The sequence below is a fragment of the Oenanthe melanoleuca genome, chromosome 4A (genome assembly GCF_029582105.1).
Source record: "Oenanthe melanoleuca isolate GR-GAL-2019-014 chromosome 4A, OMel1.0, whole genome shotgun sequence".
Classification (NCBI taxonomy): Eukaryota; Metazoa; Chordata; class Aves; order Passeriformes; family Muscicapidae; genus Oenanthe; species Oenanthe melanoleuca.
The window spans coordinates 4191361-4332315 of record NC_079338.1 but is presented as its reverse complement, the minus strand read 5'-3'; the positions used below and the strand labels follow the sequence as shown (position 1 = coordinate 4332315).

Here is a 140955-nt window from a genome sequence, read left to right as displayed (position 1 = left end):
AGCTATGCCAAATGCAGAGAGATAAAGCATACAGACAAATATCACTGGCTTCCAGACAAAGCTGGTGACTTTTTTCTGAGAGCAATTCTGATATTTCAAAAGATTTCTGAATCAGAATAAAGCCTTAAGGATGCCTTATTTCCTGCAGGAGCAAAATTGTGAGTAATAATCTTCTGGAAACTGTAGGAGCTTTTTCAAGTAAATAAAGCACTTTGCTCTCCCAGGAACACATGCATCCCTCATCTCCCAGTTCTGCTGTGTCCAGAGCCCTGACTGTATTTCACTGGATCAGGATCTGGACCTTGACCACAGTGGTGTCAACAGTGACCCACAGCCCCACCAGACAAGCTGAAGTAAGTCTGCCAGGGTTTCATGAGAAACTTTTGCAAGCAAAAGAATTTTTCTGGAAAAGACCTTTAGAGATGAATAAACTTTACATAAAAATAAAAACTTGGGGGTGAAAAAAAAAAACAAACCCCAAAGCTTTAAAGCATTTTCTTGAGAAGCTCACAAGAACTCAGATTTGAAACTTGCTTTCAAATCTGATGAACAACTTTGAAAATGGACTTTCCTCAACTCCAGTTCTCGGATTTTCTAAAATACTGCAGGAAAAACTGCCCTGAAGGAAGATACCAATCAAGCATGTATCCCAATTTTTTTCAAATACAAACCACTGAAATCCATTTGCTGCAGTCCTGACAAGGAATGTCAGAGTGCCTTTCTGCACAAAAACCTCCAAGCTTTGTCCAGAGACACTTTCATCTATCAGTGTCCATTTGGGAAGATTAGTCCATCAATCCCCTCTATAATAGAATCTAACATTAAATGCTTTTTAATGTTAATGTTACTCTCCCACTTTCTTCCCCTTCTTGCCCAGAAGAGAAGCGTGGTCAGATATTTCTTGTTACTGTTACTAAGCCCATTTCTATATCCCAGTGGTTTTTTTCCTCATTTCTATTTCCACTTTCTTTCAATGCTTGAATACCTCTCCATTTACCCTGTGTGTTCCTCAACAGGGCTGTGTTTGTGTTCTTTACCTTGTTATTGAAAGAGTGACACTTCTTGCTTGCACTCACTACAACAAAATTGCACTTTAATCAATAAGGTTGTTCCTCTTGCAGCCCTGGCACATTATCAGGATGCCCCTATGAACAGCAGAAAATATTCTTTATTTGTCCCTGAGATGAGGTGTTCCCTAGCTCAACTGCCTTATATTTAAAAGCTCTTATCTCACATCTCAGCTTTCCCTCACTGTTAACTGAAGAAACTAATAATCTTTCTGAGGCAAGAGACATTTGTTTGGATTTATGAAGATATAAAATATCTGTATATGACAGGCCTACCCCCAGTACAAATATTTTGTATGGATTTTTGTCTTTTGCTGTAGCAAAAAGTATTTTAAATACTTTCTCCTCTTCCTCTTTGATTCAATCCAAGATTCATCTCTAGATTCCTTCCACTGAAACAGTAATTGCTCTTTGCAGATTAGAAAAAAAATAAAAGTAATAGTTTGATGAAGTCAAGAAAATAATTTTGGCTACATCTTTTTCACACAGAGGAATCATGTGCCTTTAACAGGAGAAAGTGAGTGCAGGGATACTGAACAATAAGTAATTCAGAGTTCAGAGCCCAACTGCAACTTTATTTTACAAAGGGGCCTCCAAACAAGATTTCTCAAGCACAGAGAGCAGAAGTACAGCAAAGTTTCAAATATTTTATAGCAGTCCTGGGGGCAAAGCTACTTCTGCTTGTCCTTCATGTTGCCCATCAGGAAAGTTATCAAATGGTGGGAAAAGGCTTTAATGTCCATGTAATACCTGAAGGCATCACACAAATCCAGTAAGTCTGACTGCAGAAGTGAGAACAGAGAATGCTATCACATTCTGCAGTCAGGTCACTCCAGTACTCCAGATAATCACACTTCTTTCAGGTCCAGGTTTCTTACAACTGAAATACAGTCAGAGGTGTGATCTGCAGTGACAATTTACTGCCAGACACAAAAGCATCAAGAATGGAACAAAATAAAACAACGGAAAAAAATCTCATTTTTCTTTTTCTTATTTTGGAGGTAGCCAGGATTATTACTGCTTTATCAATTTATTACTGCTTCTTCCTTTCTTATCACTGCTGCCAATGAATCACAAATTGCAATTTGTTTGCTCTAAGACATATATTCAGCAGAAGAGTTGTCAAACACTGGCACTGGCTGTCCAGGGAAATGGTTGAGTCACCATCCCTGGAGGGCTTTAAAAGAGATGTAGATGTGGTATCTTGGCAGTTCCAGGTTAATGGTTGGACTTGATGAGCTGGGAGGTTTTTTCCAACATAAACGACTCTATAACCCTATATATACAACTTTGAAAATGGACTTTCCTCAACTCCACGTTACTAGGAAGTCTTTGTGGCTGGATCTGCTGTCAAATATGACACAATGTAGGTCTAACAGAACTGCATCAAAGGCAGAAATAGAGGATGCAGGCACAAAAACAGCCCCTAGAGAAGGGGTGAAAGGATCCCTGCAAGCAGCACGACAGCAGAGAGAGCTCTGCAGACCTGGCAGAGGTGAGAGGCTGCATTCTGCAGTGGCTGGGGACTAGTTTCACATCACACACACATCACAGCTTCATTTTATAGAAGCAGCAGCACTCAGTTCCTTACTGCAGTGTAACAAAGCAGAGCATGGCTTATCTTACATCTGCAAGCTCCAGGCTGAGAGATTTCGGGGTCTACAACTCCCACACTTGCTTTGTTGTGCTGGCCAGTTCTTTGAAGCCCAGCCTGCAGCTCAGAAACCAGCGGCCCAAAAGAGTTCCCAGACTTTTCCCAGAACTCTTGCAGACAGAAATTTATCCAACAGGCTCAGGTTATTGCAAGGTGCCAATGCCACAGCCCATAAGGCAGCTGCCAACACGATCTCAGGAACAAGGATGGGCTCCCTGGCAGTGACAACTCCACCAGATTCTATAGCCTACCACAGAGCTATCACAGCTCTCCAACATTCTTCACTTCCTCTGTATTTGCATATCTTGCATATATTTCCATACCCTTATTTCCCTTTTTTATAGTAAGAGAAGCCCTTAAACCAATATTGGGGTCACATTGATCTAACAGTAAAACAGGCAATAGGGCTCTTAATATGTGCCTGGTAGTAAAAAGATACACAGAGCATTTTCACATGCAGGAAAACAATCTAAAGAAAGGAATCCATAAAATAAAAGCACTTTTTGAACATTAGTCCCATACCACATTAAATTCAAAAACTTGATGTAAAATAACAAATGCTGTGTCTGATAAGTAACGTTTGTTCCATGGAATCACTTGTTTCAGAGTTTAACATTTGGTAAAAATAATACACCAAATTCAAGAGAAGTCTTAATTAGCTAGTCATGAGACATTGAATTTAATACTGGTACATCCTTTCAGTTCATTCTAGGCAAGGTCCTGGGTGAGATTTGTTTATGCTCAGAGCAATAGAACTAATGGATTACAAATTCTAAAGAGGAAATAGATTTTCAAGGGGAATCCTGAGGCTGGACAACAGAAGCAGAGTAAATTGCTGTGGGAAGACAATCTGGAAGATTTAAAATGTGATCAAACAGGTTTATCCTTGCATTCTGTAATTGGTAAACAAACCCACAGTTACTAAGGGGACTAAGAGAAGTCCCTGCAATGGTGATATAAATTATGGATCCATGTAGAAGAAAAACCCTTGGGAAAATTATGATCTCTCTTCCCTTGTCATTTCCCAAGCCCATAACATTACTGACAAGCATTAGCTAGTTTCCTCTTTAGAGAAAAAGTTCTGTTGACAGATTCTTTTTTATATCCTTTTCACAGAGATGGGATGAGTACAAGGCACAGTATTCAGGATGCAGCTAACCAAGACCACAGGGCTTTCTGCTTTATTTTCTCTCTCCTTATAAATCCTAGCAATCCATTTGCTTCTTTTAGAGAGCTGCTGACACTTTCATATTTCTATTAAATATATAAATTAATCATAAATAATATCAAACTCTAGCATGAATAGCTAATCCATCCATACTGCTAACAAAATCGAACATTTTCTGTTGTAAAGCCAAATAGTAAAACAATGGGGAAAAGCATTTTTCTTTTATGATCTTTCTCAACAATGCTTCAAGACTATTTAAATTTTCAGTGCAAACTTGAGAGGTTGGTACTGAAAGCTGCTTTCATCCCTTTTTGTTTATTTTAAACAGGAGAGATTTAATAATTCTAATTGTTTTCTGCTCCCAACGACTTCAGCACAGAGGAAAAAGCTGAACAAACTTGTGTGCTGGAATGAAGCCTTGTCCTTCTTAAGTTTAAATTCACGAGTTCTTGACACCAGCTTTCACACATATGCATAGCATCTATCATCTGCTCTCACATACTGTGAGTATGAATGTTGAATATTAATTTTACTACTTTTTCCCCTCTCTTCTGTGAAAATAATGTATTTTGACCCCACAGCCCTCAGAAACAGAAAACAGAAAATATAAATAACCAGGACTTTCAATTTCCAAAGTTTAAAGGACTCTGGCACCTTGTATTAACTGGAAGACTTTTAGCAACACAATTACTGGGGTGGCAGCTTGCTGCACATGATTCCTCTGCCTTAAACAGATTCTGTCTGCAAGGACTGATCAAACCTCACTTTATCTCACACTGTACCTCTTCCTTCCAATATATCAGGACCTTCCACATCCTCCAGCTCCATGAGTATTTGCTCCTCTTCATTTGGATTTATTTGTCCCTCTACATCCCTGAGGCATCTTGGTCTGACAATGGCATTTGCATGGCTGGTGAATAGAGAGGAAGAAATGGTTTAAATTCCAAATAGTGTCTGCTTTTGTAGCAAAGAATAGCCATGATTTTCTTTTTTACCCTAAAACATGACTTTGCCCTGCCTGGGGTAGAAATATTTCACACACCATCTGCTAACATGTTTCACATCTTTACCTGCTTTTAAGTTCATTCATATCTTCTGACCACAATAAATCTGCAATCAGATTTCTTGACAGCAGAGACTGAAGTTCTTTGAGGCCACACCCATGCTCTGAGTCAGCAGGACAAGAGCCTGCCCCAAGCTAGGAGATGTTTTGTCCCACTAACCCGAGCTAACCTCGGGTGACAGGAGCAGTATTTTCAGACCACGTTCACACAGCTTTGTGGCACAAGGAAAGCCCACGGGGGATGTGGGGTCGTGCTTTGTTGGGCCCTTCTCAGCAAAACCACAGAATACAACCAAACATTCCAGAGACTTATGAAAAACCATTGCTTTTCTGAGAATTAACAGCACAAAACAATAACAAGGATTGTTAAACACATTCTGGGTTTGGGTTTGGTTTTTTTTTTTAATAAAAATAAGATCAATAAATTATGGCGGGGGGTGGGGGGGAGGGGATATTTGGAAGAGTAATGCAAGCATGCATTAAAGATAAATGTTAAGTCTCTGTTTCCAAGGACAAATCCATTGGTATTAGTAAGCCACAAGTGATCTGTACTAGGCAGTGCTAGAAATTTCCTCACTTCCTGGAGTATCCCTAAGCATCTGTGGTGTAACAAACCTATAATCAGGAGAGCACAACAGAGCAGCTGGCAATGCTGCATCCCAGGGTGCTTGCTAGGGAGCTGTTTAGGAGACACAGGGTCCCCAAGGCAATGGGATTTCAAGACACATTGCAGATGGGGCTACTCTACCAGTCATGCTCCAAGAGATCTTATCCAATTTATTAAAATTAAGAGACTGCTGGAACAAACAAAAACCCCCCGAGGCATATTGTAGCAATTGGCACAGAATTTTCAAACACTTGATCTACTCTAGTCCTGACCTCCACACTCAGAAGTTCCCAGTTTTTTCTGGAGTAAAATATCCAGCATTTAAAATATTAAACCACGTAAATATTATGAAGTTAACGTCTTCCTCTGATGACAAGAGGAAGAAACATCTTCAGGCAATGGTTACAAATGTGACATTGACCCAGCAACCATCTATTAAATTAAAAAACTACTGCAATTGATTGAGAACACTTGGACTGCACTTACACAGAAAAATCTCATAGGATAAAATATCTTCTCATCAGAAAGGTCAGGCTTTTGGAAAGATGGTTTATTCTTAACAGAAATTTAGTGAATTGTATGGCTTTTGTAAAGATGATTTATTCTAAACAGAAACTATGTGAATTTTTTCACTTCATTGATCAAATGTATCAGGAAAAAAAATCCAGTTATTATTGACTCATTGGCAGGTCCTGGAGACTAGTAAAAGTATTATTTTTGTATCTTCCAGACCAGGAAGATTCACAGTTTGAAAAAGCAACCTTCTGTCACAGAGCAAGTATTAGATTAAATATGAGAAGAGCAATATGTTTTTTGCCATCAGAACTTGCTGCAATGCTATATTCAGGCATCTGAAACATTTTTCAGACTACAGAGCATATTAAGATATGAATTCATGTCACTACACACTGTATTACATTCCAGGGTAAGTAATTTGCAGTAGATATCAAGTTTCCTACTTCTTTTGCATGAAGTTAGCAAACTGAGCTTGTAGTAGGGACTACGAGTCAGAAATGTTCTGGGTTTGGGAAGAAAATGTCAATCCAATGAAACCAAAATGTTTAAAGGGCCATTTGTTCTGTAGCATTATGGGCCATGTCTAGAACAGGGGTGAGATCCTTCCCAAAGCTGAGGTCTTGCCCCTCTCCTCCCTGTGCAAAGAAGGACTCACGGGAGGCAGTGCAGGTTCTCTGGCTCCAGTTGCTCCTTGTACTGGAAGACAAGAATTCCCAGATTTTTGTGCACTGGTGTCATGGTTTAACCCCATTCTGAAACTCAGCCCCACACAGCCACTTGCTCAATCCCACACCAACAAATGAGAAACATAAATGAGAACATAAATCAGAAAACTAAAAGTGCTATTCTGCAATGGTCCATCATGTTAAACCTGTAAGTTTACCAGGAACTGCATCAAAGCTCTGGGCAAATTAAGAACTCATACTTCAGAGGATTTTATCTCTGCTAAATACAATGTCCATTTGCTTGCAAGAGGATACATTTGTCGTTGATTTACCCATGTCAGTTAAATTTCACTGATACCTTTGGCTGCCAGAAGTGGTAAATAAATGTGATAAAACATGTACAGCCTAGTCAAATGTACCCTCATTGCAATGAATCCAGGGAAATATTATGAAAAATGTTTGCAGTCAAGCCAAGAATATCAAGAATACCCATTACATTTTAGTAAATACTGTTATTTTCCATATTGACACAATTTTATCCATTTTATATCATTTTACTGATGATTTTTGTCACAACAGGTTTTCCTTCACGTAAAATTATATCTTTCCCATTGATTTGATCTCTGACATGTTTTGTATTTGAAAATTTCCATTTGCTTTGGATTACAGAACTAGAGCCAAATAACCAAATTAACCTTGGCAGAAACTTGGCAAAAAGGAGACAGTATTATTACCACATCCAGGTACTCCACATCTGAAAGCTGCTAATCAAAATTGCACAAGCACAGCAAAAATATTGACTGCTCTTCCTATCACATTGCAAAAATAAACAGATTCTTAGTTCTACTGAGGCCTTTGCTCATTAATTCCCTATGAGAGTTAAATTTGATAACTGAATGTTCTAGTCATACATTATTTTGCCATGTTATAAGATTCGAAAGTGAATTAATCTAATAATGAAAAAATCGTGACCAACACAGGTGAAAGGAAAAGCCATGTTTCACATTTCTGTAGAAAACCTAGTAAATCAATTTCTTTTTTTAATCTGCTTGTAGAAGGGCTGTAGGCTAAATATTTGTCCCTTGTTCACCCTGCCAAGTCTAAAAGCTTCCATGGAAGCTTTACATTAGACATCCTAATTTTCAAAGCATATCCAAAGGCATTCAAAGCAAATGAAGGATAAGTATTTCTTAGAAATATCTCATATCTGGGATTGAATGGGCCTGAGCTCTAACTTAAAATACCACAGACAGCTGGTTAAAGAACAGCTCCTGAAGCTCTAAGGCAACAAATTCCTGAGTCTCCCTTGCATCACCAGAATTCCACCTCAGGCAGGAGCACAAATTATCCAGCATCACCCAACCCCTCCAGGAAATCTGGCCATGGGGAGGAAGGTGGGCTGGCATTGCTGGTCCTGAAACCATGAATGCATTGTCTAGTGCTGACCCAGAAGTGCACATGAACTCCTGAAGGAGCTTGGACTGAAGGAGAAACCTTTGTGATGGAGGTTCAAGACTCACCTGAAAAGTTTTTCTGGCAGAAAACAGAAAAAAAAAAAGAACATGTCACAGAGATTGCATGTAGAAAATACTACAAGCTGCATACTATGGGCAAAAAAAATTGGAATCAGAAGAGAAACAACTTTGTGCCACTGATTTCTTTCTCATCTTAAAAGAAAAACCTCCTTCTGCAGAGTTCATAAATGGAGAATCAACTGACAGTTGTTTTGCATAAGGCTCTACAACATGACCTTTCTGAAGCCATGTAGCTCCAAGACATTATTTTAATTTAACAAAAAAAATATAGTCCTGATTAGGAAACAAAAAAAATATGTAGACCTGATTAAGAAGAAAAAGTCAAGAGGTTGTTAAATTCAGTGTCCAAATGTGAAAAAAGTCAAAACATGATCAGAGCATCGTTTTCTGTCTTGTAGCAGCACTCTCAGCTCTTCTGATCAATGTTTTCCTCCTTCAGAAAAGTCCATGTTTTTTTTTAATTGCATGGCATGTAAGATAAAAGAAAGTAAGTATGTATGTGTTCTGAACAAGCTGAAAAACATGAGTCAGTGTTCCTCTGAGACAGAAATCAATTTTCTGTATATCAAGCAATCACGCCTTGTTCTATCAGACAGTAAGAAATACCAGTGCCAGAATATTGATGCACACACAATCAGTCTCAATGATGAGGTCCCCTGTTAAGCACAGTCCCTGAACTTCTGTGGGTGGCACCTCACCAAATTCCCCACCAATTAAATAGAAAGAGGCCACCCATGAAGGTGCCACAAATCTCTAGGGACAGGGACATCCTTGAGGAAGTCCCACTACACCATTGCCCTGTTTTTAGACTCTTTCCCAAGCACCTTTTTTTGTCTGCCATCAAAAAAAAAAAAACGAGGGATACTGGGCTAGACCAACTTTCAGTTCAATTTCGTGTGGCCAATTCTCATGTGAATAAAAAAAGTCCCATTTTTTTAAGTCTTAATTCATACACTATTTAATTTACATGAAACTAAAAAGCCACCTCTTTGATGTGCATTAGAGACATTTGAAGATCCCTTTCAACCCAAACTATTTCATGATTCTGTGACACTGCAGGCACAGAGTGGATCCACACAGAATATTTAAAAGCCTGCAGTAATGCAAAAACTGGCCCAGCCCCAGACAGCTGCTTGCTAGCTGGCAGCACAGGCAGCAAGTGCCACACAGGAGGGGTCTACAGACAGCAGGAGGGAGGGACAGAGAAAATCAGCACATTCCCATGGCTCAAGCACCTCACAGGAGATGGTCTGTGCAAAAAGGAGCAGCATCCTGGCAGACAGAGAGCAGGGAACTCCTGCTGAACACCACAGTGGCCAGAACAGTGAGTTATGCACTGTTTACTTCTTCTCACTTCCACCACTGGGTTCCCATCAGAATCATGCCTTGGTCAGCTTTCCCTGGGTTTATCAGTGAAACTGAGCCATTGCACACACAGGGGATTCAGTTCACTCTTACAGATCAGTTACTGGAAATACAAAGCAGCACATAATTACCTTTTCCTTGCAGGACACTAATTCATCAATTATGCCCATGAAGAAGATCTATTGCACTGGCACAGACTGAGCTGCAAGTTGTCCTTTGCTTGTGAGAATGCCCCATGTTGTGTTCTCAAGCACAGCCATGTGGAAATCAAGGGCAGAATTTTGTTCTGATGTTCTAGATTGAGCTCCACAAGATACAGGAAGAACTTCAACTTCCATATATCAAGAGCTACCACTAAGCCCACAGAATAGTGCAAGTATCTTAGAAACTAGACAACCTATAAAAAGTACATATAAATCCCATTTATATATAGATTTAAGAGCACAACTTTATCACCCACCTTAAAAGTGCTGGCTTCTCATCAAATCAGTAACTGTTCTTCAGCAAAAGCAGAGACAGATTGCATGAAACATGTTGTGATTTGCTAAGCTCTGTAAATATAAACTAAAAAGGTATAAAAAAATCTGCTTATGAAAAATACATAGCCAAAAAAAAGAGGAAGAAAAATACACATAACAAAACAAGTGAGATATAAATGCAAATGATGCAGAATTTAGGACATTGTATAAAATAAATAGATATAGCCATTTATATGGGATACTAAGAAAAACCTCACATTCTATTGACAGATGAAGAGGATTTAATTAACAGCAGGGGGAGAGTGGAGGGCAAAATATCCCCAGTTTGATGAGAAAAAATTATTTTTAGTCATAAGATTTAAAACTTTGAGGAGTGTAAATTCTCCTGCTTCAAGTCTTTATTCAGCTTCTCACAGATGGAAGGAGGAAACAAAATCCTTTGGGGGAAGCTCTTCTTTTATTGCTCCAGCAATGTTTCTCATGTTCCCCCTTCAAAAACTGGTCCTGACTATTACTAGAGACAGAGTGCAGAGATAGAGGAACCTTGCTTTTATCTCATGTGACAACTCCTGTATTACAAAATCCTAAAGACAAGGAACCCTGAGGCCTACAAAATCTTTGTATCCTCAAGTGTAGGAATCCAAATGCAACAGGAAGAATTAACAAAAGTCTTTTTATTGATTTCTGTGGACATTACATGGGACCCCAGAGACCTCAGCACAAATGAGAACTGTAAAATATATTCACAGTCCTGTCAAAACCTGAAGACTAATACCCTAATACGAAGTCATTAAGCTGGTGATACAAAGAGATCCATCAAAATTTTATTCAGAGGTGTGAACACTTCAAGTGACATCAGGGTAGCAAGGCAGTAAAAGGATGTGTTTCCTTTTGCTTTTCAAGTCCAGTTGAACATTGTCATCCTCTACAGGCAAGTTATGATGATGGGGAGGAAATTAAATCCACAGCAGAGAAAAATGTGTAAATCCACTGGAAAGTGAACCAGAGAGAAAATTCTGCAGGAGCCTTAGCCACTCTGCTGGCCCATGGTGCCACTGCTCTGCTCTCAGAGTCCACCAGCAAATCCAAAGTATGGGGTAAAACTGGTGAGTGGGGGAAAATGGGTTTGTAAAATTTCAGATGGCATAAAAAAAACAAAACACACAAGGGTGGCCTAAAACAGGCTTTAGAGTAAGTGGATTAAACCATTCATTTTACAAAATAACTTTGCTATCCTTTGGTTTGGGGCATTTTTGTTGAAGTCACTTTGTAGCAAAGATCAGTAGTCTCAGTGCCCTAAGGTAAAGCCATCTACCAAGAGTTTACAGTTATAACAAAATTCCTCTTATTACATTGCTTTAACACAGGATTTGAACTCAAACTTTGTTTTTATAGCATGATTCATTAACTCCCATGAAATTCCTGGGGGAAATCTATTTTCCATACTTGAATTTCCCAGAATTGATTTTAAAAACTTGAACTTACCACCTCAACTAAAACCAGAATAGTTACACTAAAATATACAGAGAAACCTTCCCAGACATTCAGATTTCTCTGTACCTGCTCAATGTAGAGATCTACAGGTCTGATCTAGACATTTTAACTCAGGTTGTATTATGGGGATTTCATGGTGTTATGCTGACACCTGACCTGAAATTACACCAGAGAAGCTTTCAAACTCAGATGCACTTAAAGAAAAAATCACAAGTCATTCATTTTAAGGTTCTAGACAGTTGGGTTTTTTCTTCAAAAAACTGCACTATAGCATGACTAAGATATCTGACAGGTTTGGGTGATTCCTGGATATGCTCTCTTATTCTCCACCATGGGATGTTTGTTACAAGAGTTTGCCTTAACAGAGCTTCATGTGAAGAAGCAAGGAGGAAAAAATCAAGTTCAATCGGTCCTTAACAATTAATTTTTTCAGACTAATGCCAGGGCCATAATTAAAAACAAAAAAAAAAAAAAAAAAAAATACCTTTCTGAGTTTGATTTATGCTCAGAAATAGGAACAAAGAAGATTTGTTGCCAAATTTTAAAGGACTTTTTATGATCAAGAAAAAATTGGCAGTAGTGTGAGAAAAGATGAAACTGGCTCAGAATTGCAGTGTGAGTATCTAAGAACCTCAGTTTGCAAGTGATCATCAGGCAAGGTTTCAGAACCAAAATCATCATGTGCTGCTCATAATTCTTAAAAGGTAATGAAAAATCCACAATATCCTGCATTTATGGTTTTTGAGAGGATCAGATATTCTCTACTAGTCAAAATCTTTTCAAAATTTATAAGCAGAGGAGGCAAGATTTGGCTAACCTACAACAAGGACTATCAATGTCCTTGACTCATACTGATGCCAAAATTTTTAAATTTTATCTGTAGGGGAAAAGGCACAAGGACTAAGCCTGGAGACCAAACACTGAGACAGAGGGAAAAGTAGAGGAAAATGTAGTTTTGTCTGCAACACTGGGCCTCAAACAGCAGCTCCAGAGTCAGAAGGCAACTCACAAAGGCTTTGAGAACTGATTTTTAGCCACATCGGGAACAGAGTCAATAGTGATGAATCCTCTCTCTGAACAGGGAAGACAGGCAGGTTTTCAGAAACTGTTTTGGGCTCTTATGGAAACTAACAGAATATTTTCTTTTCAACCAAACTTCACAAAGTGGGGACAGTTGGCAATGCTCCCTTTTGTGAAACTGGATAAAGTTAAAAGCAGGTTTTGCAGGCACTGTTGTAGTTCTTCAGCTTTTAAACTACTTCACATCTAAAAGTCAGTAGAAGCTCTTGCTTTCCTGTGAAATACTGCTCCAGAGAACATGACTGCATGTGTCAGTAGTTCCCTCCTGTTTCCAGGACTGAATAAACTATTAAAGTTTCAGTGCTGGCATAAAAGCTCTCTGAAAACATTTTTATCACTCAACATGTAGAACATCAGATTCCCCTGAGGAGCCCAATTACAACTCACTAAATCAAGCCAAATCTCAGCAGCAAGATGTTCACTTAAAATATAAAAAAATAAGTTTTCCTTAGTAAACAAACTGCAATTGTGGACTGTTTATGTTTCTGCTTTGTTTCCAAGTTACAGCAGCAGCAGTTCTGTCAGAGTCTGTCACAGCACTCAGAAAGGCTTCTGACTTCCTGATGTGATTCAAACAAGTTCAGTGACAACTGAAGCCTCTGACAGGTCTTCTCACAGATTAAGATGAATGAATTTTGCAGCTGCTTTAATGGAGGGTTCTGCATTCAGATTTTTCAGTCTCATCACAGATCCCAACACACTCGTTCTTACCCAAAGAAACAATGAGTTTCTATCTCAGCCGTAAACTGAGATCAAATCTACTCAATATTATGTAAAAACGGATTAAGTGAGGTCAGAATTAAATAATTAACATCTGCAAGACAGACAAAAAACAAAAACAAAAAGAATATTGTCTGTAAAAAAGAAAAAGCTGGTAATGAAAAAAGGAAGTAATTTTATGTACCACCTAGACAGCTGTACTGTTCTATAAAACAGATTCTCATGATGATAAGAAAAGCCTGACAATAACTCTCTATTTTAGACAGGAATAAAAATTCTTTTGTTCCAGTGCTCTTGAGCTGATGCCTTTTAAGTAGGGAATGGTAATTTCAGTTTTCAGGGGAAGCGAAAAGATATTTACCTGTATTTCATCTCCTAATCAAAGCTGGCCAGTTTGCAGGGCAATCTATATTTGAATCTCATTTGCCTGTGTGAAGATACTTCATATGCATTTAGCTTCAGACATTGTGTATTACTAAAAACCAAACAAAGCAGAACCATATTCTGCTTCCTTGAAAGTAAATTCAATCTCTTGCTTTGATTTTGAAGATAACAGCATCAGTTCCTGAATGCAGACAGAAGGTCTTAACAAAAAACTCACTTTGGCTCCCTAAGGCACAGGGAGACGTCACACAGATTTTTAAAGCCATTGATTGCTCTGACAAATCTACAGAAAAGCTCTAGGAAGTGTTTTAGAACTGAACAAAAAAACCCAATCCAAACCAGCCAAACATCAGTGCACCCCCCTCAGCCGACTTCCATTAGAGAAGGAATGAACAACACTTCTCTCCAGCACTTTACTCAATAAATGTAGGATGTGCTGCAATTAAATGTGATTTTTCCTTGCACCCATTACAGCCTACCAGTTTAACAAATCTTCATCTCACCTGAATTCCCCGATATAAATGTGTAAGTGGTGTCACTTATCTGCTCCTCAATCATCACCACATTTTTAAAATAACCCCATTTGGTATACTCACTATCATAACCTTACCATATTTCCTTAAATACTTAACCTTCTTGCACAATAGAAAAGAAAATCTGTTTCTTTACTCACTGTAAAGTATACAAAACACTTTTACAAGTGTACAAACACTTTTGGATGATTATGCTTAAGGATTGTTTTGGGACAAACTAGAAGAAAGTGAGGCTGGAAGGAACACTGCTTACTATAACACTGTGTTTGACCACAGAGGTTTTTTTCTCCTCCATAAGTACATAAGTTCTTGACGACTGTGCTGGTTTTGTATTAATTTATTTTTTGGTAAGGAAGGAAAGGAGCCAGTTATGGAAATAGTTCCCTGTAAGGACCTTAGCAGATTCTCTTTCTTGAGTGAAGGAAAAGGACAGAGTGAAGACTTGCAGAGAAATAACATGGAGACATTGAGGACAGTAAAGAAGGAAGAGTAAAATCCCAGATGGGAGGATGAGAAGATGTGCTAGCTTGGACTGAAATTCTCTTGTAAGGCTGTGGTGAAGATATGCTTGATACATAGACACTTTTCCCTGTAACTCATTGAAAAGCATGGGGTGGTTGAAGTGTTCACATTGTAGACGTAAGCAAAGGCATCAGTTCTAAAGCAAGCAGATGCTGAAGTAGCTGTGAGCCCATTAAAAGTTTGAACAGAGAGAGAGGAGTGATGAAGACCCTTTGCCCCCAGGGAGGAAGAAGAAGGCCTCTGTTCCTAGAGATGAAGATGATCTCAGAGACAGATGAAGAGACCCTTTGCTTTTGAACAGCTCATCCTTAAAATAGTACCCCATAACCTCAGCTGTGGGAAGGCTGTAAAAATGGGAGGGACTTCCCTAAGCAGATTTCTGGGCGGCTGCTATTCATGAAAATTAAAAGCCATGAGAGAACTGTTGTGGAGAAGTCTCCATAGTATGACATGACCCTAAGTGAACTGCAGAAAGACTGTTTTAGAGATGGTAAACTGACTGATTTGTTTCTATATGTTGCCAGTGTGAAAGAAAAAGAGGGTGTAGGGGAGAGAAGTGTTCGAAAGGTTTTATTCTGATTTTTTTTTCTTTTAGTCTTGTTAACAAAGTTCCTCTTTATACACTTTAAAATTTGAGCCTTCTTTGCCTTCCTTCTAATCCTATTTCATAGCAGGAAATGAGTAAATAATTCTAGTGCACTGGTGATTTGGCCAGCACTAGACCCACCACATAATTTGGTGCATTGGCCTGGAAATGTCACATTGGCAAACCAAAACCACTACAATGACCAAGAGGGATTACTCATTCAAACCCAGAAGCACCTACATTGGCTTAAGAATTGGAGTTGAATTCAAAAACTTCTTTCTCCTCAGTTCAAATTTTATTGACATAGTTCAGGTGAAGGTAAACAAGTAGTAAACACTACGAGGCAAAAATACCATATATGTGCTATTCATCAAGCAAATACTTTTTAGTTCATTGCTGTCTACAGCACAGCAGATCAAATCTAAGCAGTTCTGGCAGTGATCTTCACTATTCCACAGAAGTTTGCATATTACCATCAGCACGACAGTAATTTCAATTGTGAGGAAAGCCATGATAAGCAGGTGGCTAATCAGCAAATTCTATTAAATTATTTGGCGATTTCTATCTAGTCCTTGGTGGATAATCATGCTTGTCAAAAAAGCTGCCAGTGTGGCTGAGCATCCAGTTGGCAGGCTAGACCAATTAAGGAATAAATAGATGAGATATCTTAGATTAAATTCTGATTCCTGGCACATTTTATAGAAGATAACAGGGACACAAGGCAAAGGAACCCAGTCCTCAGAGGATTTTTCTCACACAATAGCTGTATGCTCACTTTGCTGCAGCACCTTAAAACATAGGGAAGAAAAAGAGTGGTCAGTCACTCCCTTTCACCAGAGCAGTGGCAGAACCAGGAGCACCTCTGCATGCTTTACTCACCTCCTGCTCAAGCTCTAACTCAGCTCTGCCTGGCTGGCTTTAAGTGCTAATCCCAACTCTTATTGCTAGCATTTGAATGTGCCTTTTTTCTAAGAAAGAAATGAAATACACAGGAAGAAAGAGGTAATGAAAACAGAGCTGGACTTCAGTGTCAATCATCTACTGGACACTTGGAGAACCACCTCATGACTAATGAAGTCAAATACACTGCTGGCTGCTCTCAGCAAGAAGGGAAAGGATCATTTTGACATGATCACATAAATATTCAACAAACAAATGGTTTTTTACTTTCTGCAGAGCACTCACTACACAGATCAACTTTTAGTCTGATTGCTTCAACCACTGTACTCTTCCTCTTAGCATAATTTATATCACGATAAAGCATTTTAGCACATAAATTGTGCTACCTCCAAACAGACAATGATTAAATATGCTAAAAAGCTTTTAGCAAGTATAGGTTGACTGAGTCATTCATTGCATTTATAACATTGTGCTACAAAGCAAACTTAAAATGAAAAATACAGTATGTCAAATAGAAGTAAACAATCTGTCATTTTATACATACTTAGGCAGAAGCTGAAATGCTTGCTCAAAATAAACTGACATCAAAAGTTCATTGCTTCCAATGAGTATTTCTTGCTTCATAATATAATAATATTGCTTCAGAATATTTTGAGAGGTATTTGGTTGTAGGATGAATTGCTTTTTGAATAACAGCTCTACATTATTTCAAGCAATTCTTGTGGTTTACACCAGCATGATTGAAGTGACTGGGTGCACAATGAACACTGGGGTGCCTCTGTGCTGCTCCCTGTGAGTGCTTTGCCATCTCAGTGAACCTGTCAGTTTACAGATGATGCTTTAACATGTTAAGAAGGACTTTGCAGGAACAATTTCATTTTAGAAGGTATACTTGAAGTACAAACGTGTAGCAATGTAACACTCTTTGTGAGTCATTATCTTAGAAACTTAGTTCTGAATGGAGATGTGTCATTGTATGACCAATATTGCTATAATGGCATTTTTCATTATAGCATCATCAATTTGAGAGAGCAGAGCTGATGTTTCCCTGTTTGCTCCCTGCCAAGCACAGAACCCTCAACTCCTTTCCAAAGTCTTGGGAAGGCAGGAGTTACTCACAAAAGTAAGACTCAGTAACCCACCAGTGGGTTATTCCTCACTTGCCCTGAATTGATACACAGAGCAGAGTACAGAACAAATGGGAGAATGGGACAGGGAAGCTTCCAGCAGCTTCTTACAGAAGCCACCCCTGTATCCACTCCCCCACTTCCAAAAATCCTTGCCACACAAATACAATACACAAATGTATCAGCAACTCAGGACAAGGAGCAGAGCCCTCAGTTTGGAATGTTGAGTGCCACCAGAGGACAAACCACAACACCATAATTTCCCCATTTCCGTGAGATTTTAGTTATCCACTTCTCTGAATCCTACCTATGCTATCCCAGCATAAACCACTGCTCTGCTACTTAGGTGTCTGCCCAGCAGCTGCAGAATGTCAGATTTCCTACTGAAGCTAAAAGAGGCCAGAGGAAGGACCTTGGCATCACAGTCAGTGCTGCCTGACCTTGGCCAGCAGTGTGACAACAGAGGCTCAGCTCAGGATGAGAACACTTTGCACTGAGTCAGCCAAGTAGATATACAGACTACTTTATTTCAAGGGTATATGTGTTTTGAAAAACTGAAGCTTTTCAAGGCTTTTCCTACCTAAAAGTTGAATATTAACACAAGACAGGACAAGGGGTAGGGAGGGCACTAAAACACCTGCTTGTGAAAGGTAGATTCTGTTCATTTAAGTCACAGCAATAGAACTTGTCAAAAAAAATAAAAAAATAAAACAACTCTCACAAAATATTTGTCCATACATTCTGCTAAGGCTTACATACAGGTGAATGTTTAGGTTTTTTACAAGTACTGGACAGGTTTTTACCAAACCTAGAACACACATCTTGTTCTCTGGCATCAGATGTTCTGACCAAACTTGCCTTGCTCTTCACTGGATTCATCTGTCCTACAGCCAAAAAATTGCTTTCCTAAAGAATAAGAATAAACTAAATCCAAATGTAACATCTTTCCTAACCCCAAAATTAGCCAAAATAATCATGCAAATTAGTAATTCTCACTGCCTTGAGTTACAGTCCTTGAGATTTGGCACAGATTAATTCTCTAGAAAATCTCAATGTCTCACATGTAACTAAGCCTAATTCTTAAAAGATGCAGCACTTTCCTTGGAACACACAGTGAGTGACACAATTTCATGAGCCTTGTCACAAAGCCTCAGAAACACAGGACACTCAGCCTCTGCCTTGGGTCCCTGGGTCAGCAGTTTTGCTCCCTATAAATGCAGGAAACCCTGCCTGGGACCAGCAAGGACATAGAACAGCAGGACTAAAGGGCAGCAGAGAGGAATGTCTGGGGAATCATGCATGTCCTGGAGCATAATCCACAGCAGGTCACCTCCATAAAGCACATAAAGCTTGGATTTCACCTTCTCATACAAAATGCAGAGTTCATTTAGGGGCAGTACATTAACTTGAGGCAGCTTAAAAGGTACATCACTAAAAGCAGCTTGCATTTAAAGTCTGTGATACAATTATTTTAGAGCAAATACTCTTCCAGGGTTTGCTTCAAAAGACCAAATTGAACAATATCACAAGAAGTGATTATTATGCTAACAGTCATTCAAAATGCAACATGACTCTTTCCACCCAAGGGAAATAGTTTGATTTCCCTTTCTAGCAGCAGAATTAATATATTGTTTTAAACATAGATACACTTAATTTTAGAATATATGGACTCTGCCATGTGGTTGTTTACTTAGATGGGGTGCTTTAATTTGCTTGGCACTTTCTAGTGTTTAGGGTGTCTTTCAGAGTAAGGAAGAGATGTCTGGACACATTGTGGGCTAAACCAGAGTATAATTAGAAAGCAAAAGCTTTAAGGGATCCTTCTTTATTATATCCACAATACTTGAATACATTATCTAGCTCTGTGCTCTATAATAGAACACTCAACATATAATAAGAGACAAACCAAGAATAAAAGTAGCATCATGAACAGCCCTCCATATGTGTTTTCAGTGAGAAGCACCATGCAAATGCAAAGAAGCTGCAAAGAAACTGACTGCAGATTTTTCATGGCTTATCTGTTCAGAAAAAAACAATTAACAGATCCCTTAGGAACTCCCGACAATTCATGAAAAAAATAAATCTATGCTAAATATAGCATTTATAAAACTGTTTATTCAATTATATAGGTATATAAACTATTTTAGTCAAGGATACTGCTAAAAAGGGTTTAGATTTAGGCAAAATTAAGTAAAAACAGCCAAGATCAAGGCCTGCAGAATGCAGGTCATCTCTGTATATCCTGGGACCATGATAGATGTGGAAGAATCCAGAACCATGTTGTCATCTGTTTAATTAGCATAATTAATTAGTCACAGTTTGACTTAGAGAAAACAAGATTAAATTCCTAGTATTGCTAGACTAAGAAATTTGTTCAGATAACTTCTACACTAAAGAATTTGTATCCAATTATAAGACATGAGCAGCAGAAGTCACAACTTCTGTGCAGAGAAGAGTTGGATGGAAGTGTAATTGTAATTCAAAGTCCTTCCCAAAGAGGAAGGTAATGGTGTTAATGAAAATCAGCATATCAAAATGTGTTTGCATATCAAAAGATAACTCAGCCCCAGATAAACAATGTTCATTTGCATTCTTACAAATTCCCAGAATTAATCAAGGCACAATATAAATTTTCCCTAACTTAATTAGCATGAACAAAAGGGAAGTGAAAGTCCCTACATACTTCTTTGAAGACTCATTAGTGCTCAACAGCATCCTGATAACGTTCAAGTGCAATTAGAGAGGGGTACCAGAGCAGAATGCTTTTTAAAAGACAGAGCCCCAAAAGCAGAGGACTGAGATGCTACCAAAAGGCACTGCAGAGAAACACAATGCAAGGTAACAGATTAATGACAAGCATATTCTCTGCAGAACAGCTGCTTTTGTTTGATGCCTTTTTTTCCCCTGTAAATTTATTCTAGTTTTGTAACCACTAAAATAAAATTTACCGCCCTGATTTTTAAACTGTCAGCAAGAGGAACTCCTACTTACTTTTTACTTTAAAATTACTCATATTGAGATGCAAAGACATCTGGTAGCAGCCTGAAACTTGAGACAAATTTAGAAAGTTGATGAGATAGAGTGCATCTCCCACTAAACTGGTCAGTTTGAGAACTGGGATTGTCCACTGGTATCTCCAACACTTCACTGAGACATCTCATAATAGAAGTTAGTGCATAAAGATCCTGTGACAACTGTGATAGCTGTATCCACAAAAACAGGACAAAAAGTTTAAACAATAAATATATTTATCAGTAAAAACTTTTCACAAGTCCATGACTGAGCAACTCTGAAAGGCAAAGCAGCATCATTGATTCAGAGCCCTGTCCTCAGGAAGATTCTCCCTTGCATAAAGGGTGCAGGAAGCACTAGCCATCTGCCCTGTTATTTATGGATAAACAGTGCTTTTTTTGGACTTTAATTAAGTCCTTTAATTTATGAATAAGAAGTCCTTTATTCAATAAAGGATTTTGGATTTTTCATATTTGGGTTAGGATTACATGATGTAGTCAATTTAAAACATTTGCAGACTATTGAGAATATTGATAGTTTCTGCACCCAATCCTTTAGCAAAATATTCTAAATCTATGTCATCACTTCCCTCAATGAAGAAGCAGAAATAGCAACTGGTACTACAGTAACTGGTGAGTGCTTCCCTGTCTTTACCCTGACATAATCTTTCCACGCCTTTCTAAGTCTTCTCAAATAAACCTGTAAAGCAAGAGCTGCTTCATTTTCTTTCTAACCCCTGCCCTGTTGAGGCAGGTGAGTGAGAAAGGGACTGGGAGTGTCTGGCAGCCAGTTAAGGTTAATCCAAGCACATGCTCAGATCTCATGTTTACAGCAGGATGGCAGTTCTGAGGGTGAATTATAAGTATGAGCCAGTCTTGGATTGAGAACTCTAAGGCCAATTTATTGCACTATTACCACTGCCTACCCCTTGCAGTTCTCACATACTCCTGAAGGCAAGAATTTGCTATGGAAAAGGAAACAAGAAATAACATTTGTGTAAAGGATCCATTGCATCCTCAGTTATACACTCATACAATTACTCTGCTGTGAATAATGCATTACTTGGTGTAATGTCTGGGAGCTAAGGTGCATTATAAAAGAATGGTGGATGTGATGCTGTGTAGTAGTAGGCCTGAGGACAACATATATACAAGATATTTATGAAGTATATATGGTTTTAAGCAGATTAATTGAAATGGGTTTAGAATATAAACAGGGGGAACTTTCATCCAAAAACCAGATATGTTATGTTCCTGCAATTTGGTTTCATGAAGTCAAATAACAATAGAAAAATAAAAAACTAAATACAAACTCCAATTTAACTTGGACATGACAGAAAAAGCTTCAGAGCAGTCTCAGTACTTGACAGTAATTGCCACACAGAGGTACTAGAGATATCTATTGCAGCCTGAGAAATTAGTCCTGGTAATCATGCACACTGCAGCACTGCCAAGGAACTTTACTGGGAACACCTTCGTAGTTCATTGGACACAGGAGTGCAACTCTGAACTGAGCCTCACAAAAACCCCCCTCCAGAGTGCTCTGATGCACACTGTAACATCTCAGAGCATGGGAACTGAATCAGCTGCACATGGCCTAGAAATTCTCTCCAGCTGCATCACAAACCCAGGCTACAGCTAATCTGAAGTTCAAAAAGAAATAAAACCAAAAAACCCCACACAATCTGCAATGCACATGGCATGGACATTAAGCTCTGAGCAGCTATTCCACACTCTGTTCCCACTGGCCTGCAAACACAGTCTGGCCACGATGCCCAGCGCTCCCATGGGACTCTCCTGCCCATTCCACACCAAGTGCCTTCTACTCATGAGTCCCTCACCTTTCTGTGCCAGGCATCTTCCTGATGCCATGCCATGAATTTACACACTGATCCACGACACCACACACAGCCCAGCCAGGGAAACCCACAGCTGCTGTGCTGTGGGGTCCCACCACGCTCACAGAACCAGGTGATGCATTTCTGGGCACAGCAAGCCCAGCACCTTGTGCAGTTAGGAGGATTAGAGGAGTTGCCCATCTCACAGAGGAAAAGCTGCTCTGCAGTGGAATGACTGGCAAGCAGCTGGAGCAGAGGGCATCCCTGAGCAGCCAGCCTGACAGAGGAAAAGGCAACAGAAATTTCAGCTTGTCAAAACAGAAAGAATCATATTCACAGTGTGGGAACAGAGGAAAAGGTTCACTCTAAGACATTTAAGTCAGCAGTTTTTCAAAATATTCTGTCTTGAGCCACAGGCTGTGGGATGACCAGTGTATCATAGAGAAAAGAGTGTCTTGTAGCATATCAAATATTGTACAAATGGTGCCAGCATTCAGCTGTAACTTGAAGCTACTAACTGACTTTTCAGCAATAACAGCTCCAAGCTATTTATCTAGACTCGTGAACAAAAACAGTCAAGACAAAACCCTATGAGATAATTTAGTCTCTTTCTTTATCAAGTTTATCCATGCTGACAGCAACAAATCCTAATTACTTCAGCTAAGCCATTTTAATTGAAAGCACAATCCCAGCCTGCTGGATTAGTAAAAGAAAAAATAAATCATGTCTTTGTGCAAGAGAAATACATTTTTTAGGACAGCTGAGCAATTTTGTTGTGGATATTCAGTATTTTTCTGCAGTGCATTAATAGTCATTTATTTGCCATAAAAAGACACAACAAAAATAGCAAATTGGTTAGAAAGCCATGAACACACCAATGTAAAGAGAGAAACTGGCAACTTCATCTTTCTGCCAGAGGATGTTAAAAAGCAAAGCAAACATAAAAGCAAGCATGGTGGGACAGAAAAACTAGCAGTGCCAAATAAGAATTAAGAGTTCAAATGAGTGATCAATAGAAGCATTTAAAAGGAAGGAAATAAAAGCAAACCAATAAGATATCAATAGCCAATATGGTTAGAGAAAATAAAACTGGTGTATTTAAGGGAAATGAAGCATTTTAAAAGATAGTGAGAACAAAATTAAAGTAAGATGGATTATTGTTAAATGCAATTGATAAAATCCAAACCAAGGATATAGACTAAGGAAAAGTACAGTAAATAATTGTGGACTATTTTTTTTAAACAGACACATGTGTGTCCTGCCTATCACACAATACAAAGATTACCATCTGTGACAGAAGGACGAACCCTTTTAGACTCTGTATTTTCCAACTGACACATGCAAAAGATTTGCATCTACGAATCTGTAAAGCACCACTCAGATAAACAGAGAAAGCTTCTAAGTTGAATATGAGTCAGCAGTGCCCTGGCAGCCAGGAGGGACATCTGTGTCCTGGGGTACACCAGGTACAGCATGGCCAAGGGGGGGAATTGTCCTGCTCTGCTCTCATCAGGGTGGCCTCACCTCGAGTTCTGGGGCAGTTTGGGATGCCACAATATAAAAAAAAATGACATTTAGCTGTCAGAGAGCATCCATAGGAGGCCACAAGGATGGTGAAGAGCCTTCAGAGGAAGCCTTGTGAGGAGCAGCTGAGGTCACTTGGTCTGTCCAGCATGGAGAAGAGACTGAGCACAGACCTCACTGCAGCCACAACCTGCTCATGAGCAGGGGCAGACACTGATCCCTTCTCTGTGGTGACCCACGCCAGGAGCGGAGGGAACGGCCTGAAGCTGTGTCAGGAGAGGTTTAGGTTGGATGTGAGGAACAGCTCTTCACCCAGAGGGTGGTGGGACACTGGAACAGGCTCCCCAGGGCAGTGGTCACTCACCAGCCTGACAGAGCCTTTGGACAATGCTCTCGGGCCATGGTGTGACTCTGGGGCTGCCCTCAATGATCTTTGTGAGTCCCTTCCAACCCAGCACATTCTGTGATTCTGTGAAATTTCAGTGTTTAATAAATCCAATAAACCATTGAATTTCACAAGGCTTGAAGGACTCCCTGAGTAGTTTTAAGATGTAAAAATGGTAAGGACACCCATGGAGTTAAAGTCTGTATAATATATTATACAGAACAGTTACTGTGAATCTCATAACAAAAAGAATTAGAAGCTAAAATGTAATTAATGAAAGTCAACATGGTTTCATAATCTTTCCACACCTTTCTAAATCTTCTCAAACAAACCTGTAAAGCTGACAAGATTACTCATCTGGTAGATCAAGCTATCTTGACATATATTTGAATTTCTCCAAACTGTTAGATTTAATTCCATATAATGTTGGTACCAGATACAGTCGGAGCAGTATCAGGAAGGATTACAGAGCTCTGGGAGCAGCAGAAAATGACTCTGGAGTGCAGCCTTTTCATCACTCCTTCCAGTCAAAGGGAAGGGAAAGGGCAGTCCAATCTGCCAAATCAAAAAATAGTTACAGGACATATGCCAGAGCCAGGGCTGCTTCTTCACCCAGAGGATGGGTGGGCACTGGAACAGGCTTGATCAAGTGCTGCTGAATATTTTTATGAGCAGTATGAAATTTTTGTTAATAAAGTTTGCAGCTAACATGACATTCAGTACTATAAAAATGAAGACAGGCAATAAAAGATACAAAACAATGTGAATTGCCAACTAGTCAGAATCCATCTAAACCTGTTTTAACACAGCCAAGCTCCAGGTATTGGTGGCAGGATTACAGCACACAGACACAGTAACTTGCTTAGGCTGACCTAAGGGCATGTCTGGAGCACCCTTCATAAAATGCAGAATAACTGTTAAAATCTAGGTAACGGCAGTAATTATATATATAACCCTAGTAAAATGTTGCTGGAAAACCACATCCTTTCAGAAAAGGAGTTGAACAAAGGGCAGAATAACACAGGAATGAATTCAAAGGACAGATATAAAAAAAAAACCTGGAAAAGCAAACTTTACTATAAAGGCTTAAAGCATATAAAAAAAGATATGTGATTGCCCCATGGTAATTTCATAATGAAGTAAACATGGTGGTGGGAAATTTTTTCTTCTGACACAAATAATAATAAAATCTTAAAGTTTCAACTTGCAAAATTCAGCATGAACATTAAAATTTAATTTACCAATGGAGGTGAACAGTGGCACATAAAAGTAGAAGATGCATTGGGGAAACTATATCAGTTTAGACCTTTGAGGCAGTCTGTTTGAATTCATCTTCAGAGTTGTGAATAAATGAAGCAAACCAGTGTTTGAGCTGGAATTCTGAGCACAGACTGTGAATGTAAGGGAGGACACCAAGCAGCAGGAGACTGAATGGTCAGCAGATGAGTCTCTGCTGTGCTGCTTTATAAAGTCCTGCTCATTTTGTAAAATCTTGCCCCTACCCATATTCAGAGCAGCATAATTAGGACTCACTATCACAGACAAGTAACTAATATTTGGTGAGTTTTATATTGCTCTAAAAAGCATAACCACAGCTGAGAGGAAAAAAGCACGTAACATCTGATCCATCAAAAAAAAAAAAATCTTTGAGCAGTTAATTTAGATACAAATGAATTGCTGCAGAAATGCTGCCACCCAGCTGTAAAAAAAGCACAGGGAAGAGACTTAACTCCCAGAACAACTCAGCTAAAGCTACTAAAATTCACTGACTTTTTTTTAGTTGAGCCTTTTCTTTGCTAAGTTCAGTTAAAATCTATTCTGCCAAAAAGAGTATATGTATTTGCTAACAATATACAAACTAGGTAACCTTACAGACTCTCTAAAAACTTCTGAGCACATTAAAAATGTAGTTCTGATGCATTTCCTCACTATTTCTTTCTTGCAATAGAAGGCACTTTTAATCTAGCCATTATATTAAAAAATAATTATTAAAAGCCAGTGTAATTTAGATAGTGGCAATGCAACGCATTTGAGAGAAATGAAAGGGTCCTTTTTAATGGGGGGAAAATAAAAAGAAAGTTCAGGCCCAATTTTCAAATCTGTAATTATGTTAGCACACAGTAAAACCAATCTCATTAGCATTATTTTAAAAAGTTCTATTGAGAAGGCAATTTCTAGATGAAATTAATAACTCACAGATGACTATGAATGCCTGAGCAGTGAATAGAGATTCAGATGTTTTACTTCCATGTCTCTCCTAGATAATGCAGAGAACAAATAACTAAGCCTCTAACACATTTAAATACTAACTCTGAATTACTGTATTCAAACCTGACATTTAAGACCAAGAAGATTTTTGGGGTTTGTGCTCTTGACTCTTTTAAAATAAGAAGTTAACAAATGAACAGTGAGACCTGAATTTTAATTTACTTCACATGCTGAGTAAATCATAGAATCATAGAACAGCCTGGGTTGGAAGGGACCTGAAAAATCATTCAGTTCCAAGCCCCCTGCCATGGGCAGAACACCTTCACTAGACCAGGTTGTTCAAAGCCCCACCCAACCTGGCCTTATCTGAATAGAGAAATGACAGGGGCACTAGTCCAGTCACAGCAAAATACTAAAATTCAGAAGATATTAAGACCATGAAACAGGATTAAAGGGGACCTTTGTACAGCTCTCCCATAAGAGCTTTTCTGGAGCTGCAAATATTAAACTGTTCATTTTAGTAAATCTTGCCATGTAAATCCAATACACTTCCCCCTCTAAATTAATTAGGGAACAACCACAAGGAAAGGAACTGTAGTAGTTAAGAAGTGTTCTGATAATGTACAGCATAGGAGACAACTGTGTGAATACAAACTAGCCAGATTTAGCCTAACAGCTGCAGACTTTCCCAGACAGGTAAGGGGGAAGTGCCAAGTACCAAAGAGTTCCAACAAAGCAAGAGAACTTTCTACAAAGCAGTTTTGCAGAAGAGTTGTGAACCACTGCAGGTCTAAAATTAAGAGATCTCATCTAGTCTAGTGCTCCTGCAACACTTGAGCTTAATTTAATAAGAAATAACCTATTAGTGCACAAGTGCTTGCTTCTCTTCAGGCTCTTCAGCAGACTGCAGGCACCAAGGAGAAAACGCTGCAGAACGCAGAAAATAAATGTAATTGTAGCAGTCATTCACATCACAGCTCTAAGGTGTCTGGTTTCAGTTCCCTCCATGTCATGCAATTCTTATTTCACATGGTCACTGCACTTGTGCATTGTGTACAACAAAGCTATGTTCCCTTCTGCTAGAAGGATTCTAATTGCAATGCTTGTTAACTGGTAACCAGTGAAGTAAGTTTTATCTCTTCCTAACAAATGGAGTGATTAGAAATAGGATAATAGACTATATAAAGGGCTGTTTGTAAATCTAAGCAGAGATGATTACTCACAGTAAGAGAGGATTATTCAGGTTGTTAGTGCACCTACTCAACTGCTACCTTTCACAGGAGGGTTTAGGCACATGGCTGTACCCAGGCAGAATCACAGAATGGCTGAGGTACCTCTGGATCCTCTGCACAGAGCAGTGTCAGAGTTGATGGATCACTTTGTTCAGGTGAATTTTGAATAGCTCCAAGAATGGTCACTCGACTGCCTCTTTGAGTCACCACCTCAAGTGTTCAATCATTTTCTCAGAGAGAAAAAAAACCCTAATGCTTAATTTCCTATATTTCAATTTGTGTTTACTGCTTCTTCTTTCGTTGCCTTGTGTTTATTGCCTCAATGAACACCAATGAGAAGAGTCTGTCTCCATCATCTTTACTTCTCCCACCATCAGGCATTACATGGGTAAGAAGCCTTCCAAGCCTCCTCTTTAGCAAGCTGAATAGTCCCAGGTCTCCCAGCCTCTCCTTGTGCATAAGATGCTTCAATCCCCTCACATCCATGGCTCTTCACTGGACTCACACAGTGTGTGTCTCTCACACTTGGCAGCCCAGTCCTGGACAGTGCTCCAGATGCAAACTCACCAGGGCAGAGCAAAGAGGAAGGGTCACCTCCCTTCTCTGCTGTCAGTGCTCTTCCCAAAGCAGCCCAGGAGCCTGCTGGCCTTATTTCCCACAATTGCTTGCTCACTGTCAGCTTGGCATCCACCAGAATGTGTCTTTTATCTGCAAAGCTGCTTTCCAGCTGGTGCTGGTACATGGATTACTCCTGCCTAGGTGCAGGACTTTGCATTTTCCCTTGTTGAATTTTATGAGATTCCTGTCAGCCCGTTTCTCAGCCCGTCCCAGTCCCTCTGAATGGCAGGGAAACCACCTGGTCCCTCCTCTTTACTTTGTATCCTTTGCAGAATTGCAGAGGGGTCACTTTGTCATGTCATCCAGGTCAGGAATGAAGAACAGCACTGGCCCCATCACTGACCCCTGGGGACACAAGTAACTGGCCTCCAGCTGGACTTCCTGCTGTACATCACGACTCCTCCAGACCAGGTCAGACTGTGCTGTGAGTCATTCTGCTTTTTGAAAGGCACTACATTTTCAGCAAGCCAGATGACAAGTGAGTTTCACCTTTTTGTACTCTAACCTGACAACTGCTGAGTCAAGGCAATGCCACTAATTACAGTGCTGTTGACATTTTGATTGCTTCCCATCAGTTTAGGAGCAGCCCATAAGCATCACAGACATCTTTGAGATCTTTGTTTCGCATAAAAACTTGAATTATCCATTTCACCAAAACAGCAGGTATTTACGACTGGTGACAGCTTCCATCCCATGAACATAATTACCTACAGCAGCAGTTCAGCAGGGTATTACAGACAGATAATGACACTCATACACAGCATTTAAAAGCTGGATTTTGCATCTCAGAAACAGTATGATTCTTCTGGACTCAACAGCACTCCAAAGAACAGGTGAAGAATTCCACAGAAGCTTTTATGGACAGGAAAGAGCATATCCAGAGGCAATGTCTTATACCATCCTTCTCCTGACTGAAAACCACAAGATCTCTCCAACTAGGCCAAACTTGTTGGCAGAACTTATCCAGGAGTTCAGAGCTATGCAGTCCCTTTTGGAGTCTTAAACCATTAATACAGCATCAGGGTTTGTTTGGGTTTTTTTAATGACAAGGATTGCTTTCACAGAAAAGTGGAATGAAGTAAGCTAAAAACAGAAAAGAAGCATTTTCATTTCAAAAAAGCATGCAACTTCTAGACCCAGGAAAGTCTGCCTATTTTTCTGCTATTCTTACAGTTCAGGAGACAAGCCACAGCTCCTCCACATTTCACACTTGCAGCTTTGGGCAGTCAGCAATTTGTATACTTAATTATGGAACTGTTGGAAGCTTTAGAACTTATGTTTGAACAACAGAATCAATAACAGAAATATATTTAATAATCTAAATACATGGATTTTAACCATGGGGTGCTGCTCAACCACTTTGCCCACATAAAATTCAAGTTACTTAAGAGAATATTTCTTAATGCACCTATACCTTCAAATCTTCACATATATGAAGCAGAAAACTGTAGCCACAGAAATGAAGTTATTCCAAAATGCACAGATACAATTACAGAAATGTTTCAGACATGAAACAAGAAGTTTGTTGATTTTTTTTTTCTTTTAACCAAAGCTGTGTTGCAATCTCATCTATTTTCTGAAATTGTTTTCATTAGAACTGATCCTATTTAGCTGAAGGAAATAAAGGTCAAGTGACATATGGTCCCACATGGCACAATCCAAATGAGCTAGAAGGAAAGACATGTTTCTCCCTTCATTTGTTGATCCTGTTTCCTTTGACAACTGCAATGGTTTTAACTACCAGCCATGTAAAAATGGTGCTCCCATGAAGATAGGACCAGAAATCTGGAATTTATGCAAGCTTAGATTTAAGGCAGAACTGCTGCTTTTAGTAGCCCTGTAGTACAGTATATTAGTCTGTTTAAGCAATAAAAACCCTCCAGTACACTGATCAAAAAACCATCATATTATGCTGCTACTGAAGCTGTTTTATTAAATCAGAAGATATCCAATAACAGTTGGGAAAACCCCCCATCCACTGCCCATGGGGTGCATCATTACTGGGAGCTATGACAGAGCACCATGTAACAGCAGGACCTTCTACAGCTCACACCTGGCAGCTCAAAGCATTACAATCCATTTAATCAAATGAATCCAGCCCTTTGTACAGCAGCTCAAATCTTCTCAAACAACCTGTCTCACACAAACCCCATGAAAATATTCTTTTCACTCACATTTAAGCTATTACATTAGTCTGTCACAACTTTCAGGCCAAAAAAATCACATATCTTTCTTCAACAGGTTTTTCAGATTTTCATTTAGATGGGTGGCAACAAACCAAAAGAATCCATCCATTTCTACCTACAGTTCTGTTCATAAATCCTGCAACTCTGGTGCATAATTTTTGTTCCTTGTTATTTCACTATTTTTTTCTACCAAATATGTAAAGTTGTTTTGCACAACATCTAGAGAGTTACACCATCAGACTCCCACAGTCTGTGTGCCTGTTCCAAGGTGATATTTAGACTGGGGTCTTCCCACTGTTCTCTGGTAGCAAAATTTTATTTATCAAGACATTATCCCTATTCACTCTGTGTTTGTTTGAACAGATTCCATGATGGTGCTTTGGCTGTGAAATGGATGAGGTGAATTCATTTAACTTTTTAAAAACAGCAGTCTTGAAGATGAGATCAGAGAACCTGCATGTTTGCAGACATCAAAAACAGTTCATTAATAAAGTAGGACCTGCAGTTTTAAAAGCAACTAATGGCTGAGATGCACTTGAGCTATAAAACCCAGAAATGTCCTTACACACATGCCCTTGATTACTAGTTTTATATAATTAATTCATTGAATCAAAAATACGTCCATAAGTAGATTTAAAACATTACTAAGTCTTTCAGTAAAATATAATTAACTCATCTCCCAAAAGCAGCATGACCAAAAGATGTTCTCCTCTAAGAATATGCAGCACATTCTGTGTAGGCACATTCCTGGTGTCCACACTCTGTAGAAGTCACTGCTTGGACTATGTGAATGCCTTTTAACTTTTTATATTGATTATATTTCTCCCCACTGCAAAACCCCCATTTTTTAATTAGGGACCTAAGCCAGCCAAGGTCTTTGTGGCTGTCTGTTATCACTGAGTAACTAGGAGGCATCTTAAGAACCATGTCCTAGCCAACTTCTGCTGGGTAATCAAGGTCCTGTGCTGCACCCCACAGCAATCTTCCAATGCTCCTGCATTGCTGCCAGCACACCCACAGACTAAACTGAACTTAAGCACAGCAAGTCACCTCAGGACAAAGCTGCTTCTCCACTTGAGACCATGGGATCAGGCCAAATGATTTTTGTCATCAAGTAGAATCCTGTATAAGCTTTGCTAGCTCGTAGAGTGATGCTTTCCCTTCTAAATTACTTCCTGGTTGACATCTTCAAGCACCTCTGTCCCTGCTTGATTTTTGCTGTATAAAGAAATTCAGAGATCTGGACTAGGACTGAGTCTTAGTCTTCTGAAGAATAAGTTAGCAGCAAACATGGCTAACAGGGGACTCCTGTAGAACCAACCTGGAAATCCCCAATGAAGGATGCTCCCTCTAACACTTGTTTGTCTAAATGCCACACACAGATGAATGGGTAGGGAGCACTCAAAAACCATTCTTAAGGAAGTGCAGTTTCCTCAACCTGGCTGATGCAAGCTAAAATTTCCAACATTTCATCTCTCCCTCCAGAAAGCCATGTTATTGGAAAGCACAACCACACTGGTCAGGAGCCACTGGAGCTTTCACCCTCAACACACTGCCCAAGAAAACATTATCAGCCAGTCCAGAATCAGCCATTTCAACCCAGGGCTTTTGACACCTGGGCCATTTCCCTTTGCCTCCATGCATGTTGAGCTGATTTCTATTCAGCATCCACGAAGGCTCCAGACTTTCCTTTCCTGCATGCACCAGAGCCAATGCTTTTATGCCATCATCTCAACACCCAACTATTAAATCTGGGGGACACCATCTCACTCAGAGGCCAGCTCCACTATCAGAGCCCACAATCCATCAATGGCACATGGTGGTCCCCAGGCTGCAATAAACACACTTGGCCAGGTCACTGCAATCCCTTCATTCACAGCCCCCAAGGTGCTGGTGTGAGCCTGGGGAGCACCCCAGGACTGTGTGTCTCATGCCAAAACTTTAGAAAGGGACACCACACAACTAGACTTACTGTTCCCAAAGCAATTCTTCAGCTGGTTTCAGCTGTGCTTAAAGGGAAAGGAACTATGTAGTTTTATTAAATGGTGTTATTCTATGTTGGTATTTCAAAAAAATTACTGAGAATGGGACAGATATTAGCATCCCCCACAGTTGCTGTTGCCAGATGTGGCTGACAATCTTTTGCTGCCTGTTTTAATAGTAGCTGAAGCATTTGCAAGGCACTTATACTTTCACATTTTTCTCCCAGCCCCCACTGAGGAGTTTAATTCAGTTCTGATTCAAAGATCAAGAGAGAATATTTTAGCTTAAATATCTCCACCAAATACTGGCTGTCACAGTAAAGAGCTGCAGAATTTCCCAGCCCTTGAGAATGAACCCCCACCACTGCAGGCAGCATATCATACCCTCCTTGTCATGAACTGTCCAAACACCATCTCAAAGGCAGTTAACACTTGTGTCCCCTTTGCCTTTACTAGAAGACTTTTACAGATCTTCTTGGGGCAATCTATTTTTAGACTGATTATTAACTGATTTAATTATGCCTGATTTATTTGTACCCACCTGTACTTGTGGAAATGCCATCTTCCAATGTGACTTTTTCCTTTCTCTTAGGTACTTAACTCCTTGCTGCACCAAGGAAAGCAACTATACTCCTCACACTATACTCCTCACCTTTTTTGGCAAATTTTACAGGCCAGGCTTTTCCAGTCACTCATGCAAAAGGCAATTCACTCTCTTGGGCACCTTTCTCTGTACCTGTTCAAGTTTAGAGTTCATTACCCTTGTGTACAGTGTAGAGGAAATACCTCACTTGAAGGACTGCAGCTGCAGCCACTTCACCTTAAATAAAGAAACCTTGTTATTGATAAATGCACCCAGACCTCACTATCCTGTTCAGGATATCACTTAAGGAATTTCCATAGATGGAAGGAGCTGTTAAGGATCCTGTGCTCTTAGCTTTTGAAATGCCTCCCTCAGGCACATATGCTAAATAAAAATGGAGTTATGCACATGGCCAGCCCAAAGCACAGGCTCAATTTGAGGAATTCCTTGATTTGAGGAATAATCAACATCCCCAGTTTTACAACAGGTTTCAATAAGAAAAAGATCTGACTGTGAATGTGTCATTGTGAGGTCCCATGGTTGCTGCTATTAACTTAAGAACTGAGCAAGCATGCTTTAATTAAAAACTGAAAAATTGACATCAACTCTGTCCTTGCATAAAGAGTCAAGAGTCCTGTCCTTGTCAGCTTCTCTAGACAAGGAAAGAAGCAGATACAGCAAGGAGCTGCTACTTCTCAGGAGACCAGATCCTCCGAGACACAAAGTTTCTGACAAGTTCACATCCAGATGGAGCTCTAAGCCCGAGGCAGAGAATTGCTTAACAGTCAGTTGTAGGTATTATACCATGTAAGAAGCAGAGCCTGTTCAGCAGTGCCTGCAAGGCTTCAAGAAGGAGCAGCTCTAGCCTGCAGCATGACTGTCCCCCAGTGTGACTATCCAGGATGCCATGGCACACCAGGTCTCAGGTGTGCTGCTGCAGCCCAGGAGCCTGACTGGAAGCAGCAGAGCACAGGCCAACTGCTTCCAGAAGATGCTACACAGGCCACAGCTGCCCTTGCTCTGACCTCCTTATACAGCCACTCTCCACTCCAGTTTTTTCATTAAGTAGAATTTATACAAGTAGAAAGACTAGAATAAACAAGGGTAAGAATGTCTATGTCCCCTGCACTGTTCAGGAAGTGCCATTTCCCTGCTGTGCCGTGTGAGCAGCTTCTGACTCAGCCATTCCCTGAAGAATCTCTGTGTTTGTGGCATGAGAACATCATGCTGCACGCTATGCCATGCCACACTCCACTGTTCCCAGCCTCTAGACACTCACTTCAGAAGCTCCATCTTTGCACGTGACTATGAGGTGGGGAAGGTTTTCATTAGCAAGAATTTATTTAGAGAAAAAAAAAAGAAAAATATAAATAGGGCAGAATTTGTTTATCCTGAGATGTATCTTGAACCACTGGAAGATGCCTCCTAGTAACAACAAACTCTGAAGAGCAACATTTCAAATACAAATAAAATGCACACTTGAAATCCCTCCCCATCCAATGCAGCATCTCTCAGGGAAGGCACATTCCCTATCATGTCAGGCTTCTTAATGCAGAGCTATGATGAAGCATGATAATCAATCACTCAGGCTAGCTACTCCAAGTTATAGACTTGCCCTAGGACTAAAACAAAAATCTACACAACTTTCCAAACTTCCCTGGCAAGAAACTGTTAATTTTACATGCTACTCATTTTTAGAAGATTTAATCAGAAATAAAAACAACAGCTGGCCTGATGCTGAAAACTGTCATACAGCTCAGTACCATGGGGACCACCCAGTCAGGGATAAAATGTTTTATTATATCAGCTAGAGCTGAGAAATGTAAAAGCAGTTCTGTAAATTTAATCACTGGTTGTTGGAAGAGCTGAAGAAAACCTCTCCATTTGTCATCCATATGTTTCAAGAGGAAAAAAAGGCTGGCTTATAAATGATGGGTTGGAAACACTGTAACGAATTCTGTAAATTCAGCACCTTTCATCAAATTTCCATTTTAATTTCATGATTCAGAGCCACTCAGCATCTTAGGTGGGATTAGTCCAGTGCCTAATGCAATGACACTTCTGGCAAAAAGTAGTATATTATGTTTTTACTCACTTTGGGATTTTTGAATTAGCACAGCATGGTGCAACACAAACATACAATAAAGTACAAATAAGTAAATGCTTCCAAATCTCCTGCTAATACTAATAAAAATATCAAAGCAGCATGTAGTTATGTTGTTTTATTCAACAGTCCAATACCACAGTGTAAGAATGCAATTTATTCAACAATTTACTCAAGAGACTCCTGAAAGAATAATATATTCAGAAACTCTCAAGATACACTCACCAGTGGTGTTTGAAGATTGTCTATTTATATTTTACAATGTCTTCACAGAAGAGAGGTTAAAATGCCTGCCTGTGTCTCCCCTGCCTTGCAAGCAGGGAAAACACATCAATAATGCTCTGAAACTGGCTCCCCACTGCAAACCAGAGAGCAACTTGCCCTGATGAAAGCTAAGAAACAATACAGGAGTTTAGCTGAAAAATTTCAGCATAAAACATCTTGCACTTGGGGTAAATTGAACAGCAGTTAGCAACTGTGCATAATGGCAGGTGTAATGTGTAAGGTTAAGAGGCAAATCAAGTAAAAGACCAAGAAAAAAGTAAAATAAAACAGTGGGTATCTCAGACAGGCCTGATATCTCTGACAAAACAGTTCCAGCCCTGGTGCTTCATCACAAACCTGACAGCAAATCCAAGGAGAGAAACAAGTAGGGTCCACTCCTTTTACTTTTTATTTCATTTCTGCTGCTGCCTCTTTACGAACTCCAGGATATTGCAGGTACTTTTGATCTTTACACTATCACCACATTAACACACAGTGTATTTCACCCTTATGTCCTGACCCTGGAGTAACACAGAAACTGTTGCCCTGGGCTCATGACTCAGCTACTTTCAAAGCAATTTATATCATTAATAATTCACTTTACATCTTTGTGTGAGCAGCAGGTAAACCAGGAATGTTTACACTCCAGGAATGTTGCAGGAAAAATTCTGCATGAGTCTACTATGTAGGCTCAATAAATAGGGATACACAGGGAACTTAAGGACATGAGAGGTATTATCCTCAACACAGCCATATTTGTAGAGAAAACAGTGATACCTGTTGCATAACACATGCATAAGGTAAATTTTTAGTATGAAAGCAGTGCTAGCAACTATCTGCACTTTAGGGCACAATAATAATGATCTTAAGGACCTCTCCTCAGCCAAAGACAAACAGCCCAGGTACAAAGCCCTGATCCTAGGGACGTGCTACCTTACAGGAACCAGGAAAATGGGAGAGACAGCTAAGGAGAGAAATGGAGCAAAACAGGAAAACTCACCCTCAAGAAAGTGTACCTGTCAGCTTTAATTTCTGGCCCTGTGTCCTCACATTTCCCAGATGTTAAGGAAACTTTCCTGTCTGACCCTTCAGGTGCCATCCCTGGGGTCACAGTGGCACCACCCCAGACTGAAGCCCCTTTACAGTGGCAGCTCCAGTGACCCAGTGGGTCCCCACCTGGCTCCCTGCACACCCCACACTCACTCAGGATTCCTCCCTGGCTCATGGCACAGTAACACAAATCCAGCTCGAGCAGGTGCTTCCAGGGAGGAAGCCTGAACAAAGGAATCCCTTGGCTTTTATACTCTCACAGTCTTTGTGCCCAGGTGTTCTGGGGTCCTCCTGTTGAACCACCAGCTCCTGATGTGTCTGAGTCCAGTCACCCAGCCAGTACCACAGGTGCCTGTCACAGCACATGCAGAAGAGGAGGGTGCACACTGCTAAGAGCACAGCACTTTCAGAGTGCTGCAACACTGCTTTGCAGAGTGCTTGGCTAGACTGGCACTCTGCAACATTCAGCTGCTTCTGGCTCATCTGGATTTTCATGCTCTTATCAGTGTTGTGAGGAAAAAAAAAAAAAGAATGACAGCACTTGACAAGGAGAACTGTATCAAGAAGAACCATGATAAAAGAGTGATCCTGGGAAAGGAACACAGAACTGTGTGACAAGCAGTGATTAGACTAAGATTCCAAAAGCAACTGATCTCATTGGTTTCAGTGACTAAGAAATTCATACTGTTCTTAAGCACATTTTCTCTAATCTTTAGGTGTTCAAGCAGATTTAAAGATCAGATGGTTGGTCATTTGCTGGCACATAAATCCCAGATAATGCCTGCATCCTGAACAGTTACTTCAAGTGCTGAAGTGAATCACGACCATCTGCCCACTGCAGCAGGGCCCTTGGCTGCACCTGCCAGTGTCATTCTTCCCAGAAAGCCACCCCCTGGCACTGCAGCTCCCATATGGACACACCACCAGCAGTAGCTTGTTCTCCCAGAAAGGTCCCTGCAGTCCCCAGAGACTGCCTGCATTCTTGTTTAAATACAGGTTGCTGAGGCTCATCTCACCTGAATGGTGAGATATTTATCATAGAATGGTTGGGGTTGTAGGAGACCTTAAAGATCCTCTTGCTTCAACTCTCAGAAAGAACCACACACTGACAACTAGACTCAAAAAAAAAAATTGCCTGATAAGGTCTTCACACAGCAGCTCCCTACCACAAAACCTATTTCAATTTCAGGGATCCTTTCATTGAAACTCTTCAATCTTAAGGCATTGTGATTATTTTCAAGAATTATGAGAGTTAGATCCCAGAGTAATGATGCTCCATGAATCAAAAGAGATTGCCTGTCTCAAAATTGCTAAAAAATGCTCAGAGTACACAGGAGCACAAGATCAGCTCGAGCTGGGCTGCACAAGAATCCATCTGAGCCTGCAGCAAGTTCTGTCCTGTGTTCTGAGCTTGGCTCAGAGCTCCTTCTCCTGCCTCCCCAGCCCTGGGGTGCCAGTCAGACAATCTCATTCTTGCACCTTTCCCCAGGAGCCTGCTCTTTCCTGCATGAAGGCCACTCCAGCAGTTTTTGGAGAACAGTTTCAGTCTTTTGTTTCTCCAGCAGCATCAGCTGGGACACACAGATATCAGTGTTTAACAGTGCCTTCCCCCAGGCCCAGCCTGCTGCCTCCAGTGGCACAACACATCCACACACAGGGATGGCACAGGAACATAAATGAACACTTTTAAACTTGTCTGAGAAAGCTACCAAATACCTCTGCGATTACTCAGATATATTTCTTTCAAAAAAAGCTACACCAGCCTATCACAGATTGTGTGGGGGGAAAATTAACTATATATAAGACTGGTTTTAATTTTAAATACTGCATTTCTTAACAGATTAAAAATTGAGCTGAGTAAATATACTGCTTAGTGAGTAGGAAGTTAAATGGCTTCATCCTGGTAATTTCCAAGCAAGTGCAATCAAGAAACAATACAAGCAATAATGCCTGCTGCTCCTTGAAGTATAGAAGTTCTGGATAAGAAAAAAAATTTCATTTCATCATTAAGAGCAAATGCTTTCTCAAAGTCATCAGTATGATCTGCCTTTTGATGCAGAATATGTATCTCAGTTTTTTAACACCCTGGCAGCTTTCCAAGATTACTTATACTTCTTTCTAGTTACATATGTTTGAAATTTTCTACTCATGTTTTTTTGAGGGCTTCTATTCAAGTAGAGTGGTCTCAGGTTACAACTTCCTTCAAAGAGGGGCTTGAGTCAGTAATTTTATTGCTTAATGATGAACTGAAAAATTAAATAACCCAAGAAAAAAAGTTGTCAATACTTGAGATGTTGGCACCTTCCTCCAGTAGTGATAGATTAGCCTGGAATCTATTATTTGTTTATTAATATCCTACTACTGTAAAAATGCATTATAAGTATTTCTGCTCATTGTTGACTTTCACTGCAAGAAGTGTTATTTATTTTGCTAGAATCGATGAGAGTTTCTCTTGTGCCATCTGGCAACTTCATTTGCATGTTTCACATTGAATACAGAAGCACCATTAAGTATCTGTTTAAGTTTCCTCAACACAATGCTTTATTTTTATTATCAGAAATTGCTTTCCTTCTGATCACCAGCAGTAAATCCATATCCTTCCCAGCTAAACATCATTTCACATTCCATTTAATCTCAGACAAGTTTCTTCCTATATTCTCAGAATACAATTCAGGAGGCAGAAGTCAGGGATTTTTAGTTCTCTTACAGAAGTGAAAACCAACTACCTGACAGATGTGAGGTGCCTGCTGCACAGGCAGGATCCACACCACACACTTCAAGAGGCAGCAAGGGAACTTCATTGCATCCACTGGCACCACAGGTTGGCAAAAACAGTCCCTTGACTTGGAACACCAACAGGAATGGTCTGTGCTCGTGTACCAAAAAAAAAAAAAAAAAAAAGCTTTGCTCTCAATAATCCCACCTGCACTCCTCAAGGATTCCCCATGGTCTATAAAAGGGATAAGCAGGCACTTATCTAAAACAAAAAGGAAAGGACAGCCCAGGAACTTCATTAACACAAGACACTGGGGTAGGAAATTTAAAAAAGCCAGAAAGAGCCATCTGGGTTACCAAATCCCTGCCATTTAGAGAGCTACCCCAAACACTGCATCCCTCTGTGACTGAATGCAACCACACTCTTGAAGTGACAAAAGCACCTAATTTAGCATTTGCAGTCACCTCTGCTTAAGTCACAACAGATTTAGAACAAGTTTGGGTTTTGTGTGTTTGTGTTTTGTTGTTGATAGGGGTGTTTGTTCTGTCATGTGTTTACATGTGTTTTAAAGAAACAGAAAACATAAGCTTCACATAACAGAAAAAATCTTCAGAAAAAAATAATTAGAATATTTCACAGAAATATTAATGGTCACATTACCTAGCTCTGTTAACCAAGTGACTAACACCCAGGGAGGCTCATTCTGAATTTGACATAATATAAAACACCTACATAATGTACACAAAGTAGTAAAACATACATTATTGCTTAAGTAAATCCTCCTAAACTGCTGACTATGTGTTCATTAGCCAAGAGCCTTGATCTGAAAAGTTAAAACATCTTTGGCAAACACTCCCAACACACCAGTGCCAAGCAATTCCCCCTGGACACAGGGCCCCAGCAACACCCATCTAAGTTCTGCAGTTTTATTCCTGGTATCTTATCACACAACTAAACCTCCTAGCAAACCTCCCCTGCATTCCTGTTGGGGTTCATTCATTTCAGATGCATCCTGAATGCATCCCCCTATCATTTTTTTATTTGTTTTGCCAACCAGCATGTTGCTTTCTTCCACCAGACTTTACATGTAAGGGCTGTCTCAAATACATGCAGTACTTGCTCTACTTCTGTATAATCCTGCAGAACCTAGAAACAAAGCCTGACAGTGACAAAACAGCCCAAGTGCCAAGACAAGCCCTCCATGCTGAGCCAGGCATATTCTCAGCTCCTCGCAGCCATCTGTCAGTAACTGCACCTGACAAGTGAAGCACCTGAGGCAACAATCACTTTCCTCCCATAGCTGTACCTGTCCTAAAGCTCTAATGCAATGAGGTACAAGTTGTGGTGGTAGCTTCAATGACAGCTGCAAGCTTATCAGTGGCATTTTTCATCTCAACAGCCATTTCAGCCATTGAAGGGCTTGCTGTGTGAGACCTTTTTTCCCCAAGTGTGCTTCTTTTCCTCACAGTGCTGGAGTTCAGGATTTCAGGCAACAAACCCTCCTATTTCAGCATCATCCTGCAGTGATCAAGAAGAGAGATCACCTTCTGCATCAGCTGCACCCACTGTGCTCATGTAAGCCACAGACCAGCCCAGTTCTGCCAACAAAGAACAGAACTTCTTCTGGGCACTCAAGCACCTTCTTCAGATAAGGTAAGCTCTAGAAACAGCCATTAGATCTCTGTGTAAGTATCTTATCCAGAAAGCACTACACAGGGGTATCTACAGGTTCTCAGTGAGTATTAGTGCATGTGTGCTGCAACACAGGAGACAAGAACTACAAGCCTGGTTTTATTTCCCAATGCAAAATGCATTCTGTTCTGGACACAGGATCAAATACATAAGAGGAAAGCCCAAAAACAACTTGGAAAAAAGCATAAAAGGAGATTTTGTCACAAGCTACGTTGTGGGGAAAAGCAATTGGCACATTTTTAAGTGCACAAGCTGTAACTGCATGAACTTGAATTTGAAATATAATGAAGCAGGGAAGAAAAAGACTAAAGACACACACATGCTGTTTTAAGTACTCTACCTCCGGAGTTACTATTTAACTGGTCTCAAAAACATCTGAATCTGTGAAGCTTTTACTGACTCAAAAACAAAACTACCTAGAAGCATGATTTTATTATTCTACCATTATTTCAAATCATTAATTAAAACTTAGTAGGAACAAGCTAGTGAGCTTGTAGAAAACCAACTACAAAAAAAACAAACCTTTCTACTGCATATTCTAGTGGTAACTCTTCATCAGAACAGCTCAGACACAACATCAAGCCTCTCCATGCTGCCAACAACTCCATCTCAAAAAAGCAGCAAGGATATCTTGCAGTGCAGTTTTTACAGGATACAAACCATAAAAGGTTAAGCTCAAAAACTTGGAAGTGTTATGCTCAAAACTGCACAAACAACTTCAGCTACCTGAGACAGACACCCAAAGTAAGTATTTTGACCATAAATACTGAATATTGGAAACCACAGGCAGCCAAAAGCTGAGCCCCAGAGACACTGATTACACAGTAGCTCTGAGAAAATACAAAGGAAAATAAGACAAATGCAGACCACTAGCTAGAAATCCCCCACTACCCTTTGCACTAGTTAAAGGGTCAGAAGAAAATTCACACAGTAGTAACTAAAAGAGAACCATTACAGAAAATTATAATAGGCATCTGGAACAGTTAAGAAGATTGATGCTAGATAGTACTAAAACTTGTCTTCTTCAAGAACTGCAATAATTTACCTATATCTAATAAATCAGAAGAGGCTGTACACAAAGATACTTACAGCTAGAAAAGACCCTAAGTAGGTACAAGATAACAAATCATAAACAAAAAAAGCAAGGAAATTATACTTAAAGTAGATAAACTATTTTAGACCCAAAATACTATCTTTATAAATAAAAACTACCTCCCTTTTAGCAGCACTACATACTGACTTCACTACAACACAGCTATACCACCAACCCCCTAAGGACATGCAAACCCCACAATTCCACCACTGACCACTCCCTAGCCAGGGCCCTTATATAAACCCACCCTTAGCACAGTTCTGGAGGCTGCTCCTATAAATTTGGCAATGGCAAACAGCTGTTGCTTCTATACAGGAGCGAGTGTGAAAGGAGGAGTTGCTTCTGCCTGGTAAGTGGGGTTGTTTTGGGCCTTTTCTTGGCCTCAGGGGCATCTTTGTTATGGTTGTTGCTGGGTTTTTGTTTTTTTCTTTTTTTTTTTAGTATTTAGTTTAGTAGTTTACAATTACTGTAAAGCACAGAATGTATTTGCATGCAGGGGAGAAGGGCTTTCATAGAAGTATCTAATATAAGGAATTGCTTCTCTAAAGGCTACAGGACAGGCTCTAATAGCTCTGCAAAGCTGTCTAATAACAACAGCTTGTAGATATTGAGAGAAAGTACAGTAGTACTGCAAGTACAGTGGGAGTGTTAATGACTGCAGCACATTGTGACTCACAGAACTGTTACTTACCCTCAGATGAGCTTGCTGAGAAGAAGAAAGTGACAGTAAAATAGGTGTGTAAGAGGGCTTTGTTCTCTCTGCCTGGATTTACAGAGAGGATGGAATCCCATGAGTGGAAAGGCTCATAGAGGATCTGAGGGGACACTCCTTGAGCAAGGACTGACCTCTAGCAGGGTCTGTGTCAATACTTTAATACAAAGCAAGTGATTAAGGTGCTCTGCAGCCTGGGCTGTAACCCAACAGGTCCTTGTTAGAGTTTGAGGGTTGAACTTCTCTTTGTCAAGCATTTCAGCTCATTTTTGACAGCTGCTAGCTCCCCACTAATGCTGTAACAAAGTTTGTGGCTTCCCAGTAACATCAGTGAGTGGTAATGACTTCATGGGAGGCTTCTGAAACAGTGAGGAGAGAGAGGCAGCTCAAGCAACAAATCAATTTTGTGTTCCACAGCATGACTTAACACAATGATCTTGCAGCTGCTTTTACATGCTGAAAGGGAGGGGGGAATGCTGTTCTATAGTAACTATAACTCTGAGCAGGAATTAGACATGTAGTAGGAGAAAATACTCCATAGTAAAGGCTTATCCCAGTGCAAGAATAATGGTATGCTGTAAAAGTTAGTAAGCATTAAAAACCATAAACACAAATGTTTTTGTAGTAGACCAGTGGAGGTAAGTGGCACATAAGATGTTTTATTGACAAAATAAATCTTATATTTTTTTTCCTGGGAAAAACCCACAAATATTGATCAGAAAATAGAGCACTAGTCAAGTGCTTTTCCATGCCGAGCAGGTGAAACCAGATCTACAGAATATCAGTGTTGCCACATTCAGTAATTTATGCCTATAATTTAACTTCCAGCAAAGTTAATTATCCCTATAAAGGAAATGGACTTACTAGAAAAAACAGTTGTGCTATAATTAAATTAGTTGGCTTCCTTTGTATAAATGACACAAAACACAAAGATACGCAGTTGGGATGCAAAATTGCATGCAAGTATAGCCTGTGAGCATACCTTCTGCTGCATCCTAAATTTAATACTTAAGATTTGCCTTCAGTTTGTTACTGTGTGACTGCAGTTAAGTATGCAATAAGGCAATTAGGAAATGACAAATGATAAACATCTTCAAATTCTAAACTAGTTTGAGTTCCAAAAAGAAAGAACTGCATGTGAACAAAACTAAATACTTTGGTCCTTGAATGAAGATCTCAGACATAACTATCAGAATCTGAAAACTAATTTTTTTTCTTTTAATGAAAGCAGGAGTTGCCTGTTTGAATTATTTTTGTTTTTGTCTTTAGATATGACATGACACTGTGCCAAAAATTATTTCTGAACTGTATTTTGTAGTATAAAACTTACTGAACATTGTTGCTTATCCTGACAAGAATGATGTGGGGGAGGAGGCTGGACATGACCAGCCATGTGCACTCACAGCCCAGAGAGCCAAGTGTGTCCTGGGCTGCAGCAAAAGCCCTGTGGGCAGCAGGGGAGGGAGGGGATTCTGCCCCTCTGCTCCACTCTGGTCAGACCCAGCTGCAGTGCTGCCTCCAGCTCTGGGGTCCCCAGCACAGGAAGGACATGGACCTGTTGGAGTGAGTCCAGAGGAGAACACCAAGGTGATCAGAGGGATGGAACACATCTCCTAGGAGGAAAGGCTGAGAGAATTGGGATTGTCCAGCCTTTTCTAGAGAAAATAAGCCATCTGGGTTACTTTATTGTGGCTTTCCAGTACCTGAAGGGAGCCCACAAGAAACATGGTGAGGGACTTGTCACAAGGTCCTGGAGTGACTGGACCAGAGTGAATGGCTTCAGACTGAAAGACAGCAGGTTTAGATTAGATGTCAGGAAGAATTTCTTCACTGTGAGGGTGGTGAGGCACTGGCAAGTTGCCCAGAGAAGCTGCAGCTGTTCCATCCCTGGAAGAACTTGTCAGGTTGAATGGGGCTCTGAGCAACCTGGTCTAGTGGAAGGTGTCCCTGCCCCTGGCAGGAGGATTGGAACTGGATGGTCTTTAAGGTCCCTTCTAACTCAGGCCATTCTATGATCTGCTATGGTCTTGTGTTCTCTGTACCTTAATAAATCTCCATAAACCCTTGAGGGGTGTTGGATTCCTACAAAAACAGTGAGGCTAAACACTGCACTGGTACAGTGCCCAAGCTGAGATCTGCTGTTACTGCACAGCTTGAACTCTTAACACTCCTTAGCATTTGATCCTCAGGGCTCCTATCACTCATCTCAATTACACCTCAGTTAATGATTAGCACTCCTGAAAATCTGCTCCATGCTGTTTTCAAGTACACAGGAAATTAAACCCTTAAGGACCACCCATGAAAAGTTTGGGTCAAGTGTTTGTACCATATAAACTCAGTAAGAGCTGAAATACGTACAGTCATCCACAGGTTTCTTCTCAAGATGAGTAATCTTCTCACAATCTGCATTCCTGATCTCCTTAACTAAGCTCACTTCTGATTGGAAAAAAAAAAATCTTATTCAAAGCTTCTTCACTGCAGACTTTAATTCTTTATAAGCTTCTGGCCTTTAGGGAAAAAAAATTGAGACTAGTGCCATGATCATCCTCCTTCCCCCTAGGCAGTTTATTGCCTGATTAGTTCTTCCCAACAACTTATTTTCTGGATGTGCCTATGCAGGACAGCTTCAAAATGTAGCAAAATCTATATTACTGCAGCTTACTGGGAAGCAATAACTTTAGATTCATGATGGAGATCATTGCTTTGGTCTATCAGTTCATGTAGGTCTGCTACTAGCTGAGGTGGAAGCACAGTCACACTGTGACTTTAACCACTGGATTTTAAAGTGTTAACAGCAGAGAAATAGTGAAACTCTTGAGTTTTTGTCTATTACAAGGTGAAAGAGTGTGAAATAATGTTACACAAATCTGTACTGTCTTCTTTTATTCCTGGTCCCATAAGAGATTGTGAAGGGAAAACATTCCCTAAGCCAGTCCATCTTTAAAAGCAGTATTTCTTGTAGACTCTGGGCAGTATAGTGAAAAACAGAAGTAGCTGAAACTGAATGGCTTGCCTTTTCCCTGAAAAAACCAGTTTGTGACCAGTTCAGTGGACAAACAGGAACCTAATAGGAAGCTATTAAGTCACTTACATGTTCTGAAAATACCTGCTATACTCACCAAGTTCAGAGTCTAGGGAGATAACATCATCTGCAGTGTAATACACTGACATAACTTTCTCTTCTTACTTAGACCATTTCTCTCTGTGTTTTTATCACTTTGCCATAATCTGAAAGAACACTTGCAGATGAACCTTCACAAGTGAAGGCAAGACACAAACTCTATTTACATCAATGCCACACTTGATGTTGTATGTGAGCTCATTCAACTGTGTTGACAGGAATGTTTTCTTTTTCCTAACTTATTCTGGTGCCTCTGACCTCATGGTGAGACAGGTAGAGGAAAGCCAGCTTGATTATACACTCTGGTTGTTAGCTTTAACTGTTAATCTGCAACTTGGCTCCTGGAGATCAGTCTTAGCTGGCAGGGAAGTGGATGTCCACGATGCTCGTGTTGCTGTCAGTCTGCTGGGCGTGGTGTCACACCCCGACCTGTGCTCTGTCCTCTGGCTATCAAATCTGAGCTCGGCTCTGTGCCTTGGGTGGCATCCCTGGGCTCAGCCCTGTCTTTTGGGTAGCATATCTGGGCTCAGCTCTTGTCCTTTGGGCAGCATTCATAAACTCAGCCCTCTCCTTTGGGTCGCACCCATAAACTCAGTTCTGTTCACAGGCTCACAGCCCGGGCTCAGCTCTTGTCCTTTGGGTCACACCCCAGGCTCAGCCCTGTCCTTTGGGTCGCACCCATAATCTCAGCCTTGTCCTTTGGGTCACACCTCAGGCTCGGCCCTGTCCTTTGGGTCGCACCCATAATCTCAGTTTTGTCCTTTGGATCGCACCCATAATCTCAGCCTTGTCCTTTGGGTCGCACCCATAATCAGGCTCAGCCTTGTCCTTTGGGTCACACCCATAAACTCAGCCCTGTCCTTGGGGTCACACCTCAGGCTCGGCCCTGTCCTTGGGGTCACACCTCAGGCTCGGCCCTGTCGTTTGGGTCGCACCCATAAACTCGGCCCTGTCCTTTGGGTCGTGCCCATAAACTCAGCCCTGTCTTTTGGGTCACACCTCAGGTTCAGCCCAGTCGTGTGGGTCGTACCCATAAACTCAGCCCTGTCCTTTGGGTCACACCTCGGGCTCGGCCCTGTCCTTTGGGTCGTGCCCATAAACTCGGCCCGCTCCTCTGGGTCGCACCGCGGCCTCGTCCCGCTCCTCTGGGACAGGCCCGCACCTCAGGCACTCCCGCAGCAGCAGCCGCGCGGGCCGAGGTCGCCGCCTGGTGGCCACGCAGCGGCAGCGCCCGCGCGGCTCTCGCCCCCCGGACCCAGCACGGCTCCCGCCCCTCGCGGCCGCCGCTGCCCCGGCTCGGCAGGGATTCCCTGGCGGCAGGGCTGCCTCCCGTGGCGGGGATTGGGAAATGGCTCCGCCCGGCCCCTCAGCCCCGTGCCGGGCGGGAGCGCTGCCCGCCGCGCTGGCGCCCTCGCGCGGGCAGAGGCGGCGCTGTGGCCGCCGGGCGGTCCCGGGATGCGGCTCGTGGGGCTCCCGCGCAGCGCCGGGCGGGAGCGGCTGGGCCGCACAAACGGGCTCAGAGCAAACGGGCTCCGTCCCGGCGCGGTCACACGGGGGCCAGTCCCCCGGGCAGCCGCCTGTCCCGCTGCTCTGTCTGCCCGCGGTGCCTATTCCATTAGGTTTGCCTCGCACCTTTAAATTCCACAGGTTTTGGATCTCCCGGAGATCTGCTGCAACCTCCCCTCCTCCAATATCTCCTTGGTCTCTTAATTCATGCTTGGTTTTCCCCTACACACTGCTTAAGGTGTTTCTTTGCTTAAGTGATCCTTCACCTCACTTCAGTGCTCACTTCATCTCCTTAAAACCTGCAATCCAATCCCTGACAGTGAATCTTCTACCCCAAAAAAATGGGCTCTGTGCATCCCAGGGACTTTCCTGGGGCGCAGGTCGCTGGGAAGGCTCCTGCCCACAGCTTTGCTCTTCCGTGTAGCAGCGCGGCTGATCTGTGTCAGTCGGCAGGACACACGGATGGGGGAGGTGAACCTCACTGACAAACTGCTCACATCTGACAAAATCTGGGGTGCAGGGACGTTTGCTTGGCTGAAGGATATTCCTGGCCATTGCAATGCTTTCAGCTTATTCCTTTGGGTGCAGATGTTCCTGCACAAACCCTCCTGCAGCACTCCAGACCCTCCACTGATAAGGCCTTAATCAGCATATTTCATGGAGCTGTTCAATGAGTTATGCCAAAGATGTTAATAGTAGTGTGGAACAAGATCAGCTAAGTTCTGAGGCTTCTGCCTAAATTGGCAGGTGCTATGTCACTGCAGAATGCCATCACCTCCGTGTAAATCAGCTTTCTCACTTGAAAAAAGTGGCAGAAGATCAGACGGGTCCCCTGAGATCACAGGCAATGACGGATCAATTCAGTGACGCAGAGAAGTCTGAGTGCCCATCGTGCACCCTGACTCGCCAGCAGCAGAGGGTGGGGGACACAGCTGTGCTGTGCCACAGGGAGGAAGGGAGGGGGAAGATGGAAGGCACCGGCCCATCCATCTTCAGGTGGCATCAGGCCTGTCCCGAGCCTCCTTTCATCTGCTGCTTTAGCAAAGTTCAGATGCACTGGTTCGGAAAGATTTCTCTCAGCTCAAGGCAAGAAAAGCACTTTTACTTCTGTGCTTCTGCCTTGAGAGCATGCCCCGGTGTGTGCGCCGGGCCAGCCGCGGTGACCTGGGCTGTGTCTGTACCAGACGCTGTGTCTGCTCAGGCTTCCTCTGCCGGGAAGGGTAAAGTCCCCTTTTGTCCGGGGGGCTCCCGCAGCCCCTCGCTCAAAGGCGCGGCGATGCACGAAGCTCTGCCTCCATCTCCCGGGAGCTCTCCCTGGAGTCTCCGTCTGCCGGGACGTGGGCTGCCTGCAAACTCCCGAGCGCCGCGACGCGTGACGGCCCCGGGGCCCCTTCCCCCTCTGGTGGCGGCGGCTCCGGCGGGCCCGCCCTGACCCCAGCCCGGCCCCCGCCCCGCTCCGCTCCGCTCGCAGTCTGCCCGCCTCTGCCGGCCTGTGCGGACCTGCCGGGCGGGCGGGCACACCCACGGGGTGTGAGCGCAGCGGAGCCGAGCGCTGGCACGCATGGGCCCGGCCGCAGCCCAGCCCCGCGCTCACCTGGCCCAGTGCGGGAGCCCGGCATCCGCGGCGAGCAGGTATTTGTGCCGGGGCGATGCTGCCAGGGCGGCACGGGGAGGGGGTGATCGTCCCGGCTCTGCGGGAAGCTGAGCGGGGAAGGAAGGGGGTTGCCCGTGTTGTTCCACGCTCTGGAGAGCAGGAACGGGCAGCCCAGGACTGGCTGCTCGGGCGTGAGACTGAGAGTGGGGGATCTGGGCCAGGCTGTGCTGTTCTGGAGTCACCCTGTGCTCAGCCCATGTTCTGTCCTCCGTCCTAGGAGGAAAGGGAGCAGCGGGGTTAGGCAGCAGCTCCTGCTGACCTGCGCGGGTGACAGAGCCTGGGCTGGCTCAGCTCCTCCAGGACGAGGGGATCTTGATCTGCATTTGGCCACTTGGTTGTCCTGTGTGAGCACCTCTGGAGCACAGAGGTCTTTGTGAGGCTACCAGCACACACTGCCGTGTGGGTGACTGTGGCAGTGGGTTTGTCACCCCTTCAGATTCCCTGTGCCTTGCACGTATGTGCTGTGGGGGTTGTTTGGGGGGAGCTGAAGGAAGGGTCCTTCCAGCCCTGATGGACCCCCAGCTCCCACTCTGCTGCTCTCCCGCTGGAGCTGGAGCTGGAGCAGGAGCTGAGCAGGGTCTGGTGTGTGTCTAACCCTGCTCTGTCTGGTTATGTTGTGCCATAAGCACTGATGCTACTGCTGCAGTTGCACTCTGAGCTGGAGAACAGGGTGGCATTTCCCCTCCAAACCCTCCAGACAGCACTGCTGGGGCAGATTTGTGACCAGTCCTGTGCCACTCTCTGCCAAGCTCCAGTCTTGGCAGCAGCAGTCCCTTGGAGCAGCTGAGTCTGAATTGCAGCTGGTGCCCACAGCCACTCCTCCTGTACTGTGTACCCTGCGTGGGAGCCTGACACCCAGAGCTGCTGACACCAGTGCTCTGCCCGTGTGAGCAGTGACAGGGGACAGTGTGACTCTAAGTGAAGGCTGGCTGAGCCCACTGGTCCCTGGTGGAAGTGGTGACTCTGCTTCTGGTGACAGCAGGGTATGGGCCTACAGCCAAAGCCCCTGGGCATCAGGAAGGGAAATATCTGGACCCTTGGGTTCCTGTACTTGTGTGAAGGCTGATTCCTTCAGTGCCATCACTGAGCAGCTCACAGCTGCTGGTCTGGTGCCTAGAAGGTGGAGGGGGCAGCAGATATGGGGCTTTGTTTTGCTCCTTATCATCCTCTGTGCCTTGGCTGGCTGGACCTGCTGATGGCAGTCCCCAGACATCCCCCAGCCTGCAGAAGCTGCCTGGCCAGGGATGGGGTGCTGCACTTGGGGTGGTACCTGCTGTATGTGACCCTGTGCTCTGTGTGGGTGCTGGGGCAGGCTCTGCACCTCGGCCCTGGAGACCCCCATAGTGGTGTTTAGGAGCAGGGTGACAGGCTAGGGTGCTGCCCTCTTACAAGGAGACTAAGCTGACCTTGGCTGGGGCATGGCAGAGCTAGGGATGACCTTGGCTAGCTCTGCTCCCTCTCTCCACAGCTCAGATTGGAATGGGACACAGCTCTATGAGGCACGCCATTGGGGAGGATGTGGTCAGCTGGCTCTCTTGCCTGGCTCAGTGGTCACAGTGGAATGAGAGCCAGGCTTAATCTGCAGGGTGATAGTGTTGCATAGAGTGCCTGGCCTGTTGGGGAGGTTGGGGTGAGGAGGAGGAGCAGCTCCACAGCAGGACAAGCAATAGTAAAGATGGGATTTCTCTGGATGGATTGAGGAAGACCTTGTTTTGGGCTCCCTGCTTCTTCCAGCCAAACACCAGGAATCTGGGCATCCCAGCAAAGCATCCTGGCTCTCTCCCCTTGCCAGTGTTTGGGGTACTCAGTGCCCCCAGCCTGGGTCTCTCTGACTGTAGAAATGGGTTCCCCCCCATAACTGCCTCGCATCCACATCCCTCCCCAAGGAGTTTGACCAAAGCCATCCAGTGCCTGCTCAGCTGCAGCTCCTCCAGCCACGTTGGGATTCCTTGGTGTGCAGATTGAGCTGAGGGGCTGCCAGGATGGTGCTGCATCAGCAAGGTCCTGGACTTAGGGGTCAGAACGGGAACTTCCCAGGCTGTTGCATGTACCCCCCAGGCTGTGGCATGGCACTGGGCAGTCCTTGTAGGTGGAAAGCCTGGGTGCAGTGTTGCTGTCTGGCTAGGCTGCTTGCCCCTGGAGCCTGCACAGTGGTCCTGGCTCCCAGGCAGGGTGCTAAACCTTGGGCTGGGGAGCAGGCCCTGCTCCCTGCCAGCTCCAGACTTGCTCCAGCTTGTTGGTGAAGGGTCCCAGCACAGCCTGCTGAACAGGTTGGGCTGCACCCTGTGCTGCTTCTTCCCCTGGCACCATGCCTTGCCTGGGGACACAGGCCAGCAGCCCCACCACTATGTCCCAGCACTCTGGGCCGCCTGCCAGCGTACCTGGACACAAAATGCCTCTGTGCTCCATCCCCACGGGGTGGGGGCAGTGTGTTGGGAGGTCTGTGCCCACACACTGTGTATATGCCCCACAGGACACCTGACCTCTGCTCTGGGACAGTGCTGCTATGGCAGACCCCCCTGGTTGCTGCTCTGCCTGTGCCACCTGCCTGCTCTGCCCCTACAGCTGCCAGTGGATCACTGCCAAGAAGGAGAAGAGGAAGGGCTTGAGAACCACCAAGGTGATACTTGAGTCCTGCCGAGCTGGGACTTGCCAGCTCTTTGTGGGAGCCTCAGAGTGGTGGCTGGGGTGAGGAAGGGCTCTGGCTGGGATGCTCAGCCCAGACACTGAGCTGCTGACCTCTTGCTGCTGCTCCTGCTTCCCAGGGCTGAGCCCCAGGAAAGCTGGAGAGCTACCTGGCACCCTCACTGTCCAGGAACTGCCCTAGCCAGGGGCAGTGAGAGGGTGAGCTGTGCTCCTGCGGGTGACAAGAAGGGTAGAGCAGCATTAGTGTGCACTGCAGTGGGGCTTACACGTGCCGGGAGCAGAGCAGGGCCCTGGGGCTGAGCTGGCAGCAGGTCCCGGGGCACCTGGCCAGGCACGTGGGAGACACAGTTCCTGGGCTGGGTGTGGCCCCACCAGGAGGGTGTCCCCAGCAATTTGTAACCTGGGAGTGGTGAGGCCCTGGGATTCTCTGAGGTCTCCGACTCCCATGGGAGTGGCTCTGCTGCTGCTTGTCCTGTCTTGCCTGGAATGTACAAATAAGTCTGGGTTGCTAGGTGTCCCTCTGGCACCTGTGGCATCCCTCCCCTCCCCCACACACGTGGCACTAGTGGCTGTGGACAGTGTAGCTGGACCCAGTCTGAAGACTCACCACTACAAGGGCAGTTCTGAGGCCTGCACCCCTCTCTGCCCATCCCACGGATCATCCAGCTAGAAGGGAATGGGAGCTGACTCCCTGCCCCTTCTTCTGTCCAAAGTCCCTGCCTGTTCCCAGGAGTGCTGCATGGGAAAAGAGGCAGTCTTACGCAGGGGCTGTCTTCCCCAGCCTGGCATAGGCAGATTTTTAGTTTGTTGTAAGACATGCTGATCCATCTTTTTGTAGCATGGGTCCAACCAGGTCCCTCTGGTCCCTCTCCATGGGGCAGCTCAGTGCCTGGACCCTGGGCCAGTTTCTGCTGTGACCCCCTGTGCTCCCCACTGCTGCTGGCTGGGTGACACCCAGGGGTCTCAGAAACCTGGTTGGGGCTAGGTGCCCTGAGTCCATGTGTGTAACTCTCATCTCTGGCTTTCAGTATGACTGCAGCTGGTTCTTTTTCCTCTTCTGCGTCTTCCTCTTCACACTGGTGTGGCTCTACTTCGCTATCATCATCCTCAATGATTTCCACAACTTCAACGAGTGAGTAGGATCCCACATCCAGCCTTGTTCCCCACATCACCCCTGCTCCTCTGACCCTCCCCTTTGCTGGCAGATTCATCTTCAGGCAGAGGAAGCTGTGGCTAGACTGGTCCCTGGTGCTGCTCATAGCTACGGCTGTGCTGATCAGCTACTCGTCTGTGCTGCTGGTGAGCCCCCCGATCTGCTGGGCTGGGGGATGGATCTGTGCTGAGAGCTGGGAGGAGCCTGCAGCATCTGGAGCAGGGTCAGCCTGAGCACAGCCAGAGCCCCTGCCTGTGCCAGGGGGCCCGAGCTTCTGTGGCTGAGTCCCTGCCCTGCGAGGGGTGAGGTTGGGCACAGCCCAGCTCTGACAGCTCCTTGCCCTTGCAGGTCCTCGCTTTGTGCTTGCAGCTCTGCGGCCATCCCTTGAAGCTACACTGGGTGCACAAGGTGAGAGACTGGGGGTGCAGGGACATGGTGCCTGCCCTGGCTGCCCTTGCACCTTCAGAGGCTGGGACCAGCCTGGTGAGGCTGTGTATGGCTGCTGTGACCCCACTAATTGGCTGTGTGTCCCCTTTGAGCTGTGCTGCAGCCACATGTCTGTGGGATGGGAATATTCCCAGTGCTCAAAGCATGGAGCACAGAGCTCAGCTGCAAACCCAGATAGGGAAAGTGGGGTATCAGGGCTTGCAGGGGTTCATGAGGGATGAGGAGGACTCTGCCTGGCCTGCAAGATGCTGTGTGCTCCTCTAACTGCCCTGTGTGTGCCCCACAGATCCTGCTGATCCTGACTGCCCTTGTGGTAGCTGCAGCCTTCACAGGGCTAGGAATAAAGTGGGCAGAGGAGTGGAAAAGTGCACGTATCTCCCTGCAGGTGAGTCACTCCAGTAGCAGGGACTTCCCAGCTGTGCCCAGTGCCCCAGCCTGTGGGACTGAGCTGAAGGGAGATGACTGAAGCCCCCAGCATGGCTCTGTGCACTGGGGGTTAGTTCTCTGCCCTTGATTTCTGCTGCCTGTCCAGGCAAGGTGCTCCTTCTGCCACTGCAGTCCTGCCTGGAGCAGACTGATTGATGAAGAGCAGGGAGTCTGTTCTGTCCCTCCCTCCCTGGCACTGTGGATCTTCCAGCAGTACTGGCTGCAGGGGCAGATCCCTGGCATTGGAGCATGTGTATTTTGGGGATAGGGACTTGTGCTGACTGACACCCTGGTTTTTTGTGCCTCCCCAGGCAACAGGTCCCTTCCTGCACATGGGAGCTGTGGGGGGAATGACGCTCCTTGCCTGGCCCCTGGCCAGCTTCATCTACCGCACCCGCAGTACAGGTAATCCCCCTCCAGGGTCTCCCTTGGTCAGCTCGGCTGCTGCCCTGCTTCCTGCTGCCAGAGGGGTACTCAGGGAGCATCAGTGCAGTGGGAGCAGGTCCCCAGTGTGGTAGTAATGCCTGCTCTTGGATGCTCCTCATGACCAGCCCTTGTTGCAGCTTCAGCCCTCCCTGCTTTGCAGCTGAAAGAGGGCTGCAGGTGGCAGAGTGCTGCAGAAGTGCTGAGTTGGGCAAGGGCACATAGTGGGCCAAGAATAAATCCACAGTGTTCCCGAGGCTGGGGATGCAATGTTTGACCTAGGCCAATGACAGATTGATGCCAGGTGAAGCAGCCTTAGCTTATTCCTAGTGACCTGCAAAATACTTCCTCTGTACCTCATCCCCTCTCACTTCTGTCTGTGCCTGCAGGTCTCAAGGTGTTTCTGCTGGTTTTGTACTGTGCAGCAATGATTGCACTGTACCTAGCTCCCTTGGGAATCACGTCCCCTTGCATCATGGAGCAGGAACAGCTGCCCCCCAAGCCAGCCCTAGTTGGCCATCGAGGAGCACCCATGGTGAGTGACCAGTACCCTGGCAGTGGTCAGGGTGGATGGGGCAGGCTGCTGGGGCAGGAACAGCCAGGCTGTGCCTGGCTGTGGGGCACAGATCCTTGTGGCCACAGGCCTGGACAAGCTCTGGCCAGCCCAGAGCAGAGGTATCCCCACAGCAGCCAGGGCAGCTCAGGCTTGGAGTATGGGTGAGCACAGGTTGAGGAGGGGGTTGCAGCAGCTGCAGGACAGAGCTGATTCCTGAGCACTACTGGACCAGGAGCAGGCAGAAAGCTTGGCTGTGAAGTGTGGGCTGGGGAGCAGGTACGAGTCTCTGGCTGTCTATCCCCAATCCTTTTCCATCCCCACCATGCCCAGGTCACCCCAGTCTCATTGTGGTTGCCCTAGAGCCCAGCCAAGCTGCTGGGTGCATCCAGGCAGGATTTTTTCCTGCCTCCTTCCTCATTTTGCCCATGCTGTCTGCAGTAACACCATTCCTTTTCCAGCTGGCCCCTGAGAACACCCTCATGTCACTGCACAAGGCAGTGGACTGTGATGTGGAAGTCTTTGAGACAGACGTCATGGTGAGGTAAGGGGCTCAGAGGGAGGAAGGGGTCTATGTATCCTGGGATGTCACCTCCCACAGGGGGCATTCTGGAAGATACCTGGAGGACTGATAGAGACTGCATTTGGAAGCAGCCCTGTTCAAAGGGTTCTGCCACTCCCACCTTCCCAGTATGGTACTGGCTCCAGCTTGGTGTCCCAATGATTTGGGAGAGGTGCTGGGTTTCTGTCCTCCCCATGCAGATTGCCTTCTGGACAGGGAGGCTCCATCAGGGGAGGGGTACTGCTTGGTACTACCTGGCTGTAGTTCATCTCATGTAATCCTGTTATTGGGACAGCTGTTTCAGAGAGCAAGGAACTACTTGGTTGCTGGTTTGGTCTCTAGGTGCACATTTTTGTGTAAAGGGCCACAAGTAGATAAGGGTGGGGGTTACTCTAGCAGGTGTCTGGGAGGGGGTAGAAATGCCAGGGTGGGGATAGGAAACTAACAGCTTACAACGTATGGTTTTCCTCTCTGCTCCTTTGCTAGTGCTGATGGGGTCCCATTCCTCATGCATGACGAGGAACTCACCAGGACTACCAACGTGCAGGCTGTGTTCCCTGAGAGGGCTGCCCTGAACAGCACTGCCTTCAACTGGACAGACCTCCAGCAGCTGAATGCTGGCAGCTGGTTTCTGGAGGTCAGAAATGTCCTTAGGGTGGCTGGTGAGAAATGGGTGCATTTTGGGGTGAAGCATTAGCCCTGCCCTGGGGCTCCGGAGCCTTTCCTCTGGAGCACTGGTCCTAGCAGACACCTGGACAGGGTGCAGAAGCCTGCACAAATCCCTTGGGTGCGGTTATGCCCCAAGCTGGGGTTTGTTCTGACTCCTCAGCTGAGTCATAGAGGAGGCTCTGAGAGGGAATGTTTGCTCTGAGCTGCACAGCCTGCCTGGGCCTGAAGGCAGCTGTGGCCAGGCTCTTCCCAAAAGGTGACTAACTACTGCTGAGCAGCTTTGAATGCCCACAGGTGTTGGGGCTGCTTGAATTATGTTGTTAGTGGGGAGAAGGGTAGAGGTGCCCATGGATGTGCATAGGGAGGTTCCCTGTGCCTGTCTGCACTGCAGAGCACATGGAGAGGCCTGTGTTGAAACTGAGAGCCTGAGGCAGTTTGGGCTGTGGAAGCTGGCAGTGGTCTGCCTGTGATGACTGCCCCTCTCTCACCCTTGCAGCGGAGGCCGTTCCGCACTGTGCAGAGCCTTTCCCCTGGGGATCGCAGGGAGGCGGCTAAACAGAGGATCCCGTCCCTGGGACAGGCTCTAGAGGCAGCCAAGGAGAGCAACATCTCCATCATGTTTGACCTTCGGCCTGAGAACCACAGTGACTACCAGAACTTTGTCAATGTCACACTGGAAGTGATTTTGAAGTCAGGCATCCCGCTGCAGCAGGTGAGCTGGTCACCACCCCAGCCCTGCCAGGCCCTTCTGTCACACCCCTGCCATGGTGGGAGGTGCCCTGGCACCCTATACACCACATCCCCATACGTGATCTCTGCTGGGCAGCCCTGCCCAGGTGTGGGGTTCTCTAGCTGGGAGAAGTTGCCAATAATTAGAGTTTAATCCCTAGTTTCAGACTATCTCTCCAAATACTTCAGTCCCCCCCAAATACTTTGGTTTCCCAGGACTGGCCACCCTGGTGTGTAAACAATGACTCAGTCTAGGGAGGAAACCAACACTGCCAGCATGAGCAGGAATACAATGCTGAGGTTTCTACCTCCCCACACTCCACCACACCTCTCCCTGCAGCTCTTGGACTCCTCTTGCACTCTCCTGTGTTGCCTTTATGCTTCATCCAATCCCTGCAGCACAGGATATGTGCTGCCCTCAGGGGACAAATCAGCACTCAAATCACCTTTCTTGGCCTTCTGGGAATGCAGAGCAGGAGGGGACATAGAAAAGACTTTGCTATAGTGCTGCAGAGTTGGGGATAAATGGACTCACTTCTTGAGCCATTCAAGGACCCAGAAAGGACTTAACTGTTGCAGTTTCCTAGGCTGGAACTGTTTCCTCCCTTCAATGGGACCTGTATTTATTTCTTGGCTGGGGCAAGCTCTCAGGAGACTGTCCTGGCTGAGATCCTCATGGAGGAGCTGAAAGTGGAGATGGGGGGCAGGAAGCAGCTGTTTAAGACAGCCTTGTGGGGCCTGGACATGCAAGGGAATATTGGAAGAGAGCAAACTCTCTGGAGCACCTCTCCTCTGCACGTGCTCTCTGGCTCTTGCCTAGGTCCTCTGGCTTCCAGATGGGTTCAGGGAAGATGTCAAACAGCAGGCCCCAGGTGTCCAGCACGTCTACGGCCGGAAGAGACTGGAGAATGAGAAGGAGCCAGTACTGCACGTCAATCTGCCCTACCAGGACATGAGCTCTGAGGAGATCAGGTGAGAACGCTTTGTCCAAGTGCCTGGGAGCTGTGGGGGTCCCAGCAGAGGTGAGGGGGCTGAGCACTGGTGTGCTTCTGGGAAGAGCTGGGTGTGTGCCTTGTGAACAAGTGTTCCTATCAGGCAGGGCTGGTGCAGAGGATGGAGCTGGCTGCATCCTCTCCCCTGCCAGCAAACCTGCCCTTGGCCTGGAAGTGCAGACAGTCGCTCCATGTGGCTGCAAATGCTGGATCATATCCCATGTGTACAGCCCCTTCTGGCTGTGCAGAGTGTGGTGGCACCCTGCTGTCTGCTACTCTGACCACAGCTGTCCCCACGCAGGCAGTACCGCCAGGACAACATCTCTGTCAACTTGTATGTGGTGAACCAGCCCTGGCTCTTCTCTGTGCTGTGGTGCTCAGGGGTGAGCTCTGTCACCACCAACGCCTGCCAGGTGCTTAAGGAGATGAAACACCCCATCTGGCTGCTTGTAAGTGACCCCTCCATCCTTCCTGCCCCACAGCCCTGTATCCCAGGCATTTGTGGGTCCCTTTCTGCAGCAGCCCTGTGCAGCTGTCTGGAGGCTGACATGTATATGTGACCCTGCAGAAGGGACTGGTAGCACAGCAGGCAGGGCTGTGCCACAGCACACCACTCCTAGCTGGTGTTCAGTGGCTTGTCTCATTGCCTTGCAGCCCAGCAGCACATACTTCATGATCTGGATCGTTGTAGACTGCTTTTCCTTCCTTATCATCATCTGGGCCTTTGTCTTGATGAAGTAGGTTTGATCCTTTCCCCCTCCCAAGGCAGGTATGTTGGGGTGGGTTGCAGTGTGCCCTGTGTGGGTGGTGCAGACCCAAACCTGCTGCCACCCCTCTCTGGACTCAGATCCTGGGGGGATTCTCTCCTGTCTGGCTAAGAAAGACAGAAGTGTGTGGAGGCATCTTTTATCTCCAAGCTGCAGCTAAAAGTCTGCCATGACCCTGCCTCAAGCTGCTGGATGCCTTAGTTCACATTTCTTAACCCACTCTGTGCTCTAGGGCTTGGTGGTCTGAGGCTGGGGGATCCTGATCCTGCTCCTTTTTACCAGTGCTACAAGCACTGAGAGCCATTCCCTTTGGGACTGCGGGGCCCCACAGCCTCCAGCTGGCAGCTCAGGGGAGGGAATGGTGAGAGCAGACTTGCATGCTAACATCGATCCTGTTCCATCTCCTAGGAAATGTTCCCACAGAAGACGGCCAGCGGGTGAGTGTGCACAGAATGGGAGCTCCCCTCCCTTGGAGCCAGGCTCTGCCTGTGGGACTCTCCCTCACAGGCAGGCAGCTTTCTCCAGCAAATGTGATGAGTGGTTTGGGATGGCTGGGGGAGGGAAGGGAATCCCAGCCCAGGGAGTTCCTCCTGTCCTGCTCTTACCAAGCAGCCCTGTGGGACAGCACTAGGGAATCCCACATTACCCAAATATCCTCAAACCTGCTTTTCAGGCTACTCCGCCTGTCTCTGCGGGACGGTGGCTGCCCACAATGACTGGTTTTTTCTCTGTCTCCTCAGAGTCTGAGACGGATGTGCTGCTCACAAAGATCAACAGCTTGATGCAAGAGTGACGCCTGCGTCAGCTGTGGGGACGGGCAGCCAGAGCCCTGCACAGCTCAGGCGGGAGCATTCCTCAGGCCGGCTTCGAGGCTCCTTTCCTCCGAGCTTCCCTTCCACCGTGGCCTTCCTGGCTCCTTTCATGGTGCACAGCTGCCCTCAGCTGAAAAGACTTGGAACTGGGTTTTCACTTCCCACTGGCAGCAAGGAGCTAAAGCTTTGCAGGGGTGGCCTCGGGCAGAATATTTATCCAGCAGTGCTGGAGCTGACTCTCCCTTGGGGTTTGGACAGGACTGGGATTTGGGTCGCTGTTTGGTGCAGGGGAAGGGCTGTCTCTGCCTGTTGTCAGCAGCTCCGCAGCTAGGGATGGGGCACCTGGATTAAGGGCTGCTCTCCTGGGGGCTGCCCTGTCCCATGGTTTGAGGAACGGGAAGAGAGACGTGGAGTGGCTTTTCACAAGACAAAGGGGAAGCCGAGCTCTTCACCCTCCCATCCTGGACAGAAATCCTGTCCCTACTGCTGCTGGCTTCGTGTTGACGGGACAGGGTCCGTCACTCCGTGCAGCAGTTAATGCCTGTTGTGGGGGAAGAAAGGAGCAGGGCTGGGGGTGGTGGGTGTCAGGGGCTGGCAGGACTCACGCTCCTGCTGCTGCTCCAGGGCAGCAGAGGGAGCGGTGGGACTCGGCATCGGTCGCGTTGCAGCAGGGCCTTGGAGAGGGAGAGGGGTACCGTGTCCGTTTGACTTGTTGCTGTCTATTTATGTCAATAAAGCAGAGGAGCAGCAGACAGAGCCCGCAGGGGTGCGGCGTCCTCCCGTCCGCACCTTTCCCTGCCGGCGGCGCTGCCGGCCCGGAGAAGGAGCCGGCGCAGCCCGGACGGCACCGGCCCGGGCCGGGCTGGCTCCGCGGCGCCTCCGAGCCGCCTACCGACGGCGCGGGGAGCCGGGCCGGGAGCCGGGCCCTCCGCAGCGGGCAGGGACGGGAGGCCGAGCCGAGGCTGGCGGCGGCTCCCGGGCGGGCGCAGGCCGAGCCTGCCGCGGGGCACGGCGGCGGTGGCGGGGCGCTCCCGGAGGCGGTGCCGGCGGCGGGGGGCGGCTCCGGCCGGCTCGGGCGGGGCGGGCCGGGGTGGGGCGGGCGGCGGCTCGGCCGCTCGCGGGCTGGCACGGAGCGGAGCGGCCGGCGGCCACGGCGGAGCGATGATCCGCCGGGAAGGTAAGGAGCGCACTGCGCGGCCGTGCCCGGCACCGCGGCCCCGCGCTCAACAAGTGTCCGCCCCGCCGGGACCGCGCCCCGTGCTGCGCGCTCCTGCCCGGTGCTCCCGCCCTCGCTCCCCGCCGCGGGCGGCCGTGCGACCCCGGCGTTAGGAGCCGAGGGCTGGGAGCCCTCGCTCCACGCCCTCCTCGGGCCGTGGACACGTTGTGCTGCCGAGGCTCAGAGTGGGTGGCCGTGGGATGCTCTGCTCGCAGCCCCCCTGCGTGCTGCGGGGAGGAGAGCGGGCATGGGGGTTTGGGCTCTGCGAGGAGGGATTTCCTGTAGGTGAGACTTGCATGCACCTTGAGGCACGTGGAGATGGGCCTTGCGCTCCATGTGCTATTTCCTGCGGGCTGTAGGAAAGGTTCTTGGTCTCTCTGCCGCTCTGGGTGCGCAGCGTTTCCCCAGATCTGGAGGCAGCAATGCCCTGCTCCAGCTGGCTGTCACAGGTACGAGTGGCCAGCAGTGCAGGGGTCAGCACAGTGCATGCTGTTTTTGATGCACAGCCTGGGGGGCGGTGGGAACTTTACACCAGGTTTGCAGCCTTTGTGTCCAGTGGAGCCCTAGCTCTCCATCTGCTTCTTTAGTTCTACTGATAAGGTCAGGAATGACCAAGCAATGACATCTCAGCCCTGCTTATGGTATGCTGGGCAGTGTCTGGAGCCGCTGTTCTATCTTGCAGAAAAGCAAGCTCTTAGTAATAGCGCAGGGCTAGGATTGCCGTAAAGCTCCAGGAAGTCCCTGCCTTATCTGGAGCAAGTGGGAAGCCCAGCTCCAAGTCAGAGCTGTTCACGCTTCCCCAGACTCCTTTCCCTGTTCTGCTCCCACGGTGAGTCAGTGTGGGCTGGTGACACAGGCAGGAGGACCCCCTTTCCCTTTTGGCCAAACAGAAGCTGGGAGGCTGGGGAGCTGGGACGCCAGGTGGCACGTACCCGAGCAGACACAGGCGCCCTTGTTTGATGACCTGAATTCTCAAGAGCCCTGTGATGAGCAGGGTCATCCTTTCTGCATGAGTTCCTGGCTTAAAAGATGAGTCTCCAGCAGTGGCGGGACAGCTTCCCTTCCTTCTCACACAAACAGTCTTTGTCTGCAGTCTGCCTGGGTGACAAAGGGAAATATCCACTGATGGGGCAGGGATGGTCTCAAGGTCCACAGGAGCTCACCACCTGCCTGAGGCATGGGTCACATCTCAGGTTGGGGCTGCACTGGTAGCTCTGGCTGGCTGCCCAGAGAAGTGTGGAGGTGTTCAGACAGAGAGATCACAGCTCCACTATTTTAGGTCCAGGGATTTCTCTAGCTATGTCTAGCCCAGTCATTAACCAAAATGTGCTTCATGGCAGCCTCCAGCTCCCCTCCTCACCAGCATCTCCTCTGGCCCCAAGGCATCATGTTCATTTCCCACTTGTCTCCTGCTGACCATGGCTGCTTGCTGTTTTGAGCAATTCTTATGCTTCACCCTGTAGAAACCAAGTTTTGCCACTCCTGTAGCTGAGCTGTTTGCACTACGTGAATGGGCCTACGCTCAGCTTTGCTGCAGCCATCTGGCCCTATGTGGGAGGCTGCAGTTCCTGCAGTAGTATTCATAGCCCTGTGCAATCAGAATGTGTCCAGCTCCTGAACAGCTTCTGTGCCTGGGAGGTGGCAGAGGTGTTCAGGCTGCCCAGTGCCACAGGGTTCAGAGTTGAGTCAATCGGATTCTAGCCCCTGATTTTCAGGGCTGGTGGCAGAACTCTCTCTCCTCCAGTCCCTGCCCCGGTCTCTGCCGTGGGCTCTCAGTGCCTCTCAGCTGAGTTTGCTTTCCCAGGTGTGTGTAGGGAGGCTGCTTTATGGCTGTCTGACTTTTAAAAATTCAGACTGGAAGGCAGCTTGAGGCATTATCCTAGGCTGCACTCGAGCCTTCCCTTAACATCCTGCAATGTTAATTCCTTGTTACTCCTGTGTCATCTCTGCAGACACTGAACGGGCAGTGGAAATTCTGACCAGATACCAAAGCACCCTGCGGTCCCCGGAGGAGCAGGAGTTAAAAGCTTCCATTGGAAAAGTCTCGCACATCTTCCAAAGTGAACTCTTCCAGGCTCTGCTGGGTAAGCCCCTGCCTTGCAATCCTTTGCAGTCCTTGCAGCCTTGTGTTGAGTGGGGTCTCCTGGGAGCCTGATCCCACACCAGAGCCTGGCACTGACCAGTGCATTCTGTGGAAACACATGGCATGTAATGCCAGGGAGCTGGGCTGTCTTTCCCCTCCAGGGCTAAGGCAGGAGATACCAGGGCTGCAATCACTGGGTGTGTGTAGTGAACAGCATTCCTCAGTCTGATTGAGGACAAGGGGTAAAACCTTGATCAGGCCGTGCCTGATCTATCCAGCACCTGCTAAGGGATCCTGCCCTGCTGAGAGTACTCTCTGTGCAGTGCAGGCCTGGTGTCCAGGAAGGAAAACTAATTTTTTCTGTCTTTAAGAAAGAGTCAACATGTACCCAAGCTCCTTTGGGGTATTCTGGTCTTTCTTGTTCTTAGACCCACCAGCACTTGTAAGAAACACACTGTTCCAGCAGCTCCATTTCACACAAGAGTTAACAGCAAGGCTTATCTTGAGGCTGGACAAAAGAAAATGGCATTTTTGAGCACTATGTGAAGTTCTCCATGTGAACTGAGACAAATGCAGCTGAAGTCTTTCTGGACTATGCAGCTTCTCTGTGCAAGACACACAACTGTCCTGCTATTCTCCTTTACATTCTGTTCACTGTGGGCCTCAGGAAGCCCATGCAGCTCTGGTTTCTGTTCCTGGACCTCCTGGGAGAAGAGCTCATTTTCCCTGGTGGGAAGGAAGGGAAAGCACCCCAGAGGCTCTGCACTTTTAGAGGAAGACCCAGACTGCAGGGTGCAGAGCTCCACATCTGTGGCTCATATCAGTGCATTTTGATCCAAGGCTGTCTCAGGCTTGGTGCTCCCCCTTGCTGTTCTCTTGGCAGTTCTCACCTTTTCTTCACACCTCTGCAGCCAGAGTTCCACTTCTGTGCCTGCAGACATGAGTTGCCAGCAGTTCCTCTGTGCTTCAGGTTTTCCATTGAAAATTAAGTTGAGAGCTGTGTCCTGAGCAATTTTATTCTATCCTTTTTTCTCTCTTGCTGTTGGAGCATCACCTGGAGACTTTCAGTCCCAGCATGTCCTTTTAAAGGTCTTGTGCTGGAATGTCTGTGTCAGCAGCAGCAGAGACATGTGCCAAGGGTGCACTCCCCAGGGTAGGTGGGCCCCCACACTGAAGAAGCCAGTGTACATTTTCTTTCTTATCTCGTAATTTTTACAACCCGCTCTCTAAATGATCCCCAGCCTGGAGGCAGGAATCCCAAGCAGGGCTGTGACCTTGACCAACCTGACATTAGCCCAACACCCCTGTTTGCTTTTGTGTGCTGGCCAGTCCTCCCTGGGGCTGTGTGAGAGCAGCAAAGCAGCTTTCCCAGGGCCCAGGGCTGTTGCTATTAGTGCAGAAGTGCTGCTGCCGAGAGCACGTCTGCACGCGCGCCGGGCTGGCTGCAGCTGCACGCTGGCAGGAGGATGCTGCAGAGTCCCAGCTCCCTGCTCTCAGCCGTGTGTCTTGCTGTCCTATCAGCCCTGGCACGAGGGAGTGTTGGGAGTGTCGCTTGTTTACTGGTGACCTTTTCAGCTGGTTTAACAGGATATTAATTCCCGCGCAGAGCGAGCCTTTCTCTCAATGTGTTTACCTAAACTAGGAATTTGCATTAATTACTTCCGCCCCCTCTCTCAGCTCCCTCCCCCCTTCTCCTTGGAGTGTAGGTTTGTGAATTCCTCTGTCCCAGCATGGACATTGTGTGCTCACTGTGGCCACACACTGCTGGCACACACTGGGTTGCCTTGTGTCCACGGCCTATACCCACTGGAGCACAGTAACAACACTGCAAGGGTGACAGAACATTTCTATTTTCATTTTTATTTTCACCCCTCCTTTTCCCAGGAGGGCAGTATGTCTCTGTCTGAAGTCTGCTCCGAGTCACAGGGCTGGCTCAGTGTGGGAGAAGGATTTGCAGGAGATCACAGACACTGCTTAGTGCAAAAGCTGTCTCACTGCCCCACACCATGCCAGATACTTCTGGCTCTGGAGAGGCCTTAGCCTGCAGAGGTCCCTCCTCTTGCAACCTTTAAGCAACACAGCACTGCTTTTTTCCAGCCCCTGGGGAAGATGAATTTGTGAGTATGGTGCATCTCTGTCCTCAGTCTGCCTGCTCCTGCAGGAAATGCTGTCCAAGAACACACATGGGCTGATTGGAGTTTGAACAGCAAAATGCATCAGGCCATAGCAGAGCTACCAACAGTGCCAAACACCATGGAGTCTGCCAAGTCAGTCCACATGAAAAATGCTAGGGGTATGACTTCCTTTTTTTTTTTTTTAAGAATAAGCTGTTTTGAGGTCTCCAGAAGCCCCAGTCTGTGTTGTGTCCAGGATGCGCTGGTGTTGTGCTGAATGTATCAGTCACTGTGATCGTGGCCAGTGTTGCTCTGCATATGCACCGTGTTCTGCCAGACTCCTCTGAGCCCTGCCCAGCCCTTGTTGTGACCACCCCCTGTCCCTGGAGCTGCCTGTGCTGGGGCACGCTGCCTGTGCCAGGACAGCTCCTGTCCCGGTGGCTCTGCGGCTGGCTGGGCACGGCACAGCGGTGCGGAGCCGCTCTGCGCTGGAATGTGCCAAACCCTGCTCCGCACAAAAGAAATTCCTTGGCTGTGCAGAGGCAAAACAGGCTGTGCTGGCTCCCTTCTCCTGGCCCCTCTCTCCCTGTGTCTGAGGCTGTGGAGCCAAGTGCGTGACTTGCAAGGAAGCAGCTCAGCAAAGGGGTGCTCCAGGAGCCTGGGTTGGGGTGATGGTGGCCCTGCTTTCCCTTTGCTTGGTGGAGCCCCTCAGGGAGATGCTTAGTCTCTTGTGCTGCTGGGGAGGATGGGGCTTGCACACAAAAGCAGCTCCCTGACCTTTCCTTCCCAGAGCCGGGGCTGAAAGGGGCTGTTGTGCCCTTTGCAGCAGGAGAAGCTGGTGGACAGGCAGGGTTTGTGTATGTCCAGCTGTCCCAGCTGTCAGCAGCCCAAGGGGCTGAGCTCCTCTCAAAAATCCTCTGGGATTCAGCTTCTCTCCTGTGCCTGAGCAGTGGCCAGTGCAGACCTCTCGGGTCCTGCCAGCTGCTAGGGGCCCCAGTCCTCCCCTGCAGCTCCTTTTAGCCTTTAAAAGATTACTCATGAGCAGTGAAGTGGTGAAGGCAGAAGGAGGGGCAGGTAGTGCTTCCCTGGGTGCAAAACCCCACCAAGACCTGCTTGCTAACAGCACAGCTGGGGATGGTGCTAATGGCTTCACCAGGTGGCTGCAGGAGCCAGCATGGAAAACTAGAGGAATCTGGAGACTTCCCAACCCTGAGGACTCATCCTCTTGCAGATTTACCCATAGCAAGAATGGAAACTTGCAGCCTGCTTGAAAAAGATCTGCTATGGCAGCCATGGGTGTGAATGGCAGTGGGGCCATGGCTGGGGGTCTGGTGTGAGGCTGGGATTTGTGCTTGGGGTAAATCTGTGGTGCTGCAGCTGGTGACAGTGCATGCATTGGGGAAAAAGTCATTTTCTGGAAGTGCATGTGCTGGCTGGCACAAGGGCACTGCGTTAATGCAAAGATGCTGGTGCTATAGAAATATTTAATGACATTTATTTGACATGTTATTACCAGGAAAAAAATGTTTAAAAAATCCTAATCTCTGTAAATCTTGAGTTACTTTTCCTTATTAGATCCAGAACAGATTTACATGTGATCACACAGAAACTGGGCTGTAAGACAGAACTTGCAGCTTCATCTTTTGCTACCACAGGGTCCTCTTATGGAGGCTTTTCAGGTAGTGCTGCTCTTAAAGTGCACAGGTGAGGCAGACATTTGTGAAATTTGTGATGCTCATAAGAAATTAGGGAAAACAGCATATATTTAAATTATCTTAATGCCACGTGCATGTGTCCTAAAATGTACTTCTGTCCTTTGCTGCCTGAACCCTGTCCACCAATCCTGAAACTCCTCTAATCCCTTGTGCCAGCAACAATTCTCTCTTTTGGCAAGCACCTAAACTGGGCTGAGGGTTTTGGAGGTGGAGAGTGGCTGCTTCAGGGGACAAGTTTCCTGCCCTTCAGGTGCCTTGCCAGCTTGGCTGCCCAAGGCTGTGTTCTGCAGCAGATGGGTGACAAACGGGGATGCCAGCAGCAGCACACCCCCACAATGGGGCTGTTCAAATCATGTTTTCATTCTTGCAAAGTTTTGTGTGTTCCCAACATAATCCATGCAGCCAGAAGCTGCTGCTATCCTGTTACGCAATTATTATTTTTATAACCAGAGGGAGAGATGTTTTAGCACGAAAACAAAGTCCAGTTTCTCTGGCTGTGAAGTGAGTGCTGGCTGTGACCTCGGTCTGATTTGGGAGGGTGTCAGGAGCTGCCAGCAGCCTGTTTGGCAGCCAGGGGGCTGTAGAAGGGGTGCCCCAGGTGCAGTGGGTACATCTGGGGGCTCCCACTCTTCCTGTCATTGCCAGTTGCCACGTGTCTCCAGGGCACAGGACAGAGCCTGGCAGCACAAAACAGCAGCTCCAAAAGTGCCACTGATGCCAGGCAGTGACACAGTGCTCCCTGCACTCAGGCAGCCACAGAACCTGGCTGGGCTGCCCTTGGGCACCCAGCTGGGCTGCCAGCAGCTGAGATTTATATCAGCTTTGCCCCTACAGCTGGGAGGTCAGCAGACCAGGCAGCCCCTGGGAGCTGGAAGATGGGGGTTGAAGCTGCTCTCATCCCATCTGCACCAGGGATGTGCTGCTGTAGTGCATGGACACGTGGTTAAGCACTGGGGGAGAGGATGGGGAATTGTGCCTGGGCATGCAACCCTGCTCTCTGAAAGTATCCCTGGTGTCATGGGCAGAGTGGGAGCTTCAGACAAAGTTTATTATAAAAGCCCTCTTGTTGAGTCAAAAGGTGAAGAAAGGACACCCTTCCTTTCGAAACTCATCCTGGGTGCAGCTAGATCCAATTTAGGCCCAGACTTTGTCAATGGTATATGTCTAAAGGATTATACAGGTGTAATCGAATCTTTATACAATTTTGTCCCACAGGATTAAGGATGATAAACCTAATGTATTTATATAAATGTATTAAAGGATTTGTTTAAATTTATTACAATAAAGATAAGGATTAGAGAAGAAAAAGAGCTTAATAAGAATTATTTACTAAACAGTGTGGATAGCTATAACTACTAGTGTAGTGCACTGTTTTTGAAGCAATATTAAAGCAATTATTTTGAAGCCAGCTAAACAATTATTAAGTAGAGATTGATGTTACTCACCCATACCAATAACCAAAGGCAGATCTCTTTGATTCAGCCTTGAGGAGCGACCTTGAAGGGTGTCCCCACTTAAGAGGAGGGACTTCACACACCTTAGAGAGGTATAATAGAAGTCCTCACTGTGCAAAAGTGTGACTGGCATTTTATGGTATAAAGTGATTGACTATCAGTCATACACATTTTTTAGATTATGTGTTATCAGACTAAATCAGCAAAATATACTTTGTGCTAAAAAAGGCGTGAGCAGCTCTTTAGTTTCTTCTTCTCACCACTCTAACTCTCACTTCCATATCATAGAGTCCATATGATTCTTGCTGCTCCCAGCTCAGTCAGGGAGCATATCTTGCACATCCTTGTGGTGGAGTCTGAGAGTTTGGTCAAGATGGTCTCTGTGTTCTTCAGCACTAAGAACAGCAGACCCTCCTCACTTGGCCTTATCACTGCTCAGCAGACCCTCCTCTCTCAGGCCCTCACTGATGAGCTTGCAAGACAAATTTCCAGCTGCTGTATCTCTGCTTAGGCAGAGCATCCTGCTATACTTGGGGAACAGCCTCAGGCACAGTGGTCAGTGTGTCCCTGCTTATACTGCCAATGCTCACCAGATTTCCTGTTGAAATCTCTGTGACATGGACATTTAACACCTCCTGGTGCCATGGTGTGGCATAGTTTTAGGTGAGAAATAACAGACTGAAAGGCAAGTGGAAGTGCTTCATCCATGAGCTCCCAGGGAGTGCCATGGGAATGGCCACATCCCCCTCAAGATGACCCGCAGCTTGCCCCTCGAGTCTCTCACGGAAGAGGAGCTCTTCAGCTTTTTCCACTGCAGATGCAGGTACAGAAAATGAACTCAGGTTCCTGCTGTGTCTTTTCCTGCTTCAAGTGCTCATTTATGCTGCCTTGACTTCTTGGCCCTGCCGGATCTGCCAGGCTTCCTGTTTCCCAGGTGCTTGAAGGGATTTATTGCTCTTTTTATGGCTTTTGGAAGGCGTTTACCAAACTTTTTTGGCCGACCTCTTGGAACTTTACCTTTAACCTATCAGCATTTACCATGCATTCTGGTTTTCTCATTTAGATGCAGCTTCAGCAGTTTAGATTAATGTCTTCTCATTTTCAAAAGCCTCTCTTCCTCTGCAGTCAAGCCTTGCTTTCCTCCCTTTTGCCTTTACAGAATCCTCCAGCCAGGCACTTCATGTCTATTCTGATGTCCCAGTGGGTCTCTCTAAGTAGGCTCAAAGCTTCCCACAAGTTTTTGTTACCCCTTTCAGTTTCTTCATAAAAACAAGTTCTCACTTCTGATGTAGTTTCCTTTTTGAAATCAAACACTTCTGCAGTGGATATGTTGGCCACGACCATTCTGGAGGTGCTGGCTCTGGAGATAACTTGGGGCTGCCAGGGGCCAGTAGCTGCCTGAGTGTGCAGCAGTGGGAGCTTCCTTAGGGAGAAGCAGAGCCCACTGCAGCCTTTCTGCTCCCTGGAATCCTCTGTGTGTGACCTGGAGAGGGTAAAATCCTCTTGGCTGGGCTAGGAGAGGGTCTGGGAGTTCCAGAGAGCCCCTCTGAAACTATACCTGGGCAGCTGCTCTCAGTTCCCACTCTCACCCCATAACTGTCTGTGGAGTAGTGAGGACTGGGATACCCCATTTTCATACCTCTCTCTAGACCAGCTGTGGTTTACAGCAGCAAACTCAGGTTCTTGGAGCCCAGAATGAGGGTATCTGTTGTGGCAGTGTGCAGGTTGCATCGTGCTAGGTGGGAAGAGGGGAAATACCAGGGAGGGACCTGGGTTAGCAGTGCTGTAGTCATCAGCTTTAGAGCTTGTACACTGAGTGCCCTGTGGCTTCTCTGCCTGTACCCCTGGGAAGGGAGCCCCTTCACAGGCCAGGGGTGCTGAGTGTCAGGGATGGGGAGGGAATAGCACATCAGCATCAGGGCAGGCATGCAGGGGCTGCCTGGTGCAGGAGGCTTTTCAGAGCAGAAGGGACAGGCCACCATGCCTGGGGCTGGCACAGCCTGGAGGAGAGCAGGATGTGTTTTGGATTGATGCTGGTGAGCAGAGTTTGCTCTTAGTCCCTGTAGACTGTGTAATCATTGTTCCATGGACATTCCTATGCTTTCCAGAGCCATGGGCACTGCACAGTGAGCCAGGCACCCCACTGCACCTCTTGCCTTGCAGAGGGGGTGTGGTGGGCAACACAACAAGCACGGGGAGCCAGCAGAGCCCTCTCCCAGGGTGCCAGCCCCTCACAGAGGGCTCAGACCCTGGGGGCAGAGTGGAAGGTGCTGCACCCCACAGAGGCTGCCTCCCAATCCTGAGGATGTTTCTCCTGCTGTTTTGCAGATATCCATGAATTCTATGATTTCACGCTGCGCTCTGCACCCGTGCAGTCTCCAGGCCTGGATGCACGTCATGGCACAGCCAGGCAGCAGCTTGGGGCCAGTGAATCCAGCTCCACAGTCACTCCCAGAGAGCCCCAAAACTTATCTGAGGTAAGAGCCACCCTCTGCTGCAGGGCCAGACCCTGCACACTGCTGTGCTGAGAGAGATTCAAGGGGCACAGCAGGCTGATGTCCACCACAGCCAGCCCAGCTCACAGCCAGGCTTTTCCCACACATTCTCTGTGATAGCTTGTCTCATTAATGAGGCAACCTCTCTGGTTCACAAGTGTTAATTGAATTACTGGTAATGCCAACAGCTCCAGCTCCAGCTCTGGCTCCTGCTCTGCAGTTGCAGCTGGATTAGTTGCTCCCGTCTGACACTGTCTCCCATGGAGGCATTTCAGCTCTCTGATCCAGCCACTTTTGATAAGTGAAGTAGGTTCAGTCTTTCAAGTTTCCCTTTTCAGGATTTTTTCCCAGCTCTCAGATAACTTGTGTCTCTCTTATTTGCATTCTCTTAAATTTTCAACAGCCTTCTAAAAGATACAGCACCAGGTGGAGAGGCAGGAATTGAGCAGTAGGGTCTCAGTTATCTCAAAAGCACCTAGGTAAATAAAATTGCCTCGTGTCTTTGCAGGCCTTCCTTCCATCCCCCACTCACTGCCCTGCCATGGGATGCTGTCAGATCCTCCTAATCTAGGGATACACTTGTGCAGAAATGAAAAATATCAGGGATTCCTCCTTTCAATGAAATAACCCTATCAGATAAACACCATTTTTTGCCTCACAGATTGAACTGGCTTCCCATCATATACCTGGGGGAACTCCAAATTTAAGTGTCACACAGGAAAGATGGAGCTGAATGATATCATCTAAGGAAGAACACTTTAAAGGAGTTTGGGGATCAAGAACAAGGAGGACAAAACAGCCCACAATCACTGCAGGAGATATTTGTGTTCCTCTGACTCAGGAACTGCTTTAGTCCCATTTTTTCTTGACCCTCTTCACATTGCCAGTCCCTCTAAAGTCAAACCTGCAACTTTAGTATGTGGTTAAGAACAAATTTTTGGTGCTGTTATGCCATAGGCAGTGGGATCCTGCTTTAGTTTTTTTGGGTGTCCTGTAGCCTTGATCCAGCCAACAGTGAACTCTGCTGGCAATAGCCACCAGTCTCTGTGGCCAGGCCAGTCTATGAATCTCCAAGGAGATGTGACATTGGATAAGGACATTGAAAAATCGATGTGGAAATAAGCAGGGAAGCAACTGTGGACCTTACACAGCTGGTGTGAGTGCTCCCCCTGCTCCCTCCATTGTGCCCTGTCTGTAAGGGGGCAGAAAAAAGCAGAACTGAACTGCACTTGAACACGGCCCAAGCCACTGACACCATCAAATCCCTCCTCCTTTCTCAAAAAAAAATGTGTTCAAGCTGAAACATGAAATGCAACCCAGCAATGGCACAGTCCCAGAGTCTCAGGCCAGCAAACCTCCACCATTGCTTGCAGTGACCCTGCTGGCCCTGGGGCCAGTGCCAGGGAGGCTGACAGGAGAGGAGGGACACCTGTCAAAGGCACTATTCCCATTGCATGAGGAAAAGCTCATTTTGGCCCTTCCAGAAGCAGTGGAAGCATCTGGCCTGCCCTACCCACATGTCCCCCCACTTGTCTGGTTTCAGGACTGCTCCTGGGACCGTGAGCAGAGGCTCGGCACGGCGGCTGGGGACAGTGCTCCAGGGACACCGCCACGGCTGGTGAGGGTGACAGCACGGCGGACGGAGGCGCCGGCCAGTGTCTGCAGCCTGGTGCTCGGCTCTCACAGCACCCTGCCCCAGGTGAGCCTCCGTGCGCCCCACGCCTCCTCCCGCCCCGCCAGCCCTGCCGGCGCCTGGCACTGAGGGGACAGCGCCGGCCGTGCGCTCTCAGCGCTGCGGGGACGGCACCTCCCTCCCCTGGTGCGTCCTCCTGGCTGTTCTGCTGACAGCAGAAAGCCGAGCTCACCTGTGCCAGGGGCTGGATGGCACTGCAGCCATCCCCTGGCGTTAGCACTTGCCGTGGCCCCGTGTCAGCCCTCCGGGCTCGGAGGGCAGCTGGATGTGGCGCAGGAACAAAGAGGCTGCGTGGAGCTGGAAATCCTCCCAGGCCCGTCCCTCTCGCCCCCAGCGCTGGCACGCTCCCACGTTGCAGATTTCCATATTTTTTTCTCCGAGCTCTTAAATGGCAGGTCCGTTCCTCAGCTTCCCAGGAGCTTTTCTCTGCTGTCTTATTTGCTTGGAAACACCATTTATTTGGATGTGCATCGTAAAGCTCAGCCTCCACCTGGTACAAGAAAATCGTTTGGGCTACGCATTTGAGGGGAGTTTCAGGGATGAGTGAAGGGCAAAATGCACTTTTGGGAAGGATGAAGTGGCCAGGAAGAATGGAGCTCACCACAGATTTAAAATTATATGGAAATGTTGTTTTTCTTGGCAAAGTTTGAAATAATGCTTGTTTGCTAAGTCTAAGTCTTCTTCCAAAGTATTTTAAATACAAAAATTGCACTGCCTCTTTTCTGTCCTTTTTTAAATGTTTCCCTTCTTTTTCTGGACTGCAATAAAATGGGTAACACCCCATTTTTTTTCTCTTACTGTTTAATTTCTCTTCTTCTCTTGTTTCTCTCTACATTTTCAATCATTCACCATATCTTTAGCAGTTTTTGAAGGGCGAGACAGTGGTTTTCAGAATATGACAAGAAGATGAGCTTGGCTGCTGATTTCCATTTGCCAGTGGGTGGGAACCACCACCACAGGGGAGTCACAGGGCAAAACCCATGAGGGGGTGAGAGCCTGAGCAATTGGGAACAGATTCTGTTGTGATTTTAAGGGATTTTCTTTCTAACTGTCCCAGGCTGTGAAGTACAGCAGCTCTTGCATCCAGCCCCAAATGCCTGGCTCAGTTGCAATGTCTCCTTTAGCAGCAGACATCTAGTTTTGATTTTAAGGCTTCATGCAGTGGAGAATCTGCTCTGTCCCTGGCCTGGCCTGCCTGATGATTATTTATCCTTCACATTAAAAATCTGTATTTTACTGTTAGCCTGTATTTCTCTTGGTTTAGCTCCCAGCACCAGGAAATTTTGCTGCCTTTGTTTGCTAGGATGAAGGACCTTGGCAATCAGAAATGTTCCCAACATGTAGGTATTTATAGATGCATCTAAGTTCCCTCTTAACTTTCCCTTAGATAAACTAAACAGATTGGCTTCTTCACTCGCTCACTGTAGAGGCAGGTTGTTCCAGACCTGAAATAATTCCTGTCATTCTTTTCAGCCTCCTTCTTTCCTAGCCTGTGTCAGCATGGGGCCAGTCCTTGGTGCCAGGTGCTGGAGCTTTAGGGGTCACCCATCTACAGGAGCTGCAGCTGCCAGCCCCAAGCAGGGGGTCACTGCCCTGAGAGGGAGGAATAGTGGGGACCTGGATGGGCAGACTGGGATTCTGGAAGGGCTGTGTCCTGGCAGGGCTCTCATCTGCAACCTCCTTCATCCCAGAGGATGGTCATTTCACAGCATGGCTGCAGGCAGAGCAGGGAACTGGAGGTGAAAAGCTGTGAGGATGGTAGTGTTCAGTGCCAGGTACTGCCATGCCTGTAGTCCTGCCTGAAACTTGGCTTTCTGCAGAAACCCAGCAGCTTTCCTGAAAACTGGAGCCAAGCAGTGCTGGAGAGCTGCAGGCTTGAGCAGAGCTCCTCTGCAGCAGCCCTTGTGCTGGGATGCAAAATCCTTTGTCACAGTAGTGAGCCTTTCCCCAGGATGTCACTGCTGAATACAGGCCTTGCCCTGACAGAGGGAAGCATTTCCAGCAGTCCCCCATGAGACAGGATCGGATGCCTGGGGCAGGCTGTGCTGCTGCACCGCAGCACAGGCCCTGTTTCTCATCCTTCACTCCTGCATGAAGGCACTGAGGACACCTCAGCTCCTGCCAGCATCACATCCCGTGTCAGTTCTCAACAGCCACAGCATGCAGGACAGCACCAGGGCTGGACAACACTTACACACCCAGCTCCTGCCCTGCTCCATGGGAACTTCTTGCTTTCCAGCCTTCAGTGTGTGCTTTTTTTGCCACAGGCATTTCCAAAGCAGATTTCAGAAAAAATACCTGAGATGGCAAATTGGGTTTGGAAGAAACAGGGAAGCTTTTATAATAGGTGATAGTTAATGCTAGGGCAGGGGAGCACCAGCTGCCACCCTGGTGCCATCAGCCCAGGAACAAGAGTTCCAGTGGACACCCTGCCACTGATAACAGGCAACATGATGAACTGGCTTTTTCCCACCTGAAGTAAGTGCAATTCTCTTATTGCATCCATCAGTGTTAATAAGTTTCCTGTTGCCCTGGCTCTGTCCTCTCCCCTGCCCACAGCTCTCCACGGCATTGTTAACAGAGCAAAAGCTTCCATGACCTGCTTCAGCCAGGAAGATGCATGTCAAATAGATGGCCTCTCCACACAAATGCTTCCAGGAACAGGAAATTTCTGCCTGCTGGCGAGGTTATGGGTGTGCTCTGAGGAGCCCTGCAGTGTGCAAATGGCTGCTACAAAGGAAGAGGTGCTGGTAAATACAGCAACAACATGTGCTGTTGAGGCTTAGTGGGCTGAAACCATCCCTCCGTGGGAAAATGGACGTTCAGTCCTCAACGGGGCAAGAGCAAAGGGACTTTGCCGGATAAAACACCCTGTTTAGGCGAACAGAGGCACAATCCTGCCTGAGTTCTGGGGCTTGTGGGGTTTTATTTGCTGATTTCTCCATTTCAACCTTCTCCCTAGCCCTGTGGTTGCCTCAGCAGGGCTGCTCGGGGCTGTGTGCATGTGCTGCAGGAAGACTCACGAGGATGCTCCTGTGGCCGGTGTCGCTCGCCTGTGCTCCCAGGCTGCCAAGGAGGCTGCTGCTCTCAGTAAACGCCGTTCTCATCCTCTGTGCAGGGAGCAGCCAGCTGTAAAGATAAATGAAAGAGGAACAATGCCGCTGATGAGCAGAGCTTTGCGCCTGCGAGGAAGCGCTGCGCTTCCCCTGCCACCCTCTCCTGGTTCCCAGCGCGGCTCTGCAGCCGCTCCGATTCCGTCGCTGTCACCGCCGCCCTCCGCCTCCTGCTGCCCGTGCATCCCTCCCGTCTGCCAAGGCTGTGCTGCCCGACGCCAGCGCCACAGCTCTGCCCTTGCTCAGCCTGACAGCTGACACGGAGCAGCAGCAGGTCCTGATACAATGGAGAGCGCAGGCAAGGCTGCTTCAGAGGACAGGCATTCCATGCATGCTCTGAAATCGCTGCTGAATAAGAAACCTCGCTGGCAGGGGTCACTGCTGCTCCGGCAGGCTCCAGGTGTGTGCGATGCCTCAGAGCGTGCCCATAGCGTGAGAGGTACAGTCTGTGCCTCAGCCCTGAGGCCAGAAATGTCCCAGTCCCCCTCCCTGTGTCCCAGCGAGGACACAGCTCCGGCAGAAACGCCCTGGCAGGGTGTTAGGAGCCCTCTCTGCTGCACCTGCTGCGGAAGAAGATGCATCCCTCTGCCCCACAATCCACATCTCAAGTGCCAAACATGTCCATGGAGCTCCCTGGGGCATCCGACAGAGAAAGGCAAGCTGTGCCGCCAGCGTGGCGACCGGCTGTCTGCTGCTCCCGTCCTTCTCTCGAGTGTTTTTTCCTCTTTCCCAGTGTGCCTTTGGCCGGGCCGAAGGGCGTTCCCCTGCTGTGCCCCTTTGCCTGCCAGGAGCAGCGGGTCAGCCTGGGGTGGGCGTGTGGCAGATGCCGCATCTGCACAGACGCCGACTGAGCTCCCTGCTCCCCTGGCTTGGCTGCAGCCTCACCGCTCTCCATTTTCTCTGTGAGATGCAGGCGAGGGGAAGCACCGAGGAGCTGTTTGCTGTTGCGTGGAGCGTCAGGGAAATGAAGCAGATCTCAGATGCGGGTGAATGTCAGACAATGAATGCAGCCCCAGCAAGGAGCCCCTGTCAGGTTGCTTGGTTGCTGTGCCCTGCTGTCCCCACCACGCCATGCCCTCTCCGTGGGCTGACTGGGCAGGCAGCTGAAGTCATTGCTGCAGGCCAGACTGTACCAGGCCACTGCTTTATCTCTACCTGAGCACATCAGCATCAGCCCTGAAACCCCAAAATCCCAGGAAATGGCTGATGCTCAAGCAATGGGACCACAGAAGCAACCGGCTCCTGGGGCAGCTCCCCCCTTCCCATTGCATCCCCATTCAAAAGAGAGAGCATTTTAGGAGAAGCAGAGAAGAAAAGCATCAACCCCCAGCCCAGAGGCTGCTGCCCAGTGTTACTTGAGCCACTTTGTGCCTGAAGGTCACTTCAGGGCATTCAGATGCTCTCCAGCAATTTTGTGTTTTGACATTGCAAACACAGGCTCAAAAGCCAAAATGCTGAACTCAAGAGGATGTCTGCCTGTAGTAACACACAGAGATTGAACCACACATCAGCCCTGCACAGCAGGGACACCCAGCTGGGCCGGCTGCCTGTGTCCCAGGGATGCTGCTGCTCAAAGAGGGTGTCAGCAAGGGCTGTGTCACTAAGAGCTGTCACTTCAGTGGACATTTTGGGGTTGAATGGCCTCAGCTTTACTAGAGGCTCTTACTATTCCTGCAGAAGAGATTAGCATGCTTTGATTTCTCCCAGTTCAATATCCAGCTTCAGCAAAGAATGAAGAAGTCAGTAGAGCCACCAGGCTGTCAAACCAAAATCTCATGCATGGTCACCTATTTCTACTCTACTTGGGGACTTTTTTTGTGTAAAACCAACAGCAAAAGAAAGAGCCTTGCAGACACAAGGTGTTTCTGGCTGTGCAGCATAAGGAAAATCTTGATGGATGCAGTGTCTCCATTCACCCAAGTTACTGTCACTGTTTCGAAGGTATTTTGATGGTGTAAGTGCATGCAGCTCTCCCCGTGCAATGGCAGAAAGGGAACAGTGAGGGGGAGGCTCTGGGGAGTGTCCAACAGAGAGCCGTGCTCCAAAGCCATTCAGACAGTCTTGGAGTCCATCCATCCTCCCTCCAGATCAGTGCTTCAGCTTTGCCTCCATGTAGTGTCTGTGTCTGCCTTTGCCCAAGGGAACACAGCTGCTGGAGCAACTTGCACACTGAGATTCACACTGATGGGGTTCATGTGTAGCTCTGAAATCAAGAACCAAGACACAGGCATCTCCAGCAGGATGGGGGCTGATCAGTGGCCTCGATCATCAGTGCTTCAGCCAGGAGCTCAGTGAGCCACTGCATTGCCTCTGCTGGGTCTCTGCTCTGCTCATCACAGTTCCCAAATGTGCTGATGCAGGGTCCACACAGCAGCACCCAGGTTCCTCCTTTCCTGCTTCGCCTTGTCAGGTGGTTGACCATATTCCTGCTGCAACCAGAGCGAAGCGCTGGAGCCTGTCTCCTGTAGCACAGACCCACCAGGGGCTCAGGAATGTGGAGCCAGAGCATGGGATGTGCCACCTTCTCCTCCACCCATCTGCATTCCCCTCTCCCTCACAGCCACCCCAGCATCTCAGGAGGGTGAGGACAAATCCCTCAGGTGCATTTCTGCAGAACAAACGAGCTTTCCTCACCATTTTTAAAGAAACAAACCAAGCTTGAAGGCAGAGCCTGGCAGGCCAGCTGCTTTCTATCTGGAGTGCTGGAGCTGGGAGAATGTCACTGCATCTTAATGGCATCAGGCTGGACAGAGATCAGGATTCTGGTGGCAGAGGCAGTACTGGCACTGTTATAAATAGAGCAGCCATGATAACTGCTCATGAAGGTTTATGGTCTTTAGGATTTGGAGGATCAGTATCAAGCTATACTGAGAGATGTATTATCCTCTGCATTGGTAGGAGCTAGGGGAAGTAGAGGGGGAGGACAGTAAATGAGCGTGGGTTTGGAATTCATCCCTCTTGTGAATCCAAGCATGAGCCTGTGGAAAGGTGTTCTCTGCTGTGTGCTGGCTCCTCTTTCCTTGCTCTGCTTGCTCTGGGAGGGTTAAACTGTGTGTGGCTGCAGCAGTGGCAGCATTTCAAGCCAGTCTCTGCCCTGTTGCAGGAAGCAAGGATTTGCCCCAGGGCAGCACCTGCCAGAGCCTTGCAGCCTGAAGGTACAAAGCACCTTGTAAGAGTCTTGTTGCCATTGCACCTAAAAATTATTCCAAGTATTGAGGCTCAGGCAAAGGCCTCCTGCAGTCTGTGACCTGGATAGCTGTAGGGGCTGGCACTGCTCAGGTACATCAATGCCTGTGCCCAAAGCACTGGCATGGAGACCATTCTGCCTGGCCAACATCGCTTCCCCAGCCTCACAACCAGCTTCCCACCTGCATGTGTCCAGGAAACACAGCAATGTCCTGCCAGGCTGTCCCCCCCGTTTTGAGGGGTATTTTTAGACCAGATCATTCCACAGCCTGGGCTGCAGCAGGCTGAGGGAGGAGCTGTGGCAGAGCAAGGAGGGGGCACTGCACTGCAGTGCAGGGGAAGGCCGGGCTGGACCTGGAGCTGAGTTTATTGCAATCCCATTGCTCATTCCTTCCTTGCCTCCCCTTGGCACGTGCTGCACAGCTATTTCCCCTCTGTGCAGGGGTAGATTTTGCACAGCTGAGGCTCATGGGGTGTTTCTGCAGGAAGATTTCATAACTTTAGTGCTCCGCCACTGTGGGAGCGCTCAGAGTTCCTGATCTGGCCTAGAACAAGAGTAGGGTGATGGAACAGCTCTCCCAGCTGCCTGCTCTCCCTCACACCATGGCTTGGCAGCTCATGGGCTTTGGGGGAATCTCAGCCTAGCTGTGTGCTCTGGCCAGTGTGGATGTCCAGTCCCTGTGACCTGACCAGCCCATGTCCAAGGCCTGAAGTCAGAGTGAGGGAAACTGGCACATCACCCCTCAGCACCATCCGCCCTCCAGGGCTTGTGTTGCTAGCCTGTCACCCTTGAGGAAGGCATGGGTGTGCCTGTGCCTCAGGAGCCGCTCCTCCTCCGGGCTGGGACCCGCTTTGAAGGTCACCTGGGGCTTCCGAAGCGGCCATGAGGGGACGGGCGGGTGCCGGCAGTGCGCCTTTAAGAGGGCCCGGTGCGCCGCCTGCGGGCCTGCGGCACGCGCGCTGATTGGCCGGGCGGGCGGCGCGCGCGGCGGGGGCGGGGACAGCCATTCACAAATTTCCGAGCAGCGCTCCCTCCCTTAAAGGGGCCGGGCCGGGCCAGCCAGGCGCACAGCTCCCATCCACCGCGGGTGCCCGTAGCTCCGAGGGACACCAGGATTGGTTTTTCTCCCCGCGGCTGGGCAGGTTTCCCGGCCGGGAGGTGTGTTCTGGGGCAGCACTGCCCGGGTGAGGCACCAGCATCCCTGTGAGTCACTGGCTGTGGGCGGTGGGAGTTGTAGAATGGGGTTCGCTCCATCTGGAAAGGGCGGATGAGAGCACGGCCGGCCAGGGGAAAGGGAAAATGCGTGTTCCCCACAGAGTTCCCCTTCTTGTTCCCCGAGCAGGGTGGGAGTAGTGGAGGAAGGGACATCTCCGGGCCCTGGATGTGGGGAAAGGTCCCTGTGGGCAGGTCTGTGCTGCCCGGGCAGCCCTAGGTCTGGCAGGGTGGTGCTGAGCCCTCGCCTCCCTTCCAGGCACACTGACCCACTCTGAGGAGAGTACCTGTTCCTGCAGGGATGGCTCCCGGGGAGGAGCCCCTGAGAGCAGCCTGTGGGGCTTGGTGGCCCCAAGGTCATTTCAGCTTAGGCAGAGCCAGCCAGGAGATCTCCACAGGCCTGTACAGCCCAGGCAGGTGTGTTTGGCTCCACCAAGGCTGAAGGGTGTGAGCATACCCAGGGGCGGCTTGGGCTAGTGAAGGATCCAGGGAAACAGGATTTCTGGTGGTGTCACTAGGCACAAGCCAGATGTCAAGGTACAGGACCAAAAAATAGCAACTGGTTCTCTGAAAGATAGCGAGATTTCAAAACATCTTGCTGTGACCCTGGTGTGGAGTGGTGAAGTTGTGTCCTGGTCACACTGTCAGAATTTTTCCTCTGCTCTGTCATTTTCTAAAGGAAATGAGGCACACACAGGGAGTGGGCACCACAGACCATGGGACACGTCAGTGCTGTAATTGCCATGCCCTTGCAGCAGCAAGGCTCCCCCCTACTGCAGAGGGAAATGCATTAAAGGCAGCCCACAGCCAGCCCATGCTTCAAGTGCTCCAACAAAAGGCAGGAACATCCCTGCCAGGTGATGGGGAGAGCAGCTGTGGGCATTGTGAGGCTGTCAGGAATTCTATAAAGCCTGCTGCATTTGATTGTTACTAAATTATGCCTCCAGGCTCTCCTTCACAGGGAGGGAGCCTGAGCCCTGCTGTAAGGACCTGCTTCAGGTCTCCATCAGTCCCCTCCCTTTCCCCAGCACAGCCACGGAAGACATTTAGTTGTCCATGATGGGAGTTGCAGAAACCTGACAATGATGTCTATTAAAGACTCTCGTGCCATTGCTGCCACAAGCGAGGATGCAGCAACTGGGCAATGTATCAGGGATCATTAATAGAATAAAGCTGGTTTTGCCCTGGAGGAGAATAATTTGTTGGGCATCCGCCCTGAGAGTGCTGAGAGCTATTGGTCCCTTGGTATGCCTGGTTATTATTATCCCAGCTGCACATTTCCCAGCATGAATTGCTGCTGGTGGCAGGAAGGAACAGCCATGGAATGAGATGTTTCTTACCCTGCCCCTTCCCACTCAGCTGTGACTGCACAAAACCTCCAATGCTCACAGGAGCCTCCAGCCCTATGTGCAGCCAGCTCTGCAGAGCACCTCTTCAGGTTCCAGTTGAGAAGTCCCAGACCCAGCTAATAGCAAATTCTTGCTGGGTGGAGCCTGTGTTAAGGAACAGACTGACAGGCTGAGGCAAGTTCAGTTGGTCCCTCTCTGCTGCTCATCTCCTTCTAGCTTGCCTGCCCAGATGTATTTTCCCTACTGCCTCCCTGGGGTGTCTTTTTGCAGGTGATTGTGATGGAAAAAGGTACCTCTCCCATGCAAAACTGCTCCCCTTCCTCCTGAGCGTTATAAAGATTCCCTGCCTGCACCCAGGCTTAGAGCAAACCGTGGCTTTGGTTCCCCTGGCAGGGTCCAGCTCCTCTTGGGGGATAGTCAAGCACTCACATGGCTGCTGTGTCTGCCAGGAACTGGCTGCCTTTAGCCTGCCCTGTCTTCTGCCCCTGCTCCTGGAAGAGCTGTAGGTACAACGAACCCGCAGTGCCTGGTGCCTCACACTTGCCTTCCTCTTCCCGCAGGACTTCATGCGAGAGGAAGGAAGCGGCAGCAGGGGCTGAAATGCTGGTGACACCAGATAAAACCTAGCTCTGTGCCATCTTCGTGCCTTGTAAATAGCATCATCTCCGGGGATTTCTTGACACTTTGCTGAAATTAGCACCTGTAAAAAGAGCAGCTGCCTAAGCTGAATTTCAATAAGACAGGCTGAATACCGGTAGGAAGAGGGTAGAGAATGAGAGAGCTCTTAAATCACTTCCCTCCAGGAAGGCACCTGCCTGGAAATGAGCTCCATCTCCTTCAGCTCTGCTCGAAGATCCCATTACTGCAGCAAGATGCCCACAGCTGCTGGGCACTGTGTCTACCCTGCCAGACACAGGCCTGGGCACCCCAGTGCAGGTGTCCACATCACTTGGTCTCCCAGCAAAGTCACCCCCAGTTGCCAAAATGCCACTACTCACTAAAACAAGCTGGAGAAGTACAGAATGTGGATGCCCCTGACCAACCAGCCCTGGCTTCCTCTTAGGCTTGATTAGGTATCCCTAGTCCTGTGTGGCATTAGGGAACGTTGCAGGCAGGCAGCAGCACCCATGGATTACTTTTTTTCCTTTTAACTGGGGCTAGCAGGTGGCACATGCAGTTCATTACAAATGCACAGTAATTAAACAGCTCTTGTGGCAGCTAAAATGGGAAATGTGGGGTTTGGGGAGGGGAGATGAAAGCAGGTAAGGAAGGACTCTGAAAAGCTGCACCAGGTGAGGCTCAAGACCCCTCTGTTTGCAACTGGCAATGAGGCACTAACAGATAAGAGAGCTGGGGGAAGTGGCATGGGGTGGAGGCTGTAATACTGACAGTCTAGGGCTGGCAGTGAGGGTGTTTCCCCTTTGGGGCTGATCATTGCATGAATGGCTGTGAAGGCTGCCAGAGACCAAGCATAGAGAGGACCAGACTCCTTCCTTGTGGAGGATGCACCAAAAAAAGAAAAAAAAATCAAATTAAATGCTTCTCTTTGTTGTTCACTCAGCTCCTTATTAAAGCATTTTTCCCTAACAGCTCTTGTCCTTTGCTTCTGCACGTCCTCCCTGACTGAATTCCCATGTCCTTGCCTGCCCTCACCCCAGAACAGAGTGACAGAAGATGTGTCTGGAGCAGAGCAGGTGTGAGCAGTTGGGGTGACAGCTCTGCTTGTGCAGTTTCCTGGTGCTTTCCTCCCACCCAAGTCAGCCTCTTCCAGACACAGGGCTTCTGACTGACCTTGGCCCAAAGATGGCTTTGGAGAAGGCCCATGGCAGTGGAGAGGCCTGCAACCTACCCATGCCATCCCAGGGTGGGAACTGCAGTGGGAAGGAGGTTTGAAGCTGGAGTGGAGCAGTAATTAGTTATGCCCAGGTACTGAGCACATCTCATTGATGAAGTTATCTCAGAGGTGCCCATGGGTGGGTAGCCAACAAGGAATTCATTTCCTTTTGCTGTCATGGGGGAGGCTCTGGCCACCTGCCATTTTTTTACAAGGCTTTTTGCTCTACTTTGGTGCAGCAATCCTCTATCTCAGCTTTAGTCTGGCCCCAGTCCCTCCTGTCATTCCCATGTGATGGCACAAGGAGTAGTAGAAGATGTGGAGATGATCCTAATTTCTTAAAACCTGAAGTGTAAAGTTGTCTCTTAAAGCCAACACTGCAGGTTTTCCTGCCATGCACACAAACACAGTTTTTCATTGATTAATTCTGAACAAGCTTGCTTTGCATGCAGGCATCCCATCCTGCCCTGCCCTAGTGAACTTCTGGGGTCTACAGTGTCCTGTGACACTGAGCTCTGCAGGGAAACACTTTGTGTGCAGCCATTGGCTTCATCTTGGTGCATCTCTTGGGGTTAGTGCCACAGTGCCCCTGGGACTAATAATTGTCCATAGAGAGCCCAGGGAAGCCACAGGGTGACCCTCACCTGTGGAGCTTTCCTGAGGGCTCAGCAGCACTGCTGTGCTCGGTCACCATGGTGAGGACAGGTGCTCTAGACTTGCTTGTCCAGGAACATTATGACTGTCCTAAGCCTGCAGCAGGGAAATCTCAGTGTCTGAGCCACTTCACCATTCTGTGGCATTAAGCCACCTTGTGATTGAGGTGACCTGAGCAGCCTAGAGACAGCAAAGTGCAGGCAGTGCTGGAGGGGACAAGTGCTGCACTGTGCAGTGGAGAACATGGTACTTGGAGGCAACGCCAATCCTGATTATGGGGTGCTTTCTGCCCCCTCCCCTTCACCCAGAAGCAACCATTTCACTTGCCTGCTTGGGAGCAAACCCTGTCAGGAGCACCTCTGTGTGCAGAGGTGAAGTGCAAAAGTAATTTTGTACTGCAGTTTAAAGAGCTAAAGGAACAAGTGGGCAGGGACATTTATCTGACCAGCCATCGTGCACTTCCTCCTCCCACAGCCCTGCTCGTGCCCAAGGCCACCTTACACCAGCTGCAGGAGGCCAGGAGGAGCTTTGCAGACCTTGGAACCTGAATTGAGGTGTTGCACCACCTTACCTTGTGGCTCAGCTTGTGGCCCCCTCTTATTTCTATCTCTTAGCCATATCCTGTTCATATCCTGTGAACATTTCCTTGTTCTTCTACATATTTATGTAGCATTTCTTTAAATAATTTTTCGCCCACCCTAGTGTTTTTTACAACCTTTAAGCATTAGAAGGCCATGTTCTGGGGGTTTTTAATGGTTTTTCTCTCTCCCCCCCCATCAGTTTGTCTGGATGACTTCTTCTGAAGTTCTTTCAGTCCTGCTCTTCTGTGCAAGAGGTAAAGGACTGCCTGAGCTGCACTGAGAGCACCACCATTGCCCTGTTGCACGAACAGGCATTTTTGGTCTGCTTTTATCATCCCCCTGATGGGAGTAGTAGCAAAGGCCCTTGAGGTTTCTACACCCCCAGTGCACCACCTGTGGCTCATAGGGCAGCGGCAGCATCCCCAGGGTGCCGTTTTTGATGGAGCACGTGTAACATTTCCAAAAAAGCGAGGTGAGAACTGATACAGAGATGCAACAGAGGTGCTGCTGCCAGCCTAACGACCAGTTCAGAACTGGAAAAATTACTTCATACTCCAGTGCAAGACCACAGCTAAAGCAAAGTGACCCCCTCTTGGTGTCAGTCACAAAGCTGGCAGGGCTACCACGGCCGCGCGGGGCTGGAGGAGCGGCGCTGCCCGAGGGCTGCCCGGTGATGAGGGCAGCCGCAAGGTGATGCGTGAGGCAGCGCAGCGAAGGATTCTGCTCCTTGTGGATGCTGCCCGTGCGGGGGGCAGCGGAGGCGGCGCGGCTGGGTCTGCCCGGGGCGGCGGGGATGGAGGAGCGAGGGGATGGCTGAGTGCGGGGATGGAGGAGCGCGGGGATGGATGAGCGGGGATGGAGGAGCGAGGGGATGGCTGAGTGCGGGGATGGAGGAGCGTGGGGATGGCTGAGTGCGGGGATGGATGAGCACGGATGGAGGAGCGGTGCCCCCGCCGCCGGGGCGGGGCGCGGAGGTTCCGCCGGCGCGGATTGGCCACTGCGGGGGAGGGGGGGGCGAGGGATGCTCGGCGCCGCCGCAGGTGCCGCGGTCCCGCACCGAGCCGAGCCGGACCGGGCTGAGCCGGACCGGGCTGAGCCGCCCCATGTAGCGGAGCGGCTCGGAGCTGCTGCCCCGCGCCCCGCGCCGGGAGCGGCCCCGGGACTGAGTGGCGTTGCGGACGATGCCGCGGCGCGCCCCCGCGGAGATCACCGCGCTGTAACACCATCCCCCTCCCTTCCTCTTCGTCCTCCTCCTCCTCCTCCTCCTCCCGCGGGGCCGGGGGCGCCGAGCGGGCGAAGAGGCGTCAGGCGCGCCTTGCGCGGGGCGGGGGCCGCTGCCGCCCCCTGAGCATCCCTCCATCCCTCCTCCCTACCTCCCTCCGCCCCTCCGCGCCGCCTCCCTCCCTCCCTCCCTGCCGGCTCGATGGTGTGAGGGCAGCGATGCACAAGCACCACCACTGCTGCAAGTGCCCCGAGTGCTACGAGGTAACGCGGATGGCGGCCCTGCGGCGCATGGACCCCCCCTCCTACGGCGAGTGGCAGCACGAGCAGTACGGCTACGGCGGCTACGGCTCGCAGACCCTGCCCGCACCCGGGGGGGCCGCGCCCGCCGCCCGCGGCAAGGCCAAGCTGGGGCCCCCCGCCCGCGACCCCGCCGCGCTGAAGCCGCCGCCGCCGGCGCCGGGGAAGAGCGCGGCCAAGGTGAACGGGAGCGGCCCGGGCTGGTGGCCCGAGTGCACGTGTTCGAGCCGCGACTGGTACGAGCAGGTACGGGCCAGCCCCGGGCAGCGGCTCCCCGGTGCGGGACGCGACGGGGCGGGCGGCTGTCGGGGTAGCCCGGGGTTCGCGGCGGGTTTGTGGCACGCTGCAGCATCACCCCGGGGGCGTCGCGAGCAGCCGGCGGGGATGCTGCCGCTGCCCGCGCTGGATGCCGGCGGCGTTGCGGGTGGCCGTCGCTGTCGCTCGGGTTGGCCGTCGGAGAGGGTCGAGTTGGCGTTGCCGTTGTTCGGGCTGGACGCTGCGGTCCTGCCCGCGTAGGAGCCCAGCGGTGGAGCAGCCTTCCCAAGGCCGAACGGGGCCAAATGGATCTTGCGTGGCGCAAGGTGGTCGTCGGGCGTGATGTGTTTTGGACACCCCACCCGAGGTGCTCGCTGCTTGCGATGCCTGAAGCCCTGGCAGCATCACGGGCATCCCATCATCGTGTGTTTCGCAGGCATGGTGCGTGCCCGCTGGGCAGCCTCGTGGGTTCGCGGTGTTGCTTGCCAGCGCTCCCAAACTGTCACCCACTCTCCATTGAGTTGTGGTTTCCTCGCTCTGCTGCTACGTCCCTGCTCTCCGAGATTATTACGTAACCCTGCTCTGGTCGCTGGCGTGCTCTGTGCATTCTGCCCCATTTTACTGCCTCCATTTCTTCCCACACACATTCATTTTATTAGCGTTCTCCAGGACCCATTCTCGGGCTGTGTCTCACTCCTCCAAATGGAGAGACCAGTCTTGTTTTGAACCCACAAGCCAGCTTAGAAAATGGTTGGATCTTTTTGCAAAGCATTAAAATGGAGGATAGACCCTGCCTGAAAAACAATTTACCCTGCTTGAGAGAAAGGCATTTCAGTTTGCTTCTTCTGCTTCTTTCATTCATTATCTTCAAATCTCACATGATTTCTTATTGATCCTTCTAATTATTATTTCAAGATGCTGTAGCAGGCAGACACACGGGAATCAATGGGAATTCTCTCCTCCTCTGCTCTCGGCAAACACAACCCTCTTCTTCCCTTCCTCTATTTTTTCTTCATTACTGTCTCAGTCTGTAGCTCTGGTTGAAATAATTAGATTCATAGCTGATAGCTCAGATGATATTTACAGAAGGCACCAAAAACCCCAGCCACCTTCCTATGAGCCTGGTCCTGCTTTCTCTTTCTTTCACTGCCACTCTTTGCATCAAAATCAGCCTCAGCTCTCTCTCGCCTGCTGATTCCTGGCAAGCATTCTTCCATCTTTCCTCCACTACCTCTTTCCTTCCCTCCATCCAAAGCAGCAAGCTCGGGGAGCAGAAAATTGAAGCATGTATGCTCTCTCCTTTCTAATCCTGGTTGCATGAAAGGTCCGGCCCAGTATTCCTGGTAAGACGATTGCAAGCAGTGTGAGAAGGAAGTGATGCCAGCTGCATTGCTGCCGTGGCAGGCTGGGCAGGGGAGCCTTTCATGTTTTTGCAATGGTGGAAGAGAAATCATTGTCTCTTTGTGGTGCTGCCATGGAGCTTGGGCTGCTCGGAAAGTCCGTGTTGGGAATCTCTGCTCTGCCTTTGCCTTTCTGTACATGGGGGGAAAAAAAAAGGAAAATCAAAAGCTCCTCACAGCATTGCAAGCAGCAGAGGATGCCAGTGTTTGAGGCTATGTGAGCATATCAGGGTCTGCATGTAGAATATGACGTGTGTGGTATGTGCACTGCCTGTATCAGAGCAGGCAGCAGCTCCCTGGTGTGGAGCAAATGTGAGTAAAGCTTCGCAGCAAATGCCTCGGCCACGCTCTGCTCCTGATCCAAGGGTGCACAGTGCCTGAGCCCTGAGGAATCCATGTTCTTCCCAGTCCACTGGTGGGCAGGGGGACAAAGGGTGGTAACGTGGAAGCATCTAGGCATGGCTTGTGCCCAGGCAAGCAGGTCCAATTGGCTCTGGGAGGCTGGGAGGTGTTGGGCTCTGGGTGGATTTGGCTGGAGGTTGCAGATGCAAAGCAATCTCCTTCACAGGCTGCCTCTGTGTCCAGGAGAGCCTTGGCTGGAGGCAGGGCTGCCATTTTTCAGGGCTGCCCCTTTAAATGAGCTCACTGTCCCTGAAAGCATTTCCAGCAGCTGAGGTGGGAAGGGGTACAGAGGCCAGGAGGTTTTCCCAGGTAAGCAGGGATCTGTTAACCTCCTGGGAGCTTCACCACCTCTCATTTAAGTGCTTTTTCTCCCCTTGCTTCTTCATGCAAGCAGAGAAGCGTGTGCTAGTGCTCTGACAGCAGAAACGTGCTCACAGTTGCATACGGTGGTGTATGTTCTCTGACATCATGGCATACTCACATACCCTGTGTGCAGCTCCACAGCATGTGAGACGTGCCCACACGTGCTGCCCAACACACAGCACAGTCCCAACGTCAACCTGCACCTCCTCCCACTTCCAGCCCCCGTCTGTTCTCTCCTCCTGCCTCTCCCCTTCTCTAGGACACATTTTAGCTTGCTCAGGCAGTGCCAGTAACTGAGAAGCCCAAATCCTCACCAGAGGGAGGGAGGAAATCTCTGAGGTCTAGGTGTCTCATATCTTTTTTGCTTTACTTTTCTTCTCCCCTCTGAGACCTCTTCCATTTATTTTCCCTTATCTATCCATGTTCTCTGCTCATTAGCTCCCACTCCCTGCACTTGATTTCATTGCTATCCTCCATTGTTTCCATCTCTGTCCCTCCTGCTGGCCCTGTGCCCTCCTTGTCCCCCTTTTCTTGCTGATGGGGGACTCAGTTCTTCTCCTGCCAGACTGAGGTGACAGGAGGACTCCTGGCTTGGGGGAGGAACAGCAGTGTGATCCAGGGAAGCATCCCTGATGTGCAGCACTAGAGGAGAAGACTGCTCAAACCCCTCCTCTCCCCTGCACAGTGACGCCCACGGCCTCTCAGGAGAGGGGTGCTCAGCTGCCTGGCCATGCCCAAGCCCCTTCTCCAGCACTGCTGTAAGAGCTGAGGGTCCAGAAACAGCACCTTTCCTTCCCACAGGCAATGTCCAGCCCTGAGTCTTAGTTCACTATAAAGACCCTGGTGCCCTGCACAATGACCTGAGCAAGACATGAGGGTCCCAAGGGTGTCACCAGCCTCCTTTTCATGTGCATTTTGGGTGTCTGGGGCATGGGCTGGGGAAGGGGCACAGGGCAATGCAGTTCCCTGGCATGTGGTGAGGAAGTGCCCTCTGCTCCCAGGGCTGCCCCAGGCCAGGCCCTGCTTGGTCAGGAATGCAAAGTCCTGCTGCCCCCCTTTCTGTGGTCCCTTTCTCCCTCTTGGGGTGGTCACGAGGATGCAGAGGGGAGTTGGAGCAGCATTGCAATGAGACCTTGACCACCTGCAAATGCCCAGAGCATGCCAGGCTTGTGTAGCCTCCACTCCTGGCAAAAGTGTTTCATGGCCAGGCAGGTGGAGGAGTGGGACAGATCTTCCCTGCCCACCCTCAGCAGTGAGTGTTTCACTGATTTTCAGGGGTGGTTTTCAATGTGCAAATGTTGCTTGTTGAGTTCCTCCCATGCCCTGGGCAATTGACTGCTGTAGGTAGGCACAGGACAGCACATCTTGGCCGAAGCACCAGCCTTTGCTGGGCCTTCAGATGTTGGGGATGGGGCTCCTGTCCCTGGGGTGGGTGGCAGGGGGAGGAAAGAGCCTTGGAGAAACCATGGGGGTTCAGACCAGGTTTCTGAGTGATGAGCAGGTGTGGCTGGAAGGAAGGAGGGAGAGCCCCAAGGGGGCAGGCAGGAAGCCCAAGACAGGTTGCTTTGTGGGGAATGGCTGAAGCCCCAGATGTTCCCTGGGGAGGTGCGAGGGAGGGTGAGAGGAACAGGGTGCCGGGGACATGGAGGCAGTGGAGGTGGTGAGGTTGGCAGGGTGATGTTGCTATGGCTACTCCCGTGCTATTCATAGAAGAAATTAGCTAAATCTTTGCACTGAAACGTGGAGGAGGAGAGAGGAGGAAGGCGTTCTCCGTGTTTGGAGGGAAGGAGAGAAGCCAAAACAGGAAGGGGGTGAAGTTTACCTTCTTTTCTGTGTGCCTGCACTGTGGAGGGGCATTTCAGGGGAGCACCACTGCCTGAGCTGCCGAGCACTGGCAGGATGTGGAAGGATGCAGGCAAAGAGGAGCTGTCCCATGGGAAAGCCCCCCCTGCAGAGCTTCCACACAGAGCCCCACATGGCAGGATGAGCTCTGTATCGTGCCAGGAGCACAGGAGACATCCTTTTAATTAAAGACAGCCAATCTGTGAAAGGTATTTTTGGCAACCTAAATGTAGATGCAACTGTAGTGAAACTTGTCCTTTGCGTCTGGCTCCATTGCTGAGCACAGTGCTTGTCTGCTCCTGGCCCCATCCCTCTGCTCAGCCCCTGCTCTGTGGTCACTGGTGGTCCCCTGTCCTCCTTCCACCTCCAGCGTCTCTTCCAGCATGTCCCCTGCCAGCCGGAGTCCCAGAGTCTTCCCTCTCCCTCAGTCCTCATCACACTCCACTCCCTCGTGAGAGTTTGATTCCCCTGCCACAGACCTGTTTGTCACCTCCTCACTCACGATGTGTAAATCTGCGTGTCTGTTCCTAATATATCCCCCTCCATCTGATCTCACCTCTCAGCTTGTTTCTTGGGCATCTCCATCTGGTGATCCTGCCGTCATCACCCAGTTGAGTTGCTATAACCAGGTACTGAGCTGCTCTCCTTCCCCCAAGCCCAGCCTCGCACCCAGCCTCGCACCCACCCTCACCTCCTTGCCCCATGGGAAGAAGCTGATTTTTCTGATGGTTTTGATGTTCCTTTCCTGCCCCTCAAATAAAATAAAGACCTCAATAATTCTTTTTAAACTCATCCCCCTTCCCTGTGCCTCTCTTGGGAAAACCTGAACACACTGACACTGAGTGAGCTGGTTCTCCTCACCTGCCCTGAAGTGTCCTGTGTCCTGCTGTCACCCATCCCCTGGACTGAGGAGTGTCAGACGTTCTCAGTGCTCCTTCACAAAACTTGTTGAATTCATTTAGGAGGTGACAGCTGAGGACATTTGTCTCCTTAGTTTATTTATTCACCTGTAAGACTTTCCCCCTTTCTCTGGGCATGTGAATTCCTTGGACAGGGGCAGTACATTTGTGCTTGTTGGCTTTTCTGACTCATCCCTTTAATACAGTAAGGGATAATGCTGGAATCAGAGAAGTGAGTTGAAGGACTGAGCTTAGCTCCTCTTCAGCTGGATCATCAGCTTCTGCCTGCCAGCCAGCCCAGATGTGCAGACAGCAGCCCTAGAGCTGTGCCTGGCTGCTGGGTTTGGGGTCGTGAGCTGCTGGAGGGACCCCTGGAGCAGCACAGGGAGAGGTGCTGGAGCTGGTGCCTGAACTGGCTGTGCTAGAGGTGTAGCTGCTGCTCTAAAGGCAGCATCTGAAGCCACATAGGTGGGAGAGACCCCATCAATGCAACATGTGGAAGAAGAGCAAAGTACCTGCCAGAAAAGGAAAGATGTGGCCCTGCCACACAGCTGGAGGAGGAGGAGGAGGTGGAGAGCACATTGGTGAGGCATGCAGGGCTGAGCATGGGCATGTTTCAGCAGGGGTGTGTGCAATGTGGAGGAAGTTGCTCCTCGTGAAGAACGAGGGGGGCAGCCAGAAGCCCATCAGCCTCCACTGTGAAGCACCTGCTGTCATTCCTGTTGGAGGGATGTGCCCCATGACTGCACTTTCCACCAGCCCTCCCACCATGACTGGAACCTGCCTGAGCCCAGTCCTGAGCAATGCCAGGGGCTCAGCAGGGATCTGCTGGCCATCCTCAGGGCGTACAGTCCCATGGGGGGTTGCATGAGAGGGAAACCCGGGGGACAGCTGCCCCAGAGGCCCGATCTGGGTACCCTGGGTGCAGAGGAGGGTGGGAGGAGGAAGGAAGCAGAAGCTGTCACTGTTCCTGGAGAGTTGCCTTGTTCGGGTAAGCCCCTCGGCACGTCGTGTGCTATTATGGGAGGAGAGAAGCTTCCGTTCCTTCCAGAGCTGTGAATGCTCATTTAGAGAGGGGAAGTCATTAAGACTAATCAGGACGCAATCAGGGCCGGGTGATGTGCCGGCGCCCGCTGTGCACAGCCCGGGGCAGGATGCTCTCCAAGGGGACCGTGGTCCCTGGGTGCCAGGGGACACAGGTCCTGCTCTGGGCTGGGCATGAGGAGCTCAGCTCAGGGGATCCTGGGGGATCAAGGGGCTCTGCCTGCCACCCCAAACCCCACGTGCTGGCTGGAGGGACAGTGAGCCTGGGGCTCAGCCTGGCAGCTGTGATTCAGGGATGGGTGTAACCCTTGCTGTGAGGTTGTGCCAGCACTGTGGGTGCAGTGGGCTGTGTTAATGCTCACAGCTGGTTTTAACACATGCAAAGATGGGATAATGTAGGGAGTCCTCAAGGGCCCTTGTTGCAAATCCAGCAATATGCTGTGAGCATGTGTCAGGGACTTAGAGATGAAAACTTTTAATACAGCATTTAACAAGTTCAGAATACCTGAATTTGGAATGAACTTCACAGTTTAGCTTGCAGAGCTCATTTGATGGGGCTTGCAGAAGAACTGCTCCGAGAGTGTAATTATTTTTGGGAACATGTAGTGCCTCAGAGCGCCCCAGACCAGGCCCTAGATACCTTCTTGTCACCTTTGTACTAGCTAGAATTTCTCTTGAATCTCTATTGATGGATCTTGGTTTGCTTTTTTCCCCAGAGAAACAGGTTTTCTTAACATTTGTTAACTGGGTGTGCACTGGAACTTAGTGAGAAGAAGAAATTAGGATATTTGAATCTCAGGAACCAAAGAAATCTTTATTTTAACACTGTTCCTTATTCCCTTTTTTTCACCTATACATATGTATTTGCCTGAGAGGAAGATAAAAGCATGTGGCTCTTTCAAATAATAACAACTCTTCCTGTGTAAAAAAGAATCAAGTCATTTTATTTGGTACTGCCAGGTCAAAGAGAAGCTACTGAAGCCCAGTAGCTCTGCAAATTGGGTCACTTATTTTAGTGGGCTGAGCCTGGAACAGGATGTCTAACTTTCAAGTTTGAACACCCTGGCCTTAATGGTTTCTAAATGGAAACTTAGATTTGACAGAGCTTCTGTTTGGGAAGCTTTCTTCCTTCGCTACTGAGTAAAGGCTTTTTCCAGTCCTCTTTAAAAAAAATAAAAAGCACCAAAACAAAGATTAAACCTTCAGTAGCTGCTTGTGTTCACATTATACTTTGGATACTTCAGTGGCTTTGCCAAAGATCCTTGTGACCAGGGACCTTTCAAGTCCCGTGTTCCCTGTTTCCGGATGGCCCCGGTGCTTTGAGCCAGTGCCGAGGTGCAGCTGTGGGGCAGGGGCTCTGCTCATGCCCCCAGAACAGCCCAGCTCAGACAGGTCCCAGAGGCAGCCTGCAGAGAAGGGCTGTTCTTGCTTGCAGGCCCCCAGGCTGGCTGGGAGCCGAGCACAGGGCCACAGGCAGCAGCTGGCACCTGGCTGGATGGACTGGCGCAGCGGGTGCGGGCACCTGCAAGCTCCATAGCCAGCCCCAGCACCACTGCCTACATCACTGATGCCACATTTTGAGCTGTGCAGGGGGGCAGGGGCCAGGCTCTCCCTGACAGGCTGGCCTGTCACTCCCCTTCATGCAGGCATGCTGTTGGGTCATGTCCTTCCCCTGCCCAAACCATGTCAGCCAACAGGTTGCTCTTGCAGGAGGAGAGAAAAAGTGGAGAGTTACTTTACCCAGCCCAGTTAAAAGGAAGGATGGTTCGTCTCTGGCCAAGAATTTCAGCCTCCAAAAGTGTCTGTCCTCTGTTTTCATTGTCTCCCTTTCCCTCTCCCAGCCTGTGGGAACCCAGAAGGATCAATTCTCCTTCAGAGGTCTCCAGCTCTGTTGATGCTCCCAAGCAATTTCAGCTCTGGCCACAGTGTAAAGCCCAGGAAAGCAAAGAGAGATGACCACAGGGATCTGTGAGGATGGGACTAGCCCTGGCAGCAGTGTGGTACCTCTTTCCTTGAGCATGAAAGCGTTAGATCAAAGCATAGATTTCATCATGAGGTATCAAAAAAGCCCTACATCTCATGAGTTCAGCCTGGGAAGGGATATGCCGGGCATTGCTTCCTAACACAAGAGCTGTGAGGTGGCTTCCCTTGGCACAGCCAGGTCAAAACTAAGGGAGTCTATGAGGGACCAGGAGCAACCTGGAGGGAAGATGCCAGCACCTCTCTGCTCTACATACCTGCTCTCCTGCTCTTTCAGGGGCAGAGCCAAGACTCCTTGTCTCAGGGAGTGGGTTTCTGTCTGGTTTTGACCTCAGAAGTCCCCACAGGTTGCTGTGGAGGAGCTGTATCCTCTCAGGTGCAGTGGCAGCTACGTGTTGGGCTTGTGCAGAAAGTGGCCCAACATTGGTAAAACCAGCATCTGGGCACAGGGCAGGTGAGCCTGGCACAAAGCAGAGGAGAGTGTCAGTGCTCATCAGGGTGAGTGGCGGCGAGCACGGGCTCCCCATGTGTGCTGTGCAGGCGGGACCTGAGCTTGTTCCTGTGAAATTAATTCATCAGCTTGGTGCAAACCCACTCCCCACAGCAGCAGGAGCCTGTTGATGTCTGAGCATCCTGCAGCTGACCCCACTGCTGTGGCAGCATTGCAGCACCCTCAGCATCCCTGAGCCAGTACCTGCTCGTTCACAGCCAGAATTCGACATGGTGGGATCCTGCAGCAGGGCAGCTGCCTTCATAGCTGCAAATGCACAGCTTTCTCCGTGCTTTAACACCCTTTAAAAAAAAAAATCAAAGCAGATGGAGCTAGGCTACAAGCAGCTCAGTGTCAACCCTGATTAGATAATTCTGTTGGGCATTTCCCCACTTGTGACCTCTGCCCCTGAGAGCTTTTAAAGAGATGTAAAGACTGAATTTCACTTATCTCCAGAGCCGTTTCCTTCTGAGTGCTACAATTATACCTCAGATGATATGAAACAAAGGATATTAAAAGACAAATTGAATTTTCACTCTGATCCAGTCTGGGGAAATAAAGGAGTTAAATTGGTACTTTGCTTCTCGTGCATTATCCCAGTGTCTCAAGTAGTCACTGTGTACTGCACATTCTTGCATGGCACATAGGACACACCACCCTCCTGCAGAGAGCAGCTCTGTGTGTTATCTGGTATTTGCCATCTCTGGAGGCTGCTGTTATTCCTGTTGCTGGTTAAGATGGAAATGTGTTTATATGTGACCACAATCCAGTTGCCCTTGTCCTGGGACATCTGTAGCATGTATATTTTGCCTCCAGGAGGTATCTCCTGACCTCCGTGGGCTGACCCCCATGCAGGTTCTGTGGAGGATGTGAAGCTATGGCAAAGCTTTGGGATATTAATTCTGGAGACATTATCTTGAACTTTCAGTTCAGAGTCTCCCTGCCCAGCTCCTGAGAGCAGTCCTTGGAGAAATGCCACAGGGCAGGACCCAATCCTCAGCAGCAGGCTAGTGAACCTCCTCCATTTGCATGTAGTTGCAGCTTTTCTTTTGCTTGGAAGTTTTGGAAAATCATCGTGTTTTGCAATGCCTACCTTTGTGCCAGCAGACGACAGCAGTAGAAACTGAGGTGAGGAGTGATACCTGCTGACATTTGGGGCTTTGGTAATCCTAAGTGACTGTGTTAGTGTCACTGGGCTGCCATGGAAGTGGAGCCCAAATAGCAGCAGTCCCTCTCAGACCACTACCCAGAGGGATATCTAAAGGTGTTTCAGAAAGGCCTCATCCTGTGCCTGAGATTTTTTCCTAGCACTGCTGGTCTGCTCCCTGCACGTGCTGCAGTGGTATTGCTCCAGCCTGTAGAGGAGGAGAGATGTCTGGTTTGAACCAGAAGCAGCTGCCCCAAACAGGCATGATGCTCTACCAAGGTCTCCACAGGAGCCAGTCCCTCTCTGGGTGCTGCCTGGGGCACATTGCTGCTCCCTCCATCAGCACCTAGGAATGTCGTGCAGAACTCAATGGATGCAAAGCTCTGCTTCTCTCAGCCCCTGTGAGACCAGAGAGCTCTTGAATCATGACCTTCAAATTTCATCTGCCTTCACCATGGCTCCCTTTGACTCCTGTTGCTGCTCAGATTTTCTCAGCAGCTGTCCTCTGCCTCTCTGGCTTTGTGCCCAGATCAATCTCTCTGCATCTGTGCAGTGCCCTCCTCACTCCCCAAGGTCCTCCTTGAGTCCCTGCAGCCTCCATCCCCTGAGACCAAGTGCCTCTGCCTGATGGAGGGAGTTCAGGGCACCTCCAGCTCCACTGGACTTTGGTGATACTGCAGCATGGAGTGAGCACTGTAGGACTTGGACCTCTACTCTTTCCATTTGTGAACACCCTCAAGCACAAACAGGGCTGGGTAAACAATATTGTGATGAAGGGGTTTAGATGGAAGAGATCTGACAGCCCCCATTGAATGTGATCTGAATGCAAAGCCCTGTTCCCTCTCCTCCCTGCATGCAGCAAACTCCTGCTCCTTAGGGCATAAATTACTTACCATTCCCTATAGAATTGAGGGCATGGTTAATTCACCAGCACGTTCCTGCTGCCCAGCAAAAAATTATGACACTCTCTTTCCTCCCTTGGCTAGCAGAGCTGCTTGGTACCTCTGCCTTACTGGTGGAAGGAGGCAAAATCTTTTTATTTTCAGGTCCTCTGCTTATTTCTGAGTCTTAGACCTTGTCTGTCTCTTCAGTAGGACAGGCAAAGTGCAAATATTAAAATATTTGCAAGTGGAAGTCAGAACTAATGCCCAAACACCTTTCTTGCAGTAGATGGAATAGCTGGCCACAAGAAGCAAGTGGGGATTTCCTGGTCTGAGTTCCTCCTGACCATGTGTGACTTTGTTTTAGAGCAGCGACTCACATTCAGTATCTCCTGGGTCCCATCTGGAGCCTGAGTGGGAAATTGTGCTCCTAGCAGTATTTTGAGATGTAAAAAATCACTAGTGTGGAATGGCTGCGAAGGATGCTCAGTGCACAGGGAGCAGGCTAAACAAAATATGTCCTTAGGGCTCACCACTGTGTGAGTGAGGCAATGTGATGTGTGATTTTTGGGCTATTATTAATTCAACAAAGAGTGCAATGGGGCTCGGTGAGGACTCAGGCTGGACCTGCAAAAGCCTCTATAACATTATTATATAGAGCACTTCTCCCTGGGAGGGATCCAAAGCATCATTTGTGGAGTTGAATTCTTTTTATAAATCATGGGGCACGTGATGGGCTACATTCACTTAGGCTGCCTCTTCTGCATCCTTCCTGGAAACTCATCTAATAAGAGCTGGCCTCTGGATGTTCAAACCTTGATGTGTTACCGGTTGTTAATTGCTGGCAGTAGAAGTGCTTCTTTTTTGCCTTGAAATGTGGAATCCCTTCCTAGAATTGCACTGGGGACTAATAAAAGCCACTGCCAGGTTTAATATATTCTATCTCTCAAATTATCTGGATTAAATACAAGGACTGTGTACTGCCAGAGAGGGGATATTCCCTGTTTAACATTGCTTCTGGGCCTTGGAGGTCCCAAGACACTGGACCTGAAAATTGTGATTCTCTTTTGTGTGGGGGAGGGGTTTGGCAGGAGTGCTTGGAAGTGGTCATATTTGCCTGAGTTAGAGAATTAATTGCCATAAAAACTATGGTTTTGTAACCAATAGTTACAGCTGCAGGAAAGATCAGAAAGCATCTGGATAAATCAAATTAACTACCTCCTGCTCCATCCATATGAGAGCAGAAACTTCCAGGGCAGGATTTAAACCGCAGTCTGGTTGGCCCTTCCACTAATTGAGGAGAGTGAATAGTCTAGAAATAGGGTCAACTGAAACAGGACATGGTGGGGACTGCCGTGCTGGGTTCTGGGGGGAGGCTGGTCTCAGTCAGGGTCGAGTAAACCCAGGCAAGGGCGATAAGGAGGAGAGTGGCTCCTGTGAAAATGTCACGGACTCAGGGGCTGTTGGGCCGTGTGGTCCAACACCCCTGTTAATGCACAGGCAGAAGTCCCTGGTGATTGCTTCACTAGCCCACACCTTGACTCGCTGGTTGCCGACTCTGGCGTTCATGCTGCCCTAAGGCAGACGCTTCCTTTCACCTCCCCCCGGCAGTTCTCATCTCCTCGTGTCTCACTCTGGCTGCTGCTCTCCTCACGAGCCTGGGGATGATGAAGCGAGTTCCAGCTCACCGCTGACATTCCAGGCTTTGCACTACTCCGCTGTGTGCCGGCGAGGAATGACAGCCTTGAGATTGTGCCTCTCGCTGTTGGCCGCCCCTCCCTCACGCCCCCTCGGCGGAGCCCCGCGCTTCAGCATCGGCGGCGCTGGACAGCTCCGGGGGCGGGACCCCGCGGGGAGCGGCTCGGGCCGCTGCATCGCCCCCGCCCCCGACCCACCCCCCATCCCGGCCCTTCATCGCCCCCGACCCACGGCCCGACCGCCGCTGCATCGCCCCCGCCCCCGACCCGCCCCCCATCCCGTCCCTTCATCGCCCCCGACCCACGGCCCGACCGCCGCTGCATCGCCCCCGCCCCCGACCCACCCCCCATCCTGTCCCTTCATCGCCCCCCACCCCCGACCCACGGCCCGGCTACTCCTCCTCTGGGCTCCCCTCCCATCCGGCTCCTCCACCGCACCCCCGACCCACGGCCCTCCTCCGGCCTCCCGTCCCATCCCGTCCCGCCGGCCGTCTCACCCAGGTTCCTCCGACCTTCCCTTCCCTTCCCTTCCCTTCCCTTCCCTTCCCTTCCCTTCCCTTCCCTTCCCTTCCCTTCCCTTCCCTTCCCTTCCCTTCCCTTCCCTTCCCTTCCCTTCCCTTCCCTTCCCTTCCCTTCCCTTCCCTTCCCTTCCCTTCCCTTCCCTTCCCTTCCCTTCCCTTCCCTTCCCTTCCCTTCCCTTCCCTTCCCTTCCCTTCCCTTCCCTTCCCTTCCCTTCCCTTCCCTTCCCTTCCCTTCCCTTCCCTTCCCTTCCCTTCCCTTCCCTTCCCTTCCCTTCCCTTCCCTTCCCTTCCCTTCCCTTCCCTTCCCTTCCCTTCCCTTCCCTTCCCTTCCCTTCCCTTCCCTTCCCTTCCCTTCCCTCCTCCGGCCGTCCTGTCCCGTCCCTCCTTGGCCGCCCCCAATCTCCAGCCGTCTTGTCCCATCCCATCTCGTCCCGACCCTCCCCTGGCCTCTCCCGCCCCTCTGGCGCTGCATCCTCGCCCATCCTCTTCTCCTGGTTGACCCGCCCTCCTTCCGCCGTCCCTGCCCGCGGGCTGCCCTCCGCACGTGTGTCTGCCCTGCGCTGTGCAGCGAGCCGAGGGACAGAGGGTAGCCCTGGAGCAGGGACCCGGGGACAGGTTCAGGGGAGCCCTTCAGGACAGGAGGATGTGCTGCTGTGGAGGATGAGCCGGGGCTGCCGAGCAGAGGGTTTACCCCAGGAGTCATGAAGATAAAGGACCAAATGCTGTCAGCTCTCCCAGGATATGGTGGCCCTGTGCTTAGAAGGAACAGCAGCTGTTGGAGGGTCCTTGAAGGCCTGGTGTGGTGGCAGTAAATTCCTCTCTCAGAAAGGTTTCTTTCCCCATTCCTCATATCTCCTAACCCCTCACTAGTGTGAATTTCACATAACTTTTGGTGCTGGTGGGAGTCTGACGCAAGCCTGAGAGAATTTCCAATCTTCCTTTTCTCCTTCCCAGCAGCCAAGGCCATGGGGTGTTTGGGACACACCAGGTCTGAGGATGGGACTCATGCCCAAAGCCATGCTGTGTCCCTGCTCCTGTCCCAGGGCTGTTGGACAGGAGGGACAAACATAGCCCTGGAGGAGGGACAAGCATAGCCCTGGAGGAGGGACAAACAGAGCCCTTCCTGAACCTCTCTGCTGCCTGGCCTGGAGGGTCTGTGGTGGCACAGCCAGGGCAGAGGCAGTGCACCGTGAAGGGCTGGGTTCATCGCTCAGCTTGGTGACATCCCACTTTTGTCTCCTCACAGGCCAACCCCGCTCCCATTATCGTGAATACAGACTCGCTGGAACAAGGGCTCTCTGTAAGTCTCCCGGTTTCGTTTTGCTTCCTTTGATCAAGTGCTGCATTTTCCCTGCTCAGCAGTGCAGGAAAGACTTTTCCAGCTCAAGGAGGCCCTGGTAAGGCAGCAGAAGATCCTGATACCCACGCCATGTCCCCCCAGCTCATCCCACCCCTCAGCCTTTCTGGGGCTGGGTGACACTGCACAGAACCGAGGTCAGCAGCAGGCAATGCTGGAGTCTCCAGCCCAGGGAGGAACAAGGCAAAAGACCTCAGCAGAGGAGCTGGGGATCCAGGCTGGAAGTGTTCAGGGTTAATCATACAGCCATTTCCTCTGCCTCCCATGCAGGGGGGTTGAGAGGCTCTGCTGAGACATCCTTTGCCTTCCTGCACTGCCTCAGCCTCTTTAGGCAGCCCTGGCCCCTCAGGAGGGGGACTGAGCTCTCTGGGTGCTTGCTGGCATCTCACTCACCAGTCCTCAAGGCAGCAGGGCCCATCAGATGCTGCTCCTCTCCCACTGAAGGCTGCCAGCAGTTGAGCAGTACTTGTGTGTTTGCAGCCACAGTGCTTTTGGCACTCCTGGCTTAGTATAAGATAATCCTCAGTTTGTTACAGACAGGGTTTGCATCCTGCTGCATCTGTCCCCAGAACATTTGTAACTAATTCCTGCTGGGGAGATGAAAGGAGGAGGGTGGCCAGCATGGGTTTCTGGTCAGCAGCACTGGCTCCATGCTTGTTGGGTGCTTCTGTTTTTTGCCCAAAGGAGCCCAGTTAGCAGCTTGCCAGGGCTGGGTGGTTTGCATCAGGTTTGCTTCTGATGCATCAAACTTCAGCTGCCTTCCACAGCAGTGAAGCAGCACCAGGACTCAGAGCTGGGGTGGGTTCATCTTTGGAGTTAGGGTAGTGAGCTGCAGGTGACTTCTGGGGGTTGCATTTCCCCTGTAGAAAACTGCAGATCTCAGCCCACAGCCTGTGGTGGGGTCAGTCCACATCAGAGCTGTACTGGGCCAGTTGAGAAGTGCTACAGAAAAGAAGGACTGAGAAGGCTGAGACCTTTCCAACCCTGGCTGTATGGTTTAATTAAGCCTGAATTAAAGCCACCTGACACTGGGGAGGAAGGCAATGGTTTATCTCTCAGCGTGGTGGTCCTGAGTCCAGCAGCCTTGTATGAATGTGACAGAGGAGGGCTGCTGTCCCCAAAGGTTAGCTTCCCCAAACACATGGCATGGAAGGGGGGTTGTAGGTTGGAGTTTCTCTCACTGTGCTGGGCACCCTGGCTGCAGGGCAGTGCCACGTTGTAGCTTCCTGTCTGCACTGTCCTGGCTGTTCTACAGGGAACTGGGAAAAGGGCAATGTCTCCTGGAGGGAAGGGACCACCGTCATGCTGGGCCAGAGCAAGGGAGAAGTGTGCTGTAAGCAGGGCAGGGAGGTATTGTAGGATGGAAAGTCTGCTCTCATCCATTTTGTACGCTCCCTCAGTACAAAATGTCACATCTTTGGAGGAACGTTGCCCGCTCATCCTTGCAGGCACCAGCATTGCATCCTTTGCCACACTCCATCCATGCCCGTCCCTCCTCCCTGCCTGTGTGCCCAAAGGCAATGAGGGGTGAGTCCAGGGGCCAAGGACAGCCTCTGTCACCCTGGACAGGTTCCTCATGCAAGGCAGCAACCACTCCTTCCACTGCAGGGCACTCTGCTTTCCTGCCCTCCCAGCTGCCTCCCTCTACTCCAGCTCATTAACTTCACATCCCTCCCTCTCCCTCCACCTCTGTATCTCTGCCCACCCCTTCTCCCTGCACTTTGGCTGGGTTTCAGGGGTGCTCTGCACCCCAGACATATGCCAGCATCATGCTGGGAGTGACAGTCACTGATCCCATCCATCCACACTCAGCAGAACGTGCTGGGAGCAGCTGTCCTGCAGGGGTCAGAAGGTTGTAGCTGTGATCTGCTCTGTGTGTGTCACCATTGGGGTGCCTGGAGCAGCCCATGCCCAGAGCAGGGGAGACACCTCAGTTTGATTCCTCTCAGCATCCAGCCTGGAAACCCTCTAGCCTTCTACTTCACATTTCACCAGGAAACAGGCCTTGCTCCATCTTTTCCTTCTCTGGGGTGCTGGATTCCTCAGGCTTCAGAGAAAACAATTCCCCAAAACCTCAGCAGTTTCCCAGGTCCCAAAGGAGCCACACCAGGAGCTTGCTGCAAACACCAAAATGCCAAATCTGGACACATGGGATTTTTTTTACAAACCCGAAATCTGAAGCTTGTTGGTACAGCATGTATGTGGAAGGGTTAAAGTCACATCTTCCAGTCTTTAATTACTTAACTATTCAGTGCTTTCCTTAATGATAAACAGATGGATGTAGTCTAGTTCCTTCCTGTTCTAGCTCCATTGATTGCATTGGACTGGCTGCTGGGCTGGATTTGGCCCGACTGTTTATCAAGAAGTCTGTTCTGCATTTCAATGTCCCCATCCACCCACTTCCATCCCCAGGAGCTTGTAGCACCAGCAGCACTCTAAGGTGGGAGCTGCAGAACTGGGATGTTTGGGGCTCAGTGTGTGGTTTGAGCAGAGCCCAGCATCCCCAGGGTATAAAAACCCAAATAACCCATGATAAAATGCCTGTAGTATTAAAATCATCCCTTGAACAGTAAGGAGAGTGCTGGAAGGCATCACTCATGCCAGCTCCAGGTCCTTGCTCTCAGTTTTACATCTTGGTGTATTCTGCCCAGCATGTCCATAATGGAGAGGTGAAGAATTAGAAACAGTTTCCATGGCAGATGAGGTCTCTGCATTTCAGAGCTGCCTCTCTGAAGATGAAACAGCTCCTTGCTGCCAGGCAATCCCAAAATTATCAGGGAAAGTCACTCCAAAGCCCTTGAGGAGTTGAAGGTTTCAGAGTTTGGGTCCTTGGAGCCTGATTTGGTGCCTCATTGCCCAGCAGTGAGGTGCAATCACCTCTTCAGTTGCTTAAAAGCCAGGTGTGAGGAAGGTAAGTGCTTTCCAGGCCTGATCTCAGCCACTGAGTCCCTCATACTTTGCCAACTGGCTGGGGCACATCCCAGTGCCAGTTCCTGCAGGCAGCATGGCTGTGGTGTCCTCCCAGCTGTTGCTGGGCAGTCAGGCTGCAAACCCCTTCACTCTGCCCAAGCTCAGCAGGTTGGTCCCCACAGCCCTCTAGCAGAAGGCTGACCAGAAACAGGGCATTTGTTCATTCTGTGCTCAAGGCCAGCACCGTGGGCACTGCACACCAGGGGTTGAGGCCAGGGGAAGCTGGAAGCGAGTCAGTAGTCTCAGTGCTGCAGCAGGACACACGGAGGTGAAGGGAGGGAACTCTTGACCTATTTTCCCTGGGCCCCTGCCATGTGCAGGCAGGGAGAGCTCTGCTGTGCCAGCACTGGCGGTGCCCGTGCCAGCAGGGAGGTGCCCATTGCACCCTCTGCCCTGGCTCGGGGCTGCTCCTCTTTCCCTGTGCTGGGGCAGGTGTGGGGCGTTGCCGGGTGCCCTCCACACCCAGGGCTGGCTGGCACAACCAAGGGCTGGCTCTCCAGTCTTCAGACCCTCTCCATTACCTTGATAAATGGCTGTTCCACCAGCAGGTCTCAGTGCTCATCCTCATCACATCCTAAGCACAGGATATGGGCAGGATCCTGCTCCAAAAGGGACTGTGAGCAGTGTTATCCTTCCTGCAGGTTATTTCCTCTTGCAGCCTGGTTGGATATCTGGGTTGCATTTGAGGAATTCGATCTTTATCTACTAAATCTGGCCCTTTTTTTTTAATTTATAAAACAAGCAAACGCAGAAAAAACAGCCAACCCACCTCCCACCAAGAAAAACCCACCTCAAATCCTTACTATAGCAAATTCCAAGGGGTGTTCCACGTGGGCTGTTGCAGTGTTGGACAGCAGGTCCTGCAGACAGCTTGCAGTAGCTCTGGAAGGTGTGTGCTCTTCTGTTTATCTATTGAGTGTTAACTCTGCAGCCTTCTGTTGATGAGCTAAATGCTGTCATCAGTAACTATTTCCCTCCTGCTCTAAAGAGGAGATGCACCTCTTCCTGAGCCCACAGGTGGGCTTTTTGCATGGGAAGGGCCTGGAAAAAATACCCATACTCTTTTCCATGAGAAACCAGGTAATGCTTAGAATCAGGATATGCTGGGAACAGCTAATTAGCCCCGGAGACTCCTGTCAGCTCTGCAGGTGTTACACGAGGAGAGGAGAGCAGGGTGTGGTGTGCTCACCCATCCTGGAGGTGATGGAGCCAGGCATCTTTCATCAGACATGGCCCCAAACAGGATCTGAGGAGGAGCACAGGGCACTGGCAAAGGACAGGAAGAGCAGCCTGCAGCAGAGCCAGGTCCTGGCAGCTCTGGCGGGTATCATGGGGAGGTTTTTGCCATCAGTGAGTGACTGGTATTTGATTTTCCAGCACTGGAACGTTCGTTTTGTTGGCTTGTTCCCTTGGTTACGTGGTGTATATTAAGTTCTTCATTTGGCTTCCTTATACAATTAACTGGCGTTCCATTGCATGAATTTCAAAAACATAATCAGAGCTAAAACTTCATGGTCAGGCCTGGCTGACCCCAGCCTGGCTGGGCGGTGCAGGCTGTGCACCAAGCATCAAGCACCAACACCGCTGGTTTTCTGGGAGCAGTGCAGAACACTGCTCAGCACTGAACCCGGGGATTTGGGGAGCGGGGCTGTCCCGGCTCACCCGGCGTGTCTGACGGGCTCTGTGTGCTCGGGTGTCAGCGCACCCCTGGCAGCGGCCGCTCCTCGGCGGGGCCTCGGCTGGCTCTCACCACGGCTCACAGATTGTCAGAGCTTCTGCAGATCCCATCCTGCAGGGATGTGTACGCTGTTCCTCTGCGGCCGTGGGTGTGCATATGGCTGGCTGTGTGGCAACTGTGTTGAATGCCAAAGCAGAGAGGACAATGTGTGTAGTAGCAAAGGGTGCCAGGAATCTGAGTTGCTGGAAAGCCGGGGAGAGGCGACGCTGCGCCCCACGCACCGGGATACCAACTGCAGAGAGGGGATGGGCTGCAGGCTGTGCTGAGCCGGGCTCTGCTGGGCTGGGCTGGGCCGTGCTGAGCTGGGCTGTGCTGAGCTGGGCGGTGCTGAGCTGGGCTGTGCTGAGCTGGGCTGTGCTGAGCTGGGCTGTGCTGTGCTGGGCCGGAGGCCATGCTGAGCTGGGCTGTGCTGTGCTGGGCCGGAGGCCATGCTGAGCTGGGCTGTGCTGAGCTGGGCCGGAGGCCATGCTGAGCTGGGCTGTGCTGAGCTGGACTGTGCTGAGCTGGGCTGTACTGAACTGGGCTGTGCTGAACTGGGCTGTGCTGAGCTGGGCCGTGCTGAGCTGGGCTGTGCTGAGCTGGGCTGTGCTAAGCTGGGCTGTGCTGAGTGGGGCTCTGCTGAGCTGGGCTGTGCTGAGCGGGGCTCTGCTGAGCTGGGCTGTGCTGACAGGGGCCAGTGAGCCGGCTGCATTTAGGATTGACTCAGTGCGGGAAGATGAGAGGAGGGAAAGGCAGCCCATGCCAGAGGGAGAAGCTGTGGCAAGGGGAGGAGTGCCCCTCTGCCTGCAGGAGCACAGCACAGGGCGGTGCTGTGGCAGAGGGTGGCACTGCCCTTGTGTCCCTGAGCCTCGGAGGCTGTCACGGACCCTGCTGGGGGTTAATCCCACCACACCAGTGCTTTTCTGCTGCGAGATGCTCCTGTAAGAGCTGGACAAAGCCTCTCCCATTGTGCTGGGAGGATCTGAGCATCCTACTGTTGGAGTGTGTGGATGTCCCAACCCTGAACTGTCCCCTGAAATCTTCCTGTGGCTGAGAGGTAGCAGGCACAGAGCACATCCAAGAAGGGACAAAACGCTTAGCTTGTGTTCCCTGGAGCGTCATTCCCATCTCTTTGCCCATCCTTGAACGCAGTATAGGGTGTGGGATTGCTTTTCCAGGGCAGGGAATGAGGGTGTGTGTGTCACAGGTGGCACAGCCTATCCCAGATCCTGTCCTGCAGTACGGCTCCTCTGCCTGGGCCCTCAGTGGTTGCCACCTAGAAAAACTCCTGTTTTCTCTTCCTACCTATCAATAGAGCCTCACCCTTGCCTCGCTGGGTTTTCTTCTGTGGTGTCAGATGGTGGCTTTAGCATAAGTGATGGTTCCTGTCTCCTCCATGGGATGACCCTGCACTGTGGGGTGTGGAGGATGGCAGGGCTGTGCCTTTCAGAGGCAGAGAGCAAGGAGCTGGGAAAGCAGGACACAGCCAGTGTGCTCATGCCCCACATGAAGTGTTTGTTAGAACTGTGTCCAAACAAAGGCATGTCAGCTCCAGTTTGGGATACAGAGCATATACAGAAAGTGGCTCCATATGATCTCTGAGCCATCAGTTAATAGTGGATGTAAAATCCAGATGAGGAACCCTGCACGTTGTCCAGAGGCCACAGGCAGAGGCAGGACTGCACAGTCAGAGGTGTTTTCCTGCTGAGTCCAGGGTTCCACTGCCTCTGCCTTTGTCATACAGAACTACCCATGTCACATCCCTTGTTTCCCAGAATGACTCAAATTATGAAGTTGAGTTCAGTTCCCTCCGAAATACATCTGAGTCAACAGTGTGCCTTGGTAGCCAAAAAGGCCAACCTTGGCCTGGGGTGCAGTGGGGACGGGCAAGGGAGGGATTGTCCAGCTCTGCTCCCACTGGGCAGCCTCACCTCGAGTCCTGGGGCCACAATAAAATGATATAAAGTTGTTAGAGAGCATCCAAAGGAGGTTACAAAGGTAGTGAGGGATCTAGAAGAGACCATGTGAGCAAAGGTGACTTGGCTTATTCAGCCTGGAGGAGACTGAGGACAGACCTCACCACAGTCTGCAGCTTCCTCAGGAGGGGAATCAGAGGAGCAGGCACTGATCTCTTCTCTGTGGTGCTCAGTGACAGGCCCTGAGGGACATTAGAAGAAGGTTTTTCACTCAGAGACTGGTGGGGCACTTAACAGGTCCCCAGGGATTGGTCATGGCCCCAAGGCTGCCAGAACTCAAGGAGCATTTGGACAACACATGGTGGGACTGTTGGGGGATTGTGCAGGGTCAGGAGTTGGATTCCATGGCTCTTTGGGTTCTCTTCCTCCTCAGTTTTATTTGAAACTGTTGCTGCTAAGTCTTGGATGTTTCAGTAGCCAATTGCATTGTAAATCTTGCTAAATTTTAGACCGTGGCAGCTGTTTCTGACCTGATCCCGATAATCTTGAGTGAAACTGCTGCATTTTTCCTGTGCATTGTTGATTATGAGGAAAATGGATTTATTTTTTTTTAGGTCTACATTTACCATTTTGAAGCCTACAATTGCATACCTTCTTTTTTCTGTTCATTATGTTTCCAAGAGCTCTGCTTTGATACTTTGAGCATGGGAGACTTTAAGCGTGGGGATCAGTGTGGTGTACAGCACTGAGACAAGCTACACCATTTTTGTACATAAGGGCATCACAATGTTTTCACCTCTTACTGTGCCCCACTCTCTCACACCAACTAATTTCCTTTGCACCCAACTAATTTTGTAGAATAAATTATTCTGAATTTCCTGTTAATACAGTCATGCTACGAAAAGATTTAAAAAATATAAGCTGCTAAAGGTGTTTATTATGTTATTATGTACAGACATTTTTTTCCCTTTAAATGGACCGACCCCCTCTCTTCCTTTCCTCAAGCAGTGAATTCCTGAGGTTAATTATATGCTGCGTAACAAAGGTGTTATTTCTTTTTGTGCCTTCGGTTGTGTTCCTTTTCATGGCTGGAGAAATGAGCTGGGAGAATAAAGGCTTTGCACAGAAGTGCATTAAAGTCAGTGGGCTTTGGCTCATGCCCAGAGAGAAAAGCAGCACATGGTTTAATTCCAGGGCAGGCCCAAGCAGTTGCCTGTAAGGTTTTTTCAGTGGTGATGGTGCAGCTTTTAGGTTGGATTCTTCATGTTCAGCTATCAGAGAGGAAAAACAAATTCCCCCAGGACCAGCAGAGAGTCGTAACACGCTGTCTTCCTCTCTCCAGATGAATGGCAGTGATGGGATGTTCAAATATGAAGAGATCGTCTTGGAAAGGGTAAGTCCTCCTCACCCACCCACCAGCAGCCTCCTCCCACTCGCCCACCCCCCGGCACAGCTGGGTCCCCACGCACCCCTGCACAGCTGATGGGGAGAGAGAGGGTGGTCTCTGCTCCCCACTCTCTCTGGAGCTTTCACGGGTGTTGCACCTGCTTTGCCAGCCTGGCTCCCACCAGGGTGGGCTTGCTGCTCCCCTATCCCCCTGCACACCCCTCCAGAAGGGAGGGAGGGGGCTTCTCCCTTGCCTCCCTCTTTCACACCCTCTCCCCCACAAACCCATCAGTACAGAACATGGGGGGAGGCTCTTTGTCATTGCCTTTGTCAGAAAACAGGTGTGGGGAGCTCTGCTTGTGCAGACACAGGTGGGTGCACCCCACAACTGGGCACAGGGACCACCAGGCTCCCTATCACTCTAGGGCATACAGCCTTGGGATGCTAAGCTGCAAGGACAGGTCATTTAGTAAAACAAACCAAAATAGAGGAAGTTCCTGCTCAAGCCTTTTCCTTGTCAGTAACACAGAGGTGATGGTGTGGCTAGAATTACCTCCCCCCATGTGTGGGGTTTATCCAGGGGCAAGCCAGCAGCACAAAGGGCACAAAGGGTTTTCTTGTTGCCCAGGAAGCAGCAGGGGAGGAGGGATGGAGAGGGAGTGGGAAAAGCTGGCCTGGGGTTTACTCTGAGAGACAGGCACAGCCCTGCTGGCTGGGAAAGGCTGTGGTGGGAGGCTGCCCGTGGCTCTGCACAGCACACCTTGCCTCCCCCTCGCCGCCGTGCCGGGCGGCTCAGCCTCGCCGCGTGGCCGGCATTGCAGGGGAAGACGCATCGCTCATTATTCTGTTCCTCTCTGCCTTTAGTCATCTCCCTCCTTCCCTTGGCTCTGCATCACGGAGGTGGGTGGACGGAAGGTTATCTGGGGCTGCCGCCTCACCCACCGCTTCCCCGGCGTGCCTGACGAAACCAGCCCAGAGGTTCCTTCCTTTTTGGGCTAAGTGCTTCTTGCTCCAGGCCCAAGTCACAGGCAAAAGCCTTGCTTCAGGGATTCAGAGCATCCTCTGTCCTCAGCCCTCAGTGGGATCAGGGCAGGACCACACAGAGAGGCAACACTCATTGATGCTCCCATTTCAACGCCCCAAGCAGCAATTCATTCTCCAACAGCAAGAAGCCATGAAGGAATCTCACTGCTTAGCAGCCTGGGCTAGCATGGACCTTACCCAGGTCCTTACCCTTTACCTGGTCCCTGGTGGGATCCAACAATCCTGTCTTAATGCAGGAGAAACACTCAGGTGCCTGCAGGTGAGACTGTCCCCTTGCTGGGGTGTTTGGCTTCCAGAATTGACCTCAGTGTACCCCAAAATCAGTCACTGTTATTAATCCTTGTCTTTGTTGTAAAGACAAGCGTAAACGCAGCAGCATTTTGGGGACAATAATAGCAGAAACACAATCTGCAAGGGGATGTGGCTTTGTGTCCACACATGTCCACAGCAGGAGCTGCCCTGGCATCAACCCTGATGTCAGCTAAGAAATCCCTTTAACTCCTTTTTGAGATTTATCAGAATAAAAATTAACACCTCCCAGATAATTTCCAGGTTTAGTAGCTAACCAAGGACCTTCCACAGACAGGCACGAAGAACGGCTGGAGATCATTCTGCAATCTCACCTGCCTTGCTGCTGCTAGCTTGGTCTCTGTGACAGTGAGGAGCTTTTTTGAGCTAAGCACAGGGTAATGAGAACCCAGCATAGAGGAAAGAGAGCAGCCTCAGACCCTTTACTGTTGAATGCCTTCGTGTCACATGCCAGCCAAATCCCAGCTGGCCAGAGAGCACCCGGGAGCTCTGCACAGTGACAGACATTGGTGGCTCCTGGTGCTGTGTCATGAGCGTCATAAAACCAGCTCTGCATCGCTGCAGGAGCTGATGCTGGGGCAAAATTGCTGGGGAGAAGTGCAAACCCCAGCTGGCTGTAGGTGCTAAATTATCCTGGGGAGATGGAGTTCCAGCGTGGCCCCCTTAGCCACAGGTCCCATGGAAGAGCAGAGCACCCCCTCATCTCCCACTGAGCATGGGGGCCATGGGCAGCCAGGAGAGCTTGGCCTGAGCCCATTCCTGCTTGAGAGAGGCAGGCCCAATAGTGTGTAACTACGTGTCAGCTCTTCCACATGAGGGAACAAGGCGAGAAGCCATCTGATTTTCAAGGCAGAGCAAAAAAGGCAGGAATTGTCCTCTTGCATCAAGCATGGATCAGGAAGGAGCGCCTGTGAGTGTGTCACTAATGAGGATCCTGCAAGTGGGAGAGGCGGCACAGGGCCAGAGCCACTCAATCCTGAGATGCTGGGGAAATGGCCTGGAGATGAGCTGTGGTCCCTGCATTCCCCCCAGGCGTAATTCGGCAGGAGAAGCTCGAGTGATGCTCCAAGCATGTCTGTGAGGAAGAGACAGAAATGGAGAGCCCACTCCATCCTGATAGCCACCTCCACCCAAACCTGTAAATTCTGGCATCAGTGATGCTGGTCCCCAGCTTGGCTCTGTGCCAGGGCTACATCCCAGGGTGCAGAGGGGCAGGAGTGGGATGCTGGTGACTGGCACAATCCCCGCTGGTCTGTTCAGGCTGCAGCATCGGTGTCTCCTCCTGGGGAGCAGCCAGCAAGGGGAGGATTTCTCCGCCAAGGACCACCTCCTCTTCCCCCAGCTCCCGCCTGCCTCAGTCTCTCCGTGGAGACGCGGTGGTGAGGGAGGTCCTGGCGGCTCCCACTCTCCCACTCCATCTGTTCAGTGCTCCACGCTGCTGCGCCGAGCACTCAGCTGAGGAACGCCAGCCTCTCCTCCGGCCAGCATCCCTCTGCCCCCTGAGCCAGGCACCCCGGGGTGTGACAGATGCTGTAAGGGCTTCTGCGCCCCAGGCGGTCCCACGGCTGGGGGAGCCATTGAAGGAGGGCTTGCAGCAAGCGGTTTGCCATGGGGAAAAGACACGACGTTTGATTTCCCGCAGGGTAACTCTGGCCTCGGCTTCAGCATAGCGGGAGGCATCGACAACCCCCATGTTCCAGATGACCCAGGTATCTTCATCACCAAGATCATCCCTGGGGGAGCAGCAGCCATGGATGGCCGTCTAGGGTGAGTAGAGTACGGGGCTGGGGGAGCAGCCAGGGTGTCACCCAGGATCTCTGCATGGACCCTATAGGCCTTACCCCTTTTCCCAACATGGTCCCTGGCCTCCATATGTCTCTTCCCCACAGCAAGATCCCCTCAGTCCTCAGATGTCCACCATCCCTGACCACCAGCCTCCTGCCTGTAGCCACCTCCCTGTCTCAGGCTCCTGCTCCCATCCATCCTGCTACAGCCCAGGGCAGGGATCCAGCCTTCCTTCTCATCTCCCATCTCCATCAGGGTTGCACTAGAGGGACCAGCTCTGCTCTGCCCTGCTTTGGGAGGGACCCCTTTCTCACCCCAGCAAGGTGTGATCTGGCCAGCTTGAGCAATCCTCACTTGTGTGGCTGGAGGAGAGTGGCAGGGGTGACGAGAGGAGCGTGGCATGGGCTGGTAGTTCCCCAGGCATGCTCAGGGTCATCCTGTGCCCACAGGGTGAACGACTGCGTGCTGCGGGTGAACGACGTGGACGTCTCTGAGGTTGTGCACAGCAAAGCTGTGGAGGCCCTGAAGGAAGCAGGCCCCGTGGTGCGGCTCGTGGTGCGCCGCCGGCAGCCCCCGCCAGAGACCATCATGGAGGTTAACCTGATGAAAGGCCCCAAAGGTGAACCCCTCACTCTGCTCGCTTGGCCTGGGTGCCTCACTGCTCCACAGGGCAGGGTGGCCCTGCAGCATGGAGTGCTGTGGGACACAGGGTATGGGGCAGACCCACAGTGCAGTGCACGGTGGCCAGGCTGGCCCCAGGCAGCAGCGGGGTGGCCCATTGCCTGCTGAGTTTGGGCAGGGTGCGATGCCCAGTGAGGTACAGGGGCTGTGGTGCCAGCCCAGGACTCTGTCTGTCTGTCTGTCTGTCCCTCACCTGCATTCTCACTCTCCCTCAGGCCTGGGGTTCAGCATTGCAGGGGGCATTGGGAACCAGCACATCCCTGGGGACAACAGCATCTACATCACCAAGATCATCGAGGGAGGTGCTGCCCAAAAGGACGGGCGCCTGCAGATCGGGGACCGGCTGCTTGCGGTAAGCCCCATGGCCACAGCCAGCTGGGAGGTGAAGCTGAACACATTCCATTGTGATGCAGTGCTGATCCTGACCCCCAGCACCCATCCTGTCAGCAGCTTCACCCCTCTTCCCTGGGGCTCCTGCTGTGGGAGGGCAGGCACAGTAATGGCTGCAGGCAAGAGGCCCAAACCCAAGGCAATGGCACCATGCCTCTGGAGCTACTGTGGCACCTCCCCTATGGAAAACCACTCCTGCAGGGCTGCACTGGTCCCTGCCCTCCCGCTCAGCCGTGTCACGCAGCCCTTTCCCTCTGGCAGGTGAATAACACAAACCTGCAGGACGTGCGGCACGAGGAGGCAGTGGCTGCCCTGAAGAACACCTCTGACATGGTGTACCTGAAAGTGGCCAAGCCTGGCAACATCCACCTCAACGACATGTACGCGCCCCCCGACTACGCCAGCAGTACGTACGCCGCTGGCCACTGGCCACTGCCTGGGGCTATGGGGCACCTGAGTGTCTTGGGGTGGGGAGCGGGGCTGGGCTGTCTCCATGTCCTCTTTGTAAATGGCTTTCTGCTGCTGATGACCTTCTCCTCCCCTGCAGCCTTCTCAGCCTTGGCTGACAACCACATAAGCCATAACTCCAGTCTGGGCTACCTGGGCAGCGTTGAGAGCAAGCCTGCCTATCCCATCCCTCCCCAGGTGACTCCGTCCCGGTACTCGCCTGTCCCTCGGCACATGATCGGAGACGATGACTTCACCAGGTGAGTACCCGGCATGAGCATCCCGGTCATGCTCCTCCTCACTCCCTCACTTCTCATCGGTGGTGGTTTGACACCATCCCCACTGCCAGTGCAGAGCCTCAAAAGGTCATTTGTAGGTGCATGGTGCAACGCTTGAGGTGCCCATAATGAGCTCTGTGCTCGCTCCCCTGAGACCAGCCCTGCTGTGTCAGTCTCTGGCTTGCTGCATTCACTCCCTCTCCATTCCCTCTCACTCTTTCACAAGCCTTACACAATTGCATTTCAGCTTTGTTCTTATTTTACAATACCTGGAATGCAAGGTGTTCCCTGCTGTTATGGTGCCATCCAGCAGTGCCACAGGCTCCCAGGATGTCCCCAGGTGGAGCTGTGCCAGGGGTGAAGGCCAGGGGGAGCACAGCCTTGCAAACAAGTGGGGCCCTTCCCAGAGTCCCTGAGACTGGCATCCCAAAACACTTGCACTCAGGTACAATTTCAATGACTGCCAGTCCCTGGCCTCACAGCCTCCTGTCCAGCCCTGGCACAGCCCCCTTTGCCCCAGTAGAATCCTTTATGCTACCTGAACAGGTTTGTTTCCTGAAGTCAGGAAATAAAAGAGGTGCACAAAGAAAACATTGCTCTGAGCCTAAGTGTGACATAAAACTTCTCCAAAGCCTCAAGCTGAGAGTAGGAGAGTGAGACCTGGAAAGTCCTGCTCTGCTAGCTGATTCTTGCAGCTTATCCTCTTCTTGTCACAGCCCTGGGGCCAGTTCTTTGAATGTGCTATCTCCAGGGCCAGGACTGTGGGGCTTAGGCTGATTTCTAGGGACCAACATTCAACTTAGGCTTAGAGCTAGCTCTGCTGTTGGGAACAAGTTTGCAGGCTGGTTTTGGAAGTGTGTCTACAGTGGAAAATGTAGTAGCTTTGTCCAGGATTCTCCCATTCTGCAGGTCAGTGGTGGATGCTGGAGTGGGAGACCCTGACTTGCCATCTGCTGTCAGGTCTGCCATCCTCCTTGTGGAGGGTCTCTGCACTCACTTTGTCATGGGGCTTTCTCACTTCTTGGTTCTCAGGCACAGCTGGGTGTCACTGCACACCATGACCTGTGCAGCACTGCCTTCCACCTGCACCCCCCTCTCCCACTGGTCTTGGCACCACTGATGCCGGTTCTAGAGCCTGTTTCTGGCACTGCATCCTCACCAGGTGTAGCAACTTCTGTGCTGTCAGGGCACTGGGGGATGATGCCACAGGCAAGAACAGTGCTGTCTGCCATTACAGTCCAGCACAGAAGGGGCTGAGTCCCAGTATTTGGAAAACACACCAGAGACCCTGGTCCCAGCAGGGTGTCCCTTCTTGCACATGCCAATATTCCCATTTGTGGGCTAGAAAGCAGAAACTGCAACCCACCTTAGGCTGGCCACAGCCAGTGGCAATGGCACAGTGAGGGTTCAACAGTTGCTTGGCAGTGGCAGTGATAGAATGATGGCACTGCAGTGGCTCAGTGTGGTTTGGCAGTGGCAGTGGCAGAGTAATGGCACTGCAGTGGCTCAGTGGTGGTTTGGCAGTGGCAATGGCACAGTGATGGCACTGCAGTGGCTCAGTGGTGGTTTGGCAGTGGCAGTGCCACAGTGATGGCTTGTCAGTGGCTCAGTGGTGGTTTGGCAGTGGCAGTGGCACAGTGATGGCTCAGCAGTGGCTCAGTGTGGTTTGGCAGTGGCAGTGGCACAGTGATGGCTCAGCAGTGGCTCGGTGTGGTTTGGCAGTGGCAATGCCACAGTGATGGCACTGCAATGGCTCAGTGATGGTTTGGCAGTGGCAGTGCCCAGTGATGGCACTGCAGTGGCTCAGTGGTGGTTTGGCAGTGGCAATGCCACAGTGATGGCACTGCAATGGCTCAGTGATGGTTTGGCAGTGGCAGTGCCACAGTGATGGCACTGCAGTGGCTCAGTGATGGTTTAGCAGTGGCAATGGCAATGGCACAGTGATGGCACTGCAGTGGCTCAGTGGTGGTTTGGCAGTGGCAGTGGCACAGTCATGGCTCAGCAGTGGCCCTGGTGCAGCATGTGCTGGTGGCCACTAGAGGATGGTGCTGCCTTGTGGAGGGCCCCACTACAGACAAGCTGGCACCACTAGGTCCATGTTTGCAGACATAGCCCCTTGCTACCCAACAGATCTACAGCTTGCAGTGGGCTCAGCACTTCCCTCATGCTTCCCAGGACAGTGCTGAAAGTCTCATGTGCATCCCTGACCCTCCAGGACAGCATCATTGCTGCAGGTCTATTGGCACCAAGATCATGCACTGGGACCAGTGTGATCTAAATGCAACTTAATGGTGTGGGGAAAGGCAGCAGCTGCCCTGAAAAAGAAGCTGTCTCCCATGAGGCTCTTGCCAGCCATTCCTTAGGGAAGGCAGAGGTCCAGTATCCAGACTCTCCCCCTCCCACGGGCACAAGTGCTGCTTAGATGTGTATGTGGCTCCAGTGACCCTCATGTCCTGCAACACCTAGGACTGGGAACCAAAGAATCTGTTTTCCAGTGAGCTTCATCACTGCAACCCAGACCCAGCACAGCCCCTGAGGATCCCCTCAGCTGCTCTGTGCCAAGGTCCCAGTGTTAACACTGTGACATTCAGCATGGGATCTGCCTGGAGGAGCCGTGTTGTGCCTCCTGCGAGGAGGATGGAAGCCAAGAGTGCATGTCATGACTGAGACCTGAGTTGTACCTGTCTGGGGCTTCATTTCCTCTCCTTATTCTTGTAGGGTCTCTTTACCTTCCACAAAACTGTCTGGTCCTCACAGGTGCTGGGGATGCTTCCCCCTACACTGAGTTGAGGTTGTGCTTCCTGCACACTGCTTGGGCAGCAGCAAAACCCAAGGGGCAGAGCAAGTTCATCTCCTGGTTGGAGGCAGGGTTTGCAGACCCAGAAACCTGACCTATTTCTTCCCCTGAGAGAGCTCTAGCCCTAGGCACAGCTTTGCTGCAGAGGGACTGATGGCTGCAGCCCTCCCTGCCCCCTCACAACCTCCCCTAAGCCAAGCACTGGTAACATCTTGAGGACTTGGGGTTGGGCATCTTTTGACTGAGCATTTCCACAGTTTTCCTGCATTGCCCAGTTCTGGTGTGTTCCATCCCACCCCAGTGCTCCAAGGTCCTCTTAGCACAGGTCTGCCAAGATTTTAGGGTGCCCTCACTCAGTGCATCTCTTCTAATACAACTCAGAAATTTCCCTCTGATACCTGGCAGGTGAGTGGTTGATAAGGCTGCTGAGCCCAATGTCAGGCCTTTGGTCCTTGTGGTACCCGAGGAAGTGCCCAGGATCCAGCCACAGCAGATGCACTGATGATCACCAGTATCATGTTGCCTGGCAATCACCACCAGCCTGTGCTAATTGGCATCATTTATTCCTTATTTCAATCCAGAGCTTGAGCTGGGAGCTGCTGTTGTTCTCCCAGACAAAAATGGACGCAGTTTGCGATGCCAGGCCATCTTCCTGCTTTTGTCTGCCTATTGTTTGAGCTGTGATATAATTAAGTAATCATCAAAAAGTTTAGGACTTTTGTTGAGCTGTGCAGGGTCTGTGGCATTGGAGGGGTGCATGGGGGGTGTAGGCACACTTGCCATGCTGTGGAGGGGCTTGATCCCACTCTTCTGGCTCATGGCATCTGATACCACCAGGCAGTTCAGTGTTTCTGTGTGTCATTTCATGGTGGATGCTCTGTGTCTGTCCGTGCTGTGTCTCATGTCACACCCACTGCACCTCTTCTGATTTATCAGTCTCCACAGTGCTGAGGGCTGAGTCACACCAGGCTGCACTCAGGTGACTCCAGCCCCACCAATGTGCCACGAACCCTGGGCACAGAAAAGCCTGTCACCAGCTTTGCTGCTCCTCACCCTGATGTCTCCCTGTCCCTCGTGTGTCCTTCCAGGGAGCCCCGGAAAATCATCCTGCACAAAGGCTCCACCGGCCTGGGCTTCAACATTGTTGGAGGGGAAGATGGCGAGGGGATCTTTGTGTCCTTCATCCTGGCTGGAGGCCCTGCCGACCTCAGCGGGGAGCTGCGGAGGGGAGACCGCATCCTTTCGGTGAGTCGGGGGGGCACCCACTGCCCCTTCTGGGCCTCCCACAGCCCCGGGTGGGCACTGTCCCCTGCCACCCCAAGCACGGTTCCGTGGGAGTCATCCCGGGTGCCGGTGTGTTGACACGGCCGTGGGAGCAGCCCTGATGCCTGGACTACCCGGGGGCAGGTACTGGCTACTACCGGTATTGGAAGTGCCAGTACCAGGCGCGGTGCTGGGGATGCAGCGGCAGAGTGATGAGGCTCGGGGAGTGTGGGTACCGTGGGTGCCGGTAGAGGCGGGGCAGCCCCCCTCGATCCGTGCCCGCACGGGCCGGGTTCAGCGGAGCCGCTCTGTCCCGCAGGTGAACGGCGTGAACCTTCGCAACGCCACCCACGAGCAGGCGGCGGCGGCGCTGAAGCGGGCGGGGCAGACGGTGACCATCATCGCGCAGTACCGGCCCGAAGGTACGGCCACGGGCCACCGCGACCGGGACCGGGACCGAGACCGGGACCGGGATTGAGATCGAGATCGAGACCGGGACCGGGACCGGGATTGAGACCGGGACCGGGATTGAGATCGAGACCGAGACCGGGACCGGGACCGGGACCGGGACCGAGATCGAGACCGAGGCTGGCGGGCATGCAGATGAGGGGTGTGGTTATGTAGATGGGTGTGGTTATGCGGGTGGAGGGTGTGGTTATGCGGATGAGGGAGTGATTATGCGGATGAATGTGTGGTTGTGCGGTGGAGGGTGTGGCTATGCAGATGAGGAGTGTCGTTATGTACATGAGGGATGTGGTTGTGCAGATGAGGGGTGTTGGTATGTAGATGTGGGGTGTTGTTATGCAGATGAGGGGTGTGTTTATACAGATGATGCGTGTGGCTATGTAGATGAGGGGCGTGGCTATGCAGATGAGGGGTGTTGTTATGCAGATGAGGGGTGTTGGTATGTAGATAAAGGGCTCGGTTATGCAGATGAGGGGCGTGGTTCTGCCGATGAGGGCGGGGCGGCGGCCGGCGCGCGGGCCGGAGGCCGGGGCGGGGGGCTGCGGGCGAGGCGCCGCCGGGGGGCGGGGCCCGGGGCGGGGCGGGCGCGGATTGGCCGGCGCGGGGGGGGCGGGGCCGCGCCGTCCCGCCGGCCGTGGCTGCGCCGCTTTGTGTGCGGGCCCGGCGGGTGCGGGGCCGCGGCCGCCCCGCCTGCAGGTGAGCGCCCTCCGCCGCACGGGCAGCCCCGCCGGGACCCCACCGGCAGCGGGGCTCGACGGGACGGGGCCGTCTTCGGGGGAGGGGAATGAGCTCTGCTTGCCGGAGGGCGTCGCCGCGGGGCCCGGCTCCGAGGGGTCCCGCGGGCTTTGCTGCAGGGACCCCGTGTTCGGGAGAGCTCAGGGGTCCTGGAGGGCGACCGCGGTGCGGGCGGGGCTGGAACCGGGGCGTCGCTGCTGGGCTGGGGCTCGTCCCCACCTCTGAGCATCCCACCTGCGGCGCCGCCCCGAGCCTTTCGTTATGGCTGGGTTCCGATTCCCGCGGCAGGGCGGGGGCTGGTGGTCCCGGGGGGAGCAGCCGGGGTAGCGGAGGGGAGCGGGCAGCTGCCCGCACAGAGCTTCCCTGGGCGGGTGCGCTGGAGCGTGGCCCGTGGGCTCGGAGGGCGAGCGCTGTTGTGTGCCCCGCCAGCCACTGAGGGGCCGGGGCCGGTCCCGGGGCTGCGGCCGTGCCCTGAACGGCGCCGTGCACGTGCTGGGATGCAGCCGTTCCGTCTGGAAAACGTGTCTCTGCTGGGCCCCACTGGCGTTCCCCACCAGCTGTTCTAGCTCTCTCCAAGGAGGCCGGTGTCCACCCTAGGCATGCCCTTCGTCTTGTGCCTCCTGTGGCATCGCTGGGCTGTGTCCTGCTGCTCCCTGTCTCCTGTTCCTCCATCCCATGGCAGAGGCCATTTGGGTGCGGAGTCATTGGTGCTGCTCTGGGTTGTGCTGTGGGTGTGGGATTTGTTTGTTTTGGCTTTTTTTTTTTTTCTCTTTCTTTCCAGGAAGCGATTAATGTTCTCGTATTTCTGGCTCTCTTTGCCACTTGAGATTTGGCAAAGATACCAACCAAGAGTGGTTCTTAAATGTCAAACTGGACAAGATGTTTCAAAACCCCCTTAAACCGAGGTGGAAATGTCACTGTGTTGTCACTGGTGACTTTCCACGTCTGTGATGGTTCCTGGCACGTGTGGGCAGCAGCACCCAGCACAGGGGCTGCAGCCATCCTGGGAGGCAGCGCTGTGGCTGTGGAGTACAGGCTGTAGTATCTTGGAAGTTGCCATCAGTTCTCCAGAGGCTTGAAGGGCTGGGAGTCATGGTGTGGGTGAGACTGGGCCCCCTCAATGGGCTTCATGCTCTCAAATGTTTGCCTTTTCCATGTTTGTCACATGGAAAAAGCAGGAGAGCTGGATTGTAGGGTGGCCAAAGGAGGAGATGCTGGTGGAAAGGGGATTTGAGAAGTTCTTCCCCTCTAGCAGAGGTGAGGATGGCACCTGTCTCTCATACCTGAGCGTGGGCAGGGCTTGCCTTGGGGTGCTGGATGAGTGCAGTGTGCTCTCTGTCTGACCCTGCTGGGGCTCCAGGGGGAAGAGAGGCTGCTTGTGCAGGTCTCAGGGGATGAGGGGCCCTCCCTGTTTTGTCTTGCCAGACAGCAGGAGGGAAAAGAAGCAAAAACCAAACCAAGAAAGGTTAGAAAGGGAAGCTGCTGTCCTGCCTTTCTTCTGAGCACCAGCACCTTTGACCTCTGCTGCCTGCAGGGGGGGGAGTGATGCTTCTTCGATGTTTTTGTGAGGTCTATTCCCTCTGAGCACTTCTCCCCCTGACCTTTGCCTGCTGCTATCACCAGCGCTTGGATTTGGCAATTCCCCCTCCTCACACCCCGTGCAACAAAGCTTAGGCATTCCTCACCTGAAAATAACAAAAAGTCACATTATGGCCTTTTTCTGAGTCAGTCTATTCAAAGGGAAGTTCCAGGGCTGTACAATGAGTTCAAAAGCTTCTGAGCTTTCCCTATGGCTGTTCTTCCTTCTGCTTTCCTAGGCCTGTGGAGGGAGGTGTCTGTGCAGAGGGAAGGTGTCTGGGGTCAGGCTGCTAAAATGTCGGGCTGAAACTATTGGTAGTCTTTGCAAGTGGCTGGGCTGAAACCTGTGACTGAGCATTTCTGGGCTCTGGGCAGAAGTGTTTGGATAAAGGGCTTTATGTGTACTCAGGAGCTGCTTTCCACTGCAGCTCTCCTCTCTGCCAACGCCTTCTCCTTTGTGCTGTCTCCTGGTGCCCAGATGCAGACCCACGGCGTTGTTGGCTCTGCTGGGCGTGTTTGCAGGTGTGTCACACACGTGCTGGTTCTGGGATCCTCGGGGCAGGCAGGCCATCCCTGCCTGTTGATAGTGGTCGATAGCATGTGCACATTCAGGGATTCCACTCCCAGCATGGAGCTCACCCCAGGGGACAGAGTCAGGCCCAGCTCTAGGAGCACCCACACCCTGGAAAGGGAAAAGCAGTGGGAGGGTACAGTGGTGTTTTTATCGAGCTGCTGAGTGAGAAGAGCAAACATCCTGGCACAGGGCAGCGCCTCGATGGCACTCACGGCAAGAGGTGCCGGCTCGTTGTTACATACTTTTCAGTCTTGATAAGCATGTCCCGAACGTGTTGAACACTGTGGGGATCAGCCTTGGCTCACCTCCCCTCTCCACCCTGGCCAAGCTTCCTGGGAGGGTTTGAGCTGCACAGGAGACCTTACGAGAGTCAAGGTGCAGAGCTGAGGTGGCCATAAGCTCAGGAGCAAAGGCAGGAGCACTCCTTTCTGAGGGTCACCTGCTGGGGATTGTCTCAGGCTGTTCAAATGTGCAGTTAAAAGGGTGCCCGTGGCACCTGGGAGTACCCTCTGCTCAGTCCTGGGGTAGCTTTGCCTCCCCTGCTCTGGGAGGGAGGCAGCAGGTTTGCTTTGGGGCTGGCTGCTCCTCCACTCTGCCCTCCCACAGCTGGAGCAGATGTGAAAGACCCTTCCAAGGGCAGGACTGTGTTTGTTCTCTGGGGTTAGAGCCAGAGCAGCCCCTGTGTCCTTCAGTTTGCTGCATCCAGCCTGGTCTCTGCTTCTTGTCATGTCAGTGGGCTTTTCCCAACCTTCCAAGCAGGATGGCCACTCCAGCAAAACTAAGAAAGTCCCTTTCCGTGGAGTGTCTCAGCTGAAATGGAGGCATTTGAGAACTTTGCCCTTGGGCTGCATGCAGGGGGATGTATATGCCATTTCTGGCAGGGCTGTGGCACTCACAAGTTGCCCTTCCAGCACCCCACCCTGATGCTAGAGGTGGGGAAATCTCCTTTTTTCCTGTGTTTCCTCTCCAGTCCCAGGCAGTGCATCCTCCACACTTCTTGTGGAGAAGTGTTGTGGGAGGAATGTGAGTCTGTGTAGCAGGAGCAGTGGTCCCATCAGCATGGGATGTGCAGGAATCTGTGCCCCCAGCAGGGTTTGTGGTGACCTGGCAGGGGACAAGGGTTGTAGTGGTGCTTTCTGGGAGAAAGAAACTACCCTTCTGTACCAAAGAGGGTTTAAGAAGAAGCTGTACCTGCTTCTGACAGAAGCTTCTCTGGGATTCAAGAGCTTATGGGTATTCCAGGGCAGAATGAGCTGTGTGGGGCAAGAGATGTGGGGTGGGATAAAGCTCACTTCCCTGTGCCGAGACCTTCATAAAATCCTGGTGCTGCTTTGGTGGCAGAATTCAGTTTTTTTGTGAAATAAGTGTTGTCAATGCCTTGCTGCTTCTGTGTTTCCCTCTGCCAGCAGGAAGGCAGGTGAGGCAGTGGGTGCCCTTGGCATGGGGCAGCTGGGGGTTCTCGTGGTCTCCACATTAAGCAGCTGACCCTGCCAGGTGTTGCAGCAACTCTGGATGTTGCATGGTAGGAAGAAGGGCTCCGCATGGAGTTTCTGTTTGGCTCTTGGCAGTTCTTGTGTATATTGCCTTTTTTTCTTTTTCCGTCCTTGAGTAAAAATGTATCTTTGGCAACTGGGTGTAGCAGGGGGATACCCAGGCTGTAGGGCTGGAGAGTCAGGAAATGCCGAGCTGCAGCTGCATCATCCCATAACCCCAACCCAGCTTTTGTCTGCACTGACAGTCCATGGGAGAGTCCATGGCTCCTGAACAAAGCCCACAGAGCATTTCTGAGTAGTGTTGCTGCTGTCCCCATGTGGTGTGGCTCCACAGGCCCATCACAGCTGAGCTACTGTGCTCCCCTCCACAGAATTAAATCCCAGGCCACATCTAAACCACTGGGTTGTGGACAAGACTTTCTAGGCAAGCCTTACAGGACAGATGAGCCTGGTCCTCTCTCACCTGTAACTGCAGGATGTGCCCAAGTGACAAAATCAAGGGTGTGAGGCGAGATCTGGCAGCTGTGGCAGTGCCAGCAGCTCTCCTGGAGCCCCAGCTGCACTTTCCTCACTCAGCCCCGGGTAGGGAGGCCTGGTGCCTCCACCCTCTGTGTGTCAGCCCGACCTTTACACCGGCTGAAGGTCGGGCTGGCGGGCGCGGGTGCCGGGCTGGCGGCTGCTCCTGCCCAGCTGCCTGGCAGGAAGCTGCTGGTGTCTTCTGGAGGCTTCCCCAGCTCTTCCTGCCCGTCTCTGCTGCTGGGATGTAGAAGCAAAAGGTGAATTCCTCCTCTCTGCTCCTCTTCCAAGGGCAAGGACTTTGCCTCCCTTTCCCTGTTCCTGCTGAGGGGAAGGTCTTTGCTGCCAGCAGAGCAGTGGCTGGGGACTCCCCCAGTGGCTGTGGTCGTGTGGTTGCTCCAACTGGTGGGCAGTGGTCTCCTGGAGGGGCTCTCACTCTCTCTCTGTGTTTTGAACTGCTCTGTAGGTGAGCAGCTGGCCAAGTCACGCCCAGCCATTCCCTCACGGAGCTGCAGCTCGGCAGCAGTGGAGGTCACAGCAGCCCTTGCTTGAGCTGCAGTGTGGGAAGTTGTGGTGGGGTTGGGAGCAGCTGGAGCCCTGCCTGCTCCAGATGCCCTGCCTGGGCTCCTGCAGAGCTCTGTAACCTCTTTGGCTTTGCCCTCCCTCGTGTGCGGGGACAGAGGCTGGTGGGCAAGATGCCTGGTGGACAGGCCTGGCTGGGCGTGGGGTGAGCCGTGCCTGCACTGACCTGCCCTGTCCCCACAGAGTACAGCCGCTTCGAGTCCAAGATCCACGACCTGCGGGAGCAGATGATGAACAGCAGCATGAGCTCGGGCTCGGGCTCGCTCCGCACGAGCGAGAAGAGATCGCTCTATGTCCGGTAAGGCCCCGCAGGGCACCTCCCACACATCCCACGCTGGGCTCAGGGGTGCTCACTGCTCAGCCTGGCCTTGCACTGCCAGGGAAGTGAGTGCTGTGATGCGTCACCCAGCCTGGAGGGTGCAGCAGGGACAGCGGGGCTTTTGCGCTGCCTTGTCAGGGCTGGGTGCTCGAATGCCTCTCCCAGGGACTGCTCCAGTTTGAAAGCAGTGCTCTCTACAGAGCCTGGGTGGCTGCTGGGCAGCCAAACACACTGAGGATCACTGGAAAACAGGGAAATGGTGAGCATCCAGCCCTTCTTCTGCCCCAGGCAGCTCGTGGCAGCTTTCAGGGCACTCTCCTCGAACCAGCTAACAGGCTTCTCCTTGTCTCCTTCTGCCATTCCTGTGGCAGGATCTGGCTGGATGGGAGATGAGCTCTTAGGAGGATTATTGCTCTGAGCTCACAAAGCACTTTTGGTTTGGAGCCAGGTGCAGGACAGGCAGGCATGGGTTAAACAGCCATGCAGCTCAAACTGCTGCAAGTCCTGTGTGGACAGGACAACCTCTGCCACCTCCTGCCTGCCACAGCGCCAGTGGGATGAGAGCTAATGAGTAATTTTAACTTGGTAATTAAAATAATCCTGTAAATCCTCACCCTGCACAGCCTGTTGCAGGTGAAGCTGGCTGGAGCAACGGATGCTGCTTCTCCTTCCCTGTGAGAAGGATGAGGCTGCATGAGCCTCAGCCTGCATCTCCCACTGTATGGCTGCTCCATGCAGAGGGACTTCAGGCATGGTGGGTATGTTGCAAGCCTGGCCTGCCAGGAGGGGAGAGCTGCAGCTCTGGGTTCCTGCAGTTCACACCTTCCCACAAGTCTCTGCAGGCATCTTGGCTTGATTTAGCATCTCAGGGCTCCCTGGGGGTGTGTGACAAGCTGGGTGCAGTGTTGAATAAACATCATCTTGTTAGTCCTGCCCTCACTCCCGTGCTGTCCTGTGGACACCCTCATTTGTAGAGGAGGGTTTGGGCTGGGTCCAGCTTGAATTGAACCTGTTCTCTGCCTGGAAAGGTGCTCATGCATCAAAGTATTGCTGTGAACCAGAGTTGCCTCCATGCTACTCATAGCATTTCTTAATTCTTGGTGCATCCCCCCATGGGACTTTGGAGGCGTCCACAGCACTGTGTCCCCTCACACCCAGGTGGAGCTGGGCTGTGCCTTGCTGAGAGGGTGATCCCAGGGGAGAGCTTTCCCCCAGTGTGGCCCTTCAGAGCACTGCTTGACACACGCCCTGCAAACGTGCTTGGAAGAACTGCCGGGTGCCCAGGCTGCCCCAGCCCTTCTGGGCGGGGCAGTTTCAAGCACAGTTTACCCGAAACCAGATGAGCTGCTGCACTCTGGACAGGACATCAATTACAGGACATGCTACCCAACTGCTTGAGTCAGCCCTGAATGTCTGCATTGCATCCTGTGTGCTTTTGAAGGGCTGGAGCTGAGTTGGGGGTGCTGGAGTTTTGTGCAGCAAAGGCAGGGGCAAGGCAGGTTCATGTCCTGCCTGTCACCTCCCTGCATGCTGCAGGGCAAAGTCTGCCAGCACTGGGGCCGTGCTGGGTGGGGATGGAGGTCAGGCAGGCATTGTGCCTGGGCACCAGAAGGAAGCCATGGGAGTCCTTGGCACTGCTTCCCTGCCCTCCAGCCAAACCATCTGCTCTCCTGGCTGTGAGTGCTGTGAGCTGGCCTGGGGACAGAGCGGAGCAGTCGCCTGGCCCCTGTGCACACAGGGAGCTGAGCCATGGTGGCTCCTGCAGGCAGGTACAGCCAGGGGCTCATGGCTCCTGCATGCAGGTACAGCCAGGGGCTCATGGCTCCTGCATGCAGGTACAGCCAGGGGCTCATGGCTCCTGCAGGCAGCACAGCCAGGAGCTCATGGCTCCTGCAGGTAGCACAGCCAGGGGTGGCTCCTGCAGGCAGCACAGCCAGGGGTGGCTCCTGCAGGCAGCACAGCCAGGGGCTCATGGCTCCTGCATGCAGCACAGCCAGGGGCCCATGGCTCCTGCATGCAGCACAGCCAGGGGTGGCTGCTGCAGGCAGCACAGCCAGGAGCTCATGGCTCCTGCAGGCAGCACAGCCAGGGGCTCATGCCTCCTGCAGGCAGGCACAGCCAGGGGCTCATGGCTCCTGCAGGCAGCACAGCCAGGGGTGGCTCCTGCATGCAGCACAGCCAGGAGCTCATGGCTCCTGCAGGCAGGCACAGCCAGGGGCTCATGGCTCCTGCAGGCAGGTACAGCCAGGGGCTCATGGCTCCTGCAGGCAGCACAGCCAGGGGCTCATGGCTCCTGCAGACAGGTACAGCCAGGAGCTCATGGCTCCTGCAGGCAGCACAGCCTGGGCTCATGGCTCCTGCAGGCAGCACAGCCAGGAGCTCATGGCTCCTGCAGGCAGGTACAGCCAGGGGCTCGTGGCTCCTGCAGGCAGGCACAGCCAGGGGCTCATGGCTCCTGCAGGTAGCACAGCCAGGGGCTCGTGGTTCCTGCAGGTAGCACAGCCAGGGGCTCATGGCTCCTGCAGGCAGGTACAGCCAGGGGTGGCTCCTGCAGGCAGCACAGCCAGGGGTGGCTCCTGCAGGCAGCACAGCCAGGGGCTCGTGGCTCCTGCAGGCAGGTACAGCCAGGAGCTCATGGCTCCTGCAGGCAGCACAGCCAGGGGCTCATGGCTCCTGCAGGCAGCACAGCCAGGGGCTCGTGGTTCCTGCAGGCAGGTACAGCCAGGGGCTCGTGGCTCCTGCAGGCAGCACAGCCAGGAGCTCATGGCTCCTGCAGGCAGCACAGCCAGGGGCTCATGGCTCCTGCAGGCAGCACAGCCAGGGGCTCATGGCTCCTGCAGGCAGCACAGCCTGGGCCAGTCTTCTGGAGCATCGTGCCTCAGGGCAGCCAGTGCTTCTCGTGCTGGCTTTGCAGGTATCCTGCCCGTGCAGAGATCTTGCTGTGCCTGTCCTGGGATGCTGGTGGCTGCTGCAGGAGGAGCAAGGGCCCTGTGCTGCTCTGCAGGGCAGGGTGCATGCAGTGGGCAGGGCTCCTCACAGCCTGCCTGGCTTTGGGAACCGGCCTGACCAGTTCCCCAGGGCCCTGGCCAGCAGCACTGACCTCACAGTGCCTTGTCAGCCACAGGCAGCCTTATCTATTGGCCTGGAGCTGCCTGCCAGGCTTGATTACCCCTGGCCAAAGCACCCTTTGGTGGTTGGTACTCTGCTGCTGGCTCCAGCCACACTGCCCTTCAGAGGGAACTAGCACAAGAGCTGCCCCAGCCCTGAGCAAGCTGGGCAAGGAGAAGTGATCTGGTGGCTGAATGTGTCTGGATGCATAGGGCAGATTGGTCTTGTCCCAAAGAGCCTTCCCCATGGAGCAGCCCTTCTTCTTCCCATTCAAGATCCAGCCCCAAGTGCCCTGAAAGGTTTCATAGCTCAGCACTCCCCTGGCAGAAATGCTCTCAAAGCTCTGCTGCTCTACAGGGATGTGCCACATGATCCTTCAGCCCTTCCACTTACAGTGTGCTTTTAGACCCTCTTTGGAGTCCCCACAGTGGAAGGAGGTAATGAGCAGAACAGAGGATGTCTCTCCTGCTTGAAGGAGGTTTATTAGGGCCAGCATTAAACCAGCAAGCCAGTGCTTGCAGTGCCTGGGCTCATGCTGAGCAGTGTCCCAGGAGCAAATACAGAGGTTGTGCTGCCACTATGTTTAGTGACTCTTCCCTTTCTTTGCCTTTTTGCAAGTTAATGCATCAAAGCAGACACAGTTTGTGTGATCTGACATTAGTAGAGCTGTAGGTGAAGCCACCAAAAGCAGCTTATGGGTACAGGCTGCAGTGCTGTGTGTGATGTACGTGTGTGGGAAAAGTATTAGTGCTCCTCAGTAAAAAAGAAAGTCTTTTCTGTAGCTGGTTAGTTTAATTTTGAAGACAATTTTAAACTAAATAAGCTGTTCTCAGGGGAGGTGTCTAGGAAAATGATCAGCTGTGGAAGCAGATATATATGCTCTGAGATGCATTCCTCATTCATGGGCTCTGTACATGAATAAAGGCTGTGCTCAATGCCTTGGTGGTCTGGTGGTCTCCAGCAGTGGGGTCTGATGTTCCCCATCCCATTCCTTGGCCCCACAGCCACGGAGGGATGTGGGGAGCATCCCTCCTGCAGGCTGCTGCTGTGGGCCTGGCCTGCTCACTAATCACAGACACTTTCAGTGCACCTATGGCTCATGTGCATCCTGCAGCTGAGGTCAGCAGTGAGTTCTCTCAGTCCAGCACTGTTCCTGCATTGCACTCTCCAGGGCTTGTGCTGAGCCTGCCAGCTAAGGGATGTGCTGGGAGCACTGCTCAGCTTGGCAGGGTTTGGGTTTGAACTTTTTAAGGTGTGGAGGTTTCAGTGCCCCAGGAGGTCAGCAGTGCTGCTGCCCTGGCTGCCTGGCCATGCTCAGGGAAGGCATCACTCCTCTCTGCTCCTCCTCAGAGCCCTGTTTGACTATGACCGGACCCGGGACAGTTGCTTGCCCAGCCAGGGACTCAGTTTCTCCTACGGGGACATCCTGCACGTCATCAACGCCTCTGATGACGAGTGGTGGCAAGCCAGGCTCGTCACACCCCATGGAGAGAGCGAGCAGATCGGGGTCATCCCCAGCAAGAAGAGGTGAGTGTCACACAGGAGCTGTCACACATTGGTGACCCCAGGATTTCCCCAGACTCTGCAAGCCCTGCAGCCCTGCAGGCTCTGCTCAGGCTGGGATCTCCTTGTGGTCGCAGTCCACCTGCCCCGTGCAGGTCCCTGTGGGGATGGGGAGTTGGTGTGAGCCAGTCTGGGTCTCCATGTGAGAGCAGAGTCACAGCAGCGAGAGCTGCTCCCTGTGTGCTCTGTCAGTCCTAGCTCTGTAGCCAGGTCCTGCTGTGAGGTGGGAAGTCACAGAGAGCAGGGGAGCTGGCTGCTGCTGCCTTTAGGTCTGCAAAACCAGCCTTGAGTCTGTCCTCTATCTCAGCTGGGAATGCTGGCTTGGCTCCTCTCCTGCTCCTGCAGGAGAGACCCTGGGCAGACCCTGTGCAGGCAGCTCCACACCTGACCCTTCCTGGGAAGGAGCTTCCATTTGCCAGTGGGCAATTCAATTTGCTGCCTGAGGAGCCATGTGGGCAGCGTGGAGGCCACATGGATGGGACTAGCGACTTTCTCTCCTGATCAGGGTGGAAAAGAAGGAGAGAGCACGGTTGAAAACAGTGAAGTTCCACGCCAGGACTGGCATGATTGAGTCCAACAGGGTAAGTGCTGATCTGGGTCTCGGTGGGGCACCTGGAACTGGTAACTAGGGAGGGCAGGATGAGTCCCAGCAGCAAAAGCTCCTCAGCAGCTCAAACAATCCCAAGGCAAAGAGCTATATGGCTGGACCTGCCCCAGGCCCACATCTGCTTGGCACAAACCCTCCATGAATATGATTGAGCAGAGGAGCACAGGATGGTGTGAAAGTACTGGGGAAGGACCCGTGTTTGGAGTGATGGGGTGGCAGAGCTCGTGGCTTGGAGCTGCCTGCAAGCAGCTGGTGAAGGTAGCTGCCCTCTCACCTCACAAGCAAGGAAGAACAGGCTGGCTACCCCTGCAGAGCTGCTGATTGCCCCATCATCTTCCCAGCATCCCTACCACGTGTTTTTCTCCATGCTTAATTTTTTTCCTGCATTACAGTTCTCATGTAATCTCCATGATTTCATTTGAGGGTGACTGCCCTGACACAGCTCCTCATTGTCTCTCCATTTTAATTTTCCCCACATGCATTAAACACCATTGTTTTTTCTGTCCTCCCTTCCATCTCCATGTTCTTCAGTCGATCAAAACGAAACGTAAAAAGAGTTTTCGCCTCTCTCGAAAGTTTCCATTTTACAAGAGCAAAGAGAACCTGGCCCAGGAGAGCAGCGGACAGGAACGTAAGTAGCAGCAGGCCAGGGAGGGCAAGCCTGCAGCCCTCAGGTTCCCTGCCCTGAGGGAAGAGGTTCAGCACGTTCCCATAGCCAGGGGTCCTGGCAGCTGCCTGTGTTCAGGTCTGTGCTCCACAGTCGTGCCAGCAGCTAGGGCGAAACTGGAGCTTGGAATGAAAGCAGCAGCTGCAGTCTGGCACACTCTTCCTTTTTCTCATGTTCAACGTCTTCATCTTTTCATCCAACTTTAAACCCACCCAACTCCCTGCTCTGTCTCCCCCTGCTCTCCCCTCTTTGCTGCAGGCTCTGCTCCCTCCCTCTGCCTGCTTCCCTCCAAGTGAGGGGCTGGCTGCCTCCTGCAGAACTTCTCCTGTCCCTCTCAGGGCCTGGGGAGGTCCCAGCTCCATCTTCCCTAGAATGACTTACAGCTCCACATTCCCACTGGAGAGCCCTTCCAGCAGGTTAAGCCCTGTGGGCATGGGGAAGCCATACCCCTGCTGCCCACCCATGCTGAGGCACATCTTTGGTAGTTGGCTGCAGATGTTGGGGGTCCACAGCTCTCGCCACCCCGGGACTCCCAGTAAATGCAGGGTTTTTATCTTGTGGCCCTGAAACCTGATGTGGGCAGCACTGGAGCTGCTCACCAAACCCAACCCCTCTGAGTGGTGAGCTGCATCCACTCCTTGGGCAGGCATCCAGGCTGGCAGTGCCCACACCTCTGGGAAGGGGCTGTGGACAAAGCAGAGCTGTGTCTGTGCCCCAGTGCCAGCATAGCAAACATCCCCTCCCCTCTGGGGCTGTCCTAGGGGTCATACAGAGGCAGGAGGTTGCTGCTGGGCTGCTCCAAGGGCTGCCTGCATCCCTCTGCTGCTCATGACGAGCTGGTGCCAGCTTTTGGTGATTTTAGCAGATGACAGCACAAGCCTCTGGCCCTTGATGAAGGTTGTCTGTGTGTCTGCCTGTCTCCAGTAGTGCCTGGACGTGGCTGGGCTCCAGTGAGATCCGTGCTGAAGCTGGGAGCTCGCTTTTGGCTGCCCTGCAGTGGGATGACACAGCCTGGGGATGGGGCAGGCCACTCTGTTTACGTGCCTGCATCACAGACACAGCCAGCTCCCTCCCTGTGCTCTGCCACTGTCCATCCCAGCTTGCAGTGGGGGGTCTCTGCCTCACATTTCCACAGCCTGTGCAAGCACTGTGGCGTGGGGCAGCTGACACACACAGGTGGGGAAAATTGTGTCCTCCTGCCACGTTACAGGACTGTGTGCTGTGCCTGGCCCCAGAGTGACCAGGCTGTGCTGGGGAAGCACAGAGCCACTGTGCCCTGCCAGTACACTCCACGAGGGGAAACACTTCATCCCCTGTGCCAGCAGCTCAGGGCTGCAACTGCTTGGTGCCAGCTGATGCTGCTGTGGCTGCCCTGCCCTCCCCAGACCCAGGCTGGCCCCTGGGGGCTCTTTGGCAGCGAGGGTGAGCTTGGGGGGTGGAGGTGGTCCAGCCACACAAGGCAAGGTGTTGGCAACGGGCTGATGGTGTCAGCTCTGAAAATATTTAACCTCACTTGCAGTTGCAGCTCTGGGCCGTTCTGCACTCCTGTCACTAATGCTGGTCTGGCTCTGTCTCCCCCATCCCTCTGACTCCCCTTTCCTGCGCTGTCTTCTCTCCCCCTCTCCCCCTTCTCGCTGTCTGTGAAATCAGGACTTCCCTGGGTTAAGTGACGATTATTATGGAGCAAAGAACCTGAGTAAGTTGAATTCTGATGCACATTGTTCCGTTTCTGTGGCTGGTGGTGCCGGGGGAGTGGCTGGGGCAGCTGTGCTTCCCTGGGTGCGGGGCAGGAGAGCCCTGGGTGCTGCTCCCCTGCCGGGGACCCTGCGTGTGCCAGCGCAGCCTGCGGGGCTTGAGGTGCCACTGCTGCACGTGGGACGGGGTGGGGAGACTGCCTGGGGGTGTTGGCCATGCCCTAAGTGCCTGCTGCACCTCCTCATCCTCTTCTTCTTGCTCCTGTCTGGGTTGGTTGTTGCTTTAGCACTCGGAGCCACTGCCAGTGTGGGTGAGAAGTGGCCATGATGGGCCTGCTCGGAATGGGGTGGGTGACAACATTTTGAGGTGTTCCCACCTTTCTCTGGGTTACCACATATGCAGAACTGCAGAATAATGACAGGAGTCCATGGTCTTCCCAGCTGGGGCTGAGTTCCCTGCCAGTTCTGCAGTCCCCAACCAGTGCAGAGCCTGACTGGGGCAGGCAGCGGCCAGCAAGCCTCTGTGGGGTGGTCGCAGCACTAGGATCAGCCTGAGCAAGCAAAGCCCCAAACTCTGTCCCATTCTGTCACTGTCTTGTCTCTGTGCGTCCCAGCCTCATCCCGAGGTAGGCTCCCCCCTCCCTGTGCCAGCACAGCCCTGCCCTCCCCTGCCCGCTGTGTGCATGCTGCACCTGCTCCCCTGCCAGCCTTCTCCTCCCTGTGCACTCCACCTTCCCTCACCTGGGAAGCCCAGTGCCTGCACATCTGCCAGGCAGGCCCTCCTGGCCTCCCTGTCTTCTCCTGGAAGCATCCCCCTGCATGTCCCCGGGCTCCCAAAGAGGTGAAAGGTGCCGCCCTTGCCCATGTGGCACAGACTCGTCCCACTGGGTGCTGGGCTGCAGGTTTTTCAGGAGCCCAGCACTGTCCTGCCCTCGGTCAGCAGTGCTGGGTGACAGCCCCCGTGCCTCCTGCCCATGCTCCTTCTGAAGGGGATCTCTCTGGTTGCTTTGCAGAGGGCGTGACATCAAACACCAGTGACAGCGAGAGCAGTTCCAGTAAGTGTGTCACCTGCTCTCCTGCCCCGTGTACGTGTGTCCCTGTACGAGTGTGCATGTTTGGGCACTTCCATCTTGTCTTGTCCCAGTGGTGGTTCTGTTCGGAGGCTGGTCCTTCCTGCTGGTGACACGGAGATGCTGCGGCCAGCTCCCTCCTCGGAGCCAGGGAGAGCAGGGGCTGGGGACCAGGGGTGAACCTGCCTGCCCCACTGCTCTCTCCTGGCTGCAGGGCTCTGCTCCAAGCCAGGGTGGTGGGTTCCCATCCCATCCCCCATCCTCAGTGCCTGCTACAGGAAGCAATGGCCAGAGGCCAGGCCTTTAGCATAGATGGCTCCTGGAGCCCCAGCCTGTACAAGAGCATGGGATCCAGCTGCAGTAGATGCTCTCTTGTCCACAGAAAATCCTCTAAATACCTGCAGGGAGCATAGTGCATCCCAATGGGCTGGGAGCCTGCAGTGGTGGGGGAGGGAAAGAGGCAGCTTGACCCAGAGCTGGGATATGAATAATTCAAGTGGCTCAAGGGCTCGTAACTGCATGCCCGTCATGCTTCGCATCCGTGGGTGGAGTGATGGGGACAGCCTGGAGTGGCCCCCGAGCTGTGGGAGGCTGAAGGGGCAGAATCCAGCTCCTCACAGCTGCAGAGGGGCTGGAGAGCTGCTTCCAGTGCTCACCTGCATCCCCCTGGCTCTGTTGCAGAAGGACAAGAGGACACCATCCTGTCGTACGAGCCAGTGACGCGGCAAGAAAGTAAGTTCTGAGCTGAACTGCCCCGTGCCCACTCCAGCATGATCACCTGTGTCCCCAGCACAGCCAGGGTGCCTGTGTCCCCTTCTGCCATACCAGCACAGCTCTGGGTGGATGCAAGTGGAGTCTGGTGTGTTGTTGCAGCAGGGCAGTCAGGTGTGCACAGCTGGCCTTGGTTGCCCAGTTCCAGTCAATAGAAAAGATTTGTGCCGTGGTCTGCAAGACCAGGGGGGAGATCCAGAGCTAAAACTGAGCTGGGCTTTAGTCCTCAGCTGGGGACAAGATAATCCATTCTGCCTCAGACCAGGTCCCTGCTGCAGAGCAATACTCCCCCAGCCCGCAGCCTTTAACCCTGCTTGATGCTCAAACCCTGCAGACCCTTTTGCAGGCTGAATAGTCCCAGCCCTGGTGGTCTGTCCTTGCCAGAAGCTGGATCTGGCTCTTAGGCTCCCATCACTCCCCCAGCTCTGTGGCATCCTCGCCCAGCTGTCCTGGCTGCCTGGCTCATGCCCCAAGCAAGGGAGCAGCTTTGCTGATCACAACCCTGGAGCCCTGCAGAACCTTTCCTGGGGCCACGCAGATGGTTTGAGTCAGATGGGAAGGACATGTTGACTGTGACGAGGAGATAAACTTGCATGGAGGAGGCACCTTTGGGTGGCCCTGTGAGCAGGAGCACCCACTGCCAGCAGGGAGAGGGCAGGTCGATGCCAAGAGTGGCAGTAGGGTCAGCTGCCTGCAGCACAGGTGGGTCTCAGGTTGTGGCTCTCGTTTGCAGTTCACTATGCGAGGCCAGTGATCATCCTGGGGCCAACAAAGGACCGAATTAACGATGACCTCATCTCTGAATTCCCACACAAGTTTGGTTCCTGCGTGCCCCGTAAGTCCCAGCCCGTGCTCAGTGCCCTTGCTGGAGGGAGGGGGGAGTGGTGGCTCTGCAGGGCCTTGCCTGTGGCGTGGGGAGGGGCTGGGAGCACAGGTGGGTTTTGTCCCCCAGTCTGTCGTGTGTCACTCTGGGGTCACTCTTGTGCCCGCTCTCCTGCAGACACCACCAGGCCTCGGCGCGAGAACGAGGTGGACGGCCAGGACTACCACTTTGTCGTGTCCCGGGAACAGATGGAGAAGGACATCCAGGACAACAAGTTCATAGAGGCTGGGCAGTTCAATGACAATCTCTACGGGACCAGCATCCAGTCAGTGCGAGCGGTGGCAGAGAGGGTGAGTGCCAGGTGCATTCCTGGGATGGCACCCAGCCCAAACCCACACGAGTTCAGCAGTTCCCCTCCTTCCCCCACGGTGTTAATGAAGGGCTGTGACCGCATGAAGCGAGCATGGCACGATCCTCTCCTCCCTCCAGAGTCCTGCCAAGCCATGTGGCTGCTTTTCTCAGCTGTGTTACCTCTCACATGGTACCTCTGTCATCCAAACTCCCCCCAAAAGCCTGGCACTGGTGGCCCAGCCTTGTGCTCAGGAGCTCACAGGATGGAAATACCTGGGTGCCCTCAAAGCAGCAGTGTTCCTCTGGAGGACTCCTGGAGTTACCCAGGGCTTGTAAATAGTTTTGCATGTCCAGACAAAGGTTCAGTCCCTTTGCACTGTTGCTGTCCTGCCCCGAGCAGGCAGGAATGTGAGGCCATTGGGAGCTGACTTGTGTCTCAGGAGTGGGGTTTCATTTCTGTGGCTCCTCCCTTTTCAAGCACATCTGTATGAGCAAGCTGTTCCCACACAGAGTAGACTGTGTGGGTAGGTCTGATGCTGACTGTCTCCTTTCCAGGGGAAGCACTGCATCCTGGATGTGTCTGGCAATGCTATCAAGAGGTTGCGACAAGCACAACTTTATCCCATTGCCATTTTCATCAAACCAAAATCCATTGAAGCCCTCATGTAAGTGCAGCACCGTGTTCTGTGCCCCTCCAGCTGCTTGTCCTGCTGCTCCTGGCCCTGGGTAGTGCAGGCTGGAAAGCATGAGTGAGCTGAGCTTGCAGCTCTTCTGAGCAGCAGCAGTAGAGAATATTATCTGTGAGGAGATTCAACAGCTTGAGACTGACCCTGAGATCAGAAGAAATTCTGCTGACACCAAGGGGCCTGGGAGTCAGAAGGGTCAAATTGCTTCTCAAGTCAGAAGGGTCAAATTGCTTATTTCTATGTTGTATGAAGATTAGAAAACTAGGCAAGCAGAGAGACTTCTGCAGCAGTCTCACAAATTTATGGGATTGTCTGAATTTGAATTCTCCATGCTGTGGTGAAGGGGGGTGGGGTAGGTGGCAATGGGAAGAACTGGTGGAAGTTGAGATGAAGTGCCAAGGCAGCCTGGAGTCTGTGGGGAAGGGCCCTGCCTTTGGGAGCTGCACAGCTTCTATTGCTGTGAGCAGAGGGTTCCCAGGCACCCTGGCTCTGTGGGCTATTTTTGCTACTGTTCATTGCTAAGAAAAAGAGCTAAAAAGTTTCTGTTTTTTGTGGGTGGCAGGGAGATGAACCGGAGACAGACATATGAACAGGCCAACAAGGTCTTTGACAAAGCCATGAAACTTGAGCAAGAGTTTGGAGAATATTTTACAGGTGAGTGTCCTGAGCAGGCTTGTATCTGATTTACTTCATTTTTCCATCCTGCAGCTGTGACCTCTCTACCAGCACTGTCCTGCTACAGGGTCATGGGAAAACATCCAGCTTCATCAAAGTAAAAAAGAAATGGCACTTTGCCAGGAGGGCTCTGCAAGGGGACTGCTCCAAGATCAGTGGATAGGAGTAAACCAGTCATAGAGGAGGAGACAAGTTGTCAGGCAGGATTTTCTGAGTTTGTGAAAGCTTATCGCCAACTGCAACAATAATAAAAAAATCTAAAAATCCCCAAGCAGGGGAAGCACAGGATTTCAGGGTGCTACAAGTCTACAGGAAGTAAACTCCTTGCATGGGAGAAAAGGGGAGAATTTTTAAAGAGAGAAAAGAGAAGTTTCTAAAGAGGAAATATAAAATATTAGTGACCTAAATGGTGGAGACAGTCCTGAGTTATTACAAAATATCTACTGAAAAAGACTGGAAGTTTGGCTTGCTTCCTAAGTAGTCTTTGCTCAAGAGCCAGTCAGGGGTTGCTGACACTTTGTGCCTGCTGAGAGGAGCTGCTCATGACACAGGCATCCTTGTGCATTAAGGAACTAATGTTTGTAACATGATTAATTCTGGAGAACCACAGGCAGGTGAAGAGGCAGAGAAACTGGTCTTCCATCTTTTCTCCAGTGCAATAGCTGTTTCTTCTTAAGCTAAGGAATGATAATGTGTATTATAAAACTGTGTATTACCCACCTAATAGCTACTGGGAAAAACCCCAAGCAGGATGTTTTCCAAAAATTGATTTCAGCTGGGCAAATATTTGGGTACAAACACTGCGAGCTTTCCCCAGAACTCCTGTCCTGGGCAGCAGCTCCAGAGTTCCTCCATGCCACAGTTTTGCAGGCCCTCAACATGCCACTGTGCACTTGGAGGGCAAGTTTGATGTTGACCTGTGGAAAAGGAATGCTGTTGGCTGAAATGTGTTGAAAGAACTGGGTGATGGGCAGAGAGATGGTCACTGTCACAGGTTCTGTGCCAGCAGCTTAGAATGAGGGAGCAGAGATGCTGGAGGATGGTCCTGGCTGGGTTACAGAGGCAGGCTGGATTACCAGAAAGCCTTGGCCCTTCACATGCATCTTGCTGTGATGCAAGCAGCATGATGAAGTGCCTTGTGTTGTGTCTGTGCTAAGCAGCAGCACTGGGCAGGGGTGCAGCTGCCCCTTCCCAGCCCGAGAGCTCTGCGCTCCCACCCCGCAGCAGAGGAAGCTGCAAACAGGAGGAGCCCTCAGCAGCTGGCCAGAAGGAAACCCAGAGGGAAGGGACACATCTGCACCTCGGGGCAGGTGCTTGGTGCACCCACTGAGCTGCCCCAGCCCTGCCTTGCCCCTCTCTCTCAGTGCAGCCGTGGCGGTGCCAGCCCCAGCGCGGTGCCTGACACAGTTTGCAAAGCTGATTAGCAGCCTGGTGTGGAGAGCCCAGCCAGCCCTGCACACAGCCAGGGGCTCTGCCAGCCAGGATCAGAGCTGGCTAATCCCAGCCGAGGTGCTGCTTTAACCCTCTGTGTCACTGGGCCATGGCAGCTCCTCTGGCACCGCCTGGTTCAGTCCCTGCTGGCTGAGCCCTCGGCCCCATGTGCTCTCCCATAACTCATGGCAGTGCTGCCTGGTGCTCAGGGTCTTGCTTGTTCTCTTCTCTCCTCTTCCAGCCATCGTACAAGGAGACTCTCTTGAAGAAATTTACAGCAAAATCAAACAGATCATTGAGGACCAATCCGGGCACTACATCTGGGTCCCGTCCCCAGAGAAGCTCTGAAAATGTCTCCCACCTGCTTCCCTGTGAGCAGAAGATCTCTGAAGTCCCACCCAACCAAGCCCTCTGCCCCGAGGGGGAGGGATATGAAAACTATTCCTGCTCCCTTTTTTAGATCGTCGCAAAATTGAGTTTTCTAGTCCTGTTTCTTTTGTTGGGATGAACTCATATCATTCATCGCGTGACTGTTCCCACCATTCCTGCATGGACCTTCCCACTGCTCCATTAGAGACAGTTGAGAACCCATTCAAGGTCGTTTTTTATTATTATTATATTATTATTATTATTATTATTATTATTATCATTATTATTAACTAAACAAAGAATCAAGATGGGAGGAGGCGGCTAAGGACTAATGTAAGAAAACCAGTGAAACAATGGACTCTGAACACATGAGCTGGTATCAGAGCTCCAGGGGCATTTTTCCAAGTGTGACCGTCTAGCAGCTCTGAACAGTGCGACAGATGGGCAGCAGAAAGCATTTTATTTATCTGTATATGTAATTTATATATAATATAGAGGAGAGATATTATATATATATTATATATATATATATATGTATGTGGACTAGGAAATCTGGGGGACCTCTCTGAAAAGGTATTGTGTTATTGCAAGGTTCTTCCAGTTCCTCTGTCCCAACCACTTGGCATAGGGAGTCCACTTGGGCAGGAAGAGCTCAAAACGGTACCAGGGGCTTTGGAAACTTCTCCCATCCAGGCCAGTTCCCTGCAGCCACCCTGGGTCTGAGACAGGACAGAGACTGGTACTGCCTGTGCAGGAGGGACCAGAGCAAGGAGCAGCAGCTGGCCTGAGAGAGGCTGGGAGACAGAGACTGAGCAGGAGGCTGCGGAGCAAGAGAATGGATGATACTACATATTAAATTGCACATTGTTTTACACACCACCTTATGTGTTTGCATGAGAGGTTTCCTTTTGGTTCTATTTTTTTAAGCTGATTTTAAACCAAAACCATATTGTGTTGTTGTGTTGGCTTTTTTAATTATTATTATTATTATTATTATTATTATTATTATTATTATTATTATTCCATTTTTCTCTTGTTAATGATGAACTGAATGGGTATAAAATCCTGTTTTTTAACTTATTTTTTAAGCTGGCTCCATTGTAAATAGAATCTAGATCTGTGGTGTTTAGTTAAGGAATACTTTACTGGCCACATGGAACAAATGTACTCACTGTCCTGTGTTGCTGTGAAAAACCTGGGATGTTGGACTGGCCCTGTACCTGTGGGTGCAGGTGGAATGACCAATTCTGGCTTGTGGCAGCACACTGGCATTCCCTTCTGCATTAGCCACTGGCAGGAAAATACCCCAGCTGTGCCTTGGATGGACACTCACATTTTCCAGATCAGTATCAGAATTGTAAAACTTCCTCTCTTCCCTGCTCCATGCCGAGTTCCCAGCCCTGCTGTGTGCAGTGCCAGGGGTGGCTCTCCCAGGGGAGGGGCTGTCCTGCCAGCAAAAGTGACTGTGTGGCCACCTTGCCTGGCTCTGTCTCTGGCATCTCTGTGGCTGAAGCTGGGTTCTGCTGCCTCCCCCAAGCCACCCACAGCCCTGAAGTGGTGCCCCAGCTGGCTGGCAGAGGGGCAGGGGGTGCAGAGCTGCCCCATCCACTGGGCACTGGCATTTTTCAAGAGAGGCGACTGTTGGCACCGAGACACTTGGCCCTAAGCTGAGACATGTTTGTCTTTGAGGACAGTTTGGCTTCTGTGCCTGAGTGGGGCTCCAGTGTGGGAGCAGACCCTTGTGTGGAGCTGGGGACACTCATGTGGCCTTTGAGGAGTGTGTGCTGAGTACTCAGAGTTCAGGTCTGAGGGCTCCCCCCTTACAGAGAGCTGTTCCTCACACAGTGCATACCCCCAGCACAGGAGGTCACTGTCCAAGCACCACCAGGTAAGTCTCCTCCTCCCCCTGTTTGGCAGGGACAGGCTGTGGTCCCCTCTCCCCGAGGTGATGGTTCTCAGGTGCCAGTCAGTGCCTGGCACACAGATCACAGCTGTGAGCCAGAGCTGCTCTAGGACTGTCCATGTGCTGCCTGGGCAGGAGCTTCCCTTTGCCCATCCTGCATCCCAAGAACCCTGCAGGGACTGAGCAGCTTCTGGGGCCAGGACACAGCTGCAGGAGAGATGCAGCTGTGAGCACAGTGGAGGGCAGAGGATTCTGCTGTCGGTGGGACCGACCCTAAAGGAGCACACAGAACTCTGGCAATGGATTCCTGTCGGGCATCCAGCCCCCTGCCCCGCTGGTCCTGCTCCAGCTGCTATCAATGTCGGTCCCTGAAGAAGTGGAGTAAGTGAAACAAAAGTCCTTAAGGTGCTAGTCACACATTCCTATCTTTTTTTGTCTCTTTTTTTTTTTTTCTTTTTTCTGTTTTTTCCTAATAGCCTGTCTCCCTCTGTCAAGTCAGGTGGAGAAAAAGATGATGTACTCCATGGCATAGCTGACAGTATCGAATCAATCATGACAACAGTAGTTGGTTAACAGTGTTTCTTCCAAGGAGACATATATTTTTAATAAACAGAGAGTTGCAAAGAACTCTTGTCTTTGAGACCTTCTTGTAGAGTCCTTCATTGTGTACCAGATCTGGTTTTTTTTGGTGCTGATGTTAGCAACTCTTGATATGGTGTCTCTATGGCAAACTGAAGTGTTGACAGTGTTTTCGGAAAAAAAAATGCCTTTTTTAGTATAAAAGGTGGTGCCTGAGAACTTGTCTAGTGGAAAAAGAAAATTTAACAAAAAAGAGAATAAAAGAAAGTAAGTGGGTTTATTCAGAGATGTAACTCAGCCACTGAAAAATGCTTTTGTTTGGGTTGTTTTAACCCAGGTTAAGTCTAGCCTGATGACACAACACCATAAATGTATTTTGGATCATGGCTTGAATTGTGGGGAAGTTGCTTTACAAATAATAGGGTTTATGTGCTGCTACATAATTGTTCTTGTATTGGATATAAAGACAACAAAGTAAATACATAGTCCAGCTAATATAGAGCTTCTTTTTACAGTTTCAACATGCTGTTTAAATATCAGAGAGAGGTTATAAAGACAACTAGTGTAATTTTTAGTACCTTCAAATGCAAGGAAGAGGAGTGTCACAGTACTTTTGTGCCTGAATCTGCTTTGTCATTTAGCTGAGCTGAAAGAAGGGTGAAAGGGTTAGGTTTTTAAATACTAAATTTCATTTTTACTTTCAAACTGCACAGAAGAAAGCAAATTGAGGTTTCAGGGGAACAAGGATGTTGTACCAACTGATTATGGGCATACAGTTTGCTGACTGTTCAGTTTGTGAAGCTCACTGGACAAATTAAAAACCATTTAGAAACTCCTTTAACTGATCAGATCAACAGCCTGGTGGTGGTGGTTGTCCACAAAACACCTGAAGATTAAGCAGTTGCTGGGCAGATCTGATGAATTACCACTCAAAAATCAAACTGTTTGCTTGCATAATGACAGATTTGGAGCCATGGATGAAGCAGCACAGAAGCATTGTCTGCTGCTGGCTGCCCCAGGCTGCTCTGCCCAGCCCAGGGTTAGTTCCAGTGTGGGGCTGCAAACACCTCCTGTGGTAAACCATGACGAGTCCAGGGCTCATGTGTCACCTCCATCTGCTGTGACACAGAAACTTTCAGGTTCCAGGGGAGGGAAGAACATGGGGTTATGCTCTCAAATGAACCCTGTTACTCCTGTAAGGCAGAACAACCTCTGGAATAGAAACCAGCATGTGAAGAGAGTGGCTTGGAGAAGGAACTTGCACTGTTAAAGGTGTAACCACCACTTTCCTGGCTAAGGACAAGTTGTTCTGCCAACCAGGACCAGTTTTGCAAAGTCCTGGCCCAGAAAATAGCAGAGCATTGTTGTGATAATGGTCCTGATGTCTAGCTGTGAAATGCAGGAGCTGATTCTTTTCTGTCACAAGATGTCCTGCTGCAGCTGCCTGTAACAGCCATGAAACTAATCTGCTCTAAGACACTTCTAGAAAATTAGGCTGTAAGCTGCTTGTGCTCTAGAGAAACATGTCTTCTGTCTGCAGCTCTGGGTAATTAGCTGTCTAAGCTAAGCAGAAGAGCACAGGTTGTGCTGTGAGGCTACTGGAAGAAGGGCTTTAAAGGAATGTAATTATAATTTTCTAAAATTTTTTTTCCCCATTTATGGAGCTGTCTTAGCAACCTGTTGTTGCTAATGATGCTTGGCAGCACAATCTTCAAGAATTGCTGTTCTCTGCTTTCCTCAGGCTGTCACAGCAGGATTCAAGGCACTGAAGCATCTGCAGTGAAGCAGGTA

The 140955-nt window shown here is 50.4% G+C and overlaps 2 protein-coding genes across 8 annotated transcripts; both read left to right on the top strand.

Annotated features, from left to right (window-relative positions):
- Nucleotides 1-42228: 42228 nt before the first annotated feature.
- On the top strand, nt 42229-59875 carry GDPD2 (glycerophosphodiester phosphodiesterase domain containing 2). Of its 3 annotated transcripts, none has more exons than XR_008840480.1 (16): nt 42229-42300; nt 51418-51564; nt 52619-52722; nt 52796-52889; nt 53092-53151; nt 53477-53575; nt 53928-54021; nt 54429-54574; nt 55054-55136; nt 55641-55791; nt 56320-56535; nt 57373-57524; nt 57846-57993; nt 58199-58313; nt 58720-58748; nt 59052-59102. XR_008840480.1 is itself a non-coding variant. In XM_056491118.1 (16 exons), the coding sequence occupies exons 2-16, from the start codon at nt 51451-51453 to the stop codon at nt 59102-59104; spliced, it is 1626 nt and encodes a 541-aa protein (XP_056347093.1). In that variant the 5' UTR covers nt 42229-42300; nt 51418-51450; the 3' UTR covers nt 59105-59875. The 3 variants fall into 3 exon arrangements, 2 of the variants coding, with proteins under 2 accessions (XP_056347093.1, XP_056347092.1); XM_056491118.1 differs by having other exon boundaries at nt 58199-58281; nt 59052-59875; XM_056491117.1 differs by lacking the exon at nt 42229-42300 and adding an exon at nt 48765-48922 and having other exon boundaries at nt 58199-58281; nt 59052-59875.
- Nucleotides 59876-60208: 333 nt separating this feature from the next.
- DLG3 (discs large MAGUK scaffold protein 3) lies at nt 60209-137762 on the top strand. Of its 5 annotated transcripts, XM_056491112.1 has the most exons (24): nt 60209-60300; nt 62292-62423; nt 70034-70182; nt 71744-71899; nt 99512-99565; nt 107568-107618; nt 110607-110731; nt 111199-111368; nt 111646-111782; nt 112082-112226; nt 112368-112527; nt 116431-116587; nt 116925-117027; nt 122732-122846; nt 127326-127502; nt 128044-128119; nt 128677-128776; nt 131520-131561; nt 132258-132308; nt 133081-133182; nt 133348-133520; nt 134077-134186; nt 134770-134861; nt 136555-137762. In XM_056491112.1, exons 1-24 carry the CDS (start codon nt 60285-60287, stop codon nt 136659-136661), a joined length of 2700 nt encoding a protein of 899 aa, XP_056347087.1. In that variant the 5' UTR covers nt 60209-60284; the 3' UTR covers nt 136662-137762. The 5 variants fall into 5 exon arrangements, with proteins under 5 accessions (XP_056347087.1, XP_056347089.1, XP_056347088.1 ...); XM_056491114.1 differs by lacking the exon at nt 99512-99565; XM_056491113.1 differs by lacking the exon at nt 131520-131561.
- The last annotated feature ends 3193 nt before the right edge of the window (nt 137763-140955 follow it).

Bases quoted from the DNA above. Each gene is read 5' to 3' on its own strand.
- GDPD2 (XM_056491118.1), top strand. From the start codon at position 51,451: ATGGCAGACCCCCCTGGTTGCTGCTCTGCCTGTGCCACCTGCCTGCTC. The intron at 53,152-53,476 runs GTGAGAGACTGG...TGTGCCCCACAG, and splicing joins AGCTACACTGGGTGCACAAG to ATCCTGCTGATCCTGACTGC. The intron at 57,525-57,845 runs GTGAGAACGCTT...GTCCCCACGCAG, and splicing joins ATGAGCTCTGAGGAGATCAG to GCAGTACCGCCAGGACAACA.
- DLG3 (XM_056491112.1), top strand. The intron at 116,588-116,924 runs GTGAGTCGGGGG...TCTGTCCCGCAG, and splicing joins GGGGAGACCGCATCCTTTCG to GTGAACGGCGTGAACCTTCG. The intron at 132,309-133,080 runs GTAAGTTCTGAG...TCTCGTTTGCAG, and splicing joins GCCAGTGACGCGGCAAGAAA to TTCACTATGCGAGGCCAGTG.